Raw genomic sequence first — 138,419 nt, forward strand, 5'->3', positions numbered from 1 at the left:
TCTACACTTGTCTGGCCTCCTGGTCCCTCGGGCCCTGCCCGTCTGTCCTGTCCCAGCGGGAGGCCAGCGGGCAGAGCGAGGCTGCTGAGGGGCAGGGGCAGGGCTGTGTGCCTGAGGACTTGACTCATTTAATGGCTCCAGACCGGCTCCCCTCTCCCTTCCCCATCGAGGCCATTCCATGGTATTAATTTCTTTCTTTTTTTCTTTTTTTTTTTTAATTTTTTAAAGATTTTATTTATTCATAGAGACAGAGAGAGAGAGACAGAGACAGAGACAGAGACACAGGCAGAGGGAGAAGCAGGCTCCATGCGGGGAGCCTGACGTGGAACTCGATCCTGGGTCTCCAGGATCTCACCCCGGGCTGCAAGCAGCGCTAAACCACTGCGCCACTGGCGCTGCCCTAATTCCTTTTGTAGTATTTTCTCCCTGCATCTGGTTCACGGGCTCTTGTCCTGAGAACACAGACCAGGAGCATCAGACCCCCGCTCAGATTTAGCAAACTCCTCATGCGGCCGGGAGATGACTTCCTAAGGCAAACTAACTTGAGAGGTTTCCAAGACCGAGGAACTGCTGGGAAGGTGTCTGGTGGCCCTGGTGGCAGCCAAGGTGATCCTGGATTCTGGAGAAAGAGAAAATAGCAATACCTTGGAGAGCTTCTCTTAGTAAATCTTCTAGAAGAGACAAAAATATTCTGGCAAATGCCAAACCTTAAAAATACCACGGATGATATTTTTAGGTGGACAGATAGACATGTTTCTTTGTTTTTCTTGAAGAGTAGCCATTAAACCTGATTTATTTCTTTTTTCCTTTTTTGGGGGGAGGCTAAGTGGCACAGGCCGCTAAGACTGTGGTGTGGTCAGTGTATTTTGAGATGTGTGGTGCTGCTCATCCCTAAACCTGAATGATCCCGGATGACTAAGCCTCTGGAGCTTTTGTCTTTTTTTTTTTTTCTTTTTTCCCCTACATTTTCCCTTCTGCCTTATTTACTATTAGGTTGTGCATCATAAAAATGGTTAGATACAGCAGCCAGGGTAGCTCAGCGGTTAAGCGTCTGCCTTGGGCCCAGGCCGTGACCCCCGGGGTGCTGGGATCGAGTCCCACGTTGGGCTCCCTGCAGGGAGCCTGCTTCTCCCTCTGCCTGTGTCTCTACCTCTCTCTGTATCTCTCATGAATAAATAAATAAAATCTTTTAAAAAAATGGTTAGATAACAATCAAGGAATGAACACATACATTAGAATTAATAAACAAGTTCAGTAAAGTCACAGGAGACAAAAGTCAATTGTATTTCTATGTATGAACAACGAACAGTAGAAAAAGAAAACAACTCCGTTCACAGTGTCATTAAAAAAGATCAGGAATAAATTTAACAAAAGAAGCACAAGACTATACCCTGAAAATTACAAAATGCTTCTGAGGGACAGTAGAGGTCTAGATAAATGGCAATATATTTCATGTTTATGGATTGCAAGACTCAACATTATTAAGATGGCAGTCTTCTCCAGGTTGATCTATAATTCCTATAAAAATTCCAGCCTTTTTTATGTACAGAAGGTACCAGACTATTCCTGAAATTTATATGGAAAGCAAAAACGTAGAATAACCAATTTTGCGAAGAAGGAAAAAAGAACCAAGTTGGAGGACTTTCTCTTCCCAATTTCAAGACTTATTATAAAGCTACAATTATTTTTTTTTAAAGATACAATTATTAAGACAGTGTAATGGTGGCATACGGACAGGCATAGAGCTCAACAGAGCCGAACTGGGAGCCCATTAATAAACCCTTAAAGTCAGTTGAGTCTGATAAAGATGTAAGGCAATTCAGTGGAGAAAGAAGATACATGAACTGTCACTAAGGATGTCATGGGTCATGAGGGAAATGCTAACTCAAACCCCACAAGATGCCACATCACCCCATTAGAATGGCTGTGGTCAGATTAGGTGACAATAAATGCTGGCTTAGATGTGGGAACACGGGGGCCCTGCCACGTGTAACATGGTACGGCCGCTTTGGAAAATGGTCTGACAGCTTCTTAAACAGTTAGACATGAGTTTACCAGACAGTGGAGCAATTCCTAATACTAGGTCTCCACCCAAGAGAGTGGAAACGTATGTCCGTATGAGGACTCGTGCACAGATGTTCATGGCAGCATGATCCATATGGCCAAACACGGGAGACCATCCCTGTGTCCGTCAGCCGGTGAATAGATAAATAAAATGCGCTATATCCATACCATGGACTATCATTCAGTTATAAAAAGAAGAGAAATTCTGCTACAGGCTGCCACATGGATGAGCCTCGCGATCACTACGCTAAGTGGAGGAGGCCAGACACCAACGACTGTGCATTGTGTGATTGCCCTGATACGTAATGTGTAGCCAAGGGCGAGAGGGGGATAGAAAGGAGACAGATCGTTGGCTGGGGATGGAAATGGACTAACTGCCCACGAGAGAGAGGGACTTTCTTGAGACGGTGAAACTGTTGTAAAACTGGATGATGGTGATGATGGCCGCACATCTCTGTAGACTCATGTGACGCACTTGAACTTTAGTCCTCTATTACATTGTCAGCTTTTCTACCAGGAGTGCCTGGGAGGGCAAAGTCCTGTTTTATTCATTTTCTTATCCTCCTTTCTGGGGCATAGTAGGTCTCAATGAGTCTTAGTAGAAGAAAGGCATGAATGAACAACGAGACCACTCAGTTGGTTGCTAGAACCTTCTTGGCTCCCGGAGTGTTAGGGAGGGCTGTTCCCTGTGCCACACCTATTACAGCTCTCCTGACCCCCCTCCTCTGACCTGCTAGAGGGCTGGTGGTTATCCCATCACAGCGTCAGCCCTCTGTCGTACCCTGGGTGTGTGTGTGCTGGTCAGGAAGGTGGCATTCTCGTCCTGCCGCCCCCTGGGTCCCTCAGAAAGCCCAGCAAGATCATCTCATAGGACATTATGCTCGGTAGCATGACTCTTTGCTCATAACCCAGAAGGTGTCCGGTCACGGGGGGAGGCAGAGCCAGAGAGGGACGGCATCAGATGGGGCCTCCCCCAGAAGCTCATGGCTGAGAGGTACACCAGCCAGGTGTAAGCACGGGAGCCCAGCCAGGGGTCTGCAAAGCTGAGTCTTTGAAGCAAAAGGCCGGATGTTTCAGTCTCTGCAAACCAGACTGTTTCATGTTCTGTACTCTCTGTTTATTTGTCCCCGTCCATTACTTATTCCCTCCCTTTGGTAAAGACTGCACGCTTTCAAAATGTGGCAAATGTTCTTGATCTATAGATAGAAGATGTCGCCCTTTTTATACACAGGGAGGAGAAAAGACAAAACAGATTGCATTATAATCGATGTTTTTAAAGACCTTTGTCTTTTTTTTTTCTTTCATACCATAGAAACCACCTAGGTTAACCCCGTGTATTTTACAGAGAAGAGAATTGAGAGCCAGAAAGGAGGGGGGAACCCCCAAAACAACCCTCACCCACATTGGCATGGTTTGGAAGTAGCACAGACAGGAAGATTCCAGCTCAGTTCAGACACTGCCGAGGCCAGTGGGAGCCCAGCTCCAACCACCAGAGCCAACGGCGTGTGGGAAGGACAGGCAGGAAGGCCAAGTGGAATGACTTGATTTCTACATCTGGGTAAAAATAATTCCTCAATTTGCAGACACCTAGGCGATCACGGGCTTGAGGGTAAAAATAAAACTTGCTTTCTGACAGTGCAAATCTTGTCAGACTAATCTAATTTCTCCCTGCCTTGGGAGCTGGGCTCGGCCGTTCAGGAGGAACCGGCTGCGGGGTGGGGCTGCTGCAGTGCCGGGCAGGGCCTCCCGGCGGGGGGACAGCCCCAGTCATCTCCGGCCCCGTGTCTCTGGAACCTGCTGCCAGACTGGACGGAGCGTCCCCAGCCTCCGCCGTCCCAGGTGGGGAGTCTGTCCCAGGGGCGTCGGGCCACGAGGAAATGAGGGGAGAAGAAGTCAAGACGTTGTGTCTGTACAAAGGGTTTCAGTTGCTCTTTAGTCCCTTTGACTTGATGCCAGCTGTTTGGATGTGTGAACATCATCTCAGCCCTCCACCCCGAGGGGGGATCATTCAGTCCTTCTCATATGTCCGAACCCTCAAGCTGGTGTCATACTGGGTGACGGGGACAGGCTGCAGAAGGCCTTGCAATGTAATAGTGTGGGGATGAGCTGTGAGTTTGCAGCAATTGACCCTGCAGTCGGGTTCGGCGGGTAGGGAATGTCCTGTCCCAGCTTTTGTCTCACGGAGGCCAGAGATCGAGAGCCATGGCGACATCTGCTCGACGCTACCTTTTACCTTATTTGGATGCAACTGGACAAGGTATCGCTGCACGGGTGTGTGGTCCTACCGAGAGAGCAAAGCTATCGTGATTTCTAAACCAAAGGATCACTGACAAATGACTTCCAGAGGGTGTGTGTGGTCCCTGTCGCAGCAGGTGGAGGTGTTGCAGGGCCCCGGCCTGGTGTGGGCTTCAGTCTGCTTCCCGGGAGGACCGAAGAGTCCTCTACTCGGGCATCGTGGGGCCTCAAGCCACCTAGTGCCTGTCCCACCTGGGACACCCACCCAGGATGGGGAGCTTCAGGAGGGCCACCGGAGGGCCTCGCAGGGGCATCCCGGGAAAGCTGGGGGTGGTATTTAGTTTCTCCTTCCTCGTTCCCTTTGGTGTCCTCCTCTGTCTCTGTCACCAAACTGGCACCAACAGCGACACATCTGCCCCATGTTTCCAGTTTCGTGGCTTCATCACTTTTGACCCCATGATCACCAATAGGGTCTATGCCGGCGTTCCTGCCGTGGCTGGCTCCTCTGCTCTCACATAGTTTCTAAAATAAGACTCGGGTTCTAGCGTGTCCCACTGCCCAAGGTCCGGCCCCAGCCCCACCGATCTGGGAATTTTTTTATTGTTCCCTGGCCATGCCATGCTTCCCCCAGGCAGGTCTGCTTGGCCCTCTTGGGGCCGAGGCCACCCTCACCTTTGCTTGTGCTGTTGCTTCACCTACGATGTTGTTATTGTTGTTGTTGTTCTTCCTCCTCCTCCTCCTCTTCCTCCTCTCCCTCTTCCTCCTCTTCTTCTTCTTCTTCTTCTTCTTCTTCTTCTTCTTCTTCTTCTTCTTCTTCTTCTTCTCCTCCTTCTCCTTCTCTTCTTCTTCTTCTTTCTTCTTCTTCCTCTTCTTCTTTTCTCCTCCTTACTTCACTAGCAATCTTCCTTGGACCTTTAGGGCCCAGATGCTACTCACGATGGAAATGTCGCCCAGTAGTCTGGCCCATGCTCGTGATGGTGGTGCTGTGGTCGTGGTTGAAGATGGTGTCCCAGTAGGGACAGTGGCAGATAGCTAAGCACCTGCTGTGTCAGCCTCTAGGGCGTCGTGGAGAAGACGGCTTTCAGCAGTCTGGGTACCGATTCTGGTTCTGTCCCCTATTAGCTACCGACCCCGGGCAAGTTATTTATAACTTAGTGACTCAGTTTCCCACATACATAATGGGGATGATAAGAGCACCTACGTCCTGGAGCTAATCTATGTAACGGGACTCGCTATGTAATACATATTACAAGACATTATCACCATCTTGTAAATAATGTGACGTATCTGTGATCTTTAAAGCAGCCCATGAGGGCAAATGTTCTTATTTCCATTTTACAGATGAGGAAAGTGAGGCTCAGCAAGATGAAGTGAGTGTCCAGGGTTGCTCAGCTAACGCGCAGTGGGACTGGAATTTCGACTTTGGTCTCGCTGCCCCGACAGACCAATGTCTGCCTTTAATTTCTGGAGTACCTGGGGCTGTTGCCGTGAGGGTCACTGTCGGGGAATCCTCTGGTCCCTCCCCGTGTGTGCTCGTCTGTTTCCTCTGATTGTAAGCCTCACGAGGGCAGGGTGGCCTCGTGCACCTATGTACTTGTCCAGCGGTTGCCGGAGAGGCATCAAGGGCACAGGCACAGTGTCTGTGGATAAGGGACACAGGCGACTCCGAGGGTCCGGCCTCCCGGGGTCGTGGAGCCGCTGGGGGCGGCGCTCTGCCTCTTGGGGCAGAGCCATCCACACGGCTCTGTCCTTTGGGGTCAGCCTTCGGCTCCTTCTCCGCGGTCACCTGGCCCTGGCGATGGGATAGTCCTGCCACCGCCTGTCCTGGCCCCGCGGGCCCACGGCTCCCGCCACACCACTGCTGAGCCTTCCTTTGGGACGGCCCCTTGGGGTGGCCTGGGGTGACGGCCCCCGTGACCCGGTGGGCCCTCATGAGCCTCCTCCGCTCCCTCCAAACACCCAGCTGTGCTCCTGGGTGACGGCTGGGTCACAGGGTCACCTCCGGCTGCCCGGCGGCTGCGGAGGCCACCTCTGGGAGGGACGACAGCCAAAGGGAAGGCCGTTGGGCACCAAATATCTGCCACAAACGATAAAGATGTGGAAAGGATTTTCAAAACAAACGAAGACATCTGGGCTCAGCCCCAGGGCCGCGATCGGGAGCCGGGCCCTGCCGGGAGCGCGGGGCCGGGGCCTCGGGTTCTCCTGGCCGGAGCCCCTCTGACGGCTGATGCCCGTTGGTGGCGGTCCCGCTACTTGGCAACTGCAGGCTGCACTGGAACCTGACGGGGACGGGAGGCTCGCTGCCCTGCAGCCCGAGGCATCGGAGGGCGCGGCCCTTGGGGCTCACCCCTGGTGCTCAGGCCCCCGCCCAGCCGCGTTGTGCAGCCTCGGCTCCTGTGGCCTCTGCGAATTCCTGCAGCAACAGCTCCTGGCAGCTGGGCCTCGGGGCGCTTCTCTTCCCCACCTTAAGGAACTTCCCTCCACGGGGTCGGCCTTAGAACTCCCGCTGCTGCTTCCCGCCTAAGGAGATTCGTTTCTGGGTGTGGTTCCGCCAGGAGCGCCCCGCGGCCGCCCGTGCCCCCCACCCCGAAGGCCAGGCGGCCCTTCAGTGTCTCCTCGGGGCTGCGGCTGCACGGCTGTAGGGCTCGGGGCCACCGGGGTGCTGCTGCCGCAGGAGCCCCACAGCCTGTCCGCCCCCTGTGGCCCCAACACGTGGGCCGTGCCTCGGAGCCGCAAGCTGAGCCTAACCCGTCGCGAGCGGCTCCCGAGGTCCAGGGGACCGTGGTGGGACGGAGACGGCCGTTCCCCTGGAGATGTAGGAGCCTCAGAGGGGCCGCGCCCAGGGGGGCCGGGGGGGGGGGGGATGGGGGCCGGCTGGCTGGGGCCACTCCTGGGAAGGGGCCGGGAGCAGCCCTGGGGGCGCTGAGTTAGTGGAAGGATGGAGCCCGAGGGATGCGGAGGCCGGGGGGGCCCCTGGGCGGGGGCGGGGGCCAAGGCTGCCAGTGGGTCTGCCAGTGGGTCTGCCAGTGGGTCTCCGCTGGGCCCGCGCCCTCCCCCCACCCCAGGCTGCCCACGGGCTCGAAGGCAAGGCCGATCGGATAACGGCGGCGAGGAAACCCACCAGGGTGGGTCACGGATGCGCGGGGGCGCAGGGCAGGGCCCTGGGGTGATGGGGGCTTCAGGAAGAAGTGCCCATGCTAACATGTCAGCGTCATGATCATCAAGCTTGCGTCCAAGCCCTGGGAACAGCCCACCGTCCAAAGAAGGTGACGGTGGGAGGGAGGGTGCAGGCGGCGGGTGGAGACCCTGATGGCTGGGCGTCGGTGCAGACACCTGTCCTGGAACCTCGTGTCTGGCACGTCCTGTGCAGGTGACCTCGGCGGTGACGTTCCCTCCCTGGCAAGGGGGCGCTAATGCCCGCCTCAGGCTGCCGGGAGGACGAAGCGGGAGACGGCAGGAAACGAACCTGGCCCGGGGCCTGGTGCACCGTGTGGCGGGTGGTGAGGTAGGCCCGGCCGGGAGAGGTCAGGGTCACCGGGGCCTGCTGGCCATGGCCCGGGCGCGGGTGGCTTGGCCCCAGGCGGCAGCCGGCCCTCCACTTGAAGACCCGGGTGCTTCCTCCTTCCCCCTGGATCTGCGGTGCCAGTTGGGAGGGCGGCCAGCGCGGAGGCCGGGCCCTTCTGTGCCCCGAGCTCTCAGCACCTCTTCTGATCAGCAACATGAGTGGATGTGCAGGGTCTCGAGTCTTACAAGGGCCATGTTCGGGATGTGCAGGGGGGGCCGCCTCCTTGGACACCTGCCTCTGCACACCCTGGGAGGCCCTTTCGGAGCGCTTGGCCTCCTGTTCCAGCTCCCAGGGGCTGGCCTGCCTTTGCTTCCCCCTAGAGCAGCTCTCCTCCTTCCTGCTCCCACCCGAGCCCAGGCCGGGGGTCTGTGCACAACTGAGAAGGGCAGGCCTCGCTGGCCCTCGGTGACCCAGGGCGGCCTGGTGCCGCGGGGGGGACCACGAAAAACCAACAAGTCTTGCCACCAGCAAAAGGAAGGCTGCAAGGGTTTCAAACAGAGCGCATGGCCCACCTGCCTTGCTCCTGCACCTCAGTCCCATCCCTGCCTTCTCTGGGGTCCCTCCAGCAACCCCCACCCACCCCCTGAAGTCCGGTCGTGGTGACTCCTGAACAACTTAGGACTCTCTTCCTTCCAAGGCATGTGAGCACTTCTATTTGCTGGGACCCGGGAGGTGCGCGTGGTTGCCAGGGGGTTGATTTTTTTTTTTTTTTTTTTGGTTAGGAATTTTGGAGAGGCCCCTTGGCACTCAGAGGCAAGTCACCGAAGGGGACGCTAACCCTGCTTTCCAAGTACTTACAGAGCGACGGTCTCACAACTGTAACGGGACTAGTCATAGCAAAGTCGCTTTTCTGGTACAAAACGTTCTTTCAAAATGTGCTAGATGCCTCGTGCTACACAGACCCCCCTCCCCACTTCCCAGAGTGAAGCAGAGGACTGGGCTCCCCTCATCCGCTGCCCCCACGTCGTGTCGCCCTGTCATGGGCCTGTGCTGGCAGGCGGGCCCGCGGGTCGGGCATGAGTCTTGCAGGGGCAGGGGTCCAGGAGAGCAGTGCACGGAGGGGAACAGGCGTGCTTCCCACCCGGCATAGCCTGGCGTGACGGTCCCCGTGCCAGCCTCGGTCCCCATCACCCCCATGCCCGTAGCCCGTTGGCACACCCCGCCAGAGCCACCGGCCAGTTTGGGCAGGAGTAGGAGAGGGGGGTCGGGTGTGCGCCTGGTCGTGCGGCAGCACATTCCCCACTGTGGCCTGTCCGCAGTACACACGGCAGGAGCCTTCGGGCAGGAAAATAAGATGCCTTTATTTTATTTGTTATTTTATTTTTTTTATTAAAATGCTTTTTTGTTTGTTATTTTACTTTTTATTAAAATGCCTTTATTTTATTTTTATTAAGTCTATGGAAATTTAAGTTGAAACAGAAGGGGGTATTGGCTGAAATTTTCCAGAGTTCTACTTTGTTTTCTTTCGGAGAAACTGCAGATCTAGTTCTTGATGGACATGACAAAGCATGTGACCCACTTACTTCAGGAGTATCCTTACTACATATATATATGTATATGTGTATATACACACAGATTCATATTATCATTCTCTATACCTCTGCAATACATATAAAATACTATGACATGTCTGTAGGGTATACGGGCTTCTATGTGTCTCTGTCATATGTCTGGGAGACTGCTGCATGAAGCAAATATATGCATGTGTCTGTATACGTGGGTGTATATAAAATGTCAGGGACACTTGGCATTAGAAGCCCCCCCCTCCCCAGCTATCTATTGCATTTTCATGGGACAATAAATAGAAAAGTGGGCAGACCGAGGACGCACCCCAAATTGCAGTTGCTTGGGGAAGAGGACGGACGTATTGATTCGCCGAGCCGCGCTGATTGCCGCCAAGCAGCCCGTGTCCGGCTCCGTTCCCCAGCTGGCCTCCCGCGTCCCCCGTTACAGCCGCGCAGGGCTGCAGGTCCACACCCGGTGAAGCGGGCGCTGCGGCCCTGACTCTCGGGCTCCGGGCCCACCCGGCTCTGGCTCTGCGCAGGGCAGGCAGGCACTCCCGCCCCGCCCCGTGAACCCAACCCAGCCGGCTGAGCAAGGTGCCTCGGGCCAGGAAGGGGGTGGGTGGGCAGAGACTTGTGATGGAGGTGACGCAGGACGGGTTGGTGAGGCCTCTTTTTGTCTACGCTGCTGCAAAACAGGGTGGCTCTCCCCACGTGACTCGCGTCCTTAAGGCTGCTTCTCCTCCTGGGGCTAATTAGACCCACCTGAAGCTCAGGGATGGTGAGTTAATTGCCAAACGCTTACAATTATCAGGAGCCTACGAGGTGCTTCACCACCATAAAGCATTACATCTAATTATTGTTCATAATCATAAAGGTTCAGGAGTGCCAAGGGCTCCCATGGCAACCTTAACTCTTCTCTCTCTCTCGCACACACACAGTAAGAGATTTTTCATTACAGTATTAAATGCAGCCCATAAACCTGCCATATTATTGGGCAAATATTTATTTTTAAAGCTGAGCTGATCATAGGCCGTTCTGGGGTAATGATTCTTCTTCTAAAGACTCCAGACAGCCCCGGTCCTCAGCGTGACGACACACACAAGGCCCAGAATTTCAGCCAGTGCGCCAAGCTTGCTTCATCCGCAGCAGCGAAATATCAGACAGACGTCACGGCAGAGGACACGGAGTGTGACTTTAGTGTCATGGTATTTCAATAAGAGTAGCCCAGATCACCCGAGAGTATTTACTCTTAGAAATAGCAGGGATGCCTGGGGGGCTCAGTCAGTTAAGTGTCTGCCTTCTGCTCCGGTCGTGATCTCGGGGTGCTGGCATCGAGGCCTGCACCCTGGGGCTCCCTGCTTGGCGGGGCGTCTGCTTCTCTGTCCCTTCCTCAAATAAATAAATAAAATCTTAAAAAACAAAACAAAAAAAAATCCCCCAAATATTTTCCAGGAATTTTCACAGGCCAAACAGCACTGGGCTCTGAGTTGCATGAATGCATTGGACAGACGCGGTTCCTGGGCTGGTGACAGTCACAGGAGAGCTGGGAGGTATCACGGTACAGGAGGCGGGAGCACACATCACGTTCCAAGAGCAGAAGAGGTCCTGGGCTACCCCTAGGGGCGGGAGGTCAAGCTCCCCGTGGAAAGAAAGACCAGCCATTTGGAGGGTCTTTTGGGTCAATTTTGGTGGAATCTCGTGGCGTTCTTGAAGCCGTGGGGCTAGTCCCGTGATGTGCACCGACCCGGTTCCTGGACATGAGACAGCCGAGTTATGGTAGCTCCAGCAGAGGCTTCACCGTCTTTATGTCATCGGCACTCTGAGGCCTTGGATGGGCTTGGGGGGGTGGGTAAAACACCGCAGCCAGAGGTGCAAACCCAGGACAGGGCCTGGAGCTGCTGCACAAAGCCTAGGAGGTCTGTTCCCCTCCACAGATGTCCCCGAGCAACAGAACAGACTGCAGAGTGGCATACAGATGATTGCAGATTTGAATTTCATATTTCTGAAGGGCCTCAAGCACGTACACGAGATGTTTAGAACACATAATAAAGTCCATGATAAGTGTCCCCGCGCCATCTCTCACCCCCCACCACGGTTCTTTGTCCATTTGCCTTCCAGGGAACATCGGAAGTTTACAGAGGGGGCTGAAACCTGCACGGCCAGCAAGGCCATGATGCCGGGTACGCGGCGTCGCTTTTCTTCCAAACCAAGCAGGAGTCCCCTTTTTTATATGCTCCAGACACTTACCTCCTAGACCTCAGGGAGGTTCCTCAGCCCTGCGGCTCTGACCTTCACCATGTAAGACACCTAAAGGACGTTGCGTTGTTTAAGCGTAAGTAGGCCAATAGCATTTTCTCCTCTTCACACGGAGCACTCTGTAAAGTCAGAGTGTAAATCTCAGTAGCAGCTGAGGGGACATGGGAATAGCTAACAGATCTAAAGGAAAGCCCTGTGTTGACAGAATCAAGATTCGGAATTCACATAGATTAGATTACTCATTAGCTCTTCTTCTGAAGAACCGTGGTATTGCTCCGTATTTTAAGCATCTCTTAAATGAGATTAATTTTTAGAATGACAGGTAACGCCACTCACAAGGGGAAAATAACAATTTACTTATCATCCTCGATTACTTGTTAAAAAGCATTTCATTGCAGTCTAGTCTGGTGAATCAGAATCTTCACCCAGAGATCAGTTATAACCATCCTGGTGTGAAGCTCATTTACTGGGGGGAAGTGTGGAAGAAACAAAGACAACGGGGAGGACCAGGCCCGCAGGAGACCCGTGGGTGTTGAGTAGGCCTGTCTGTGGCCACACGAGGAGCCTGCATGGGGTACCAGGCAGCTTTTTTTATAATGTATTTAAGCACCAGCACTGTCCTTGGTGATCTTGACTTCAATTTAAATCATATTTATGTTCTGATTATAAAATAGATACATAGCATTCGTTGGAAATATTTAGGAAAGTCTTAAAAGGCACAGAGGAGAAAATAATAGCTTTAAAAATTTTTTTTTAAAGATTTTTATTTATTTATCCATGAGATACACAGAGAGTGAGAGCGAGAGGGAGGGGGGAGGGCAGAGACAGAAGCAGGCTCCATGCAGGGAGCCCGATATAGGACTCGATCCCAGGACTCCAGGATCATGCCCCCGGCTGAAGGCAGATGCTGCACTGCTGAGCCACCCAGGGATCCCCCGAAAATAATAGCTTTTAAAGGTGCACTGAAGACACACACTGGTGACATCTTTTGTCTGATGCATTTATACCGACAGTGTTTTGAAAGAGGAACAGTGATTGCTGGGACGTGCAAAGGCCCCGTGGTGAGAATAGGTTGGCATTGGCATGTCCAATGAGGCACAAGGAGGCTAGTCCGGCGGGAACAGAAAAGACCAACAGCAAGAGGAAAAATGTTAGAAGAGGTGGTGGGAGAGATAAATCAGGGCTGGAATCTGCTTTTGTAGGTTAGAGTAAGGACTTGGGGTTTTATTCTGAAAGAGATAGAAAGCCATTGAAGGGTATTTGTCAAGGGAGTGGTGTAATATGAATAATCTTCTACGAGGATCTGTCTTCTTGGGAGAGGAGAGGAGGGTTGTGCAAGGACAGAGACAGGAAACCATGTCAGCAATCGAGGCGAGAGACGACGCTGGCTCTGACAAAGATGCGCGTGGTAGAGGTGTTAGACAAATGAGCCAAGGTTAGATTCCGGATCTACGTTGAAAATGGAGCCCACAGGACTCCTGACAGATTGTATGTGGAGTTTCAGAGGGGAGCAAGGATGGTTCCTGTATTTCTGTGTTGAAATACAGGAGAAGACAGTTGCCATTTACTGAGAAGTGGCAGGTTGAAGTCGGAACAACGGGAGCTTGGCTGTGGGTACATCACACCTGAGATGTCACGGGCACACGAGTGGAGGTGATACGTGGGCAGCAGGTGCATTTACAACTCTGGAGTTTAGGGGTGATGCCTGGGTTGCAGAATTAAATTTTGGAGTCGTCAACGTGGGGGTGGTATCTGAGGCCACTTGGCGGAGTGAGAGCACCCAGAGAGCGAGCGGACGTAGCGGGGAGATCTGGGGACCGAGGCTGTGATGTTGAGAGGACGACGAACGAGCACGAGAAAGGAGCAGCCAGGTGGGCGGGAGAAGCGCCAAGAGGCTGGTGTTCCGGGGTCAGGTGAAGAAAGGCTTTCAAGCGGAGGTAGTCTCAGCTCCTAAAAGAAAGCTGATGGTAGGTTCCAGAAGATTCGCTGAGCAATGACCGTTGGGTTTGGCGATGCTGGACTCGTCAGTGGCCTCGGCAAGAGCAGCTGCCGCGGGATACTGGAGGTGCGGGGGGTTCGCTAGGGGCTGGGAAGGGAGAAAGTGAGAGCGCAGCACTGGCCAGACGGCAGCGCACGGTGAACGGCCGACAGCAGTCTCGAGACATTCACGGTCAAGGTGGTGGAACTAGGAAACGCGCAAGCACCCACTCAGGAAAGAGGGACACACTTCCTTCTCTGGGCGCCGGCGAGGACCGGCTTGCGGGGGCGTCTGCTAGATTGGGGAGGGCGACGGCGTACAGGACCCAGAGCCTCAGACGCATGCACGTGCAGCTGGCGCATCTCTACAGAGGAAACGGAAATGCCCAGCAGAGAATTCCTTCGCCCTCCATCCGCCCTCGTCAGAGGAGCAAGGTAAAAATGGAATAATTTGATAAAGCGGCTCACGGTTTCCTGATGATTTTCACTTTGCAAAAGTGCCTTTGTGCACATCACCTGATTCTCACAGCAGCAGGGGAGGGAGCCACTATCTCGTAAGTGAGAAAATAGGGACGTGGTGAAGGTCACGGGTGGTATGGATGGAGGAGCTGGGGCTAGACACAAGTTTTTTTTTTTTTTTTAAGATTTATTTATTCATGATAGAGAGAGAGAGAGAGAGAGAGGCAGAAGCAGGCTCCATGCAGGGAGCCCAACGCGGGACTCGATCCTGGGACTTCAGGATCGCGCCCTGGGCCAAAGGCAGGCGCCAAACTGCTGAGCCACCCAGGGATCCCCTGGACGCAAGTTTTTTTGACTCCAAATCCCAGCTCTCTCCACTTTATCATCCTGCCTCTCCTAAGAGGCACACGTTGCTATCTTTTTTTCCAAACCTGCCTTGCAACAGCCAGCTACCAGTCATGGGTCAGGCCCTTCCTGCGAAGAGACCATGTAATGCTCAGAACAACCCCATCGCACAGTCACCATTGTCACCCTCACTTTACGGACGAGGAAACTGAAAGAGACGGACAGGCTAAGCAGCCGGCCAAGAGTCATGCAGCGAGGACGTTGGGAGCTTGGAGTAGACCCCGGTTTCTTCACTGCACTTTGCCATTTTGTCTTCTTCACACCCGGCCCTTGAAGCAGGGAAAGCATCGGTGGACTTGACCATAGTCACGTTGATGGACGTTGATCCTAGTCCAGAACTCTGATAACTGGATCAAGAGAAGGGAATTTTGTGCAGCACCCTCTGGGGGTGGTACATAGTGTTGGATACTTTGAAGTTGGGCGCAAAGTTTCTTGTTCTGAGGAGGTGGTGGCGTCAGCCAGCGCGCCATCCACGGTCTTACCCGACAATTCTGGAATGCAGGGCGGTAGGTCGAGTGGGCATTGCTTAGCCCCTTCTCCCCTGTGCCTTCCTCCAACCCGGGGGCCAGTGCTCACTTGCCCGGGTTGGACCTGGCCGGGGGCCTGCGCTGGCCGGTGCATGGTGGGCAGGCGCCAGGCGAGCACGGCTGTTGGTGGGCTTGTGGGCCGAGCCTCGGTCTCCGGCAGAGGACGGTCCCCGTGGCTCCTGCAGCCTGGGCCCAGAGCGAGGCGCTGAGCTCGCCGGGACTGCACCGTACACCCGCGGGAGAGAGACCGTGGCTTGCTGCTCCCGTGGCCCGGGTGCCAGAGTTGCCGGGCGCCCCGGTGGGGAGCGTCCCCTGGACGTGCCCACTGTAGCTGGAAAGTGTAGTTAGCAGCTTTAGCAATAAAGGGAAAGGCGGCGCGGCGCGGTGAAGGAGGCCCAGGGCAGTTCAGGGTGGTCACGGGGGCGACCTCAGTGTCCCCCCCCACCCCCCGCCAGCTCTACTTCGGACGAATCTTTGAAGGGGAGGACACCACGCTCCCTGTTTGTTTCTTTTGTCTTAGATGGTGACTGGGAGGCCGGGCACAGCCCAGCACCGTGTAGGCAGCGGGCAGGGCAGGCGGACAGGGCGCGGGCCTAGGTAGGCACCCCAAGTCCCACCGACGTGACTGCGGGTGGCCGACTTGGGGGTCAGCTCGAGAAACCTGGTAAGCCCAGGCAGTCACATCCCTGCTCAGTTGAATGAGGGAACATAGACCCTTCACAGGTCGTGTAAGTTGAGGCGCAGAGAAAAACTGGGAGGGATGGGGGGGGCCCAGTGTCGGGGAGGGGGGCATCCCGGAGGTCCTCCTGCAGGCGGCCCCGTGCCCTCTGCGCCCCAAGTTGCCCTCCAGCGGCCCCCGGGCCCTTCTGGTTTGAAGTTCCTGGGATGTTCCCCCGTTAGGCGTGGCTGGCCGGCCACCTCCAGCTGAACCCCAAGCTGACCTGGGGACCTGCTGTTCTTCACACACCTGCCACCCGCCCTGTGGCCACCCCAGCTTCCTCGTCCCCCTCACCTCCGTGGCTCTGAGGCTCTTTCCTGTGCTGTTTTGATGACCTTCTGTGATATTGAACGTACAGTTGAAATGCAAAGAGAATCAATTGAAACAAAACACCACCAAGTGTGTCCCTTTCCAAGTGAAGGGCAGGGAGGATTTGCAGGCTGATGATTAGCACGCACAACCACAGATCCAAGCTCAGGATCCGGCGCTCGGCCCATACCACACAGAAGCAAGGGGCGGGGTGGCCTGTGGCCTGAAGGAGGAAGCTGCCCAGCTGTAGGGCCAGACCGGGACATGAGGCCCGGGGCAGTGTTGCCTCGTGTGGTAGACCGAGTATCATCAGCACTTGCTCATGAGGGGATCTAATTTCTTCTGCAGTGATAAGAACACGTGGGGTTGTTACTATGCCCCATTTTGAAAAACCGTCTCATCATTCTTATTTTTTTTTAAAGATTTTATTTATTTATTCATGACAGAGAGAGAGAGTAAGGGAGAGACATAGAGGGGGAAGCAGGGTCTGTGCAGGGAGCCCGACGGGGGACTCGATCTGGGGACTCCAGGGTCACGCCCTGGGCTGAAGGCAGATGCTCAACCACTGAGCCACCCAGGCGTCCCCATCTCATCATAATTAAAAGCAAAATGAGTCTTTTGTTTGTCTATTTCTCTCTTTTTTTCTTTAAGCTTTTATTTATTTATTCATGAGAGACACAGAGACAGAAGCAGAGACCCAGGCAAAGGGAGAAGCAGGCTCCCTGCGGGGAGCCCCATGCGGGACTCGATTCCGGGACCCTGGGGTCATGACCTGGGCCCAAGGCAGATGCTCAACTGCTGAGCCACCCAGGCACCCCTGTTTTTCTATCTCTGAACCATAAAAAGCCAGTTTCAAGTGGTTCCATTGTGTCTCCTTATTCTCTACCCCTGGCATGAAGTCAAGGGGGCCGTGTGGACTGGAGCCGAAAATGGAGGCGGCAATAATCTTGACTTGTAGGACAGGAGTCTGTGGTGCTCTCCCCACCCTGTCGACCAGACGTGGGCACTAGATGGGGCCTGTCCATTCAGGCCTGGCCAGGAAATCAGCACTACAGTGTTTTAAATGTACAATGAGAATCTCTTTATAATAACAAAGAGTGGATAATTGATTGCTCAGATAACGCAAAGTAGCAAAGTAACATAATTTTCTAAATACAAAAAAAAAAAAAAATAGGCTTGGACAGACTTCAAGGGTGTTATGCTGAGTGGGAAAAGGCCAGTCTTTATACATTGCATACTGTTCCTAAAGTGACTGACAGAGGTAAGGAACAGCCCAGCGACTGCCAGAGGTCCGAGATGGTGGGGGCGTGGGCATGAGGACAAGGGGGTAGCACGAAGGGGATCCTTGGAGTGATGAGTGGCTTCATGTCCTGATCGCAGGGACTGCTGTGCAGCCCAGAGCATGTGACGAGATGGCGCAGGTCTGTGGACACAAGAGCCGGTGTCACTTTGCTGGTTTTATCACCGTATTACGACTGTAAGTTGTAGCCGTTGGGGTAAACCCAGTGACCTCCCTGTGCTGTCTTTGGGATACCCCGTGGATCTAGGAATCTACGGTTATTTCAAAGTATAAAGGGTTTTTGGCTATTTAGTTTTATGAAACCAGCATACTGTGAGGAAGAAAGGGGAAAGACAGACCACCATAGGCTGGGAAAAACTTTTTGCGGTACATTTATACAACAGAGGGCTCACGTCCAAAGTTACAAAGCGTTCCTGCAAGTCAATAAGAAAAGGGCTCAGGACTCAAAACCATGAGCCACTCGGGAGCCCTCATCTGCATCTTTCTACCCCAGACTTCTTCTTCTTCTCCTTGTCGCCTTCCAAACTTTTGAGCAGGTGCATCAGCCACTTGCTACCGTCCGTGGATCTGTGTGTATTTTAACCCCTGACTACTTCTTCGGTCACATAAACGGAATGACCAGATTTCATGCCAAAGTTCTTCTCCCTGAGAGCTCCCTCCTTGTACCTTCAGGTTCGCTCAAGAGTATGAGTTGTCATCGGCTTTCGGCTTGTACTCACATTCAGACCAACCCATCTATGAACTGGACTTAGGCTCTTCTCTCCTGTCTTCTGGTCCTAAGAGATCCCCTCACTCTTCAGTTGACGCCATTCCCAGGGAGGGCTGAGAGCTGGCCACAGGCCCAGCACTAGGAGGAACTTCTTGAAGGACAATCCGAGGGAGCCATGGCAGTGTCCACCAAAAGTATCAACCAAAGCTAGACACATGCCGACGCTATCACCCAGATATCGCACTCTTGGGATCGATGGGAGAGAAAGGAGTACATTTGTCCAATAACAACAAAAAAATGACATAAAAAAATTCAAAACAGCTTTTGTTCCCTGAAGAGCTCCAAGCTGGAAACAAACACCACACAGTCCATGAGTAGGAGAAGAGCTAAGTACAGTAGGACTATGGTCATACAATGGAATATGAAACCATAATATAAAGGAATAAACTACCGATACCTACAATAGTGTGGATGAGTCTTACAGACATTATGTTGAATAAAAAAGCCAGAGCCTAGAGTAGATACAGTCTGATTTCATTTCTATCATTTGTCCGGGACACTCAAAACTAATAGTATTTGAAGTAAGAATAGTCTTTACTTCCAGTGAGTTTGGTGGATATGGCCTAGGAGCTTTCTGGGCTGGTAGAAATTTTTTGTATCTAGATCTGGACTTTGATTACATTGAGGTAGATAGAGATAGAGATATATAGAGAGATACATTTCATTTTTTTTTTGTATTTTATATCTCAGTCAAAAAAAACAAATAAAAAGCATATTCAAGGGAAAGAGAACATGAAAGTGTACGATAAAGAAGCCATGTGAGTTCCTTAATATGTGACACCTCTGTTTGGACTTTCTTGGTTCTTTTTTAAGAGGCAAAGCCTCAAGGCATCAATACTAGGTAAATTCCACTTTGCTATTATTGATACTTTGCTTAGAGTCACAGTGTTCTGGATTTACCCGATCCGATTCTTCTTTGGGACTTGGGGTTTCTACCCAACGCCCCTTTCCATCTACAGCAGCGTCTTCTTTCTGACTTTTCCTGGAATAATTTCTGCTTCTGGAACCAACTGCCTTCTGCAAAATATAAATGTGCTCCAGTTCCCCTGCCTACACCTGTAAATATTGGCCCGCAGCTGATGTCCCTCTTTTATTTTGGAAGCATTTGATGTCACTGTCCCTTAGCTATTTTCAATTACCCTGTCATTTCCCTTTCCCCATCCCCCAAGGCTTTCCATGTGTAGATGATTTAGCAGTATTCAAGAATCAGATATTTAAAGGGACCAGCTTCTTTTGAAACAAGACAGTTTTTTTTTTTTCCTGCACCAAATTAGCCCTGTTCACACTACTATGTGAGTTATGATATGATAGGGTCCAGTGTTGTTCCCATGGTGAATATGCCAGGCAATCATCTATCAGTGTCGGGGGGGGGGTAGACAGGTGCAATGGGAGCATTCTGATCGCGTCATTTAACCCTTTTCTTCCACTGTAAAATAGGAAAATAGGAGGCAATAGAATTGCTGTGGGAATTATGGCAACACACAGAAAGCACTAAAACAGTTGCTGACAATGGTGAGCACCCTAAGGAGAATTTTGATCAGAGCCATGTTGCTCACTGAGCATGTGCAGGACACATCCATGGAAACCAACGACAGTGGGAAAATGTCTCCTGCACAAATAAATGCACCTCGCTTGGGAAGGACGAGTCCCGAACAGGAAATGATCTCCAGTTGTTGAAAGGTAACAGGGAAAGAATGATTTGTGACGTAGGGAGAATTTCTTTAAAGACCGAGCTGAATTAATTATTAAAGACGTACGTGATGCGTAGGCAGGATAATATCAAGGAGTTCTAAATTATTCATACTTTATCGCTCTTCGTTGGTGGGTGTTTTTGACATGGCTCATCTTCTGCTGGGGGATTCTGTTCTTGGCCCGGAATATTTTCTGACGATGCGCCTCTCCCTGAGAAGATCTCGAACCATCTCATTCATTTGAAATAATCAGTTTCTTGAAGTCCTGGTCCCAAGCATGCTGCTCTTAGCAATATCTTCAGGCTGCAGATCGTAGCTCCTACTTTAAGGGTGTGTGAGATGGAAGAGAGGTCTCCGAGGAGCAGGCCAGTTTTGAATATATAATCAACCCCCTACCATTCCTGAAAATCTTGGTGCTAGAGGTAACAATGAGGTTAGGGGGGCCTCACCCTTCGTGTGCACCCTAGCACTTCCCTGTGGGTCGTCACCTGGTGCCTCGGAGCTCCAGATGGTCTGGGGAGGCCCATGTGCTCTATCGAGTGTGTTAATTAAAGTCACGCAGCTCTTGTGACATGCCCACACATTTCCTGAGCCAGACACAGGTGTTATGGGAAGGGGGCGGAGAAAATCCCCTGATACCAAACTGCACGAAAAAAAAAAAGAGGGAGAGTGCTTGTGGTCAGCTATGAGGAGAATTTTGACAAGGGCTGAGGGCTCCCTGACGAACCTGGGTCTCTTCCTCACCTTTAACCGTAAGGAGAGAATCAGAGGCCTAAGAGTCCCGTGCAGATTAGTTGTGGTGGGTGTATCGTGAGCATCCCCATCCTTGCTCTGCCTCCCCAGGATAAAGGATCATGGGGTCCCAGCAAAGATCAGATGTTTAGGATAGGTTCTAGAAGAACCTAATCCGATCTATCTATCAATCTATCTATCTATCTATCTATCTATCTATCTATCTATCTATCTATCATCTATTTTTACGTGAAATTTTCCCCAATCTACAGAGCCCAGGCTGTAAGAGAGCCTAAACCTAGGATATGGGGTGGATGTGGGGCAGTGGGGGAGTGGGGAGCAGGAAATGGGAGTTTGATTGGGTTTCTCTTTGACCACTGTATGCGGCCATAGATGTTTCTACTCTAGGAATCTCTATGCCAAGAAGCTTACTTGACTGGTGTCCTTTGAATTAAGTTAGAAACTAGGAATTTGAGAGAGATGATTAAAACCTTAATTGAGGGGGGACCTGGGTGGCTCCGTCTGCCTTCGGCTCAGGTCATGATCCCGGGGTCCCGGTCCCTGCTCCCTCTCCCTCTGCCGCCTCCCCTGCTTGTTCTCTATCAAATAAATAAAATCTTTAAAACTACGCGCACACACACACACACACACACACACACCCCTACGTACATACCTTAATTGGGCCCATCCACAGCATTTATCTTCATTTTGTAACTCTACCGTCATCCGTATCTCACTTCTTGACATTCTGGCCAGCTTCATTTGGGTTGATTGATTCTATTTATTTAATATTTTATTTAAATTCAATTTGCCAACATACAGTAGAACACCCAGTGCTCCTCTCACCACGCGCCCTCCTCAGTGCGGGTCTATCGATCCTAATAGGGTTTTGGGGTCTCTGGAAGGCGAGAGAGGAGGGGCCGCCGTTCCTAGTCTTGGGTGTCAGGCACGCCTGTGAGGCCCAATCCAGTCCGGCCCTGGGTCCTCCCCAGCGGGGCTGGGCAGTGCCGTGGGACTGCCAGGTGTCCCCAGGGACGGGCTGGGGGCCAGGAGGTTTGGGACGGCGGGGCTCCCTCCCACTGCCTTCTCACGTGCTCGTTGCACCCCCTCCTGTGCCCTCCAGACCCCCAGGGCCAGCCTTCTTCGAGTGAGTTCGTTTAGAAGAGCGTCCCCAGGTGGGTTAGTGTGGCTGCTCCTACTGTTCACCTGGGTCGGGGGGGAGGTGTCCGCCGCCTCGTCCCGTCCACCTCGCCCCGCATGACAGTGACCCGTCCCGTCACTTCCAGCCGCCTGTCCCCGTCTCTGCTTCATGTTCGGCCTGCATTTCTGAACCCGGGCGTCTCCCCTGCGTCCCGACCCGCGGGAGCCCTGGATGCACCTGGCGGGGGACAGGCCCTCGGCCCCCGCGGCCGCCAAACTGGCTGACCCCTCAGTGTGTCTGCAGGCCCTTTCATTCTTTTTTTCTTTTTTTAAGATTTTTTTTTTAAATTGAGAGAGAGTGAGAGCAAGAGAGAGGGAGGGTGGGGAGACGGGCAGCGGGAGAGGGAGAAGTTGACTCCCCGCCGAGCAGGGAGCCCAGAGGAGGGCTTACGGGCTCGTGCCCCCGCCCAAGGCAGACGCTGGGCCACCCAGGCGCCCGGGCCTTTTCATTCTTAGGACTCAGTTTCCCCTCCCTCAGGTACCTTAGGAAGTCTCCCTGCCGTGTTGTGTGATGGCTCCTTAGATCTGTGCGCGCGTTTTCTTGCAAAACCTCAGCCCTGTCTTGCCCCCTTCCAGCAGGAACCCTGGTTTTCTTCAAAAAAAGCCCCACCGACAGCTCTCCTTGCCTTCCTGCCTCCCCTTGGACAGGTCCCCCACGCCCGCCAGCTCGTCTGCCGGTCCGTGTGGGGGTCCGGGGAGGCCTGGGGCCCAGGAGTGCGCGGGCCGGACCCACCACTGGATTTCCTGCTGTATCAGCGTGGCTCCAGGAGAAGGAGCTTGGGGTGGGGGGCCTGTAGAGGGGGGCTCACACTCCCTTCCCTGGGCTCTAAAACCTGCAGCTCCGCATCTCGCTGACGCCCAGGGCGGCGCTGTCCCCCCAGGGCTGGGTGGCCGGGGTGCTGGGGCATCTGGCTGGGGGTGTGTGTGTCCCCAACAGACCAGGTTTGGCCACTTGCCCCTTGACAAACCCAAAGGCAGAGAGAGGAGCGGGAGTGAAGCAAGAAGGGCACTAATGTAGGGAGGCTGCCCCCTGCCCCCGGGAATACAGCGGCTGGGCTCGGCGGGCCCCAAAGTCCAAAAGTGCCTCCTGGTTACACAGGGTGAAAGTGGGACAGGGGCCCTGGGCAGCGGGGGTCAGGCCATCACCGACTTGGGGTCAGCCGGGGGCAGGGACCTGCGGCCTCAGGGTGCCTCCATTGCTCCAGGGGCTGGTTTGGGCCCCGATGCCTTCTCTCCAGTGGCCGGCAGGGACGGCTGGCCCAGGGGGTGAGCCAAGGACAGCGGTCACTGCACTGAGGCCCGGGAACCCCAGCGCGGGAGCCCTGCCGCGGCGCCCCCGGGGCAGCTCTGACCCCCGGCCACTGGGGCCACGGGCCGGTCTCCCCGTCTCCCACGACGAGCGTGTCGCACGTGGCCTTCTCCCGGGGCCACCTCGCTGCACCCACCTCCCCTGAGGGTGGCACCTGCCCTGCTCTGTCCTCCCTGCTGGGAGGCGCTGCTGTCCTCTCCTAGAAGGGATGGGGCAGTCGCGGCGGACCTGCTGGGGGTCACCCTGCGTCCCCCCGCCAGGCACACTCATCCCTCTTCTACAACTTTGCACCTGTGCCTCTGTGTCGCCCGTCGTGGCCTGGAGCACAGCGGGCAGCCCACACACGCGTGCCGAGTGCGGGAATCTCATGGAAACTTGCTTTGTAGACGTGCGGTGGGCGACGGGCCGGCCGGGAAAGGAGCCACAAGCTTGTCGGGCAGGGAAGGCAGAAGCAAGTGTAGGACCCGGACATGCGTGTGTGCCCACGGCTGCTGGGGTCGCTGCGGCCCTGCCCCGGGCCTACCCGAGGGCACGCAGCTGAGCCAGGCGAGGCTGGTGAGGACGTGGCCCTGCCCATGCAGGTGCTCGCAGGCAAGCCCCCTTGGTCCCTCCGTTGTGCGGGCGTCACTGTGACCCCGTCATGTCCATCCCAAGCCCCGGGGCCAGGGCAGGTGGGGGCACGGTGCCTGGTGCGGCGGCCTCACAGGTATCCAGGCGGCTGGGGACCGTGGTGTTCATGGACCCCCCTCCCCCGCCAGCTTCTCAGCGACCACAGTGTGACCTTCATGCACACAGGCTGTTGCAAGATCCTCTGCTACCATCAGCCTTGTTGTCTCAGGAAGCCTTTGGCCGGGCCTGGTCGGACAGTTCTTTCCTGCCGGGGAGAAATTCTACGTGCAGAATAGTGCTTGGCTCTCCGTTCCTTGCCCCTCCACTACCCACCCCCTTCTTCTAGAAGCTTCTCCTCCCTTCTCAAACCACCCGGAGAGATTTTCGGAGTGTGTTTCCCAGCCAGCTACCCTGGCTACAAGGAGACCGATGTACAGGAACAAAGTGTCCCCACGTTATCATTGGGTCACCGTCCAAAATTCAGTTGAGAATCAGCTCCTGGAATGAACAATGTTTTTATTATAATTTTTTATTTTAACATCGAAACACAGAAACGATGGTGGTGGAGGGCATATCCCACTGCAGCCTTTTTATCTGTAATGAAGCTGAATTGAGATCCGAGGGAGGGGGTTTAGGAACAGAAAGATGATCTGTGTGATCCAGGAGGAGGGTGCGAGGGAAAGGAAAAGAAGGGGGGACTGTCCCCCGTGTCTTTGTTAGTGCAGTCCTGGGCCAGGGCAGTCTGCGGTAATCGGGTCCCGTGCACACAGCTTCTTGTGCTCTCAGAGCAAGAACCAGTTGACGTCTAGGGCTGACCCAGGTTAAACACACTCAGAAGAGCTTGACGTAGCAACCAGACGCCAGGTCACCCACCAGCACTGGTGGCTGCTAACCCCCCAGGATGAGCATGTCGCTACCAGCGCATTTCCTCCGTGGAAAGAAATCTGCAGAGGCAGTCAGAGGGGGTCAGAGAACCCCACGGGACGCCCAGGCGGCTGCGTCGGCGAGTAGCTGCCGACAGCTCAGACTGTGACCCCCGGGTCCCGGGAGGGGCCGCGCTGGGCTCCGTGCTCCGCGGAGAGTCTGCTTGCTTCTCCCTCTCCCACTGCCCCTGCTGGTACTCTCTGCTCGTGCTCTCTCTCAAATCAATAAATAAAATCTTTTTTTTTTTAAAAAAGACAGCTGGCTCCGTGGTGGGCCTCATGTAAATCAGGGCACGAGCTGTGCAAGGACTGCACGAAAGCACCCGAGGCCACACTGCTCTCTCCTGTAGGCGCCGCATGCACCGTTAGGCTCAGGCCTTGCTCCTTCCCTCTCCTGTTCCGAGCCACCCCCCCGCAGCCCCCCGGCCTTGGCAGGACGCGCTCTGGCCCTGGCAGTAGGGGTGTCTCCAGCCAGCCCAGAGCCAACGCGTGGGCCCGGGAGCCCTGCCGACCCTCCACAGCTGACGCAGCCTCGCTCACTCTGTTGTGACCCGACGTGTGGGGATCTAACCAGCAGGAGACGACTTCATCTGCGTGTCGTCAGGGATCACTTCCATTTAACCTTCCCAATCTCTTCCCTACCGTGTGCCAACCATACTTTCCAGGTACGGGAGGGGAGGGGAGAGCAGAACGTGCATCCTACTCCCTAAAATCCATGCTCAAAATTAAAGATATTTGCTGCCTCGGATCCTTTTTAGAAGTTGCAGGAACATAAAGTCAGAACAAAACGTGAGCACATGGAGAGTCCCTTACTGACTTCCATTCTTTTTTTCTTTTTGAGAGCGAGCGAGTGAGCAGTGAAGGGCGGAGAGAGAGGGGGACAGAGGATGCTAACGACCCTGAGATCATGACGTGAGCCAAGATCAAGAGTTGGAGCCTTAACCCACTGAGCCACCCAAGTGCCCGCCCCCACTAACTTTCATTTTTAATTAAGACCTCCTCCCTTAGTGCAAATAATCTCAGCTAGATGTTAGAAAGAAAAGTGGGTGGGCTAATTTATACTAATGTGTGAATGACTAGCAAACCCCTCTCCTAACATCCTGGGAGTTCTTTGTCTTTTGAAAAGAAGGGATACAGTGATGCATATGCATCTTTATCCAGTAGGATTTCAGGCAGGATGAGCAGCTATTTCACAGATTAGAAAATGCAGGGAGTGTTGTAGGAAACATTTCAGGTTGAGGCTGATCTTTTGCTCTAGAGTTCTGCTTCCCTCAGCTACTTATAGCGTGTTTTTGTTTTTTGTTTTTTGTTTTTGTTTTTTTCCTTTTCCTGAACACCAGTGTCAGAGATCTACCAGGCCCTAAAGCTTATGGCAGGCGTGTTCATGGCAGTACTGTCAGGACCTCTAGCTCGGAGGTGAGGGGGGCAGTGAGGACACTTGTTGGCACCTTTCATCGACTAGCTCAACGTGACCCTTCATCCATTTCTGTTGCTCACATTTCTCACCCCTTTCCAAATGCCCCCACTTCATTTTTCCGTATTGCTTTTATTATTTTATTTTATTTTATTTATTTTATTTTTTCCATATTGCTTTTTAAAAGTGAACTTGGCACCTTGACAACCCAAGCGTTTCCTTTTATCCCCCTGACGTCATGAATGCGTTCTCTCCGCGCCAGCCCTCCTCCGGTCCCGTAGCCTTGACCCCCAGGACCCCACCAGATAGAGCCAGTTCCCGTTTCCTAGCAACTCGGTTTGAGGTTGGCTTTGCTGGGGGGGGTCTCCTCCTCCTTCATGAGCTTCCAGACCTCCCCCCACCTGCCCGGCCCCCCAGCTTGGGAAGAACTTTCCTCCCACTTCTGTGAGTATCTGAGACTTGGGATCACCATCAACCCCGCAGCCCCCGCAGGCTGCCTCCCCTTCTTGGACACCCCCCCACCCCCCCACTGCCCACCCCTGCTTCTCATTGACGGGAAGATGAATAGTGTGTCTGTGGGGTGAGGCGGTGACATCACGTGCCCCGTGGCCACATGTCCACGAATCCCCAGCTCTGCGTCTAGGGTGAGAGTAATTGTCCTTAGCTGAGGGGGGAGGGGCTGGGAAAGATATCGGATAAATTTTGGGGTTTTTTTTTTTGCTTTAACCTTCACATTGTGAGGTCTCCGGATATAAGCGCGGCCTGTGTGAGCGTTGGCCCGAGCGACCTCTGGGGGCCTCCACTGTCCTTTTCTTTGAATCTTGGCTTTGAACAAAGCAAATGAGGTGGGGGCACCATTGCTAGGGACCATAGGGCACAACTAGGATGTCTTTCACGGGGACCCTGCCACCCTCTTCCAGGTGGTGACTGATATTTCCTTATCACTGCTCCAGCGCTTTTCAGAGATTCTTTGTCATCAGTTGCCAGGAATCTCGGGGACCTAGTTAAACGTTTAATGAACTGGCTCCGTGGACACCTAAGCAATCATTTTGTTTGCGTCTGAGAGTTGGAGAAACTAATAGGGTCAGCACCAAGAAGCTGAAAACGCTTCCACGTGGGTGGGTGGCTACTCTCAGGAAATCAGTTCGTAGAAGCCTTCTGCAAACATGGGGTGCCTACTATGTGCACGGCACTGAGCGGGGCCTCGGGGACACTGGTCAGGGAGTAGGGAAGCTCCGTGGTCGGCGCTCATGGGTGTTACAGTGACTTCAGGGAGGGCCCCTGGCTCAGGTCATGATCTCTGGGTCCTGGGATCGAGTCTTGTGTTGGGCTCCCTGCTCAACAGAGAGTCTGCTTCTCCCTCTCCCTCTCCCTCTCCCTCCACCTCTCTCTCTCCCTTTCTCTCTCCCTCTCTCTCTCTCTTGCTCTCTATCTCAAATAAAAAAATCTTTGAGGGGGGAAAAAAAAATCAGAGGTCTGTGCTTTCACAGGAGTCGACCCCGTGTTTATCTGGGGAGGGTCTATACCTGGATTCTCATGTCCTGCCTCTTGCCAGGTTGATGGGTCCCGAGGGCGCAAGCTTTGACCACTCTGCTGTGCCCTCCTTGTCCCTGGGCTGCAAAGGGGGGGCGCGCCCGGAGCCCTTACGCCCTATCCCTGGCATTCGGGACTTTGCTTGGCCCAAACCCCAAACCTACGGGAGGGAGGCCAAGAGGGCCTCCACTCAACCTCGCTCTTACCTCGGTCCACACGGCCAGCGAGGCCCTGGCTCCTCTTCCCTCCGTCCCTCCGTCTGTCCTGTCCCCGGGCCCACAGGGCCCACAGAGCTCAGCCCCGCCTGGTCCACCCGCTGTCAGGGCTGGCCTGGGGGTGCCCCTCCCAGGGCCTCGCTCCCCCAGGGCCTTGCTCCCACCCAGGCCCTTGCTCCTCCACAAGGCCTTGCTCTCCCTCCCAGGGCCTTGCTCTCCCCCCAGGCCCTTGCTCCTTACCCCCCAGGGCCTTGCACACCCCCAGGGCCTTGCTCTACCCCCAGGCCCTTGCTCTTCCCCCCCAGGGCCTTCCTCCCCCACCCAGGACCTTGCTCCCCCCCCCAGGGCCTTGCTCCCCTCCCCAGGGTCTTGCTCCCCTCCCAGGGCCTTGCCCCCCTCCCAGGGCCTTGACACCCCCCCCCCACCCCGCCTTGCTCCCTCCCAGGGCCTTGCTCCTCCCTCAGGGCCTTGCTCTCCCCCTCAGGGCCTTCCTCCTGAGCCTCATGCTCTTCCTCCAGGCAGGCCGTCCGTGATCCGTCTGCAGCCCCACACCTGCGCCTCAGACAAGTGTTCGCGGCCCTCGCTAGTAGAGAGACCTCCTGCATTCCGGGCTCACCCTGTTGTTTTCCGTCATAGCATAGTCATCATTACCTGCCACACTGTGCATCCCTTATTTTGCGTTTAAGATCCGTTTGTTGAGATCTGAATACCAGGTCTGCTTGGGAGGGATTTTGTCTGTGGTCTCGAGCTAGATCCCTCGTGCCCAGCCTGTGCTGGCCACAAAGTGTGCTCTCCCTAAATGTTTGATTGATGGGTATATCTCCATCTTATAGACGAGAATGTTGAAACTTTGAAAAATTAAGTGACTTTTCAAGGCCACACCACTAGGAAATGCCACAGATGGGATTTGAACCTGAGTGATCTTAGGCCAAAACCCAGATTCTTAACCAGTGTGTGTGTGTGTGTGTGTGTGTGTGCGCACGCGCGTGTCTTCCTTCCTTCTCCATCAAGCCCTCAGATTCCCGGCAAGCACTATTTGTTTGATATCCTGTAGCCTGGGTGCTTAAAGAGAACGACACAGGGAGGAGATTTTGTGAATAAAATATATCAATCAATCAATCTGTAACCGGCGTGCAGATGGACCGATGGAATAGGCTGAGAAAGGCACTGACGGGCGTGCAGTGTAGACGGACAGGGGGCCGAAGGGACGCACGGGGCAGAGCCGAGGTGCCAGCCCGCAGGGTCTAGGTGCCTGCACGCGAGGCTGCTGAGCAGCCCGGCAGCCGCGCCAACGACACCTACCGCGTGTGCAGTCCTCGCGCCCCTTCCAGCTGCGGGGCCCTGCCCTCGCCTCTGCCTCCAGGGCGCCCGAATGCTTTGCTAATCCTGCGGACCCCTCAGGAGGAGGAGGTGGGGCCGTGGCGCCCGTGGGCCGCCGTCCCCGCCGCAGCGATGAAGGGCCGCAGGGTCCCCGCTGGCTCTGGATGTCGTCCAGGCAGCACAGGTGACGCTCACGCTGCGGATTCCGAGCCCAGGGAATCTGGAGGCACCTGAGCAACAGAAGGATTTATTTTTGCTACCTCCACGCAGAGCTCTGGACCCTCGGGAGCAGGGGACAGCTTGGTAGGCATCGGTGCAGGATGGAGCCAGCCCCCTGGACTTTGCCGGCCCTTCCTCTGCCCCAGCTCATCCTCCGGCCGTGGGATGCTCGGGATGCTCGGAATGCTTGATGATGCGCGCAGGTGCGTGCAGGTGTGTGCAGGTGTGTGTAGGTGCTTGTAGGTGTACGCAGGTGCGTGCAGATGTGCGCAGGCATGGCGAGAGGTGCAGGCCCTGACCTCCCCTGGGGCTACTCCCTCTGCGGTCTGCCCCGGGTGTTTAGGGGATTTACTCTCCGGGCTAAGGGCACAGATGTTCCTCTACAACGTTGTGTAAAATTCCTTTCGTTTTTGCCACTCACGTTGGAGCCTTAGGTCATGTTCACGGACTTCTGGGTGTGGTACGAGGTAAGGCTCAGATTTCGTTTGCCATAGATTTTCCCCTTTGCACAAAGCTCACCGTTTCCCTGCTGATGTGCAACGTCTGTTGCTCAAAATCCAGTTTCCACGTGTACACGAGTCTGTTTTGAGGCACTCTGGGCACACTGTTTGTCTGACTGGATTTGCCCTGATTTTAGAGGTACATTTTTAAGAGAATGGACATCTTCATGAAACTGAGTCTCCTTATCTAACGGCATGGAACAAGGCTTCCTCTATTTAGGTCTTCTCTTTCAGTAAACTTTCATAATTATAATTTTGTCCAGAAACAGCAGATATATATCCATTTTTAAAACTACTTTTTTGGGGACACCTGGGGGGCTCAGTGATTGAGCGTCTGCCTTCGCCCCAGGGCGTGATCCTGGGGTCCTGGGATCGAGTACCACGTTGGGCTCCCTGCATGGAGCCTGCTGCTCCCTCTGCCTGTGTCTCTGCCTCTCTCTGTCTCTCATGAGTAAATAAATGTTTCAAAATTTTTTCTGTTTTAGGTTTCTTTGTTATTGCAAATAACATCTTAAATAAATTGAATCTTTTGACTGATATGTAGAAATGCCATTGATTTGGGAATATTGATTTTTTTAAAAAATCTACTAATCTTCCTATTTTAATAATTATCTACAGATTCTTGGTATTTCTTCTTGAACAGTCATAGTCCCTACAATAGTAACAATAACATATATTTTTCAAATATTTATACTTCTTTCCCTTTTCAGTCTGAATGGATAGGATCTCTAGTCCAGTGATGAGAAGTAGTAGAAGTAGACCTCCTTGTATGCTTCCTGATTTTAAGCATCCTACCATTAAGTGTGTTGTTTATTGTAACTTATGTGTAGGAAATTTCTTGTTAAAAAAAAAGGAAATTTCTTGTTATTCCAAATTTAATAAGAGTTTTATTTTTTGTTAAAGCTTAGAGGGTGTTATGTTTTATCAAATGCTCTTCTTCCTTTACCTCCTGTGATGGTCGTATATATTTACTCTTAAAATGTGTTAATGTGATGAATTGCATGACCCAACTTTTTAAGGTTCAGCCAGTCTTCCATTCCTGGGACACACTCAACTTGGTCAGGATGTTTTATCTTTCTTTACACATTTCTGAATTGTTAATAGTTTGCTTAGGATTTTTTCATCTACTTTTATCAGTTATATTGTCTGCTATCTTCCTTTTCCTTCCCCTTGGGCTAGATCCATCATGATGGAGATTGCAGACTCATGCTACTGTGTATAAATTATCCACAGTAGCATTCAGCCTTCTTAAGTATTTGGTTTGATCACTTCTGGGAAAATGTACATGTTTTCCAACCACGGTTAAATTCTAGAATACTTCTATCACCCTGAAGAACTGGACAATATATATTTGGATCTTCCTTTTTTATCCAATCTGGCAATCTGTGTGTTTGATTGGAGTGTTTAGTAAATTCACATGAATGTACTAATTGGTATGTTTGTATTTAGACGTATCTTTTTGTTATTTGTTTTCTTAGTCTCATTTATCTTGTGTTGTTCTGTAACTGCTTGTTACACCTGATGTGTTATAGCTGGGGACCCTTGTTGGGGGGATTAGTAATGGCTTCAGACACGTGGCATAAGGTCAGTTGCTTTTGTGAATGTGTTCTTTTCTATTCAGTTCAGAAAATGAGATTAGAATTCACATTTATATGGAATGGACAATGAATATTCATTTGCAGGGCTATGTTAGCTTTCTCACCCTCCAACATAATATATTCCAAAGAGATCTGGACTGTCTAGACATCCTGTAGAACATCATATTGATCTATTACGTCATGCTGATTGGGGAAAATGAGCAGAAGGAAGTAGTACACTGAAGTCTGTTTAAGACCCACGGGCTCCAGATAGTGGGAGAAAACCTCTATGACAATTCAGGAAACTATCCCTTTAGTAAAGTTTTTAGGGTCTAGTGGTCAGGGATGGGCTACGCTACCTCTACGGAAGTAAAATGATGGCATCTCACATTCCCTACCACAAAGAAGGAAGCACAGTGCCTGGTAGGCCACTTTGGGATCTAGAGACAACACATTCCCCATCTAGGAATATTGCTCTGGCCCATATATATGGTGAAACAGAAGGCCATCAGCTTTGTGGGGTGGGGGGGCCCAAATATGAAAGAGCTCTGCACCAAGTTCAGGCCACAGTGCAAGCAGTCTTGCCATATAGGTCATGCAGTCTAACAGGCCCTTGGTGTTAGAAGCATTGGTGGTGGGAAAAGATGCAGTGTGAAATTTATAACAAGCCTCTGTGGGAGAATGGCAATGCAGGCCTCTGGGGTTCTGGAGCAAGGTCATGACATCTGCAGTAGAGAAATACATGCCTTTTGAAAAATAGCTCTTGTCATGCTACGGGGACCTGGTATAGATTGGGGTGGTTGCTTGGTTATTGGAGCATCAAATGATCCTGCACCTGGAATTATCCCTGCTGATCTGGGGCCCATCAGATCTGTCAAGTCATAACGTTGGACAAGCCCAACATCAGTCTTTTATAAAATGGAAATGTTACAGGCTCAAGCCTAAGCCTAGGAGAGCACAAGTTAACTCCACAAGCAGGTGGCCCACGCTTCCACATCACTCGCTGTAGTTGCAGCAGCACCCATCTCCCAGGCCACACCTACGGCTGTAGGGAGGATTGCATATGATTAGCTGAGGGAGGAGGAAAAAGCCTGAACTTGGTGCACAGTTGAGTGGACTCAGTATATGGCAGCGAGCTGAACACGGAGAGTGCTGCATTATGTCCACATTTGAGGGTGAACTTGAAAGATGGAGAAAAGTGAAAACCTTCCCAGTAGGCAGGGCGGCAAGTGGCACACCTGGTCATTCACTTTGAGTGGAAAGAGAAGTAGCACAAGGTAAGAATCTAATACTGCAGATTCCTAGACAGTGTACAATGGCCTGGCTGCTTGCTTAGGGCCCTGGAAGGAAAACAGGCCATCCCACTAATTTCTCTCTACTAAGTTCCTACAGAAAGAGAGAGGCCCGAGGAACCATGAAGGAGTTGCTTCCTGAATAGGGAGAAGAGGCTCTGTTACAGCACAAGTGGGATCTATGGCAGTGTGGAGGTGAACTGCTCCAATTGACTTTAGGGAGACCTACTGGGTACTGGGGTCTTTAGTTGAATGACAGCTTCTAGCGACTGCCCCTTCCGTCTACTGTGGTTTTTATGCCAAGGTTGTACCTTCCCTGGCTGCTACCAGCCAATGACTCAGCATCATGAGGAGCACTAAAGGCGGTCCATTTTGGGTTTTTTGTTTTTTAAAGATTTTATTTATTTATTCACGAGAGACACACAGAAAGAAAGAGAGGCAGAGACACAGGCAGAGGGAGAAGCAGGCTCCACACAGGGAGCCCGACGTGGGACTCCATCCTGGGTCTCTAGGTTCACACCCTGAGCCGAAGGCGGCACTAAACTGCTGAGCCATCCAGGGACCCCCAAGGCAGTCCATTTTGGCTTAATGCCAGACACAGCCAGGGGACAACCCTTGCTTAGGGACTCCTCTTCAGCTTAACCAAGACTTCCTTAGGACTGTGTTGCCATTTGAGAGTCTACCTCCAACTTCTTCCTCCCCATTCTTCCTCCACAGCCCAAAGGATGTCGCTGCCTCCTCCTGCTTGCTCCCTCTTTATGCTTCACAGGTGTTCCCCATAATATTGTATAATAATCCCATTGGTGTCTGCTTTTCAGAGAACCCAAACTAGCTCTGTTAAAATGTCTTTCATTACATGTGAAGTGATATAACGTTAATCAAGATAAAATGGGTTAAGGATGGGCGTTGTGTTTCCTAGAGCAACCACTAACAATATAAAACAAAGACATACAGCTGAAAAGCCAATAGGTGAGGTAAAATGAAATATAAAAAAATTCTCAATCAATCCAAGAGGAGGCAAATGAAAGAAAAACAAAGGAACCAAGAAAGATATAAGATACTTACTTATATAATAAGTAGCAAGATGCTAAAATTAAACCCAACCATAAAATTCAGTGTAAATGGACTAAATACTCCAATAAAAAGGCAAAAACTGTTAGAGGGAATAAAAAGGAAAGATCCACTTGTATGTTATTTATGAGAGACACATTTTAAATATAAAGAACAAAAAAATCCAAAACCATCAGAAGGAAGGAAATAGTAAAGATTAGAGCAGAAATAAATTATAGAAACTAAAAAAAAATAAAATAAAATGGACCAGAGAAACCAGGAGCAGGTTCTTTTTTTTTTAAAAAAAGATTTATTTATGATAGACACAGAGAGAGAGAGAGAGAGAGAGAGAGAGGCAGAGACACGGGAGGAGAGAGAAGCAGGCTCCATGCCGGGAGCCCGACGCAGGACTCGATCCCAGGACTCCAGGATTGCGCCCTGGGTCAAAGGCAGGCACCAAAATGCTGAGTCACTCAGGGATCCCCAGGAGCAGGTTCTTTTAAAAGATCAATGAAATTGATAAACTTCCAGCCAGGATAAAAAAAACAAAAGTCCCAAATAAAATCAGAAATGAAAAATGAGAAATAACAACCCATACTACAGAAACACAAAAGATTGGAGGGGAATATTATGAAAAATAATATGCCAACAAATTGGACAACCTAGAAAAAAATGAAGATCTAGAAACATATAATTTACCAAAACCGAAACAGGAAAAGAAAATCTGAACAAACTTATTGCAGCAATGAAATTGAAATCAGTAGTCAAAAACTCCCAATCAACATACCAGAACCAGACAGCTTCACAGATTAATTCTACCAAATATTTAAGGAAGAGTTAATACCGATTTTTCTCAACTATTCAAAAAAAAAAAAAAAAAAAAAAAAGAAAAGAGATGAGAAAAGGAAACTTCCAAAAGCTACCACACACACAAAAGAGAACTGCAGGTCGATATTTGTGGTGAACATAGATGTAAAAATCCTCCTCAAAATACTAACAAACTGAGTTTAACAATACATTTAAAAAATCATTAAAAAAAAATGATCAGGGATCCCTGGGTGGCGCAGTGGTTTAGCGCCTGCCTTTGGCCCAGGGCGCGATCCTGGAGACCCGGGATCGAATCCCACGTCAGGCTCCCGGTGCATGGAGCCTGCTTCTCCCTCTGCCTGTGTCTCTGCCTCTCTCTCTCTCTCTCTCTCTGTGACTATCATAAATAAATAAAAATTAAAAAAAAATGATCAAGTGGGATTTATTCCCAGGATACAAGAGTGGTTCAAAATTCACAAATCAATGTGATATACCACATCAATAAGAGAAAGGATAAAAGTCATGTGATCATTTCAACAGATGCAGAAAAAGCATTTGACAAGGTACAACATCCATTCATGATAAAACCACTCAACAAAGTGGCTTTAGAGGGAATATACCTCAACATAATAAAGGTCTTCTATGAGAAACCCACAGCTAACAACATACTCAATAGGGAAAAACTGAGAGCTTTGCTTCTAAAGTCAGGAACATGACAACGATATTCACTTTTATTCAACATAGTATTGGAAATCCTAGCCTGAGACCAAAAAAAGGAATAAAAGCATTGAAACTGGTAAGGAAGAAGTACAATTTCACTATTTGCAGATGACATGATACTGTATATAGAAAACCTAAAGACACCAACAGAAAACACTAGAACTGATAAATGAATTCAGTAGAGCTGTAGGACACAAAATCAATGTACAGAAATCTACTGCATTACTATACACTAATAAAGAAGCAGCAGAAAGTGAAATTAAGAAAGAAATTCCAGGGATCCCTGGGTGGCAGTGGTTTAGTGCCTGCCTTTGGCCCAGGGCACGATCCTGGAGACCCGGGATCGAATCCCACATCGGGCTCCCGGTGCGTGGAGCCTGCTTCTTCCTCTTCCTCTTCCTCTTCCTCTTCCTATGTCTCTGCCTCTCTCTCTCTCTCTCTCTCTCTCTGTGACTATCATAAATTAAAAAAAAAAAAGAAAGAAATTCCAATTTTATTGCATCCCGAACAATAAAATATCTGGGAATAAACTGGAGGTGAAAGACCTGTATTCTGAAAACTATAAAATACCGATGAAAGAAATTGAAGATGATACAAAGAAAGGGAAAGTCAGTACATGCCATGGATTGGAAGAACAAATATTATTGAAATGTCCATACTACCCAAAGCAATCTACATATTTAATGCAATCTGTATCAAAATACCAACAGTATTTTTCACAGAAGTAGAAAGAACAATCCTAAAATTTCTATGGAACCCCAAAAGACCCCTTATAGCCAAAGCAACCTTGAAAAACAAAAACAAAATGGGAAGTATCACAATTCCAGACTTTAAGTTATTTACAAGTTATGTAGCAATCAAAACAGCATGGTATTGGCAAAAAAATAGACACATAGATGAATGGAAAAGAAAAAATAAACAGAAATAAACCCACATTTATTTTCAATTAATCTTTGACAAAATAGGAAAGAGTATCCAATGGGAAAAAGTCATTTCAATAAATGGTGTTGGGAAAACTGGACAGCTACCTGCAGAAGAATGAAACTGGACCCCTTTCTTACACCAGACACAAAAATAAACTTAATATGGATTAAAGACCTAAAGGTGAGACTTGAAACCATAGAAATCCTAGAAGAGAACATAAGCCATAATGTCTCTGACATCAAATACCTCAACATTTTTCTAGCTATATCTCTTGTGGCAAGAAAAACAAAAGCAAAAACTCCTGGGACTACATGAAAATAAAAGACTTCTGCACAGTAAAGGAAACAATCAACAAAACTAAAAGGCAACCAACAGAGTGAGAGAAGATATTTGCAAATGACATCTCTCATAAAGGATGAATATCCAAAATATATAAATATATAAATTATATTTAAAAATATAAAAAATATACAAATATATATATACCACCTCACACCAGTCAGAATGGATAAAATGAACAAACCAGGAAGCAACAGATATATAAATAGGAATGAACAAGAAAGGAAGCAATAAATATATAAAACTTAAGAATCTAAAACCAAATAATCTGATTAAAAATAAGCAGGAGACATGAACAGACATTTCTCCAAAGAAGACATACAGATGGCCAACAGACACATGAAAAGACATTCAACATTACCCATTATTAGGGAAATGCAAATCAAAACTACAATGAATGATCATCTCACACATGTCAGAATGGCCAAGATCAACAACACAAGAAACAACAGGTGTTGGCAAGGATGCAGAGAAAAAGGAACCCTCTTGCACTATTGGTGGGAATGGAAATTAGAGCACAATGTGTCGAAATATGTGGGATGCAGCCCTAGAAACCCTTAGAAATTTATAGCATTAAAGTTAGACAACAAGAAAGGTATAAAGTCAATAATCTAAATTCTTACCTAAAAAGCTAGGAAAAGAAGAGCAAATTAAACCAAAATAAATAGAATATACAAAACATAAAGAGTGGAAATCAGTAAAACAATAAGCCTGTAAACTGCTGGCAAAATCAACAAAACCAAAAGTTGTTTCCCTGAAAAAAAAATTAATGAAATTAATGAATCCAGAGCAAGATGGATAGTGAAAAAGAAAGAAAAAATACAAATTAGCAATATCAGTAATCAAAGAGGACATCACTATCCTATAGACATTAAAGGGCTAATAAGAAAATATTATGAACAAATTTTAATGGCAATAAATTTGGTAGTTAAGTTAAACTAGACACATTTATTGAAAGATATAACTCAGCAAAACTAGCACAAGAAATACAAAATCTGAATAGCCACATATCTGTTGAAGAAATTCAATTTATGATTAAAACTTTCACACAAAGAAAACTCTAAACTACATGATTGCACCAGGGATCTCTGTCCAACGTTTCTGAGTAGGACATGATATCAATCCTATGCAAACTTTCAGAATAGAGAGGAAAAGGGGAATATTTCCTAACCAATTTCATGAGGTCAGCATAACCCTGATATCAAAAGCTGACAAGGACATTGAAAAAAATTAATTACAGACCAATATCCGCCTAAGCCTTGATGCAAAAATACTTAACAATATTAGCAAATTGAATCAAACAACATACAAAGAGGATAATACATTAAGACCAAGTGGGGGATTGTTCCAGGAAGGCAGGATTGGCTTAATATTAGGAAATCAATAAAAGCACATTAACAGAAACAGGAGAAAAATTATGATTAGCTCAAGAGATGCAGAAAAAGCATTTGACCAAATTCCAACATCCATTCATGACAAAAGTAGAAACTCAACAAACCAGGCATACAAGAAAACTTCCTCACCCCAATAAAAGCCATCTATAAAATAACTATAGCTTATGTCATATAACGTAAGTAAAATACTGAATGCATTTACCCCACCTCCCACCCCCAGCCATCAGTAACAAAGCAAGAGTATCTGTTCTTATGACTTGTATTCAGTCCTGTACTGGAGATCTTAGCCACGACAAAAGGAAAGATTTTTAAAAAAATTTTTAAAGGATTGGAGGGCAGCCTGTGTGGCTCAGCGGTTAACGCCGCCTTCTGCCCAGGGTGTGATCCTGGAGACCCGGGATCGAGTCCCACATCGGGCTCCCTGCATGGAGCCTGCTTCTCCCTCTGCCTGTGTCTCTGCCTCTTTTTCTCTCTCTGTGTGCCTCATGAATAAATAAATAAAATCTTTAAAAAAAGGATTGGAAAGGAGAAGTAAAACTATCCATTTTCACAGAAGATGTAGTTATATACACAAATAATGTGGTTCCAAAGGAATGTACCAAAAACTATTAAAACTAATAAGTGATTTTAGCAAGGACACAGGATACAAAGTCAGTATCTAAAAGTCAATTGTATTTCTATATATTAGGAATAAAAACTGGTAAATGAAATATAAAAGTTTACAGTTACAACAGAATTACAAAGCATAAAATACTGAGGAATAAGTTTATCAGAAGATGTGTCATAGGGTAGCTCTATTTTTAACTTTTTGAGGAATTTCCAGAGTGGCTGCACCAGCTTGCATTCCCACCAGCAGTGCAGGAGGGTTCCCCTTTCTCTGCATCCTCACCAACATTTGTTGCTTCTTGGCTTGTTCATTTTATCCATTCTGACTGGTGTGAGGTGGTATCTCATTGTGGTTTTGTTTTGTATTTCCTTGATGCTGAGTGATGTGACCCAGCAATTGCACTACTAGATATTTATCCAAAAGATACAAACACAGTGATCCGAAGGGGCACCTGCACCCCAACGTTTCTAGCAGCATTGTCCACAACAGCCAAACTATGAAAAGAGCCCAAATGTCCATTGACAGATGAATAAAGATGATGTAGTATATATACACCACGGAATATTATTCAGCCACCAAAAAGTGAAATCTTACCATTTCCAATATGTGGATGGAATTAGAAGGTATTAGGCTAAGTGAATAAGTCAATTAGAGAAAGGATTATCATATGATCTCACTCATGTGGAATTCAAGAAACAAAACAGAGGATCATAGGGGAAGGGAGGGAAAAATAAAATAAGATGAAATCATAAAGGGAGACAAACGATAAGAGACTCTTAACTATAGGGAACAACCTGAGGGTTGCTGGAGGGGAAGTGGGTGGAGGGATGGGGTACCTGGGTGATTAAGGAGGGCATTTGATAGAATGAGCACTGGGTGTTATATACAACACTGAACTCTACCTCTGAAACTAATAATATACTATATGTTAATTAACTGAATTTAAATACAATTAAATTTTTGAAAAGATATGTAACACTCCTATACTGAAAGCTAGAAACTACATTGTGAAACAAATGAAGAAGACAAAAATAAATGGAGAGATACACCCTATTCATGGTGGATAAGACCCAATACTGTTAAGAGATGATTTTTTTCCCAGTTTTGCTAAATATTCAATTTAATTCCCCCCAAACAATCTATAGATTTAATAGAATCCCTACCAAAATACCAACAGCATTTTTTAAAAAAACAGAACTAGAGTTCCTAAAATTTATATGGAACCCCAAAAGACCATGACTAGCCAAAGCAATCCTGAAAAAGAACAAAAGTGTAGGTATAAAAATCCCAGATTTCAAGCTATATTATAAAGTTGTAGCAAGCAAAAACAGTATGGTAACGGCACAAATACATACGGATTAATGGAACAGAGTCCAGATATAAACCCACACTTCTACGGTCAATTAATTTATGACAAAGAAGGCAAGAACACGCAAAGGGGAAAAGTCTCTTCCACAAATGGTGCTGGGAAAACTGGACAGCAACATTCTAAAGAATGAAACTGGACACTTTCTTACACCTAAAAATAAACTCAAAATGAATTAGAGACCTAAATGTGAAATCTGAAACCATAAAACATCTAGAAAAAAACATAGGCAGTAATCTCTGTGACATTAGCCGTAGAAATATTTTTCTAGATAATGTTCCCTGAGGCAAGGGAAACAAAGGCAAAATGGAACTACTGGGACAGCACCAAAATAAAAAGCTTCTGCACAGTGAAGGAAACCACCGATGAAAAAGCACCAAGAATGAGAAGGTATTTGCAAATGACATATCCCTCAAGGGGTTAATATTCAAACTATATAAAGAACTTATATGACTCAGCAGCAAAAACCTCAAACAATCCAATTAAAAATAGGCAGAAAACATGAACAGATATTTCTCCAAAGATGACGTGCAGGTGCCAACAGACGCATGAAAAGATGCTCCACATCACTCATCATCAGGGAAATGCAGATCAAAACTTCAATAAGGTCCCACCTCACACTTGTCAGAATAGAATGGCTAAAATAAAAAACACAAGAAATAACAAGTATTGGTGAGGATGTGGAGAAAAAGGAACCCTCGTGCATTGTTGGGGGGAATGCACACTGGTGCAGCCACGGTGGGAAACAGTATGGACATCCCTCCAAAAATTAAAAATAGAATTACCATATGATCCAGTAATTCCACTACTGGATATTTGGCCAAAGAGTATGAAAACACCAATTTAAAAAGATATATGAAAAAAAAAAAGAAAAGATATATGTACCCCTATATTTACTACAGCCTTATTTACAAGAGCCAAGATATGGAAACAACCCAAGTGCTTATCAATCTATCTATCATCTATCATCTATCTATCTATCTATCTATCATCTATCCATCCATAGACACAGACACTAATATATATGGAATGTAAATAATATATATAGACTAGAATATATGATGCATTATTTATGTTATATAATATTTATTTATACATACACATATATAATGGAATGTATATAATATATAGAGAATACATATAATGCAGTATATAATATATACTGGAATATTAATCATAGAAAGAAAAGGAAATCTTGCCATTTGCAATAACATGGATGGATCTAGAGAGTATAATGCTAAGTGAAATAAGTCAGTTAGAGGCAGATAGATACCATAAGATTTCACTCATGTGGGATTTAAGAAACAAAACAAATGAACAAGGAAAAAGAGACAAAAGAAAAAAGACTTAAATATAGAGAACAAACTGGTGGTAAGTGGGAGGATGGGTGAAATAGGTGAAGGGGATTATGAGGGTACTTATCCCAATGAGCGCTGTGTAATGTATTTGATAGTTGAATCAGCATATTGTATACCTGAAACTCATATAGCACTGTAATTAATTATACTGGAATAAATAAATAAATATTTTAAAAATGCAGTGGGAAGAAAACAAGATTCATAGTAATCCCAATTAAAACCCCAGCAGTGGTTTGCTGTTTTTTTTTTTTTTCTGGTAGAAATTGTCAAGCTGATATGGAAGTTTAGATAAAAATAAGAAGGAACTAGAATAGTGGAAACAACTTTGAAAAAGATTAACAAAGTTGGAGAACTTACATTCCCTACTTTCAAGAATAAATTTAAAGCTGTAGTAATTAAGACAGTTGGTAGTGACATAAGGATAGACAAATAGATCAACTGCACAGAAGTAAGATTCCAGATATAGAGTCAGCTGGTTTTCTATAAAGACAGCAGAGCAAATCAACAGGGAAGGAAAAGCCTTTTCTACAAGCAATGCTGGAATAACCAGATAGCAAAAAATGAACCCCAAATACTGCCTTATGCCATATACTAACGAAACTTATCTTGAGATGAATCATATACCTAAAGGTAAAGGTTTCCTAAGCCTCTTAAAGAAAGAAAGAAGAATATAGTTCCTTGTGAGCTTAGGGTAGGTAAAGAATTTTTTTTTAAGGCAGGAGACAGCACTAAGAAAAGCACAAGAAAAGAATTTGTAAATCGGACTTCTCCAACAGCTTCTCCCAGCTTTCTTCCAATCTGAGCTTATTTTCTGACAAATGATTTGTAATCAGAGTATTTAAAGAACTCCTTAGTATCAATAATTTTTTTAAAAAAAGCACAACCCAGTATAAAAATTGAATAAGGAGTTGGACACTTGACAAAAGAAGATGTGCAAATGATCTGTAGGCGCATGAAAATATCCTTAACATTACTAGCCATAGAGAAATGCACATTAAAACCACAGTGAGATGATAGGATGAGCACTGGGTGTTATTCTATATGTTGGCAAATTGAACACCAATAAAAAATAAATTAAAAAAAACACAGTAAGATTCTATTTCACTCCCTAGGGTGGCTAAAATTGAAAAGATTAACACCAAATATTAGTGAGAATGTGTGTTGCTGACATAATCCTTTCAGAAAAATGTCTGGCTCTTTTCTTAACAAGTTAAACATACATCTATCCTATGACCCAGAAATCCATTCCTAGGTATTTACCCAGAGAAATGAAAACATATGTCTACAAAAACGCCTCTATAAGAATATTCATAGCTGCTTGAGTCATGATTATCAAAATCTGGAAACAACTCCAACATCTACCAATGGAAGAAGAGACAAACACGTTACGGTACATTCCTGAGTGTCGTCTGCTCATTAATAGGAGGAAATCACTAAAAATAATAATAATAAATAATAAAATTAAATTAAATTTTAAAAAAAAGGAGGAAATCACTGAAACCTGCAAGAAAATGGTGAATCTCAAAAATAGAAAGTGGAACAAAAGAAGTCAGATAGCATAGAGTACAGCCTGTCCTATGGTATCAGGGCCTCCGTTTTGAAGAGAGGCTGCTGGGACTCAGGTTCAGCAACTTCATCAACGTTGACCTGGGGCTGGAGGTGGGACTTCTGACCCCAGAGTTCGTGCTTACCATGCCGTCCTGTGTTGTGTTTCTTAATTCGCTTAACCACATACTAAGCAACAGGTGCTTTCCTTCATCTTATACGTAAGGAGCTGAAGGCTCATAGGCCTCCAACAACTTTCCCGCTGTCTTCCCTCGAGCTGGAAGGAGAGTCCAGCCTGCTCTCTGAAGCCCACAAACCTCCTAAAAATGCACTGCGGGGCTGTGTGTGTTACGTTCCTCGTTTGCCTGCCTCCTCACTAAGGATTGTGTTTTTTTCTTTTGCTCCAGTCTTTAGAGAGTTTTATTTATAACTCCCTTGAAATGGGCTTCCCGAAAAACCCATCACTCTACACGGCAATGTTTAGACCTGACTGCCCAGGCAGCCTCTTTCATCAGCCTCGTCTCAGGGAGAATTTACTTGATTTACTTGCTTTCAATTTCTAAGCCTTCATTTGTTTGCTTCTTTAATCAAACAAATTAGACCTCAAGTCTTTAAAGATGGACTATCAGAGAGGCTATATCATGTGTTCAGCCTAAAAATTAAGCGAAATCTACACTCAGGTGTTTAGAGAGAAATAGTTTGGTCAGATTTGATCACAATATACCAACCTTTTTCTGGGTTTGAATTTTCCCTTGAACTCAGGGGAAAAATACATTGTTGAGCTTCCAAGGCCACCTGGTTTGGCCCTAGCATTCCTGCAGATAGCCACAGCTCATTGCATAGCAGACAGGAAGATCTTATTCTACGTACAGAAGTTTGGCCTGTAGGGGCTAGAATTTTGACAGGGCCAAAGAAATCAGGAGACATTATAGTAAAGTATAGTATTCCCCAAAAAATGACCCAAGGAAGGCTTCATCCATGGCTTGAACTCTTCCACATAACCCAAAGAGAACTAATAGAGTTATTCAAGTTTCTGTCCCACTGAAGGGTGGCCATTGGCCTTACGTCCATAAAGCTGGCCTCCCACATCTGTGGGGAGATGTGTCAACCATGGAGGTACGCTGCTGAGATTATCCTTTCAACAGAACCTGCTACAAGGAAGATAAATAGCAGGTATCTTTCAGATGCTACAAATTTGGACCTCCACAGAGTTCACATTGAAGCCATGCTTCCTCTGGTTTGACACCAGCCAGGACTGATGATAGCAGGGACACTAGAGCCATGACATTCCAGTTAGACATAAGACTCCCATAGTGGGAAATCTTTGCTCTGGGGATCCTCATCGGCTTAGAACACAGATATGCTCTGCAGTCTGGGGTTCTCCTTCCTACTCTCCTTTCTTAACTCTCTCCTTTCAAATATCATTCTGAAGACAAGTTCCACCTATTTCTACTCCTTCACAAACATTCTCCTGGTGAATCTCTAACATGTCTAATTCCATCTTGGTGTCCACTCTTGGAGCACTCAAACTTATACAGTTGGTACATAAAGTGAGGTTTTGGAGACTGCTCGCTCACCTCATAGCTAGCAAAAAGAATGCTAGCGCATTTGAAATGTGGGGCATAGATAGTTCCTGGAATAAGACGGTATGCCTCCACTGCGGAAGATTTCATGAGTGGTGACCTGGAAAAATGTCCCCATGGAGGAGAATGTCTTTGCCAATGAAGTGACTCAGGCAAAACATGAGGGAAACACTAACTCCAAGGCCAGTTATTACTAAACTGTATAGACACACTGAGGAGGGCTAATTAGAAACTGGGGGCCATTAACAAACAATTCAGAACTAAGTGTAAGAGCCAGACAGCCTTTCTGAACACTTGCAGTCTCTCATCTCTGCAGTGGAATAATGATCATAGTTGAAGAGAAGACTCGGGATCTAGAAGACTTAGGGTCTACAAGTTTGTTAGACCTCCAGAGATATTTAAAGACAGGGCTGTTATGCTAGCTGGGAAAACCTTGAACCATGAAATCTTGGATGGGGCATCTGGGTGCATGCACCCAAGAATTTTATTTATGCCCTAGCAGATGGTAAAGGAAGGGGTTTTAAAACTCAAGGGGGGAAAGAATGCTAGAATCAATATTTTATGTGAGATCAGAAGACCCGCCTGAGGACTGTATTGTCTCAGAGAGTCCGGAGGGCACGGCATTCACCAGGGCCATCAGGAGTAGGCTGGGAAGTTCAGTAGCGGCAGGGCCAAGCTGGGCTTACTGACGCCAATGGAAAGTGGAGTCTGGAAGTGATAGAGGCCAAGTAGCAGAATTTGACCAAAGCTGGGAGGCTGCAGTGTCAGAGAAGCAGTCGAGGGCATGTGACACGGGGACTGGTGAAGATGGTTGGGAGGAATATGACCAAACAGATGAGAAGCCAAGAGTGCTGCTTAATACAATCAGAGAAAGAAAAGAACAGAGGAGGAGACTGAAGGCAGTCGTCTCAATAAGAGGTCAATATCATGTGTTTAGTAGCCCTGAGCCAGTTTTCTGATTTGAAATCCAATGACTGAAGAGGTGACCAGATCTCCAGGAGAAGGGCCTGGCAACATGACAGCAAGTGTATACTATGACGACTCCCTGAGTCCTCCCTTGGGAAGATCTATGGCCATTTACTTGAGTGAATGCACAGTGGTAGGATGAATACCCAGACATTTTAAGAAGTACTGGACACGGAATCTTAGTTGACACTGACGACCACAGACCCCAAATATTTTCATAACCCCCTAGTGAATGGAGACCTGGCCAGTCTAGTTTACAGTAGGTTTATGGGTCCATAGACCCGTATGTGGCAGTTGGAGTACTGACTTCCTGGCCTGTATTTAAGAGTGAGCATAACAGGGGAAGGTCAACTGGAAGCCTCTAAAGTAAATAAAAACAATTATCACATCCAAAGTTGTTTTATTTTTTTTTTTAGAAGAGGGTGGATGGATGACTATAGACTACCATATTCTCAATCAAATAGTAGCTCTGATTACAATGTTGCTTCAGACATGGTGTCTTTGCTATAGCTGATTGATAAGGTCTCAGACAGTATGTGGCTATCGACTTGGTGTCTTCATTATTTCTACGGCAGTCAAAAAAAAATCAGAAGATCAGAAATAGCCTGCATTTACATGGAATTTCATGGATTTATTTCATGTCACCCCAGGGCTATGTTAACTTTCCTAGTTGCAGTCAAAATATAACCTGAATAGTTCTGAACCAGCGAGAAACTGAGAGGGTGAAACAAGAGCAGCCCCACTGACCATCCCTCTCGGTGACCTCCCCCGTCCACATGGGATTTTGTGCCTCCCATTACACAGTTCTGGGCTTTGCAGGGTTAGAGGCTCTAGTCACCGAAGAGAGTACCTTCTTGTCAGAGGACCAAATAACTGCTTCCACCCAGGCACCCTGGACTTCTGGTGTCCAAGGACCAGCAGGTAAGGAGGGGAGTCATCATTCTGGCAGAGGTAACTGCTTCCTATGAGGAGGGCGATCTACTCTTATACAATGGGGATGGAAAGAAATATGTCTGAAATGCAGTAGAGCCAATTAGACATTTTTAGTGGTCTTTGCCTCGTTATGCTGGAGGTTCAGACCCCTTAGCAATGAGAGATTGGGGTCTACCACCGGCTAAGCCATAGAGACCTGCCCAGGTGACACTGAAAGTAAAGAGAATTTACGGTGAATAGTGGATGAGGGAGACTGACTAAATGCAGAAATGGAACTGTTACTTCATCCAACTAACCTCTTCTAGGTTTCTCCTCTAGAAAAGAAGCCTGTGTGAACCACGGAGATGTTGCTTACCGACATAGTAGGGTGACGGATCTCTACGGCACAAGCTGTAGAAATGGCAGCCATGGAAGCAGTCCACGCAGCTCTCCCTCCAAGGGAAGCAGCTCTGCGCAGAGAGTCCCTGGGAAGCCTCCAGCTTTTCACCTTGGATCGAATGCAGCTTTCATTCTGAGAACTTGCTCTCCACGGGTTGCTTCTAGCCAGTGGCCAAGCACAGCAAGGAGATGAGAGCTGGGCCATCGTGGGACTCCTGTCATGGGTGGTCTTTGCACGGGGGCTCCCTGTTGGCCTGGCTGAGATGTTATCAGAGTTTCTCTGCCATTGAAACCTCCCCCTATTCAGTTTTCCTCTCTTCCCTTTCCTTGCACAGCTGTCAGCTCTGCACAGGGGTCTGAAGGCTCTCCCTGCTCACTCCAGCTCCCTCTCTCCTGTACCCTTTATAAACACTTCCCTTCTGCATGTTTTATTCTGGTTGGCATCGACTTCCCAGAGGACCCAAAGTAGTACAGGAGGCCTCAGAAAAAAAGCAAATAAAAATCATAAATAAATAAATAAATAAATAAATAAATAAATAAATAAATAACTGGATGGCAAAGTGATTGGGCAGGGCTTTCAGATACACACTTTCTGGACATTTTCAAAATTGCAAGGAAACAAATAATTGTCATGGAGAAAATGTTTAGTCTAAAGCTATTTTCAAGCTTCTCTATAATTCCAAGTTCTATTAACTTGTGTGAAAGCTCTTATACTTGTCAGATCAAATTGTTGTTCTCTGCCCAATTTGGAAGTTTCCCTTCTGAGTGGCAAAGGACAATAATTGAACGTGTGGTCCTGAATCTTGATTGGGAGAGGATTGGCCCAAATCTTATTTCTCCCCAGTCTCTCTGGGATCACTAAGGGAAGCACTCCTCTTGACTTTCAGAGGAAGTTGTGAAAAAACATTAATACTTTATACGTTATAGCTTGTCTTGATGGACTGCAGAGCACCTCCTTTACCCATTATTTATTATTTTCAATTGTGCACCCACCAGGTGAAGGACAGTCTCTGTTAGCACCTTTATAAAAAAAAAAAAGATTTTATTTATTTATTCACAAGAGACACAGAGACAGAGAGGCAGAGACATACGCAGAGGGAGGGGAAGCAGGCTCCATGCAGGGAGCCCGATGCAGGACTCGATCCCAGGTCACGCCTTGAGCTGAAGGCAGACGCTCAACCACTGAGCCACCCAAGTGCCCCTGTAGCACCTTTTTTAAAGCAATGGATGATTTGCCACTCGCATTTTATTATGTGCTTAAAAGCAAGATGTACATTTGACTCTTGAACAACAAGAATGTGAGTTGCACAAGTTCACACATATGTGGATTTTAGAAAGTAAATAGGGTACTGTAAATATATTTTCTATTCTCTAGCTTATTTGATTGTAAGAATATGGTATATAACACATATAACATACAAAATGTGTGTTAAACAACTGTATCACTAAGGCTTTCATCAGTGATAGGCTATTAGCTTATCAACAATAGCCAAAATATGGAAAGAGGCCCAATCATTGACTGATGAATGGATAAAGAAGATGCGGGGTGTGTGTGTGTGTGTGTGTGTGTGTGTGTGTGTGTGTATAAAATGGAATATTACTCAGCCATTAAAAAGAATGAAATCTTGCCATTTGCAATGGTGTGGATGGAACTAGAGTGTATTATGCTAAGTGAAATAGGTCATTAGAGAGAAAGACAAATATCATGATTTCACTCATATGTGGAACTTAAGACACAAAACAGATCAACATAGTGGAATGGGGAAAAGGGGGAGGGGGAGGAAGCAAACCAGAAGAGACTCTTAATGATAGAGAACAAACTGAGGGTTGATGGAAGGAGGTGGGTGGGGGATGGGCTAGATGGGGGATAGGGATTAGGAGGGCATGTGTTGTGATGAGCACTGGGGGTTGTGTGTAAGTGATGAATCACTGAATTCTACTCCCAAAACCAATATTGCCCATATGTTAACTCACTGGAATTTAAACAAAAATTTGAAGAAAAAAACCCTCCTAAAACCCACAGTAGGCTATTGAGTTTTGGGGAGTCAAAAGTTACACATGGATTTTCAACCATATGGGGTGGGGCAGGGAGTGCTTCAACTCACCCAAGTGTTCAAAAGTCAACTGTAATGTAAATTGAATTGAAACTAGAAAGGCCAAACTAAAAAAGTGACATCTCCTGCCTTTGGTAGAAGAGTATAAACAAAGCCATATAGGAAATGGTTGAGAAACAAACTGATGCTAAAAACAGGTGAGAAAGAAAAGAGATCTCTAACTCTTTAAGAAAGAAGCACCAAGTGCTCTCCCTACAACAGATCATCTTATCAGATCTTTATCTTTTGAATAATTGGCTTGAAGACTACTGAAAAAACATTTTTTTAAAATTAAGATTTATTTATTTATTTGAGAGAAAGAGAGCAAGATGGAAGGAGGGACACATTGAGGCAGAGAGAAACTCTCCAGCAGATGCCCTGCTGAGTATGGAGCCTGACATGGGGTCCATCTCACAACCCTGAGATCATGACCTGAGCCGAAACCAAGAGTTCGATGCTTAACCAACTGAGCCACCTAGGTGCCCCTCCGCTGAAAAAAATTTGTTCATATTTCATCACCCAAATCAAGAAATGAAAAAAGAAAATATCTATAAATATCTATGACTTGGTTGAATCAAATTTTCTATCAAAACCTGAGTCATTCCATGAATGGAGGAAAGGAGGAGACTGGATTAAAATGGCCTTGGTTACAGTACCAATTGTTACAGTTGGTGAGCGTGTTCAACAACCAGAAGCTTCCCCAAAACCACTCTCACCACACAAGGAAGGACACTACAAAGTCAGTATACTTTACCCCATTGTACAGAGGAGATCCTGAGACTCAAAGATCCCTGGTATCTTTCCTGAGGTCAACTAGATTGGGATGGGCAGAGTCCACGTGGGTCAGTGCATGTCCAAAGCTAGTCCACCCTCTCACCTTCCTATTTTCAGGTGAGAAAAAGATGGGGGAGAGGCAGGGGTAAGATTTAAAAATATATATTTATTTGAGAGAGAGAAAGAGAGAGAAAGAGAGAGAGAGAGAGAGAGAGAGTAGAAGGGGTGGGAGGAGAGGCAGAGGGAGAGAGAGAGAATTCAAAGCAGGCTCCAAGCTTGATCTCATGACCCTGAGATCACAGCCTAAGCCAAAACCAAGAGTCCGCCGCTCAATCCAATGCACCACGCGGGCACCCCTGGGGTAAGCCTGTTTTAAGAGCGATGGCATATCTCTGTAATGAAATGCAATCAGACTGCACACAATATATTTTATAATAGTTGGAAAGAATGAGAACAACACTGATAATTGTGGGAATCCTGTAAAATCTGGGAAATACTCTTGGTTAGGAACATTTGAAAAATAGGCAGATAACTCTTCCTCTTCTAAACTCCTTTGCATTTTATTTGAGCACATCATCAACCATATTAGGGCTCAAAAGATATTTTGAACCAATAAATAAATTTGTACTGCTATTAAAATAGCATTGGCTTTTTGCCTCATGTTGTAGCTATTTCTATGTGCTTTAAATCTCCCTTCCTGGACAGTGTCTTCATATCAATGGTCTCTTGCATTTATATAGCAATTTATGGTCAAATGTTGTGTATATCATCTTACTGAGAGCAATTCTATGAGGTTTGAAAGGTGGGCATTCTTAGACACATTTTGAGGACTTTGAGGCTCAAAGAGAAATGATTTGCTCAAAGTCACATACCTGGCAAGGGAGAATGCTTGAACTTGAATGTAGGATTTCTAATTTCACATCTGTTTTCTTTCAAATACACAGAGTCCTCTTAAGGAAAACTGCCCCTCTGATTCATCATTGTAGTGTAACAAGCTAAGCCCTACACCTTACTCATGAAAATGTTCCATGAGTATCTGTTGGGTCATTTTTATGAATGAATGATCGAAGACATGAATGAAACCCTCCAAGAAATGGTTGAATGAGGTTTGCATTTGGGCAATTTGACTTTCAGATCTTGGTGGAAAATGTTCTAGTAAATTCCTCTGTCTAGTCACATTTCTTTTTTTTTTTCACATTTCATTTAAATAAATGTCCTTCCAGATGTCCTCAAAGGAGCTAGTTTCACCACACTTTCTAGTCGAAAAATATTTGTGTTTTGGTCCTTTCAGAGGCCATAAATCTCTCTAATCAGTGCCTAATGGTTTTTGGGATGACTCTGAGCAACTATCCCATTAATTGAAAGAAGAATGTTGTCATCTGCCACGGAGATTTCTCATTATGTTTCATCAAATTCAAAACAGAGCCCTGTTTGGAATTCTTTTATGAACAGTGTAATTACACCACATCCTATGGTGTTTGGAAGTAGCGCTCACAATTAGCATCCCTGTCATGAGTGGGAAGTGATCCGTGCTAAATAGGAGCTGGGCCAGATGGGTCTTGCTAAGACCCCTGCCCCTCCCCCTTCAGCTCCATTAAATTAAGCTGTCCCTACGTGTGCGCAAAAGACATAAATCTATCTTTTACTTCTGTGTGTATTAAAGAAATGCATCCGCTTCCATTAATTAAAAGTCAACTGCTCCTGTTTACGGTGATCAGGGTAGAAGACACACTTATGCCAGGGAATTTCAGAGAAGCAGGTCCTGGTGGATGCCCCAGTCCTCTGCAGGCTGTAAAGCAAGAACTCGGACATGAATGAAATGGTCGTTGCCCTAGAAAGTAAGAGCAGCATCCCAGCAAACCCAGGCCTCGATTCCCTGTATTGCAAAGCAGCCCCAACTTGGGAACACGGCTGATCATCTCCACGAGCATGGAGAACACAAGGCCCTGTCTGATGAACAGCAGCCATTGGGCCTGCCAGTCATGGTAGCAGTGTATACTTCGTCTTGGGAGCTCCATTTTCTTCCTAGTTGTTGTTTCTGATTTTCCTTTTCATTTCAAATTGCTCCCCTCCCCAACTCCCCATGAGTACAAACCTACTCATAGTCTTTTCAGGTACTCAGAGTTCTCATTTCTGTTATTCCCCTCCCTACTTGCAGTTGTTCATACGTCATGTCACAACTATCTACACCTTAGTAAGAAGCTCAGCCAATATTTGGTTCCCCATATATATTATGTTATATATTGTATATCTGTATATAAATGGCATATGCTCCACACATGCAGCATATAGAAACATACATATAAAATAAGCATAGTTCCTCAATATGGGAAGAATATAGGTTTTGTGCCTGATTAGAGAACTAGACTGCCTTCTTACTTTTCAGTGTCCTTTTTCTGTCATGAAATAAATCTCCTAATAGACAAATTGGGGATAATTTTTAAATAAAAAGTAAAAGAATTTTCCCTCCAGTCCTATCCCTGAGAGTCAACCACCTTAAATATTTTGGTGTATTTTTCTCTCTTTTCTACTTTTAAGATCACAAAATGTTTGTTGCTTACAAAAAAGCATAGAGAAATGCTTACTCTTGTTTCAGGCATGATTCCAACAACGTTGGTTTGATTTCCCAGTCCACAGTAGATTAGAAATAGCAATTTTATGTATTTATTTTCAAAGATTTTACTTATTCATTCATGAGAGACACACAGAGAGAGGCAGAGACACAGGCAGAGGGAGAAGCAGGCTCCTTGCAGGGAGCCCGATGCAGGACTCGATCCCAGGACCCCAGGAACACAACCTGGGCTAAAGGCACTCAACTGCTGAGCCACGCAGATGCCCCAGAGATAGCAATTTTAAAGCAGGGAGATCGACAAGGGAAGACAGCAGGTAGAAAAGAACTGAGACTTCCTAACTCTGCTCTTCTGTATTTATCCTCTTGCAGGCTGACGAGTGAGAAAAAAGACAGAGTCAGACATAAGAATCGGGGGCAAATAGCTCCTTGTACACAACTTGAAACTGAATCATCAAGACAAAGCAACCTACTGAATGGGAGAGGGTTTTTGCAAGTGATACATCTAGTAAGGGATTCATATCTAAAATATATAAATAACTATACAACTCAACACCCAAAGACCAACAACAATCCAATTAAGAAATGAGCAGAGGAACTGACTAGATTTTTTTTTTTCCTGAAAAGACAGAGATGGTCAAAACAACAACAACCACCCATGAAAAGATGTTTAACATCACTCATCATCAGGTAAATGCAAATCAAAACCACGATGAGATATCATCTTACACTGGTCAGAATGGCTGGTATCAGATGGACAAGAAATAACAACTCTTGGTAAGAATTTGGAGAAAATGGAATCCTCATGCACTTTTGGTGGGAATGTAAATTGGTGGAGCCATTGTGGAAAATAGAATGGAAAATATAATAGAATAGATGGCTCAGTGGTTTAGGGCCTACCTTCAGCCCAGGGCATGATCCTGGAGTCCTGGGATCGAGTCCCACGTCGGGCTCCCTGCATGGAGCCTGCTTCTCCCTCTGCCTGTGTCTCCGCCTCTCTCTCTCTCTTTCTCTCATGAATAAATAAATAAATAAATAAATAAATAAATAAATAAATTCTTTAAAAGAAAAAGGAAAGTAGAATAGAGTTTTCTCAAAAAACTAAAAGTAGAAAATACCATGCAATCCAGTAATTCTACTACTGGGTATCTATCTAAAGAAAATGAAAGCACTAATTCAAAAACGCATATGTACTCCTATGTTTATTGCAGCATTATTTACAAGAGCCCAAATATGGAAGCAACCTAAGTATCCCTTGATACATGAATTGAAAAAGAAGATGTGGGGTGTGTGTATGTGTGTGTATGTGTGTGTGTGTGTGTTGGAATATTACTCAGCCATAATGAAGAATGAGATCTTGCCATTTGTAGCAATATGGATAGACCTAGAAGGTATAATGCCAAGTAAAACAGGCCAGACAGAGAAAGACTTATGACTTCACTCACATGTAGGATGTAAGAGATACAACAAATGAACAAATAAAGGATGGAAGAAAAAGACAAACAAAAACCAGACTCTTAAATACAGTGAACAAAGTGGTGGTTGCCAGAAGGGAGTGGGGTGGCGTGAGAGATGAAATAAATCATGGGGGTTAAAGGGTACATTTACCCTAATGAGCACTGAGTCATGTATAGAATTATTGAATCACTATCTTGTACACCTGAAACTAATATAACACTGTATGTTAATTATATTTCAATAAATTAACAAATTTAAAAATAAACTAGAGAAGATCGCAAGGTTTGTGATATATTTTAGCAAACTTTCCATTGCCAATTCAGACCTTTGGAAATTTTAACTTTGGGAAGAAATAATACTTGGTGTATACCAAGTTGATATTTCATTAACTCTTTCACAAAATTTGTCTTCACAAGTGTGTGAGCCTAGGTTAGGCAAGCATTTTGCTTAAGAATATAAAAGCTGAGACTCAAATAGGCTTCAGGGTCTTGCCTGGGTTGGCCAAGCAATAGTTCTTTTGGCTCCTCACCTTGTGTGTTTTCTCCCCTGCACTGCCACCCTCCTTTCCTGGGACCCTTCTCTGGAGATCCAGGCCAGGGCACTATGAGGTCAAAGCCAAGAATACTGATTTGACAGAGGTGCTGGATGTGGTGTTTAGATCTCACACCTGAGGGCCAGACAGCCCAGGTTTGACTCCTGGCTCAGTTACTTATTGTATGTGACCTCTCTGAGCCTCAATTTTCCTACCTGTAGAATGGGGATAATATCCTACCTAATCTTAGGGTCACTGGCATATTTAATGAGTTAATCCAAAGTCCTTAGACAGATACTTAGTGCTAGGCGGTAAGTACAATATTCAGGACTCGACCTATAGCAGAATAAATGTGATTTTGAGAAAAAAAAAAAAAAGGATTTAAGCATAGAAACTTGAATCATGCATTCTTGTCTTCCATAGAATATTTTAATTCTTCTGTCCTATTTTATTATTATTATTCTTTAAGATTATTTATTTATTTATTCACGAGAGACACAGAGAGGAGAGAGGCAAAGACCTAGGCAGAGGGAGAAACAGGCTCCATGCAGGGAGCCTGATGTGGGACTCGGTCCTGGGTCTCCAGGATCAGGCCCTGGGCTGAAAGTGGCGCTAAACCGCTGAGCCACCCGGGCTGCCCCATCCTATTTTATTATTAAGTAGATTTTGTTCCAACTTAAAATAGTTTATTTTTTAAAAGTTAACTGTATGATTCAACAAACAAACTACATTTGAGGTCCAGCAAACTGGTATAGTCTGTCCATGCTTTTGATTCACAGTGTGAGTCAAGTCTCTGTTTTCATCAAAGTTTGGGAACAGTATTGATGACATTTTAGTAAAAAGAAACTTTTTCACTAAAAAGTCTTAAGTATATTAACAAAGGCCATGCTCTACTTTCCACCTCAACTGCTACTGTCAAACCTCAGGAGGAGGGGTCTGGCTCTAGGGAAATAAAGTCACCACTTTTTTTAAATTATAAAAATACGTTTACTCAATATCAACTGTGCAATGTTTATAGGAAGCCTCAGAATGATCCTATTCTAGTGGCAGCTGGGATGGTTGGAGTTGCCACTGGGAAGCTGTCAAAAGTTCATAGTCGGTCTTTAGCAAACAAAAATTCTGATGTTATTTGATGCAAAACCCCTGGAATGGGCTGGGAAGCTGGGAAGGAAGGGTGAGCTGCATGGTGGGAACCAGTGAAAACATCTTTTCATGCCTATTATTAAAGCAGCTCCATAAGAACTGTACCTGTTCTTGTTCTGTTTTCTCCTAATTATTTGATTATTTCCATTTATGAACATAAATGCTATGTAATTATAATCATAATATGTGTACTACTTTGCATTCTTTATTTTTCACTGGGAAGCAATTTAAAACCATTTCTACAAATTCTTCCCTTTTTTCCTTTTTTTTTTTTTTAAGGCTTTATCCATTTATTTATGAGAGACAGAGAGAGAGAGAGGCAGAGACACAGGCAGAGGGAGAAGAAGCAGGCTCCATGCAGGGAACCCGATGCGGGACTCGATCCCAGGACCCTGGGATCACTCCCTGAGCAAAAAGCAGATGCTCAACCACTGGGCCACCGACATGCTCCCCCTTTCACCCTTGAAAATGTGCAATATTTTATCTTATAAATTCGGTACAAGTTTATGTGACCCTATCACTGGACATTTTCCAATATCTTTTTTTATGTATCGTTTTTTTCCTTTTCTTCTTTTGAGTTGTTACTTTGGCACCATTTCTCAAAGCTAGGATCAGCAGGTCAAATACCTTTTTCTTTCTTTCTTTCTTTCTTTCTTTCTTTTCTTTCTTTCTTTTTTTTTTTTTTTTTTTTTTCAGCAGGTCAAAGAATGTGAACACTTACTTGCAGTTATTGTCACCTAACACCTAAGGCCCTGATAGGGTCTTCCCAGAAAATGTGAACAAACTCGGAGGAACTTGTGGAGGTGATTATTCATAAGAGAAAATGAAAAAGAATTTTATATTTTCAGGAAGAGAAAGACAGGGTAGGAGACTAAATGAAAGAGAAAAAAAGACATGAAGAATAGCTTTAAGGGCCCTTTATAGATAGGATATAAATAGTCCTGAAGCCTATGAGGTGAAGCCAGAAGGGGTATGGAAAGGAGAATCCCGCTTCCCCTTTCAAGAGGAGACTGCTCACATATGAGGTAGGCGAATCTGTAAGAGTCCAGTGATCCTCCCTTTTACTTCAAGTGTATCCAACGGAATCGTTTCTGTGCTAGGCCGCTGGCCAGGAAGTTCTACAACCAGGGCCTTGTGGTACTTTGGTCCCCACACTCTTCCCGGTTTATTCTTAAGCATGTGGGTGCACCCTTGATGAAGTGGGTACTTTTCTCATCAGGGGATTATGCAGTGAGCCTCACACGTCCAGCAAGTGACAGTGTGGATGTGGATGTTACCAGACGCTGGGGTTCCTGCGTCGAGCCATGTAATAAATGGAGGGGGGGGGATCCCTGGGTGACTCAGTGGTTTAGCACCTGCCTTTGGCCCAGGGTGTGATCCTGGAGACCCGGGATCGAGTCCCACATCGGGTTCCCTGCATGGAGCTTGCTTCTCCCTCTGCCTGGGTCTCTGCCTCTCTCTCTCTCTCTCTCTCTCTCTCTGTGTGTGTTTTTTTCATGAACAAATAAATTAAATCTTAAAAAAAAATGAGGTGGAAGATTCTGAGATTTAGTTTCCCTCTAGTGAACCTCATGCATATAACAAAGCACCCCACATTTGTATTGCCGACTGCATTGAGCTGAGGGTTCTCTTACTCTGATATTCCCAGGATGCATCACACTAAATGCATGGTTGTCATCTTCTGTTTGGTGATCCTTAAAAGATAACCTTACCATGACTGGTTTTCTTTCCTTCCCTTCCTTCCTTCCTACATTTTATTTATTTATGTGTGTGTGTGTGTGAGAGAGAGAGAGAGAGAGAGAGAGCGCAAGAAAGAGCATAAATTGGGGGGCAGGGAGAGGGAGAAGCAGTTTCCACTGAGCAGGGAACCTGACACAGGGCTCGATCCTAGGACCCCAGGATCATGACCTGAGTTGAAGGCAGACACTTGGCCAACTGAGCCCCCAGGTGCCCCACTGGTTTTCTTTCTTGAAGCATGTTGGAAACATAGGCATCGTTTTTTTCAGTCCGTAAGAATCCCAAACTCAAGGATGTGTTGAATTTCAAAAGCAACAGGTTAGATGTTTGTCACTTAAAATATATTATGAGTTCCCATCAGAAAAGATTAGGACATCTCACTTTTTAACCTGGTTTTACAGCTTTTAGATATTGTTCAGCGGTTCAAGTGTAGTGGATGTGTGATTTCATTTGATCCTCACAACATTTTTGGGTCAGAAGTATTATTAATCCATATATTAAAGATGGTTGGGGGGAAACAGAAAAATAAGTCAAGTTTTTCTAAGTTTATGGAGCAAGTGAGCAGTGGAGCTATAGGCCTCTAACCTGTGTCTCTAGCCACCTGCTGTCCAGAGCAGCACCCCTGGCCAGGTTCCTGGTTCAACACATAAAAGGCTGTTTTACCCATAATTATTAATATAGTGATTTAGGAAAAATATTTGCTTCCCAATTTCAGGATGTGAGGCAAATGAGTATGTGAAGCGATCTGTAATCTAGTGATGTTAAAGTGTTCTAAGTTGGTCTTTTGAGCCCTTGGGCTCTCTTCCTGTACCCCTGAGCTCTTTCCACTGTCCCAGCTCCAAGTAGATTAAATCAGATTGTCCCGGTTTGTGGTCCAAGATTTTGTATTAAAACACACACACACACACACACACACACACACACACACACACACACACACACAAGACAAACAATATGGAAAGGTAAACCAATTTCCTGCATAAGAAAACAGCCTTACAACATAAAGATATCATTTTCCCCTAGGCCAAGCTTTAGGTTAATACCTCAAAACAATACTTTAAGAAAAAAATGTTTTTCAGTGATTCACTGATGCCAAAGTTTGCTGTGGAAAAACTAACGAGCCGGAACAGGCGGGAGCTTCTGAAAAAGGAAAGCAGTGGGGGATTTGCTTTAAGGGATTTTTATAACATATTCGGAAGAAGCCAGCTCCCTCCGTCTTCAGCTGGGCCCCTGCCTCACAGGCAGGCCTAAGGTAAACCTACAGTCAGGGTGTTTATCTTCATCAAGTCAGAACCACATTTTTGAAGAGACGAAAGTCTCACAGTGAACAGAGCACGACGAGCCAGACGTAGGAATGACTTAGTCCTACTGACTTTGGGGAGACAATGGCTGGAAGGATTGAGGAAGACCTTGCAGTGGGGGCGTGTAGAAACGCGCTCTCACATGCTGCCCACGGCTATTTATCCTCAGATGCAATTGTGTGAAAGACTTAGTGTGCAAAAGTCTTCCTTCTGGAACATCTATCTTCTAACCCTTCAACAATGTCATTTGTTTTTTCACTTCTGAACCCATCCAGGTTTTAAACAATTACAATTTCCCAAATCTCTCCATTTTTAGGAGCATCAGAGCCTTCAGGGGGGAACGGGGTGCAGGAAGGCATCCTCTCAGGCACCTGTGTCCAAGTGTCAGGTGGAGTGGCCCGAATCCACACACTCCTCCTCCGTGGCTACTGTCCCACCATAACTATTAAGAGCTCCTCCCACAGATGTCCTCATTTGTGCAGTAAACTCTATGATCACCCGATACAGAAGGCAAGGGCTACCTATATTTTAGTGTGGGAGGAGAATAATCGTGCCTAGATGACCTCAGATTCCTCTCTAGGATACAGAAGAGGGTCCCACACATTCCAAACTCTCTCAGCTTAACGTTGCTTGGGTTGACTCGAGGACCTTCTGGGATGCAGGCCTTTTGGCCTTGAGTCCTCACAAACAAGACGGGGCCCCTGAGTGTTTCTCAAATGCACTCCCCCCTCCCCCAAGCTGCCGCTCTGTTCCAGTTACATAAACGGGTGTGGCCAAAGCCTAATCTTCCCGTGGGAAAGAAGGAAAGTGGAGATACAGGGAGAAATGCTCTTTATGACTGGAGATTTCTCCTCCATCTGTTTGTAATATGAAGGAAGGGGAAAGGGAGAAAAAAAAGGAGAGAGAGAGAGAGAGAAACAGATCGAGTTAAAGCGACCAGTGACTCCAGGGTCCTCCTCCTCCCCAGTCCCCAGGCAGGCATCTCAGGGAGAGAGAGGCTTTGATAGGAAGTCTGTTCTGGAAGAGACACTGCTCCCAGAGCCACCCTTCAGAGCTCCTGTGACGTGGCAGTTTCTATAGAGACGAGTCTCTTTCCTAGGAGAGCTCAGTAAGCAGGATACACAAAACCTAGCAACCAGTTGAAGGTTTTTTTTTTTTTTTTTAATATGAGGATTTTCTGTACTTGAATTCCAAAGGCTCTCCCTTCCCTGGAAAGGCTGATTTGTGGCAAGCAGGAAAGGGTGGACTCATTTGCCTGGGGGCTGAGAATCTGGAAATAAGATTAGAAGGTTGTAGGTGGATGAGGGTAGAGAGAGGAAGGAAGAGAGTTTGCTCCTTACTGTGCCAGGGGGGCTGGTTTCAGCCTGAATTCATCTTCCAGCCTGCCCTAGGGGAGCCCAACCCCACTGCCAGGAGTCCATGAAATGATCCCCGGAGGGAGAAAACAAAACTGTGATTGCCTTAACGACCTCATTGTTGTCTTCCCTTTCACTTGCCAATCCAGGCATTTTTAGCAGGGAGAAGTCAAGAGCTCAGAGGATGCAAACCTGGAAGCTGTGCAACACGGGGAACCTGCTTACTTGGCATTAAGTAAATGCTCCATTTAGCTGACGTGTAGCAGCTCCATTTAGCTGCTCTTCCCATCACAGCAGCTCAAACATCACTTCTCAGGGAAGTCTTCTTTCTTTGTAAGAGATTGTGTTTGGCTACACGGAAAGAGACCCCACTGAGGAGTTGAACCAGATAGGGATTATTTTCCACCTAAGAAGAAATCCAAAAGGGGGCAGTTCTGGGGCCTCTCAGCTCCGCAGTGTCATCCATGTCCAGCTGCCTCTGTCTCCCTGCCTGGCCATTCTCGAAACATTCCATGCTCACGGTCCCTCCAGTGGTCAAAGACTGTTCCAACCCAATCAGCATCCCAGGCGGGATGAAGACGTGGTAAAACCAATGAGGAAGGGGCGGTGCCCACAGCAGGAAGCTACCTTTCACAGCAGATTTCTGCTTCTGCCTCCCTGAGTAGAACTGGATCATGTGGCTCCAATCTTCAGGAGGCTGAGATATAAATGGTTTTTGGTTGCTTTTTAGCTGAGCAAAGTGCCAATATAAACAGCGGCTATGTTTCAAGACCAAAGCTAAGAATAAGCACAAAGAGCTAGTGGCAGATGCCAGGGCTTCCCATCCTCTCTCCCCACCTATTACCTCCAGGCTGGGTTCTCTGTCTCTACTCTGTGACCTCGTACACTAGCGTGCTGATAAACGTTTAACTAGCAATCTGGGATTAAAAAAAGGGGGGTGGGGCATTCATTTGTAATACTTGCTGATTTCTGTGGTATAAATACCTCCATCGTGGCCGACTTCAAACTACCAACACGATGTCACTGAATACAGAGTTAGGAAGAGACACGCAGCCACACGTTATTCTATCTGGTATTGCAGATCCAAAAGCCACCATCTCAAGAGCAAAAATAATACTGGAATGTAAAATTATTCAGGTCTACATCTCTGTCCAACACTACGTATTAGAAATAGAGGAGCATGGTACAGCGTTCCTGGCTTAGGGAGCTCAGACCCACAAATCCTAGCTTTGTTTGGTTCTTGACCTGTGGGGCATCTTGTAGAAGATTAATATATGGTTGTCATTCTAACACAGCCCAAGCCTTGCTCACGTCTCAGCCCACGGCTTCAGCCTGTAACACTCAAGCAGGAATGAGACTGGAGAAAACTGGCACCTCTGCCCCCACCTCTTTGGAGATAACATAGCATTGGGATTATGGTAAGGAAGGAAAATAGAGAATGGCCTGGAAGATTACCGAACTGTGTTAGTACTCATTGCTGGCACCACCGCTGAAGAAAGAAGCTACGAGGTCTTCTGCATGTATCTCTCTGTTGGGATCTGACCTTGTGATTCTGGACTCTCACAAGTTTTATGAATCCTGCATTCAGCCAATTAGTTGGAAAGCTGTTCTTAATTTTCTGCTGTTGAAGCCAAACTACATGAGGCATGGGTTTCAGGATTTATTGCCTGTACACATTAACAAGTTTTCTTCTCCAAAATGAGATGCAAATGTTGCCAAGTTGACAGAGGATGAGGCTACCTGTGATGCTACCTTTTGGACTAATCACTGTAGACTGGACCATTTTGGATGCATTCAATAAAGCTTAAAGGAGCATATTGCATGCTTACCTAAAAGATAGTGAGCAGGACGGGTTTCTTTGTGAAACCAAGAGCAAAATGTGACTAGGAGCCTCATTTTCAGGCTGTGAGAAAACTCAATTTATCAAAATGACATCAGGGAGAGTCTGTGACTTGATTTATTTAAAATATTTATTTCTGAGTCCTTTCAGGAACTAGAAGGCTCTATAAAGAAGTACAGACTTCGTTCCAGGTCCCAATGTACAGCAAATGAAGGTCACAGTTATTGTGAAGGGGCCATTATCCAAACCTGGGGTTTTGACTTACATGGAAACCTCTAGGTAACTGCCATTGGCCATCAGTTTGAAGTGCCTAAGGAAGTGTATAATTTGTGATTTTCGCAGGCTAATAGGCAACACTGTCCCTCTCGTGTATAAACCTGAATTGCAGGCCCAGTGCCTTGGAAGGACCAATCAGCAAAAGGAAGGAGCTATGTCTTACAAATTCAAATACAATAATAACTTATATTTTTATAGGACTTATAATTTTAAAGTTTCTTTCACGTGCAATCTTTCTTTTGACTCTCACAACCATTCTATGAAAAACAGCGTTTCATTTTATAGATGAGGTTATAAAGGTAAGCTATTTATAGGACCATAGAGTTATTAATAGACTCAGGTTCCTGACTTTAAATTTCAGCCTCTTTCTACCACCATCGTGTTTCTTTCTTCTTCTGGACTTCAAAATGAGCTTGCTCTGTGTCCTGGCCAACTCTGGGAAGTAACTACAACATGAAAATGATTATGATTGTTCCTTGTCCAGCCAATGTATTGCCCCTGCCCTATGTAACAGCTCAGAAAACACTGGTTTTACAGGGAAATGCTTTAACTTTAAGAGATTAATAGTGAAAATTTCAGGTGCTACTGAAAACAGTGGAAGAGTGTTTTCCAACTTCCTGCTCAAACCTTGGAAGCCGGTTCCTATTTTTATCCTGAGCAGTACTGGGGTTGGAAGGAAACTGAAGTTCCAATTGTACCAAAACAAATAAAATAGCTAGGAATTGACTTAAGCAAGGAGGTGAAAGACCTGCACTTTGAAAACTATAAAAACAATGATGAAGACACTGAAGATGACACAAACAAATGGGAAAGTACACCATGTTCATGGGCTGGAAGAATTAATATTATTAAATGTCCATACTACCCAAAGCAGCCTGCAGATTCAATGCAATCCGTATCAAAATACCAAGAGTATTTTTCATAGAACTAGCACAAATAATACTAAAATTCATATGAACTCAAAGTGACCCTGAATAGCCAAAATGATCTTGAGAAAGAACCAAATTGGAGGCATCACAATCCCAGATTCAAAGATACATTACAAACCTACAGTAATCAAAACAGTATGGTACTGGCACAAAAACAGACACATAGCTCAGTGGAATTGAGAGCCCAAAAATAAACTCATGGTCAATTAATGTATAACAAAGGAGGCAAGAATATATAATGGGAAAAAGATAGTCTGTTTAACAAAAGGTGTTGGGAGAACTGGACAGCTACATGCCAAAGAATGAAGCTGTACAAAACTGCACCACTTTCTTCCACCATACACAGGAATAACTTAAAATGGACTGAAGACCTAAGTATAAGACATGAAGCCATAAAACTTCTAGAAGAAAACAAAGGGAGTCATTGCTTTGACATACAGCTTAGCAACATTTTTCTAGCTATGTCCTCTCATGCAAGAAAAACAAAAGCAAAAATAAGCTACTGAAAAAATCTTCTGAACAGTGAAGGAAACCATCCATTCAACAAAAAGACAACCTAGTGAATGGGAGAAGATAGTTGCAAAGGACATATCCCATACATACCAATAGGAGATTCATATCCAGGGATCCCTGGGTGGCGCAGCGGTTTGGCGCGGGCCTTTGGCCCAGGGTGCGATCCTGGAGACCCGGGATCGAGTCCCACGTCGGGCTCTTGGTGCATGGAGCCTGCTTCTCCCTCTGCCTGTGTCTCTGCCTCTCTCTCTCTCTCTCTCTCTCTCTCTGTGACTATCATAAATAAATAAAAATTTTTAAAAAATTAAAAAAAAAAGTTGATTCATATCCAGGGACACCTGGGTGGCTCAGCAGTTGAGCATCTACCTTCGGCTGGGGGTGTGATCCCGGAGTATCGGGATGGTATCCCACATCGGGCTCCCCTCAGGGAGCCTGCTTCTCCCTCTGCCTGTGTCTCTGCCTCGCTCTCTTTCTGTGTCTCTCATGAATAAATAAATAAAATCTTAAAAAAGGAGATTCATATCCAAAATATATAAATAACTTATACCACTCAACCCAAGAAACCCAAACAATACAATTTAAAAATGGGCCGAGGACCTGAATAGACATTTCTCCAAAAAAGACCTCCAGATGGCCAACAGACACAGAGAAAGATGCTCAACATCACTCATCACCAGGGAAATGCAATTCAAAACCAAAATGTGATATTATCTCCTACCTATCAGAATGGCTAAAATCAAAAACACAAAAAACAACAAGTATTGGAGAGGATGTGGGGAAGAGAAAATGCTCATGCACTATCGGTGGGAGTGCAAACTGATGCAGCCACTGTGGAAAACAGTATGGGGTTTCCTCAAAAAACTTAAAAGAGAAATACCATATGATCCAGGAATCACTAGTGGGTGTCTTCCCAAAGAAAACAAAAACACTAATTTGAAAAGATACATGCACTCCTATGTTTATTGCAGCCTTATTTAGAACAGCCACGATAGGGAAGCAAACCAAGTGTCCATCAATAGATAAATGGATAAAAAGGATGTCGTACATGTATACATACAATGGAATATTAGTTGCAAAAACTAATGAGATCTTGCCATTTGTGACAACGTGGATGGACCTCAAGGGTACCATGCTAAGTGAAATAAGTCAGAGGAAGACGAATATGTTATGACTTCACTTATATGTGGAATCTAGAAAACAAAATGAACTGGCAAGCAAACCAAAAAAGAAAAAAAAGAAAGAAAGAAAGAAAGAAAGAAAGAAAGAAAGAAAGAAAGAAAGAAAGAAAGAAAGAAAGAAAGAAAGGGCAGCAGAAACAGACCCAAAGAATGTTTTTGCTACATTGTACTACCCTAAAATAAAAGCTATGGATGCTGAGTATCCCCACTGCAGGCACATGTACACACACGTAACACACACTTACACATAACACAGGCACACATATAATAGGCTTCTTTCTTTCTTTCTTTTTCTTTTTCTTTTCTTTCTTTCTTTCTTCTTTCTTTCTTTTTTTTTTTTTTTTTTTTTTTTTAGATTTTATCCATTCATTCATGAGGGACACAGAGAGAGGCAGAGACCCAGGCAGAGGGAGAAGCAGGCTCCCTGCGGGGAGCCCGACGGGGGACTCAATCCCAGGACCCCAGGGTCACGTCCTGAGCCAAAGGTAGACAGATGCTCAACTGCTGAGCCACCTAGATGCCCCATAGGCTCCTTTCTAAATGGATTTTCAACTTGTTCTTTTTGCCACAGGCCTTGTCTTGCTCATGACACAGAACAGAGTGGAAAGAAAGTGACCAGACAGAAACAGGGGCCCCTTCTGCAAAGATTCATCTAGGCTCAGGGCTGTGCCACCAAAGGCCCGACACGTCCACCAGGTCCCAGGCGCCAGCTACCGCCCAGCAGGGAGCATGTACTAGAGCGGGAGGGCCTGGCCAGCTCCCCAGAAGGGGCGTCTCTCCTTACCATGGAATTGCTCTGCCTATTTTTACATGCACAGCAAATCTCTGCCCCCAACTTTGGATGCAAGGACTCTTCTCCAAGTAATGAGGTGCTTTTCAGCATGGAGCTGCCAAACTACAGCTTCCCAAAAAAGACCCTGGGTAAAGCTGTGCAGCCTGTCCTCATCCAGGTTCCCTGATTCTGCAGGAAACTCAGAGGAGAGAGGAAAGTGCCTGGGCAGCCCTTCACCCGAAGCCTCAGTCACTGGCATAGCGTCTGCCTTGCCGGGGCCACTGCCAGGGCTAACCCAGGGGGATGGAAGCACTGTATGTGTGTGGTTGAGGTGGAGGGGTGCTTCGCATACTTTAGCCTGACTTGTTTTCCTCAAATCTGTATCACTCATCTCATCTATCCCAGAACCAGCCCATGAGGTACATGCTTTGGGCAGTGTGAAGAGGGTCAGAAGGAAGGTAGCTGAATAGTGAAGAGGAGAAGAAATATGAAAACACTTCAAAGAGAAAGAAAGATGTGAGTAGTGGCTTGAATGGAGAGACCAAAAGAAAAAAATTCTCCTTCAGTTACCAGGCGTACTAAATGGACAGGCAGCTGGTCAGGATGGAGACCTCCACGCCTACCTGTAGCCCGGAATAGAGGGCTGGGGTGTTCTGTTTTGCTACTTACTTAAGCAGGAGGGAGACCTTGAGAGCTTGCTTGGTTTTTATCAAATACTTTTGCTGATTAAAGAGGAGAGGGTGCCTGGGTTCTTTAACTCCTCTGGCCTCTACCAAATAGGGCTGGTAGATGAGATGCACAAACATTCATCTGAATATAAAGGGACTACGGGAGCTGTGGCCCTAAGGTCCCAACCCAGCAGGCACCCAGGCTGGCGCTTACCTCTGTCTTAAAGACGCTGAAGGCCTGGAATCTGACCCGGGAACAGAGTGCAAGCATGAATCCTAGGGCAGAAGAGAGCTGGGAACCACTGGCTGAGGTTACAAAATAACTGTGCTTTGGGTGCAATCATGGTCTGCTAAGGAGCTGCAAAAGAAAGATAAACACATCTGTGACTCATGCTGACCTAGGGATGGAGCCCTGGGGAGGCCTAGTAGTGAGAAGGGAAGGGGGGAAGAACCACCAAACAGGCCTGAGGTCAAATGACCTTGTGGCCTGACTCTAAGCACCCTGCCCCCTGTCAAGTTCCTGGGCTTGGGCTGATGGTTAAGCTCTTCCAAGGAAAATAATGGTCCTTCTGGGTAAGAGGCCAGCTTGTGAGGGGTGCAGAAGAGATTCTAGCCCCCAGTTGAGGAGCCCCAACACCAATTCCGAGTAGAGGCCAGAGCACAGAGGCTTTCTTGGATGAGGGCAAAACCTTGGCTGGATCGTGGCCATACCTCTGGACTCAGCCAACAAAACCAGAGGAAGCTCTGAGGGTCTCAACTGAGAAAACAGGGTCTTTTCTTTGTGCCTAGTTACTCCTTTATTCTCAGGCACAGTATCTCCCTCAAGAAAGAAGAATCTGGAAAATATTAATGATGCAACTGTGGGTTCCCAAGCCTACCCTTCTCATTTTACAGTTGAGGAAATGGAGGTCAAGGCCTCATAGCCAGTGGCAGAGTTAGGACTAGAGTCTAGATTTCCTCGTTTTCATATTTGCTTCAGTGCACCCCACCCTGCTACCTCTACTTTGTGTCCCCTGCAGGAATTTCTTTTTTTTTTTTTCATGTTGTATCCTCTTTATTTATTTTTTTAATTTATTTTTTACTGGTGTTCAATTTGCCAACATATAGAATAACACCCAGTGCCCATCCCATCAAGTGCTCCCTTCAGCCCTGTAGGAATTTCTAGCCAATCCACCAGGCTCTGTGAACTGAGAATTTTTTAACCCACCTTTTTTTTTTTAAAAAGATTTTATTTATTTATTCATGAGAGACACAGAGAGACAGGCAGAGACACAGGCAGAGGGAGAAGCAGGCTCCCTGCAGGGAGCCCGATATGGGCCTTGATCTCAGGACCTCAGGGTCAGACGCTCAACCGCTGAGCCACCCAGGTGTCCCTAATGGACTATTTTTTTAAGAGTAGTTTTGAGTCTACCTCAAAATTGAATGGAAGGTAGAGAGGTCTCTCTCTCTCTCTCTCTCTCTCTCTCTCTCTCTCACACACACACACACACACACACACACAGCCTCCTCCATTATCAATATTCCCCCCGAACCCACCTCAGGGTGGTCCATTTTTGACCAATATTAACCTACACCAACACATCATAGTCACCCAAAGTCCATAGTTTACGTTAAGTTTCCCTCTTGGTAGGTGTGTTATATCATCATACAGAACGGTTTCACCACCGCCAGCACCACTGCACGGAGAATTTTCATGACAACTCTTGTTAATAAAGAACCAATCATAGGGCTTAGCTTCTGTGAGTATAGGACTCATCTCTGGTGCACACTCGTTTGGGTGCCCACTGGCTTGAAGACATTCCTCTCCCCCACATTCCTTGTTGGCACCTTGGATGGAAGTGCTTCCGACACGCAGGCTCCGGATTAGGATGCAAGCATGTCAGTCTGGCAGACAAGATCAAGGCAGGGCCAAGCTGTCATTGTAGACAAAGTTTGTCCTTGGAAGCTCCCACTTCCACCCCCAGAATACCTATGTGCATGCACATGCCCTCTATCCCTTTCTTCTAGTACAATCAACTGCTCTCTATCCTTCCTAAGGATCTTAGTGACCTTTGCAACATCTTCTGTTCTATCAAAAAACAAAATGTTTCTGGGAAGGAATCCAATGCCAATTATTTGCTATTCAGTGTTGACTGAAGCCATCACATTTTTGTTCCCAGGGATGTGTGCACCATGGGCCTTGGTTCTCCTTGTAAAAAGAAAAGTTTTTGTGCTTTAAAAATTTCCGGTACCTAAAAGCAGATGGGAAGAAGGAGGTTCTCCCCTTGGTCCTTGAAATCACCCCAAATAGTACCTGCTGCTTCTGCTTTGCATAGCATAGGTTCTGGCCTCCCTTCAGCCAGAGATAATAATGAAGAGCCAGAGCTGACACAGGATGTAAACAGAGACGGGGATTTGAAACAGAAATGGTCATTGAGCAGGGGGTGGGGGTGGGGAATCCCTGGGTGGCTCAGTGGTTTAGCACCTGCCTTCGGCCCGGGGCGTGATCCTAGAGTCCTGGAATCGAGTCCTGGAATCGAGTCCCGGGATCGAGTCCCACGTCAGGCTCCCTGCATGGAGCCTGCTTCTCCCTCAGCCTGTGTCTCTACCTCTGTGTGTGTCTCTCATGAATGAATAAATAAAAATCCTTAAAATTTTTTTTGAACATTTAAAAAAAAAGAATGTAATTTCCTGAAGAGTAGGAGGACCTATTTAAAAAAAAGAGAGAGAGAAAAGAAATGGTCATTTGGACCAAAAACTAAAGTTTAATTTTTCCAAAGTATGAAGCAGGTTAAGAATAGAGCCCTGGCTTTCATGCTGTGGTGCAAATGTGCTGGTGTTAGAGGAAAGAGCATTGGAAAAGCCTGGATCCCGGTCCTGGGTCTATGTAAAAGTAGCTCGGTGACTTTGCAAGTCACTGTACTTCTCTGAGCCTTGATTCTTCCTCTCTAAAATGTGTGGGTTGGATTAAATGCTTTCTGCAATTCCTCCTAGCTCCAGCATTTTTCAGTGCTAAAGTTCAGAGGAGGAACTGAAAGGAAACCAGATGAATCCAGGTTGCCAGGCTTCCCACATTCTTTGCTTTTGACAAAAGTAATTGAAGTGGTTTGAAGGAGCTATTTTCACCAAACCTTGCCCTGCCCCATCCCAGCAAGAAGGTGCTAATGCCCAGCAGACTGCAAATACACTAAGACAAAGAACGCAGCTCTATTTAAAAAAGAAAGCATATTGATTTTTAGCATCGCCATCTCCTAGCATATGTAACTTTGAGCCAAACCAAGGAAATGTATGAGGGTTCAGCTCAATCTTATAAAAATTTTAAATCAGTAAGTGCTGCTTGGAAGAGATCTGGCCATGATCGTATCTCAAAGAGGTAAATAAAACAAGAAGACTTATGTTGATACTAGGTGTTATGACAGAGGGCAAGTCTGTTGCCCAATTTCTGTGAATCATTACAGCAAATTATTAAACCTGAGGGAGGCTTTGTGGGAACTCTTGATTTGTAGCCAAGTTGGACAGAAGCATGGGTAACCTGGGAACCCATTCCTTGTCATTGGCATCTAATGGGGGAAGTTTTATGGGACTGAGCCCTTAACTTGAGAGATCTGATGCAGCTAGGTAGAAAATGTGAGAACTTAGTTGAGTTATGGAACACCCAGAGAGTGTTGGAGAATTGGTCAGTGTGGGAAAAAAAATCTATACACTGGGGTCGCCAGAGGTGTCAGTGAGTAGAAGAAATAGGGGTTTTTCTCCCCTGCTTTCAATCCTTACATGTGGGTTTTTCTTTTAGCATTTGTTTTTTATTTTTAAATAGATATTGAAAAACTTTGTCTTTAATTCACTGTATATTCTATTTAATTACTATTAAATAATTACTAAAATACTTTAAGTATACATCTTTATGCCAATAAATTTAACAACCTAGATGAACTGAAAAAGTTCTTAAAAAGCACAATTTCCTAAAATTAACACTAAGAGAAGTAGAATCTTCCTATAACTATTAAATAATTTGAATTTCTAATTTAAAATGTTCAGGCACAGAAAGTTCCAATGTTAAGTGGCTTCCCTAGTGATTTCTTCCAAATACTCATGGAAGAAATAATACTAATCGTACAAAAAGTCATCTAGGAAGAAAAAAGAACAATAACGAATAACTCACAGCTCATTTTATACAACAAACATTACTTTCAGGAGATGATACTAACATCTGAGAATGACATTTCAAGAAAGGAAAATCACAGACCAAACTCACTTATGAGAATGGTTGCAAAAATCATAAACAAAGCTTTAATCAGGGATGCCTGGGTGGTTCAGTGGTTGAGCCTCTACCTTTGGCTCAGGGCTTGATCCCGGGGTCCTGGGATCGAGTCCTGGCCCCGGCTCCCTGCATGGAGCTTGCTTCTCCCTCTGCCTGTGTCTCTGCCTCTCTCTGTGTCTCTCATGAATGAATAAATAAAACCTTCAAAGCTTTAATCAATAAAATCTATCAATATATTAAGAAGGTAATATAAAATGTCTATATTCTAGAAATGAAAAGTGATTTAACACAAAAATCAGCCAATGTAAGTCATTATGCCTGTAACATAGGGGAGAAAAATCATAATCATCTCAATATATGTAGGAAAAATCATTTGACAAAATTCAACATCTATTCTTGATCAACATAAAAATTCTCAGCAAACTAAGAATAAAAGAAATATTCTACGGCATATGTTATACTTGATGGCAAGATACTTATTATATGAGTTCAGCAACAAGACAGTGATGTCCACTTTCACCATTATTATTCAGTACTGTACTGGAGGCCCAATGAAGTACAGTAAGCTTAGCAAAAAGGAGGTATAATGACTGGAAAGGAAGAAATAAGGCTAGTATTATTTATAGGCTACCTAATTGTATATATAAATGAAAAGAATCAGTAAAAAATCTATTAAAATTAATAGTTTAACAATATTATTCTACAGAAGGTCAATATATATAGAAATTCCTTATATATGTTAACAATTAAAATTTTAAAAAAATTAAATGCCATTTAGTGAAAAAAGCAAAATGTCTAGTAATAAATCTGAGATGCACAATGTCTGTATACTACAATGTATAAAGCATTATTGAGAAAAAAATTTTAAGTCCTCAATAAACATATAAATATACCAAATTCATGGGTTGCAAGATTCAACCCATTGTTGAGATTTCAATTTTCCTCAAATTGATCTACAGATGAAATGCAATCCCTATCAAAACCTCAGAAGGATTTTTTAAAAAATAGGAATTGCCAAAATTTTAAAATTTATATGCACAGAATACAAAATAGTCCAAAAAATTGAAAACAAAATGAACAAATCTGGAAGACCCATATTTACTTGATTTTGAAACTCATTATAAAATTCACCGTGGTATTAGCATAAGGATAAACAAATAAATTAATGGAATGTATTAGAGTCTATAAATAGACATATATGGTCAATTGCTTTTGGACAAAAGCTTCAAGATAATTCCATGGAGAATTCCAACAAATAATATGGAAACAACATGGCATCCATACGGGGGAAAAAAAAAAGAATCTCAACTCCTACTGCATATCATAATAAAAATTTGAGCTAGACCAAAAATCTAAGTGTTAAAAAGAAAAAAATAAAACTTCTGTAAGAAAATTAATATTTCCATATCCTGGGTTAAGCAACAATTTCTTAAATACAACACAAAAAGCATTTACCACAGGGGAAAAAATGGGAAAATTTTAAATCAAAATTAAAATTAAAATTCTGCTTTTTGGTCTTCAAAAGACTCTTTTGAGAAAGTGTAAAAGCAAGTCACAGATTAGGAGAAAATATGTACAAACAAATATCTCACAAAGGACTTGTGTCCCTATATAAATGACTCCTCAATAACAATAAAAAGCAAACAATCTAATTTTCTAAATGGGCAAATGACCTGAATAGACACTTAGCAAAAAGACATATGAACGGCCAATAAAAAGATTCTCAACATCGTTAGTCATTAGGGAAACACACATGAAAATCATGAGGTATGATTTCGCACCCACTGGAAAGGCTAAAATTAAAAAGACAATACCAGGTGTTGATGAGAATGTACAGAAACAAGAGTTTTCCAAATTATTGCTAAAAGTGTAAAATGGTACAACTACTCTGGGAAACAAGTTGGCATTTGCTACTAAAGCCAAACTTAAACATATTCTATAACCTGCCAATTCCACTTCTGGGTATTTATCCGACAGAAATGATTGCATATGACCACCAAAGATGTCTATAAGAATATTCCTAAGTGCTATCCACAATTGCAAAATCTGGACTCACTTTAAATGCCTGTTAACAGCTGAATGGATAAGCATGTTGAGATACATTCTTAGAATATTACAGAGCAATGAAAAGCAAGAATTATAGCAAAAGCAAAGATAAATCTCACAGACCACAAAGTTGAAAGAGAAAAGCTACAGACTCAAAAGAAAATGTACTATGTAAATTCACATAAAGTTCAAAACTAGACAAAACTTACCTTTGGTAAGAGATTTCGGAATAGTGCTTACTTTAAGAGAGGAATATCGACGGAGAAGAGGCATGAGGAAGCGTTCTGGGGTTTGATGCGGAAGGTGGAGACATGGTTATACATCCGTAGAACTGAGCAGTACACTTTAGATAGGAAGACCAATTTGCCTTGGATTATTTGGCACTGTCCTGGCTTTAAACCTAAAATCCTGGGGAAACCAGGATGGTTGGTCACCCTAACTTTACATTTGTGCATTTTACCATATACATGCTAGTCCTCAATTTCTATAAATCTGGAAAAGAAAAGCCCCAACAGGGGGAAGTGTCTTCAGTGGCTCTCCTTTGCCCTCAGGACAAAGTCCAAACTCTTCATAATACCTACAGCTTTTGCGGTGTGGCCCCCGTGTGCCTCTTAATTGTCTTCTCTGGCCTCCTACCTTGTGCTCCCTGAGCACGCTATGCTCTCTATTAGTTAAGCTGATGTGACGGCCCAAAAATCCTTTCCCCTAGCTCTTCCCAGCCAGCTTCTGTTCATTCTTTAGCTTGGGATGGAGCCCAGGTGCCCTGGGTCGTCTATAATATTTTAACATATTAATTCTTCCAGCCCATGAGCATGATATACCTTCCCATTTGTTTGTGTCATCTCCAGTTTTTTTCATCATGGCTTTATAATTTTCTGAGTACAGGTATTCTACCCCCTCAGTTAAGTTTATTCCTAGGGATTTTATTCTGTTTAGTGCAAATGTAAATAGAATTTTTTTTTTAATTTCTTTCTGCTACTTCATTATTCAGGTATAGAAATGCTACTGGTTTCTGGATATTCACTTGTGTCCTGCAACTTACTGAATTGATTTATTATTTTTAGGAATTTTTTGGTGGAGTCTTCAGGTTTTTCCATGTATAGTTTCATGTCATCTGTAAATAGTGACAGTTTAACTTCTTTATTAATATGGATGCCTCTTATTTCTTTTTCTTGTCTGATTGCTGTGGCCAGGATTGCCAGTACTATGTTGAATAACAGTGGTGAACGTAGACACCCTTGTCTTTTTCCTGATATTAGAGGAAAAACTTGATAAAGAGGGCTTTTATTGGCTGTTTCAAGAAGAAAAAAAATAATACCTACCAAAAAAATAACATTTTTTAGCCTCTTTAAAAAGTCTTTCACTTGCACTGGTCAGAAGAAGGGATTTTCTTTCAGTAATCTTAGAAATAGTTGAGTTTTATTCCTTTCCTATTATCTAAAAATTCTTAATATAACCCAGAAAAGGCAGTGATATTCAATAGTAGGGAATTGTCCAAAAGTTAGAACTTTGTTGTGTGAAATTTACAAGGCTGTCTGAATATTGAAGAAGTGGAATGTGGTTAGGAGCAGATTCTCAGTTCAGACTACCTGGGTTTGTGTCCCTGATCCACAGTTACCTAGAGATTTGGGACGCCAGTAACACTCTCTGAGCCTCAGTTTCTTTATCTGCAAACTTGGAATAACAATAGTGCCTACCTCATAGGATCCTTATAAGGATCAAATGAATCAGTATACATAAAGGGCTTAGAATGGTGTCTGACAGACATATTCAGCAATTTTAAGTGCACTCATTCTTATGTGAAATATATAAAAAGACTAGGCAACATTGTAGACATTTCTCCATTTATTATTACCCCACATCTCCTCATCTTTCTTATGAGCCCCCAGGCTCACATTTCTAAAGCCTAATAGATGTTATCACCCAATTGAAATGTGAGTGGCTCAAATGTCTAACAATCAATCCCAAATCCTCTTCTTGACATTTTTTGCTAATTATCTGTTACCTAAACTGAAAAACATCCCAATCATATTTCTTTCCAGGAACTTGGATATCCAGCTATTCAAAAACCAGAAAATGCTCACAGCTATTCCTTCTTTTTTTTTTTTTTTTTTTTTTTTTTCTGGTTCCCCTATCACCTTCAGAATTGGAATTTCAGATCATCCACATTTGAATTTCCCTCAGTGGCCTCTTAGCTCACTACCTTCTCATTTAGACTGATCTTCCTAGACCATTCCTTGATCCCATAATCTCTTGCTCAAACATCTTCAGTGACACCTAATTATCCTTGGAAATCAGTCATAATTCCATAGTCTGTCATTCAGTATCTAACACAATCTGACCCAAAATCTACGTTTTCAAATCCATTTATCTTTTTCACAAAATTTCTCTGTCAACTTATGTACCCAATTTACAGCACTGACTCATAAATTGGACAAATACTGGGCCTAAGGCCCAAAGCCTACAAGAGGACACTCTCTCCTCTAAGCCCAAACTTAAAGCTCAGTACCAGGCCCTAACCTAACATGAATGAGACAGAGAATTCAAATACTCATAACCAAAGAGAAATGAAAGCAAGCAAGATGGCTCCTCTCAAGCAAAAGTGACCTCTAGCCTCCCATCAGGCCATGTGGACAGGAATGGTAGAAGAGAGTGCCATACTCAACTTACCACATCAACATTTTTAAAAAATTTTATTTATTTAATGGGTGCCTGGGTGGCGCAGTTGGTTAAATGTCCGACTCTTGGTTTCAGCTCAGGTTGTGGTCTCAGGGTCTTGAGATCAAGCCCTATGTGGAGCTCTGCACTCAGCACAAACTCTGCTTAAGACTCTCTCTCTCCCTCCCTCTCTCTCTCTCTCTCTCTCTCTCTCCCTCTCTGCCCTCCCTTTCCCACTGTGTGCTCTCTTTCTCTCTAAAATAAATAAGTAAATCTTTTTAAAAAACTATTTAAGAGATTTCTATACTCAAGGTGGGGATCATGCCTTGGAGATCAAGAGTCATGTCTTCTTCCGACTGAGCCAGCCAGGCACTCCTTGCATCAACTTTTTAACATTGGAATGTTCTTGCCCACCACCAAAGTATGGTCCAGTCATTGTCCTAAATCTGATCTACTGAATTTGTAACTCCTCCTGGGGTGGGGGATGTGAACTGTCCCCCTTTATCTGGAGCCCAGACTCTATAGGGCTTCCCACTTCTTTACCTTTATTCATATCCTGGACCCTGCCTTGCATGTCCTCCCCATTTCTGCTGATTGAAATTCTATTCATCCTTCTAGATCCAGGATAACATGATGCTTCTTGATCACCTTACTTCAAACTCGTATCTTCTAAATTCTAACAGCACTGACTGTACTTCTAATTTGATACTTAAGATTTCCTGCCTTGCATTTTTAGCTGTTTTCTTGGGTATATATAATTACTTCTCCCTGAACTGACAATTCCTTAAGCTATAGACCATGTCCCTATGCAAGTCAGGGGCTAATTAAGATTCTCTGACTTAATTTTTTATCCTAATACCAACTAGGCTTAATAAATATGTGTTGATGAGTTACATGTTTTATGCATTAGGCTTCAAGCTATACATTTCAGTGTGAAAGAGATCTAAAACCGTGGGTCACATACAAGGGTGTTCATTGCTATCACACTTATGTTGGCAAAAAAATGGAAAACAACTAAGTGTCCGTTAATAAAGTAATGGATAAATAAAATCTCTTATTGATGTATGTTGAAACTCTGAATGCAGACAATGAAACAGATCTGCATGTTCATCATAGATAAATCTAAAAACAACAATGAAAAGAACAAGTTTCTGAGCTATATCATAACCTCCCATGTAAGTAAATTTTCAAAACACAGATAAAATAATATACTCTATTCATGGATTCATGAATTAAGAAAGGTTATAAAAATATCAGTTGAACCCATTCATATTTATAGTCATCAGCTGAAAGATGGGAAGGGTCAAAGAGTCTTCAAACTAATTTCTGTAATTTTTACTGTATTAAATAAACACAACCTAAATACATGTTTGTTATATTGTCCTTTATCTTTTTCTGTATTTTTAAAGCTTCTCAACATGAAAAGAAACAAACAAAAAGATACTACTTTGTCTAGACCCCTGTCTTCTGGGTGTCATGCTATTATTCTTTCTATTGTATGAATATAAAGATCAAGAGAAAGGGGAGGGCCTGAAACTGTACTGAGGCTAGGGCACGGCTTGGGAGTTGCTGCTGCTGAAAATTCACTAAATCCTTTCAATGAACTAGTATTCTTAGTTATTTTCCTGTAAGTGAAAAGTGAGGCGGGGGTGGGGTGGGGTGGGGTGAGGAACAGGAGGGGGAAAGAAACCTTTCCTGTTGCCTGCTTATAATAGATTACTGTATGTTGTTTTTAAACCTCCTAAGAAGAGATAGCTCATTCTTTGTACCCCTTTTGAACTGATACGGTTTCCTTTCTGTGCCCTACACACTGTCCATAATTAATAATAATAACAGAGCTAACAAGTTTTAAGAGCTTACCCCATGCCAGGCATTTTACTAAGGGCTTTATATACAGGTTTGTATCAGTGTGGATGCTTCTAGCTTCCATCATAAAACGCTATTCCAAGGGAGTCAAACAACAAGGAAATGGGTGTGAGATACATTTTGACTCTTCCGAGAAGAAATAGGAGAATTGATAGCCTTCAGGACGGGTTTGTGCAGAATCTCACCGCTATCCCTCAAGCCCCAAGGTGCCTTTGGTCTTTCCGTCCTGTTGCCTGCAGGTGCCATAAGAAGATGCCATAGAGTTGGGCCTGCGGGCTTCCACATTTGCATCAGGTGGGAGAGACCCAAGTTGGCGCAGGCCTGCTGCCCATTCCGAACAAATCGCTGTCGACGCAATGGGTTCTATTCACTGTTTAGAGCCTTTAGCAGCTGGAATGGAATGGATGCTGAGAAGAGGACACCGTGCCCACCAGAGATGTCTTCTCATTAATCCTCACAATGCTTCTGTGGAGTAAACGCTGTCGTAATCTCTGCGTTAGAGGAGGGCATATGAGAGGCTTACGTGGTTTTCTAGCTCACATGGCTGGCGAGGAGCAGGCCCTCCACGACTATACTGCACTGCCTTCCAGTACCTGGGGTGCTCAAGAGTCTCCGGGATGGGAACTGGGATGCCAGCCGCAAGGGCCTCCTACCACGTGAACCCCGGAGCGATGGTTGGCTGGTGGCTGTCTCCTTCCTTCCTTCGGCCCTGACTCCCCCCTTGCCTTCCTTCCACATCTCACCATCTTTTCTGCTCTTTTCTTTCTCTGCGAGCTCGGTGGTGAGTGCCAAACAGACTTGCCCCTTCCTTGACTACCTGCTGACTCTGGGAAGTCAGTCCCTAAAGTGCTCTTGCTGCGACTAATCTTTTTAGAAACAAATTATAGGAATAAATAGAAGCTAAGAACAATAACAACAAGCTTGGGAGATTTACCAAGCCTGCAGAATCTAACAGTTCTCTTAGTCATGGAGCTGGATCACGTCCCAGCGTGTAGGCCGGAGGGCCTGTAGCAGAGGAAGGGTGGAATGCTTCCTGGAGCTGGCCTCTCCCAGTCTTGGGGGTACCTTTTGGGGCTGCTCCACAAGGTCACCTCCTGAAGGGTTGCCTCAAGGCACATCTTTGTCATCCTTCAAGGTACCCTCCTTAAAGGACTTCCTCATCTGTGGATTTCCTGGACGAGGCCACTGGTCCCCAGTGACACCAGGCACCTCAATGAGCACTCTGAGACACCAGCCCCAAAGGGTAGAAGCTACAGGAAGACAGATTTCCTCTCAACATGAAGGCTGGAGCTTCTGGGGCCTGGGTGCAGCCAAGCAGAGTTGAAAAGATGCTTCCCGAGGGTGGAAGGGAAGGGAAGACTGGGCCGGAGGGAATCACACTGGCCCTTCTTAACGTCCCCCTTCAGCCCTGAGGTTGTAGGAACCATAATTCAGGAGGAGACAACAGTGATGAGTCAGAAGTTCCTGGCTTCTCGGCTTCTCGTGGACCTCCCTCCCATGCAGCCAGAGTTTTCAAAGTGATTTGTGGGCAGACCCAGCTTTGTGAGCCTGGCTCTGTTTCTTTTGCATTTGTATTACTCCCTCCAACTAGAGCCCTGCCTCCTCCTCTCGAAGGGTCACCATGGGTTCACACCAGCAACACAACTGCAGAAGAGAGAGTGTGGTTTTGATGGAAGAAGGAGAATACTGACGGGTTTGTACAAGAGACGGAATTAACCCCACCTCTGTGATCTGCCGACACCTGTTTCTCTCCCTCCAACTTTCTTGCTCTTCCGCAGGCCTCAAAACTCCGACCTTAGCCCCTAAGCACTGAAAGATATATACGACTTAGCTTGAAAATATCCTACTCTTATGCAATTTAAATTTGGTATCACTTTTAAATGGTGAGCCAGTGCAGATGCTGCGGGTGGGGAGCCCGTCCGTCCTCCTGCCAGTCCGCCTTCCCAGAGGCTTTCCGCCCCGGCAAAGGGCAGGTATTCAGCGTCCGAGGCGGGTGACCGCTGCCCAGGCCACGGCGGGGGCAGGAGGGGCGCTCCTGTAAGAAAAGCTCCGCAAACAGCGCCCCGTGCAAGTAAAAGCATGAAAGGATCGGCATGGTTTGTAATGAGGAGCAGGCTCTGAAGCCTGTCTGCCCCTTTGGATGCTCCGCAGGGTCTGTAGCACCACAGAAGAGCTTGGTTAGGAGGGACATCTTTCATCTCTGATCCTCTCCCTGACAACGAAAATAGGGTGAGCTCATTTGCATAACAGAAGAAAGGGACAGATTGCCAGTCCAGAAGGACCCGCAGGACACCTGTCAGAAATATTAAAAAGCAGGATAATCTCACAAAATGTGAAACGTTTTATGTTCCAGTCTCGAAATAGTTGATAAGAAAGCGACGGTGGGAAGAAAGAGAATAGGGGCCACGGCCCACGTCCAGACTCTCACTTTGCAAAGGATCGCAGGAGCCCAGGCCAGTCCTAGGCCCTGGCCCTTGTCCCTCGTTGCAAGGGAGCAGGCTCCTGCTCGCAGCCCCAGCAATGACGGGGCGACGACAGCTCGAGAGCAGGTATTGTGGCTCCCCACTTGGCCTGAGCCAGCCCACCTGTGGCCTGGTCCCCTTCCACCTGTCCCCAGCCCTCGGCCCGCCCGCCGCCACCCGGGGGAGCATCCTCGCCTTCTCCCAGAGCTCAGGGACGGCGTTCCTGTTCTCAGGGCACACAGACCACATCAGAGCATTTCTTCCCCCAGAGGACAGAGCTGAGAGGGCGCAGGTAAGAGGCCCCGGCTCAGGTCCACTCTAAGCTAAGAAGGTGTTGGTGGCTCCCTGCTTCTCGGACGGGATGATGCAGGCAAACAGACCAATTTGGGAACGTGCCTCCGTGGGTCAGCTTCCCCGCAGGAGGGTAAAGCTTTGTCTCCCCCGAAGGCTCTAGGATCTGGGGGACACAGAGCCGGGAGATGGCCGAGTGACAGGGCCCCCCCGGGCAAGGGCGCGGAAACACCTGCCCTAACGCAGGCAGGGCCGTGCAGGCTGTGGTCCTTGGCCAGCTGCTGCGCGGAAGGCGGGGGGCTGGGGGTTAGATTCCCTGAAGCCACACTCAGAGAGGGGACAGTCTGCTTACCCCCCAGAGAGAGACAAAGCATTAGAAAGAAAGTGGCAGGACTTGGGGGGCAGGGTGAGGAGAGGTGGGGAGGAACAGGAGCTTTACGAGGGCTACCTGCGCGTGAGCGGCAAGGGAGGCAGCACCGGTGGGCAGTCGGGAGGAGGAGGAGTCGAGGCCTGAGAGCCGGGGCCTGTGACGGGAGCTGCCCAGAATGGCCTGCCTGTGACCCGGGTGTCGTTTTCCTGCTGGACAATAAAAATCGGTGGAGGCTTTGTTGTCATGGTCACTCCTATTGATCTTCTATTGTTCTCTCTCCCTTTCTCTCTCTCTCTCACACACACACATGAGTAGAATAATTTAGGACACCTTCGACCAAGCCCCCCCAAATAAGACTCTTGACGGAAAGGGAACGGTGACCTTCATCCTGATGCCATTGCTCTATGGCAGCTCTCTGTCTTCAGGGAGCACAGACATCATCTGTGAAGCTTGTTGGAGATGTGTCTATCCTCAGATCCCGACTCGCAGAGTCTAAACCCACTTCTGCTAATTGCTGTCTGTGTTCGGCATCGTGCTCTGTGTAAAACAGAGAAGACTGTACACGCGAGGTCTCTCGCCACAGTAAGTGGGAAGAAGTATTCAGAAACGTGCAGCTCCAGCAAGCGCCTGTTGCCAAGAGATGCTCAGATGCCACCTGGCCACCAGGGGTGAGACATCCACATGGAGTCATTAGGTCAACATGAAGAGAGATTTCAAGCTGGAGGTCATGTCGTGGGACCTAAGGGGTCACCACTGTGGGGTTTAGTGCTGTGTTGCTACAGGCAGTGGAGAGGAATTGAGCTCTGGCTGTCGGGGGCAGGGTCGTCTCCAGCGCACCTGCAGGTGAGGCCCGGTTGTTGACTGTCGAGGTCTGTGTGAGCCAACCTCAGGGTGTCTGCACATGAGCAAATGGTCCATTTCTTTCAAAGAAAGCAGCAGGTGAGGCTCTACACAACCAATATTTTGGAAAATGTATGGCCCTTAATCAGAGCAGGTGTTTCAAATCAGTTTCCCATTCTCAAAAGAATGAACCCAAAGGGACTTTAGATTCAAATGCAACCACTGGTCTTTCAAAAACTCTCTAGAATGCTATCCAACTGAAATAGAAAGCATAATGTGCGCTACACATGTAATTTAAATCTTACTATTGATCATATTAAGAAAATAAAAAGAAAGGTATAAAATTAATTTTACTATATTTTATTTAACCTAACGTATCTAAAATATCATGTCAACATGCAATCAAAAGTTTAAAAACTACTCATGAAATACTTTACCTTTTTTCTGTATTAAATCTTCAAAATATAAATATTTCATATATAAAGCACATCTCAACTCAGACTAGTCACACTTAAGTGCTCCATAGCCACAAGCAGCTGGTGGCCAGCGTCCTGAGCAGCATAGACATGGACCATGGGCCAACCTGGGACAGAGAGGGGGCTGAGATAGGATCCACTCAGGCCAATGAGGAGCAAGTGGGGGAAAGGGAGAGATGCAGTTGTGCTGACCCCGTACCCAAACCCAGACGGAAGTTCTGTGGGTTCTCTCTTCAAAGTGTACCCAGACCCGTCCCTTCCCACCGCGTCTGCTGCCATCGTGGCCCGAGCCACCACTGTCTCTCCTGCATCACTTCTTACTGGTCTCCCTGTTTCCACCTTTGCCTATTAGTCTATCCTCAAAATAGCAGCCAGATTAATCCCATTAAAGCATAATCAGATCATGTAACTCCTCACTTCCAAGTCTTCGGTGAGAGTTCAGTTCACCTAGAGTTGAAGTCAAAGTTCTCCTGACGGAAATCACCAGACCCTCCGTGGTCTGCCTCCTGCTCCCCCAGTTACCTCGTCTATTTACTCTTCCCTTTGTTTCCTCTGTTCCATCCCTACTGGCCTCTTTGCTGTTCGTCACATAGTCCCTTATCCTCCCATTTTAGGAGCATGCTGCTTGTTCTCCCTGCTGGAATGTTCTTCCCCCAGATACAAGACATCTGCAAGGCTATCTCCTTTGCCTCCCTCAAGGTTTTGATCAAATAACACCTTCTCTTTGAGATCGGCCCTATAGAGCAATGCAAACTGCCTCCTTGGCTCGCTCTTGCTCCTCTCCTCCACGTGGTAAGTCCCCTTCACCCTGCCCCACTATGTAATACGCTCCTGTGTATTATTTATTATCTGCCACCGTCCATCCCCCAGCCCATCTACACTGCATCCAGGCAGGAGTCTTTATCTGTTTTGTTCAGTGCTTTATCTGTAACACCTGGGATAGTGCCTGGCGCCCAATAGGTGTTAAATAAGTATTTATCGAACAAATGAATGGATGAATCAGGGCGGAGGCATCCTCTATTTTCTTCCCTGTAGCTCAGCCCTTTGTCAGCAAAGGGGACTCTGTTCCACCCTCCCCAGCCATCTGTCTCATCTTCTCACCCAATTGCAAAGGTCTGGGAAGGAATATCCGGGATTAATCATCCTCGCTGCACAAATTCTTCCCTTGGAGCAATGATTCTTTACTGCTTTTCTTTTTCTTTTTGTCTTTTAATTATAGACTCCCTTGTGAAGTTGATGGCAGCTATGAACGTTCTCTCCCTAATCTCCACAAAAACACAATTTCACATATAATTTCAAGGAGTTCATAGGCCTCTGACACCCCTCAGTTAGAGGCCGGGGACCTCCTGTAAGAATTTCTGCACCAGAGGTTCACCCACATGCAGTTTTCCTATCTGCCTTTGAAATCAAATCTTTCTGCTCTCCCAAAAATAGAAACCACGTCCAGGAAGAAATTACAGAGCTCCACAGCCAGAAGCAAACTTGAATGGTGATATAGTTCATCTTCCCACCTCCAGACAGCATTGAACTGCCTATTCATCCTAGGAAAACTCCACTTCCCTGGGGGAGGCAGGTCAGTATCTCACACAACGTTCTTTCTGATACTTCAGCTGAATCGTTACTGTTTTAGGATTAACTTGCCCTCTCTGCTCCTAGGAAAAAAATCCCTCCTAGGGAAAAAATAAAATACTTGTCTTAAAAATATATGAGGATGCCCCTGTTCCCTCTCCTGATTCCCTTCAAGCAGAAAGAACAGACTTACCCAAGCCAGTATTTACTGAAAATGCCTTTGCTCGGGAAGGGCTGGAGCCCAAGTCACAGCCAGCCGAGGGTTGTCCAAAGACCCAAAAGAGCAAAGGATGACGGGAAAAGGGAGACCCTAGGCTCCCCTCAGACCTCTAGGGGGAGAGTCACATTTTCCAGGCAACTCTTCTCCTTTGCCTAGAAATGTGGCACGTGACGACTGAGAAAGACACAAAGCAGACTCATACTCTCTTTCCAGATGCGGCTGCCAGATTTGCGGGGCTGGACTCAATCTTAGTTTGGGGACAATTAATGTGTTTTTATCTCAGTCAGTCAGATGGTAATCTTCAAACAAGCCTTTGGTCAATGGAATGAGATGAAAACCAAGCTTGCATTATTCTCAATTTTAGCTTTTCATTGATGATAGCCTGAAAGCTTTAAAAATGCTTTACAAAATGTATCCACAGAGCTCCTTTTCCAAAGCATGACTCAGAGAATAGTAAAACTCCCTGGGCCAGCACTGAAAATGCTTCAGAATTCTTGAAATCAAATCAAAGTATGACAGTCTGTGTCTTCCCAAAGCAAATTCTATTCATTAGGCAATAAAAAAGCAGGCTGGAATAAAGCACAGAGTTTATATCAGAGCCTGATCTGAAGGTCTGGACTGAAATCATTCCATCAATATTTTTTGATGGGATTGCAGTTTGTTTATAAGAAGTTGCCAAGAGGCAGGGATAAATCACAAGATTTCCTAAGGAACCAGAACTGCACAATCAATGAAACTGAGGAAAAACACTGTAAATTCCCTGAAGAACTTACTGAACGGAAATATGATTGTTCACATCTGTCTTTCTTTTGCCACCTGAGGCTAATGAGAGGCTCATGAAAAGGTGGGGTTTCAGAAAACGTTGGACGTGAACTAGCTGCACAGCTCTGTGCTGTGCCCAATGAGTACAGGCACGTACTACCCTCACAAACTCCTCATGTGGAGGCTGCTTGAGGCTCATTCACTCCCTCCTCTAACAAGGCTCCACCGATGGCACATGGCCTGGCTCCCCAAGACCCAATTCTACTACAAGGGCAGCTCCAGCTGAATATGGTTCATACTTTTCTGAACCCAAAACTATTGAGGAATGATGGTAATAAGCGTGAAGAACCCAAATAATCCTATCAAGAGGTTTCATGACTCAGCCAGGCAAAAAAATATCAAACACTCTATCCTTCCTCATTATCTGACTAACTTCTCAAGGCAAGAAGGTATTGACCAATTGCAATTGGCAACACATTTGTGTAACGGCATCCTTTTTGTATTATTCAGAACAACTGCTTTTATTTTACCATGAGATGAAGAAAAAACTATAAAAGACTTGAGAAAACATTATCATTTAAGAATTCATAAAGATTTTTCAGAAAGGGATTTTCTGACTCCTATGTCACAAGAGACGGTAATTTCTGCCTGCCGTTGAGTTCCTCTGTAGGACCCCTAATGAGGCACGACGACCAAAACAAGGATGGCAACTTCTGAGAGCTATGCATTTGGGACTGAATTATGACAGTAACTCAGACTGAGGCAGAACTTGGACAGGCTTGTGGCATTCAAAATAAATTTTATTTTATATTTAAAATATTTAATTTATTTATTCATGAGAGATGCACAGAGAGGGGCAGAGACACAGGAAGAGGGAGAAGCAGGCTCCATGCAGGGAACCCCATGTGGGACTCGATCCCAGGATCCTGGGATCATGACCTGAGCCAAAGGCAGATGCTCAACCACTGAGCCACCCAGGCATCCTTCAAAATAAATGTTAACCTTCATACAGGGTTGAGGTCCAGCAGAGAGATTCAAGTCACTATATGGATCATATCATTAAAAAGTCACTGGGGGAGGCCTTCTAAGAGATTCACAGATTGGACATGTCTTTGTATAGGTGCCATGTTGGCCTGTAACAAATGCTCAGAATCCAAACTGAAGACTCTCTGGGCAAAAGAGCTTTTCCTCGACCCTCTTAGGTTCTGTGTTTAGATTATAGAGGTCTGTGAATTAAACTAACAAAAGACAGGTTACCAAAGAAAAGGTGTGCAGCTTTTATAGTATTTTAAATACATGGTTCACAAAAAAAGTGGCTGGACTCTTCCATTTTAGCAGAGGAAAGGGGATCTGGGCTTCAAGGGAAAAAAGATTGTGAGGAAGTGAGTGGGAAATATCTGAGGGGATTAACTGAAGATAAGGGTTATTTACACAAACTTGTTGACCTCTCATCTCCAGTGATAAGAATGTTCTCTTCTTGGCATGGTGGTAGGAGTGGGTGAAGAACACCCACACAAGGGGAAATTTATGCCCTGCTTTTAGGCAGAACAGAAAAAGGTAGAGACTCTTCCTGCACTTTTTGATTTTTTAATTGCTTTCAGCTCGAAATAATCCTTACGTCAAATTGGCATATTTGTAGGTGGCATATACTGATCTCCTTCAAAATCATCCTTTGGGTTGCAATAGGCAAAGGTTAAACCCCTCTTTCGCTTCTGGGTGGAGGGATAAACTTTTTTCTTGCCACTAAGGGGGAGCAAAATTAGATGGAAAAATTAGTTTGTTCCCTCCCTTGGCAGTACTCACAAAAGTCTCTACCTCCAGAGACACTGGAAAAGAGAAACCGACTAATAACCAACCTCATTCCTTGAATAAGCTAATTAAAGAAATATGGGCTTTGGGGACACCATATCCTTTTTGATGAGAAGGATGGGGCTCTGGAGAACCGCTGGGAACCCACCTCCTAGAACACACCTGCTGATTACTAACGATGGAAATCTGAGGGGGACCTGGGATGAGATCAGGCTTGGGGCCTGTGCACAGCTTCTCCTCAACCTTTGGAGCTGTGCCTGTAAGCGCAGCCAACCTCTTCCTTTCACACATGGGTGGGCACCCTAAGGAATTATCCTTGAGGCTACGGGGTAAAGCAGTTTTTTGGTTTAGAGAACTTTAAGGATCCTTCCTTAGGAGAAAAAGTCAGTAAAGGGTGCCTGGGTGGCTCAGTCAGTTAAGCATCTGCCTTCGGCTCCAGTCACGATCTTGGGGTCCTGGGATCAAGCCCCACATCGGGCTCTCTACTGAGCCGGGAGTCTGTCTTCCTCTGCTTCCCCCAACTCATGTTCATATTCCCTCTGCTATCTCTCAAATAAATAAATTCTAAAAATCTTTAAAAGAGAAAAGAAAAAAGATCAGTAATTATGCTCATTTTGAGGAATTTTAACGTTTTTTGTGTATGCATACATAACATGCGAAGGCTAGAAATAAAAAAAAAATCAGCCTTTCTATTAGTTATTGGAGTCCAATTTCTTAAACTATCAAGGTTATGATGTTTACCAATTGGGTATTATGAACTACGTCTTCATTAGAATAAATGGAAATCTTACGTTTCTTTGTAGGGAATACAAAATGGGATTATGTGCTAAATTCTGAGATCTGCATAGAAGTGGGAATTTTTAAATATCATTTTAATAGAAGCACTGCTCATTTGTGAACTTACTTCAGGTTTAAATGAGTGATTTTTTTTTTCTTTCTAAAATAGAATCGAATCTTCTCCCAACCATCAGAGTTGGGATAATCCAAGCCACTTAGTTAGCTAAAGATCTGACTGTTGGAGAAGATGTGGCTGGTTTTACCTCCTGGTTGTCCCTATCTGGCAGCTAATCCTTCCATCTAAAAATTTTAATGTCCTAAAAAGAGACCTTTATACTATGCCTCAGAAGACTGGAGCCAAAGGGGTTGGCTGGAGATTGTAGGACTGAATAAAAGGAAGTTGATTAGAACATTCTAATAGTCGGGATGCAGCCTGAAATATGATATTTAAATAGGTATGTTGGTGTATTGTACAAAGCCTCTGGAGAAGAGCAAGTAGTTTGGTTACTGGATGCTGTTAGAAAAGAATGGGCAGGGGCAGACGTGAAGGAAGACATGGAGGAGGAAATATGTTCAAATAATGGCTCTCAGATGGAAGAATTTGGACCTTGACACTTTTTTAGTCTACTGGAAAGAAGAGAAAGGATGAAATTTCACATAAACCCTTTAAAAGACTGTTATATACGAATGTTCATGGCACTATTATTCACAAGAGGCAGAAAGTGGAAAAGGCCTAAATGCCCGTCAATTGATGAATGGATGGACAAACATGGGAGAGTGGCAATAAAAAGCAATGAAATTCTGGTACATGCTACAGCATGGATGAACTTCAAAAATTTTATGCTCAAAGTAGGAGCGAAAGAACACATATGTATAATTCCATTTATGTGGAATGTCCAGAACATGGAAACCCACAGAGACAGAAAGGAAATTAGAGGTGGGAATGGGGAGTGACAGTAAATAGACCCAAGGTTTCTTTCAAGGGCAATGAAAATGACATGAAATTAGACTATGGTGATGGCTGCAAACTCTGTCACCTTACTGAAAATCGTGGTAGATTTAAGCTGGGTGTTTTATGATATGAAAATTATGCCTCAATAAAGTTATTAATGAAAATGATCATCTGACTACAGTCTCCTTTATTACTATTAAGTGTTCAAGGATTCTGTGTATGAGCTTACGTTCATTATGACTTTAAATAAATTCCTTGACTTCCCTTAAAGGAGAGATTTCATCTTTTTAGGCAGCCCAAGCTGAGCTCATATCCTGGTCACATCTCAGGACACTGGACCAGCGGTCAGGAAGAGGGACCACCTTCTCCATCACTACATCAGCTACCTCTTCTCCTCTCATTGTAAGCTCATCACTGTTGCTGGATGTTGGGGATCTCTGGGTTTCAAGGATGAAGAACCTAGCAGTAAAGCACAAACATGAATGGCTTCTAGTGGGAGAGAGAGCATGCAGGAGGGTTAGAAAATAATATCAATAATCATATAAGCCTGGTAGAAATGGAAAGGACGGATAAAAACTCCAACTGGAGGAAAATTTTCACACTGTCTCAGCTGAGATTATTTCTTCAAGGCAGGTGGTTTTGAATTGTTGTGAATAGCTTCATATTTGCATGGCTTTCTCATTTTTTTTTAGATAACCTCAACAAATAGCTTGAGAACAACAGTGTTATTTCCAGCAGATCCCTCCCCCAGTCTAAGCATATCTAATATTTGTTATTTTTGCTTATTCAAAGCATAGTACTAAGACTCATATGACTGTTACGAATCTTTGGCTGTCAAGCACCAAGGCAGAGCCCGGGACAAGCTGGGATTAGAGGTATCTCCTGACTCCTCTGCTGCAGGTCACAGCGTGGAAGGGGGCGGGATTGTGAGTGGAGCTCAGTGTGTAGCTTCTAAAATCTTGGTGAAATCCTTGTGGTCTGATTTGGGTTAGAGCAAGGGTATGGCCTGGTTTTCACATCTCCTAACTTTTCAAACCAACAATACCAGTACTTTCTTGAGCTAGCCCAAGATTCCTGAGAATCACACTACTGAAGGAGACAGACTAAAAAATAATTTCTGTACTCCTTTCACTCACTGAGCCTATTTCTGTCCTCCGGGGCCCGAAGAGAACAAGTTGAAGCCCTTTGCAACATGACAGCCTTGTAGAGGGTGGAAGATATCCTTCAAACATGTTTCTCCGAAGATTTCATTAGTCCAGACCAAACAACCCCAGCACATTGGCCATTCCTCAGAAAACATGATTTTCAGTCTCAGCTGGACAAATTTTGTTATTGTCTCACAGCGTGTGGCCCATTTTAAGGAATGCTCTAACACAGGTGTACACAGTGGGGCCATCATCTTCCTCATTAGTGGCAATGACAGTTATTCATGGGAAATAAAAGCAGTGCTGAAAAAGGCTTCAGTGAGGGCTAGGAGAGAGAGAGCTACTATCTGTGGGTGTTTACTATAAGCAAACAGTGGGAAGTGCTTTATAAACATTAGACCATTAAGCAGGATGGGGGAAATAAGAGCCCCCTCTGGGGCTGATAAGAAGTTTGACTGAAATGATCAACTGGGTCCACCCATTCCAGATATCACTGTGAAGGATCTCTCTCATTTAAAAGCTTGCAAAGGGCACCTGGGTGGCTCAGGGGTTGAGCATCTGCCTTAGGCTCAGGGCGTGATCCTGGGGTCCTGGGATCGAGTCCAACGTCGGGCTCCCTGTATGGCGCCTGCTTCTCCCTCTGCCTGTGTCTCTGCCTCTGTGTCTCTCATGAATAAATAAATTAAATCTTTAATAAATAAATAAATTTTAAAAAAGCTTGCAAAGGTGAGGGCACCTGGGAGGCTCAGTGAGTTGAGCATCTGACTCTTGATTTGGGCTCAGGTTGTCATGATCTCAGGATTTGTGGGATGGGCCTGCATCAGGCTCCCTGCTCCGTGAGGAGTCTGCTTAAGATTTTCTCCCTCCGCCCCTCTTGCAACTCACTCTCATGCTCTCTCTCTAAAACAAGTAAATAAATCCCTAAAAAAAGCTTCAAAGGTGAAAAAGATGATTAATTGAAATTACTAGCCCTATACTATGAAAAAAGGAGTTCATGTAGTTTTGCTCAAGAGTTTTCAAATTATGTCTAATTATGTCTAATAGTAAAGTAACAAGAAACTCAGCTGTGATGTTAACTTCAAATCCCTTTTCGCTGGGGAATCACTAGACACCTCCCCCACGGGTGAGGAAAGAGGCAGCCTGTGCCCTAGCGCTCTCTTCATCCTCGGTCTGCACTCCCACCCATCCTCTTCCAGACCACACAGCTCTGGCTGTGGGTCACAGTGTCTTTAAATACATGATTATGGAGAACTCATAAGCATTCTGTTTTCGATTGGTTCAAGTTTACTACTTAAGCGCAACCTTCAGGTAATAAACCCTCTGCCTCAGCGGCCCTCCGTGATGAGCAAGCTCACCCCCGCTCTGAGCTGTAGCCCTGGGATGGCTTTATGTGGGAAGAGAGGAGCTTGCTGGGTCAGGTTTTCCAAGTCAGGAGCATTCATTCAGATGTCTGCAGGTGATCTTTGGAGGAAAAAATCAATGACAGATTTTCTTCTAAAATGTATTTCCTATTGAAAACTCATGAAAAATAAGTGTATTATATAGTTACTTTTGCTATGATATGATGACCAGCCTTTTAGAAGTGGCCTGTCATAACCAATAATGTTAAGAAATCACCAATGCAAGATCACGTGACTCTTAATCTGGACAGCACTGACCAAGCAAACCATTCGTTGACATGTGTCATTGAGGTAGCTTGCCTTAGAAATTTAACATATACATCTGTGATATGTAATCATTAGGAAGACTTTTAATACCAAGACATAGGAAACTTGGTTACCACTGGCTTATGCAATTAAAAATTTGGTTTCCTTATCTAATGAATAGTCAGGAGGTAGGGAGGGACAGGCTTGGTTCAGCTTCAGAGGATCCAGGCCTTTCTAGATTTCTGCTCAGGTGTCTTCAGCATATTGCCTCATGATCACAAGATGGAGCCTGCCTTTCTAGGCAATATGTTCACATAACAAGCAAGTAGAAGCGAGCCAAGGTGTGGCTCCAGTAAGCTTATCTTGTGTCTATTGTATTATCGGAAAATAAAATCTTGCTTAAAACCCTCTTAACAGATTTCGCCCATATATCTCACTGATGAAGATTGCATCCCATGACCACCACTAACTGCAAGGGAGATTGGGATAATGGGTATCTGACAAAAGGAATGGATCATTATAACTGGTTTAAGGGAATAGAGATCTATAGAGCACACTGTCTCCCCTAGGCAGAAAGATTCAGGGATGAAAGGTCACGGAGGCAACGTCAGTGATAGAGCACTACGATCTGTTGTATACTGAGCATGTATATGACAAAAATCACTTCCCATAGATCAGATTCTGAGAAAATAAAGTCTTAGATGAAAATTCAGGTCTTGTTCTTAAACTCTCTCTTTAAAAAGATTTTGTTTATTTATTTCTTTTGCAGAGAGAGAGGGAGAGAGAGAGAGAGAGAAAGAATCTGAAGCAGACTCCATGTTGAATGCAGAGTCCAATGCAGGGCTCAGTCTCATGACCTCGAGATCATGACCTGAGCCAAAACCAAGAGTTTAACATTCAACCGACCAAGCCACCCGGGCATCCCTCTTAAACTCTTTCTGAATTAAACCAACACAAAGAGGGACACCTGGGTGGCTCAGTGGTTGAGCATCTGCCTTTGGCTCAGGTTGTAATCCTGGGATCCAGGATCAAGTCCTGCATCGGGCTCCCTGCATGGAGCCTGCTTCTCCCTCTGCCTTGTCTCTGCCTCTCTCTCTTGTCTCATGAATAAATAAATAAAACCTTGAAAAATAAATAAATAGATAGATAAATCAACACAAAGCCAGATTCTACAAAGGAAAAATAACTATGGACTTAGATTTCTAAAAAAAAAAAAAAGAGAGAGAGAGACTGCAGTATACAATATGAGGTAATTAATGGTCTTTAGAGAAAACCATGTTAAAAGCATTAAAAGCAAAATTTTAACTGAGTACATTTAAAGATCAAAATGGCTTTATTCAACAATTTATGGATTGGGCAGCACCCCATCCGGCAAATAGAAATCTGCTGAGCTGTAGAAAAGGAAGAGTTTTTAAGGGTAGGAAAGGGGGAAAGGAAATTAGCAAACAACACATTCATTCTTTTTTTTAATGGCTGAGTAACAGTCCATTGTATATACCTACACCACATCGTCTTTATCCAGTCATCTATTGATAGACATGTGGGTGGCTTCTATATCTTGGCAATTGTAAATAACGTTGCAGTGAACATAGGGATGCATGTGTGTTTCTGAATTAACGTTTTTATCTTCCTTGGGTAAATACCCAGTAGTGGAACTGCTGGATCATACACTATCTTGCCATTTGCAACAATTCTAGAGGGTATTATTCTAAGTGAAATAAGTCAGACAGAAGAAGACAAATAACATACGATTTCATTTATATGCAGACTCTAAAAAAAAAAAGAAACAAACAACAACAAAAAACCAGAAATAAATTCATAAACACAGAGAACTGTTGGCTGCCAGAAGGGAGGGAGGTGGGGGAATAAAAGGTGAAGGGGATTAAGAGGTACAAACCTCCAGTTATAAAAGAAATAAGTCATGGAGATGAAAAGTACAACTTAGGAAATATGGTCGATAATATTATAATAATGATGTATGGTGGATAGATGGTGACTACGTTCAGCACAGGGAGCAGGGAGTAATGTACAGAATTGGGAAATCACTGTACTGTACACCTGAAAGTCACATAATGTTGTATGTCAACTGTACTTCAATAATAAAAATTAAAAATAAATGAATGCATTGTTTCGGCCAAGGTCACCCCCACAAGGGGAACAGACAGGGTGTATCAGGTGGGCCGATTACCTCGCTGGTGCTAACGAGGTGACTCCGGGTTGACTGGTTAATGGTTATATTCCTGGAAGAGGTTGAAGCTGCAGTTAGGTTATCAGGCCTTGGTTTGCTGACATGGGACTTAGTATAAGTGACTCCACTTTGGACCTGATGTTTCCTTTTTAACGAGAATATCAGACTGTCACTAAATGTGGAAGTACAGCTTGTCATGACGTTTCTGGAATGCAGCTTTGATAACAGAATCTCTCCTGTTATGCTAAAAGCAAACAAGCAAAAAGGATAGACCTGATACCTTACCTGAAGGAAATACATGACAGTGTTTTCTGTACGACCCTAATATTTAATTAAAATGCACTTATCGTGTCTAGAAAGTTGGTGGTGTTCACATCATTGTTCATAAGAAAATTTTACTTGCAAGAGACAGTATTATTTCACGACGCCGAGAGTAAGCTCTGGAGCCAGGCAAACCTGGATTCGTGTTCTGACTTACTGCTTATTAGCCTTGGTCAAGATTCAGTGTCTTCCCTGCAAATGGGGGTAATAACAGCACTGACATCCTGGACCCATTAGAGTCTTAAAGAAACCAGCGCCTATTTAATACTCAGCATATCTCCAGGCACAGAAGTCAGCCCTCAGATATTACCCAGCTCAGTATTTTTCTTATTTTTGTTCTGAATAAAGTAAGAACATTTGGACCTAATATAATTGTCAATTCTAACAATTTTCTTACGAGATATTGTTTGTTGTTTGTTGTGATACAATCCAGGCAATGCTTATATCTTGTGACCTCTCCCTGTTGGCATTCTGCCAAAAAACTGTAATAAAAAATATTCTGTGGTGTGTTTTGAAGATTTTATGTATTTATTTGGCAGAGAGAGAGAGAGAGGGAACAAAAGCAGGGGGAGCAGCAGAGGGGGAGAGGGAGAAGCAGGCTCCCCACTGAGCAGGGAGCTGCTGCAGGGCTCCATCCCGGGACCCCAGGATCCTGACCTGAGCCTAAGGCAGTTGCTTAACCCACTGAGTCACGCAGGTGCCCCTCTCTGGTGTGTTTTCATAGCAATTCTCTGATTCATGACTTAAGAAGCCTTCGGTTGTGTATCAGACCACACCTAATGGAGTCACTGATATTTCTTAAGTGGCACTTGCCGATCTTCCTGGCCCACTGCGCCCCTGACTGCAGCATCTCTGGTTTGCTGCGAACCCTCTGTACTGTAGGCTCCAGACACAGTAGATTTGGGCTGTCTTGGAGAAGTGCTGAGTCATGGTGGCTGTTCTTTCTCAGACTCTCCAAGTCTCTTCCAAGAAATCTCTTGGCCTGCATGTCCTCATCATCTTTATTGTTGAACAGCTCATTTTTTGGACCCAAGTATAAAAATCAGACTATACTATTATCCAGCCCACATCATTGCATTTTTGCCTTCAAGAAAATGAGACCTTCTGTCAAATATTTTGTTAAATCCATGCATAGCATATTTGCCTCAACCAGCAGTCTGGCAAAGGCATTGAGGTTAATTAGGCTGAAGGCTTGTTTGTATTACTGTCTTTCCCCGGTTAGAGCCAATATGATAGAAACTATGTTTGTTTTGGTCATAATACTGGAGACAAAACAAGTAATTTTTGAATAACTTACAGACTGAGAAACTGAACTTAGTGATAACTAATTGTTATGTGCTCCCATGTCTGTCCTTTTATTATTGTTTTCCAGAAAAATGCCCATGATCTATGTGAAAGCCACCACTACTATGTGGAACCCAACTCTGACTTCTCTAGCCTGGCTCCTCCTTGCTAGTATTACACTTCAACAAAGATCTACGCACTGGCAACATGTCGGATTGCGGCCAGGCCTAAAGCAGGACATCATTCTTCTCCTAAGGCCACCTAAGCAAAGCTAAAAATAAGTACCAAAAAAGTTACCTTGAAACCAACTGGGGCTGGGCAGTCCAATTGTATAAGGTCATCTAAGAACAATGGGTTGTTTTAGCTTTTTTTGATTCCAGGCTCTAATATCTCTGATACGATTGAGAGAGTATCAAATAAAAGTTCTACTTGTTCCTCCAGGGAAAGCGTTTTCAAAATAAATTCTTTACCAAATATGAAGCAATGGGAGGGTAGATTCTGGGAATAAATGCCACTGGCCTGAATGTTGTTCTTTGGCTTATTCGGTCATCCAGATGTCCTCTTCACTCAAAAGATTTTGTCACAGAAGTGACTCTACATTAGTGACTGGACAACACCAGGGTAGCCATTCATTGCAACTGGCATTTCTATTCCTCTCAGAATATCAGGAAATGTGATTAAAAACAAAGAATAAAAATCCCAGATGTCTACTCTGAGTATGGAGAAGAGAGGGGACGTTGTGCTCCTGAGAGGCATCACGTGTGACCCAGAGCTGCTGCTGAAATGTCCAGGGGAGACTGCTTCCCAGAAACGACTAAAGTTATTGCCCAGGACAGAGGTCCTGGAAGCTTGGTGCAGGTGAAAGACTTCCTCAAAGTCAACAGTGATATATTATGCAGCTGAGAAAATGTATCATTCAGATCTCCTGCCATGGGAGACTGAAATCCCTGGCTGCTGCCTCTCTGTATCTACTTCTACACTCATGCCAAGGCCATGCTTACCCCTACATGTTCTCTGCCACCAGGGCAAGGGTACTAAGGGAAGGGGAATCTGTGAGATGCAGGACTTGTCCAAGGACAACTGTGTGTCAAGGATTCTCTACAGGCTGGTCTGAGACTCTTCTTACCCAGGCTTCCCTTGTTCTCTCTCCTTTTATAGGTATTCGACCTCTCCTGAAGTCTGAAAGCAATCCTTGCTTTTCCCATTGTCCCAACTCCAAGAAATCTTTTGTATAACTAATCCTACCTTGACTTCTGCTCTTTGGCAGACCCAAACTCATGTATGTAGCATTCCTTTGTCCAATCAACTGAGTATTGTTATGACCAAACACAAAAGACATCATAGAGATTGACTTTCTTGATCAGAGTGAAAAGAAAAACTAAATATATTTCTATTCCCTACGCAAGCCAAGAGTAAGCATTTTTTTTCTTCTCCCATTGGCCAATCATAAAATACTTGTGTCTCCTACAACTTTTGTATAAGATAAGGACATAATACTATATTACGAGCTGACAATACTTTTAGCCATTTGGGATATTGGAAAGGGGGGAAAAAAGGATCACCAGCATTGGGAGATGTGCTCAATAAATATCTAAAAAACAAAGCAAGCCAGTGTGTCCTTTATTTTGTCCTGGGCAATGTTTCCCACTAACCAGTGGAAGTTAGCTGGATGACAATAGGGACCAGAGGGTATCAGGTATTTTTGCCTTGCAGTTTCCCATAACTAAAATGTAGCTGCTTGTCATAAATGAGCAGTCATTCCTTGTTACTGGGTCTGTGACGATTTGTAGGACTATTCTTTTTTAAGATTTATTTCAGAGAAACAAATTGTGAGCATGAGGAGAAGCAGAGGGAGAGAGAGAGAAAGAGAAGCAGACTTTGTGTTGAGTGCAGAGCCTGACAAGGGGCTCTATCTCACGACCCTGAGGATCATGACCTGAGCTGAAATCAAGAGTCATATGTTTAACCAACTGAGACATCCAGGTGCCCTGACTGTTCTTTTAAAAAAAAAAAATCCTAAATTGTCTTTCAGCAGCAGAAGATAATATTGAAGTCTCTAAATAAAGGATGTGAAGGAGCTAGGCAACAAAAGCGAAAAAAAAAAAAGTGCTGAAATTTTGTATATATATTTACATTGTAAAAACCACATTTGAAAAATAAGTCCAAAATCAGTGCTTAAAAATAACTGTAATAGTTCATTTCTCTTTTTTAAAAATGAAACTGAGCATCTTATTTGGGGGCTGTTTTTTATTGGTATTATACGATTGCAAGTAAACATTCTGAATGACAGAAAAAGAGTTGCAATGATATTAAAATTTCTTTTCAGCTTTTGTGTATTAACTCATTAGTCATACCCTTCAGTGAAACACAATTTACAAGCTCATATCCATTTGTTTGTGAGCATATTATGAATATAAAAACACTTTAGCAATTTGGTAATTATGAGCCATTATTTGGCTTGTAGAGGACCAATTAAGTGAGAAAAATTTCTCCTCTCTCTGTCTCTGTGTCTCTGTGTCTCCCTCTGTCTCTGAAAGACAGTGAGAGGCTAAGCTTAGGGGAGCATAAAATAATTAAACTAATTATACTGTATTTGAATTGGTAGAAGATTTTAGACCCAATCTGGTCTAGAACTCTTAACCTAGAGGCTACAAACATCCCAGGAATCAATGAGTTGGCTTCATGGGAACAACTCTGGTTGGGTCCTGGTGATCCTGTTAGATGGTCCTGGAGATGGAGAACACTCCAACCACACTTCTCAGGGATGATGTGAACTCAGTGGCTCCTAGAACTCTCAAAGGCGGGGGTATGTGATGTAGGCAGACCACAGAAAGGAGCAATGGACAGTTGCTGATAAACTCAGCTATCTATGAACATTCCTATGTCCTCAAGGACTACATAGGTGAATTATACCAGGACGTAACAATCATATCATCCTGGAAGGTCACACCACTGGGAGTACATGTGTATAACAAACAATAAGAGGTCAGAGATGGAGAGAATTGTGGTCCTCTAAAAAAAAAAAGAAGAAAAAACAACCAATTTGGGAGGGTAGGCAAGGGTTTGATTTTTAAAATATGGCATTCAAGGAGTGGACAGAAAATCCAGTTCTAAGTGATCCAAAAGTGACTGAAAACACAGAAGTAAAGGTGAATGCTCACTATTACTATAGCCATGTTCCTTCCCCATGAGTTTTTCCTTCCTTTGGGGTTCTCCTGAACCCATGGCTACCAAGGCCCTTAGCCGCAGGAATGTACTGTATCCTCCTTTATTTGAAGTAGTGTGCTGAGCTGGCTTGTAACAGGTGAAGAGAGTCATTTGCTAGCCTTTCCCAACTTTGCCTTCAGTGACTTTACACTGGCTGCTTGAAGTTGGCCATAGTGGGAGTATTTACATCACAGAAACCAGCCAGTGGTATAGATGAGGAACCCCCCACCCACCATGAGTTGCTAAACATTTACCAGCATTTACCAATCACTGCCTAAGAATGAAATAGAGATATGTGGGGCCTTAAATAGGTTGATTATGGAAGACCTTAATATTAAAGTGGCATTTGGGGCAAGGAAGAGCATGCCTGATATAGAAAACAGCAAATGCAAAGTACTGATGCATGAATGTGCTTACTCGAAGGACAGAAGAAAAAAAAGAAAGAAAGAAAGAGAAAAAGGTTAAAGTAGCTACAGCAGAGTGAGTGAAGGAGAGAGTAGTAGGAGATTAAGTCAGTGATGGAAGTTTCGAGGAGAATCAAATCATGCAAAATCTTTAAGATGATTGTAAGGAATTTGACTTTGAGAAAAATGATGAGCCAACTGAGGGTATAAAGCAGTGAAGTGACATGAGTATGGCTTACATTTTTAGGGATTTATCCTTTTAAAAGGGATGCTTTATGAAAAAGAGACTGCAAGGGGGTCAAGGTGGCTGCAGAAAGACCAGTTAAGAGGCCATTGCAACAACCCAGATGAAATCTGATGATGACTAGGACTAGAGGGCTAGTGGTGGAGATGGAAGAGGTGGTCATACTCTGGATGGATGCCTTAGAGCTGTACTCAGCAAGCAGCTTTCAGCTCAGTAAGACTCCTTTCCTTTCCTTTCCTTTCCCTTTCCTTTCTTCCTTTCCTTTCCTTTCCTTTCTTCCATTCCTTTCCTTCCTTCCTTCCTTCCTTCCTTGAAGACCTTTCTAATAGGTTTTTTTATAATCCCCAATGAAGTACCAACTTTCTGTGCCTGGAGATAATCAGGAAGAAGCCTGATAGCCACCCATCATTGATACTGTAGAAGACTTTCCTCTGTTGGGAAGAAACATCTACTGGCCTCTAATATTCTACAACAGCATAGGAGCTTGGCTACACAGAAAATGTTTCTGTTTAAATGTCAAAACTGAGGGCACCTGGGTGGCTCAGTTGGTGAAGCATCTGCCTTCAGCACAGGTCATGATCTCAGGGTCCTAGGATTGAGCACTGCATCAGGCTCCCTACTCAGTGGGGAGTCTGTTTCTCCCTCTACCCCTCCCCTGTGCTCATGCTCTCTCTCTCTCTCTCTCTCAAATAAACAAATAAAATCTTTAAAAATTAATCAATCCGATTGTTAAGGCGAAGTTAAGGCGAAGGGAGCAGAGTTGGATGTATCTATCAAATGGCTTCATTTCTGTGAGTGGTTTTTCTTGGATATAATACATATGTCATATATTATATAGTATTGCATGTACATATTAATGACATTATATAACATTACCTAATATATAATGAGTATTATATAATAGATATGCATTATATCATAGATATTTATAATTAGATATATTTAATATATAATCATTATGTCTATGAATACTTAAGGGGGGGACCTAACATAATGGTGTGTGTGTGCGTTCTGTGACATCGACCTATCACGTCACTATCACGACCTATCACGTCAAAGTGAAGGGGAAGGAGGATGAGGAGCATTGAGTGTGTGCATCCCTCTCCGTGGTGCTGAAATACCAACGGTCAAGCGATAATCTCTCAGCTGGCTGACTCATCATCCTCCAGGGAGGTGAGGCTACAGGCCTAGTGCAATCATGTGAAGCAGAGATGGGGTGATGTGGAGGAGGTTAGAGAGTAAGTGAAGAAAAGATGTTGTAGGCTTTAAGATAGTACAGCCAGAAAAGATTTCAGGGAGTATCTAGTCCAACCCATTAATTTTGCAACTAAGGAAACAGAGTCACCCCATTTATTCTCAGCAGAGGCCCAAGGCCCACTGCAATCTGGGATGCGATCAAATGAGAGCAGGCTGGTCCTATGGGATGGCTCTTAACATTCCCAACAGAGCATCCTACCAGCTGAATTCTCTTTCATCATGTGATCCCCATTTACCACGACAGTAAAGAAAAACTTTCTCAGAAACATGTTTTGATTTGTGCATGAATTTTCCTGTGCAGTGAGTTTTGATACCCCCCAGTCTGGGCTTTATAGCAGTAATAGAACTGCTACTTGGTGTTGCCACAGCTTCCCAGGCCACTGCAAATGACCACTACTTTTGATTAATTTTACTAATTTATTACTTTTACATCTAATTGATGTCTCATGATTTCTGAAAGATGAGGACTTGGACAAGCTTGGTATGCATTTACGTGTTCTTTTTGTCCTTGGGTGGCTGACTTTATGCTCCATGAGGTTGTCGATCTGCCATTGGGTAGAAAAAAATTAACGAGGTTACAGGATAGGAAAAAGAACAGAGGGCTAAAGCACCCAGTGACCAGTCACACAGATGTTCAGTGAGGCAAAAGCTTGTGCTACGAGCTGGTTGATTTTTTACAAAAGAAAAGACAGGACAAGAGTCTGCTGAGATAGATAATCACACCGATCAAGGTGGGCTGAGTGTCCTTGCCTGAATTATCTAGGTGGACTCAGACACGGCTTAACATTTATATATTTGAGGAAGCTACATTCAATCTTCATTTCAAAACTTTGTTAAATTCTAATTAAGTCTGTGTTTTCTTCACTGGGATGACAGACATTAGTAACTACTAAACTAGTGAATTGCAAAATGCCATCGACTACTGATGTGTAAATAGAACAAAGCCATCTGTGCAGTGCAGAGCATGGGAGTTCCTGCCTCACCCTCCCAGAGGCTCATTGTAACCTTGGGTCACAGATGGAGGCAGCTCAGCTGCCCTGAGCACCAACTTCATCTGGCCTCAGGGCCCCCGAGCCTGGAGCAGGTGTGGGCCACATGCTTAGTATCCCCAGGGGGAGGAAGAGCAGCCTTGAGATCCATGCTGCAAACAAAAGCCAGTAACAAGGACTCATCTCAACTGTTTCAGCCAGAGTCAGAAATGCAGACTCCAAGGGGAGGGAAAACCCAGCTTTCTTCACTTAAGCAGAGCCCTTCAGAAAGCCTCTGTCTCCAAGCCTGAGTCCCAAGGTTTTCAGCAATATGCTATTTAAAGTCTGCACAGGTGTCCGCTGAGACCAGAATGGCTTGGTTAGAGAACTGTCTGGATTGCCAGTCTTCCTCTACAACCCACACCACAAAAACTGACTCACCCAACTTTTATGAAGATGGTCTTCCTCTAAAAAAATACATTTACCATTGCTACTCCACTTTTCTCCTACACTAGGTCTTTTATTTTTCTTCTCAATTTTCTTTCTCACTAGAGTGAATGTATTAGTTCTTTCCCAGTTGTAGGAAAATAATCCCATCTTATACAAAGGCATTGTACCAGAAGAACAGATACTGCCAAGGACAGGGCCTCCATCTTGCATTATGGGGTCCAGAGAGCATCCTGTGAGCTATGGTTTACCTTGGACGTGGGGGTTTAGAAAGCGGCTAAGGGAGGATCCCTACTGGGGTCTTCAGCTTTCCCTGGCTCACCAGGTTTCTGACAGGGGGGAGGTTTGCATGGTGTGGGGGGGGACAGAGACTAAATAAATGGCTGAGGGTGGAGGAAGTCCTGAAGGGTTGAAGTGTGTTCCTATGAGGGCCTCAGGAGGCCACCAGGCAGGGCCTGATCCAGTACTGCAGGCTGAAGCTGGCTTAATTGCTGGTAATTAAAGCAGGATCTATAGTTTCTGGGCATGCCTGGTGGGGGAGGGGCTGGGTTTCTGGCCTTGGAGGAGCTGCAGGAAAGCACATGGTGCTCGGTGCTCCGCTGAGCTCACAGCCCCACTCCCAGCAGGGCCTGTTGCTGGGCAGTTTTCAGCCGAGGAGTCTCTGCAAACCTGCTCTTCAAGGATGGAGGATTGTCTTTTCAAAGGAAATCAACGTAGAATAGAAGTGATCTTTGTAGAGAGTTAACTATAGGTTAGGCATTGTTCTAAGCACATTTAATTCTCAAATAGATAAATTTTTAATTGATGATAATGACACAAAGATTAGATAATTTACTCGAGGTCTACAGTTAGCACAGAGCTTCTGTTTTCCAGGCCCCTGCTGTTTTCCAGAGGTTGCCAGCCGGTAGCCTCTGAAGCTGGATCGCAAACCTTCAACTGGCCTGGTCCCCCTGTGACCTTGGAAAACGAAAGTGCCCCATTTTAGTATATGTGCTGCCGAAGCGAGCATGTAGAAGACAGAAATGTCCAATAAAATTCAGGATTTCTGAATTTCTTGACAGAATGATAAGATCCGCCAACACTAGCCCAGTTTTTGCATGGAAACAATGGACTGGGGCTCAGTAGCTGCTGCCCCTTCAAGAGAAAGAATCTCTAGTTTCCCTGGAGATTTTTTCCCCCCAGTTTATGCTGCTCCCTTTTGCCTAAATCGTAGCCAATTTCCATCATTTATGGAACTTTCCTGGGCCTTGGTTGGCATTTGGAGGTTGTGGCCCTGCCTCTTTAGTGCAAAATAGAATAAAACATAGAATTAAAATAAGAGCTGGAATAAACAAACGAGTTGGGGAGGCCCAGTTACACGAGCAGAAGTGTCCTCGCACTCGGTTACGTGCTGAAAGAGCAAAAGCTCATCACTGAAGCCAGTTTTCCCGAGTCTCATTTTCAAACTCACAGATAAGCAGAGGAAAGCTTGCTGGCTTCCTGGCTCAGGGGAGGGGGAGGGAAGCACAGAAACTTCAAGAAGCATTGTAGTCTAAGACAAACAGCTTTCCTTGTCTGCTTTTAACAGATTGTTTTTCATAAAGCTTTCCTATAGCTCTGCTTTATCATCCCTGCCTGAGTTTCCAGCTGGACAGAATCCGAAAGCTAAAAGCCTGCAACTTGCAGAGAAGGAGGGCATTTGGCTGCCACTACGGCTGTACGGCCACGCCAGCCTGCTTGCTTCTGGGTAATCAGGTGGGAAATTTCATCTGAGTCTAGAGTTTCCTGCTGTATCAGTCTCTCCAGGCTCCTGCAGAGTTTAGATTCATGTATCCATACTGGCAATCCTGCCTTGACAAGGCTGAGGTCACTTTGGAGAGTAGGGGACAATTAACTCCTTGGTTTTCTTTAACCAGAAGCATCAGCCGCTCTGGTCAAGGCAAGGACCATCAATGGCCAATGTTGTGGTCCAGTTTTTTAAGTCCTAGGAGTAAGCAAAGAATGGCCTCAAGTCAAACGCTTAAAAGACAAAGCACTGTGACCCCCACGCAGAGGCTTTGAGACTCCGAAGGGCTTTGTCTAAGAGTGTGTCTTCTCTGCTAAGAGTGACAGTTAAGCTGGAATTACTGACAACAAGGGTGACTAGGCTTTTCCTAAGGAGCTAGGGCAGCTGGCATTTCCACACTTTCACAGGCCAGGAGACTCTGGCCTTATACGTATGTGCTCTTGTCTCTTTTTCCAGACTAGCTCTTACAGAAATCTTGACTAAACTATGTCCGTGAAGGCTACTCTTGCCTAAATCTAAACCTCAGAGTTTCCTTGACAAGATGACTCCCGTCCTGAGCAGAGGCAATGTAGCAGGTCCATTAGGGCAGGATGTAGACTTCGGCAGCATTGGGTTTGTGTCCAAGCACTGCCCCTCACTAGCTGGGTAGGCCTACTAGGTGCCTAACCTCTCTGAGCTATGGTTCCCTAATTCATGAAATGCTTAATGCCCCTATCTCCCAGAGTTGGAATGAAAACTCTATGAAAAATATAGCTTTTGGGGCACCTGGGTGGCTCAGATAGTTAAACGTCTGCCTTTGGCTCAAGTCATGATCTCTGGGTCCTGGAATCGAGCCCCGAGTCTAGCTCCCTGCTCGGCAGGGGGTCTGCTTCTCCCTCTGCCTCTTCCCCCACTCCTCCCCTGCTTATTCTTTCTCTCTCAAGTGAATAAATAATATTTATTTTAATAAATAATTAAAAATAATAAAGTAATTAATATTATTTATCATTATAATAAATAAAATCTTAAAAAAAAAAAACGAAAAAATACAGCTTATAATACTTGGCATATAGGAAGTGACTAATACAGGGTCTAGCTCTTTCTGTCTCCTGCCTCCTCTAAGCTCATCTCTTCCCATCCCCCTCTCTCATGCTCAGTATGGTTTCTTCTGACAAGAGCATTCTTTCCATCCTTCACCCTTCACTTACCTAGCTCCCTTTCCCTCCCCCTCAGATCACTGCCTTCCCTGGCCTTCCAGACTGGATCAGGTACCCAGGCTGAACTCTTTTAAGCCACCTCGTATTTCCTCTTTGTAGCACTTGCTGCTGTTTGTGACGTAATGCCACTCAATGTCTCTCCCACTATATTAAGGACTGAGAGCGAGGTTCAACTATTTTGCCCATCTTTGTGCCCCAAGTACCTGGCGCATAGTAGGCTCTAAATAAATACTCTTCAAAGGGTTAAAAAATGATATGAGTCAGTATGAACTTTCTTTCAATTATATAATAAATGGACAGTTAACAGTCGTGTGTTCAGAAGTCATTATAACCATATACAAAAATTAAACCAAAATAGATAAAAAATCTAAACGTAAGAGCTAAAACCATAAAACTCATAGGAGAAAACATACAGGTAAATCTTCATGACCCTGATTTTGGCAATGGAATCTTATGATATGACATCAAAAACACATTCAACAAAAGAAAACATAGGTCAATTGGACGTCATCAAAAACTTTTGTGCTTCAAAGGACACTATCAAGAAAATGAAAAGACAACCCACAGACTGGGAGAAAATATTCACAAAACATATATCTGATAAGGGGCTTGTATATAGAATATACAAAGAACTCTTACAACTCAGTAATAAAAAGGTAAATAGAAGATGGACAAAGGATTTGAACAGACATTTCTCCAAAGAAGATACACAAATGGCCTTGTGCACACAAAAAGAAGCTCAACATCCTTAGCCATGGGGGATATTTTTTTTTAAAAAAATTTTGTTTAAAATCAATTAATTAAAAAAATAAAAAACAAAATAAAATAAAATCAATGAACATACACTGTATTATTAGTCTCAAAGTTAGGGTTTAGTGATTCATCAGTTGCATAGAACACCCAGTACTCATTCCATCACGTGCCCTCCTTCATGCCTATCACCCACTTACCCTATCCCCCCACCATCTCCCCTCCAGTGACCCTCAGTTTGTTTCCTAGAGTTAAAAGTCTCCTATGGTTTATCTCCCTCTTTGATTTCATCTTATTTTCCCTCCCTTCCCCTATGTTCATCTGTTTTCTTAAATTCCATATATGAGTCAGATCTTATACTTGTCTTTCTCAAACTGACTTATTTTGCTTGGCATAATACCCTCTAGTTCCATCCACGTCATTGCAAATGGCAAGATTCCATTCTTTTGATGGCTGAGTAATATTCCATTGCATATATACACCACTTCTTCTTTATCATTGGGGAAATTTAAATCAAACCCACAAGATACTACTTAACTGCCCCTAGGATGACTGGAATCAAAATGTCAAAAAATAACAATTGGGCAAGGACATGGAGAAGTCATAACCCTCATATACAGCTGATAGAATTGTAAAATGATGCAGCAACTTTGAAAAACATCTGACGGTTCCTCAAAAGGTTCAACATAGGGTTACCATTTGACCAGCAGTCCTACTCCTAGCTATACACTGAAGAGAAATGGACATATGTATCTGCACGAAGACTGGCTTGCAGACATTTATAGCAGCATTATCTGTGATAGCCCCAAAATGAAAATAATCCAAATGTCCGTCACTTAATGAATGAACACAATATGGTATATTCATGCTATGGAATATTATTTAGCTATAAAAGAGAATGAAATATTGACACTTGCTGCAACATGGATGAACCTTGAAAATATTATACATGAAAGAAGTCAGACACAAAGGACCACACATTGTCTAGTTCCAATCAGATGAAATGTTTGGATTAGGCAAATCTATAGAGAGAGAATATCGATGAGGGGTTGCCCAGGGCTGGGAAGACTGGGGGCTGTGAGCTGAAGGGTACATGTGTTTCTAAGATTGATTATGATGATGGCTTCACAACTCGGTGAATATACTAAAAACGAAATACATACAAAAAATTGAATTGTATACTGTAAACGAGTAAATGTATGGCATATGTAGTACATTTCAAAGATGTAAAAAAAAAATTATTATATGTCGTGAATTGTTAGGTATTAAGAGAAGCGTGTGACTCTCTCCCAGGAGTTAACACACCAGAGGAGGCAAGTGTGTATGAAACAGTAAGTAATACCAAGTAGGCTAGAATCAAGTGCTTCCTCTAGGACAAGGCTGCAGTCCTGACAAAGCACACAGTCTGGGGAGGTGGGAAATCGGCCTTAGGACATATTTTAAACTCCAAGTGCAGAAATTACATTGTGTGACATTTGGTGGTGACACCAGTTCTTTTCCAGTACCATCGTCCGATTTTTCTTGTGGTTTGGTAGCATGTGCCCAGTGAGACGGACTATTTCATCTTTGTTTCCCCTCCTAGCTGCAAGCGCAGAGCCTGACGCCCAGCTTGGGGTGATTGGGTTGTGACTGGGGATGGAGCCAGAGTCAGGATTTAGGGCTTCCTGTCTGAGCTGACCTGTCTCTTTTAATCATGCCTGTGTCACCAAGGGCTTCCTTTTTGCAAAAGGCTTTCCCATGTTGTCATTTGTTGGCCTACCTCACAGCCCCAGAGGGCAGAGGAGCATGCTAGTGTTACCATCTCAGGAAGTAAGGGAAGAATAGAAAGAGCGGGGAGGCTGGTCTTACTTCAAGGTCACCCAGGGGGCAAGCACCTGGCTGATCAGGGATTAGCATAGATGTCACTGTCCCGCTAAGCCCACTGAGCCACATTGTTTATCTATTTCTGAGATAGGTTTAGAGCCATTTAAGGGAGGAAAAAAAAAATCAGTCTCAATGAATCTTTAAGAATAAAATAAGTGTGTGTTTGAGGGAGGGGAGCAGATCACATCTTGAAGAGGGGGCCAAAATGCAAATAATAAAGTTACCACCAAAGTGTTCTTGATCTCCTCTATCCCTGAGCCCCTCTAACAGCTTCATCCTAAAATGGTGAAGATTACCTTAAGCCAGCCTCAATGCTCCTTTGGTGAGTTTGTTCTATTTAATATATTGTTTAATGTATTTGTTCATTTAGGCCATGACTCACTGCTTTCTGAATTCTATTTTTAGCTGTTGCTTCTCAGTTGGATTTTTCCACATATCAGATGTTCAACTATGTGTCTAAGGGGACACCGTCTGCCCTGGGGATGAAACACTGACCATACAGTTTTGTTATTTATAAACTGTAAAAGGTGCTAAACATGTCTCTCATCTTCCCCTAAACCTTGTGAAGATTGAGGTGTCACCCTACAGAGAATATATGATGAATGCAAACTGCTTTAGGTGCATATGAGGCAAAATCCTGAGACCCCCAGAGGAAGTTGGTGGCCACCTGTATGTTACTGTGTACTATCTGAACATCTGACTCTTGACTCCCTCCTTAGAAAGGAATCTGGTAGTGGCATGAATAGGAAAAGATCACGCAACTGTGTTGATACAGCAGAGTTATGAGTTTGTGAAAAGCTAAGACTTTAGGGAAAAGCAGTGGCTTTGAAGAAGGATGGAGGTGGCCAGAATAACAGTTCCAGAGAAGGGCAATCAGGCCCTAGAAGGCAGAGTAGGCATTTACGAGGGAATCTCAGGAAAGCTTATGATAGAAACTAACCAAGATGGTGGACCACATGGCTGCCCAGAAATGACCATTTGTTAACCTTCATTTCTTTCCGAGTCTATAACTGATATATGCTTATATCGATAGGTAAATGCATAGAAAACTTCTGGAATGATACACACCAAACTGATAACAGATTCTGGAGAAGATAAATCAGGGGGTTGCCCTCTACTCTAAATACCTCTGTTGATTGATTTTTTTTCCCCAATAACAAAAATGTATTTATATATTCCTTATGTAATTAAAGAGGAAGGACAAAGAGAGGAGAATGTGTAAGTCTATGTGTGCCCGTTGTTAAAAAACAAAGTTAGAATCATGTAACTAGGAGAAAATAAAAACCATCTGTAATCCACCACACCAGGGGAGCATATCTCATCCAAACCCACAACAGTGGATTTGGAGTCCAGGCAGAAAAAGTCTCCACTAGCAGAGAAAAGGGCTGCCACCCCAACAGGGCAAGCAGGGAGAAGCAGGAAGGAAGCAGCTGGTCAAGTGGTGGGGCTGGGGCCAGAGGTGAGAGATCAGGGGAAAGAGCGAACAGGGCCAGGAGGAGGGACTTGGGGGTGTGGATATTACTTGGGGGTGTGGATAATAGGGTCAGACATTTGTCCTCAGTCTTGTTTTTTTTTTTTTTTTTTTCTGTGCCCATAAATAAAGTCATCAGCAAGAAGTCAGCAGTTATAGCTGGATCTTACCCAAATTGGATGCTGGGATTATACAGACAGATAACACTACCAGGCAGAGGGCTTACCTAGGCCTCTAGTGGAAATGGGGCTGGGGGGTGCGGGGGGAACGTCTACAGAGAGGGGCCTGGAGCCTTACAGGTCAGTCTTAGGTAGGAAAGAGAGCCCTATGACTGAAAGCAGAGTGACTTAGGAAGAGTCTAGAAGAGGGGCTCCTGCCTGGGTAGCTCAGTTGGTTCAGCGTCTGACTCTTGATTTCAGCTCGGGTCATGATCTCGGGGCTGTAAGATGGAGCTCTGAGTTGGGCTCCACGCTGAGCCTGCTTAAGATTCTCTCTCCCTCTCCCTCTGCCCCCCTTCATCCTGCTTACATGCCTCCCCTCTCAACCAAAAACAAACAAACAAACAAAAAACAATCTAAAAGAGTCAAGAAGCAATGGGGATGCTCCTGGCATTGGGAGGGCCCTTCGTTGTGTGGACTGTCCATGCACCGCAGGAGGCTGGGCCCCCCTGACCCTTTGCCACTGAAGAAGATGCCCCCAAACACCACTACAAATTAAAACATCGCTGCAGCCTCAGAACACACCCTTGTTCGGAAAGCGGGGCATCTGATGCCCAGCTAAAGGAGCCGCGGGAGGCTCTAACCTCCCAATCCTCTCCTGCTGCAGGGAAGTTAGACTGCGGCTCCCAGATGACTTTGGGCCACAGAGGATGGGGGAGACTGGAGGGGTGCTAAGTAACAAAAGAACAGAAGAAACGCATGAAACCTCGAAGCACAGTTGGTAGAAGAGAAACATCCCCCCACTTCAGCTTCTAATGGAGAGAGCTGAAGATCTCCCACCCCGGGCAGAGGCAGGAGCCACAGGGAGGTGGGGAAGGAATCCACGTCAGCCTTTGGCCATCAGGCCTTCAGCTCTGCACGTATTGCGTTTTTTTAAGGAGCCTGAAGAAAGCCAGTTGTTGGATCTGCTGTGAACGTTGAAAGAAGCGTGCTCTTAATCTATCACAGCATTAAACGGCTCTCGAGCAAGAGATTGTCACATCAATTAGACGTGAAACTCCCCTATCTCAGCATCTCTCCACATACAACTACTTGGAGGGAAAGAAAAACGCTCCTATTTAGACGGGATATAGATGGTAACCATCCAAAAAAACACTGGCCCTATTTTTAGATGCGCGTTTCTAGGCTTCTCCGTAACTGGACAACAATGCAGTATTTGCAATGTTGAGTCAAAATCAGTTCCTCATTCTAAGTGGGAAAACGCATTGCATTTCTGGGTTTGCTCGTATCCATTTCCACAAGCAACTTAATTGCTTGAATATATATATATATATATATATATATATATATATATATATATATGCATTCTCCCCCCACCCAATGCTGTCCCACATAGAACTGCTCAAGGAACAAATACCCGGCTTAAAACATTTTTCTTTTCTTTTCTTTTTTCCAATTTGGGAGACATAAAACCGTAAGGCCTAACATGGCATTTCCAAACGCAGGGCCCTGAAGAAACCAACAGATACTCCAGCCCTTGGAGGCTCCACGTTCTTCTATCCTTTGGTAGAGAAACAGAGGGGATCCCTGGGTGGCTCAGCGGTTTCACGCCTGCCTTTGGCCCAGGGTGCGATCCTGGAGTCCCGGGATCGAGTCCCGCGTGGGCTCCCTGCATGGAGCCTGCTTCTCCCTCTGCCTGTGTCTCTGCCTCTCTCTCTCTCTATCATAAATAAATAAAAATAAATCTTTAAAAAAAAGAGAGAGAGAGAAACCGAGACGCACCAGCGAGCCTGTCTGAGGGGGTCTTATTTTTTCCCTTCCTTGGGGTCCCCATCAGCCCGGAGGCAGTCTGATTTCACCAGCCCAGAGAGACCAATAATGCAGCAGCAGGGCCCATGTTATGAGTGGTCACCTCGTGCCAAGCCCTCTACTGATCGCTTACACACATGATCCCATTCAGTCATCACGACAGCTCAGAGGGGTGGATAGAGATGAAGAAACGGAGGTGCCAGGAGGGAAAACAGCAGAACGATGACACACAGAAGTCCCTAGAAGGCCCACCTTCCATCGGTTTGTGAACAAAGGCAGGAGAGTTCCCCCTGGGCTCCCAGGGCCGGCACCAAGCTCTGATACTGTGGGCCCCTGGGTGGCCCCTCAAGGTGGTGTCAGGCATTCACTTTCCCAGTCTTCTGCCCCAGGCAGGCCTGCCCTGCTACCGCCGTAAACTGGCCACCGAGTGAGCGTGAGCAGAAAAGGACCAGTAGGCCCTGGGCCTGCGCCGCTTCCCTCTGCTTATTCAGCACCTTCTCCCTGTCATTGGGAGCAGCTGGGGTCCCTGAGCTGGAACCCGGCAGATCAATACTGTGTGCGAAGACACGGCTAGCGGGGTACTAATGCTCATCGCGGATACATCCAGTATGTCAATCACCGTCTAGAGGTTAAGTAGATTTTTTTTTTTTTTTGGTCTAATGTCGGGAGGTCTGTCTTATTAGAACGTGGGATATTTTCCTGCCTCGCTCGCTCGGTACGGCTTTATTTTTTTATTTTTATTGTTTTTCATCGGTATGGCTTTAGATGAACGATGTGCTACGGAAACATTTGTAATAAGGCTTCATAGGTAGCCCATAAAAAAGAAAAATCCTATCAATATAAACATAAAACATACATATATATACATATAACTATAAAACTATATATATAAATACATGATTGAGTTTTGGACAATATGTTTTCTGATCATACTGTGTGTGAAACATGTTCTAAAAATCCAGTGCCTTTTCCATTGTGCTGTAAGGTACCCAGATGCCAAATTCTTCTGCAAAAACAAACAAAAAAACTGCACGGGTGATGTAATATTTGCCTGCGTGCTTGCAAAATCGGTTTTTGTCTTTTGCTTGTCATCTTTCTCTTACATGAAGGTGCAGCCCGGTCGCAGTTAATGACTTAAGCAAACTTCAATTCCCCGTCCCTGGTGTTGGTGCCACCTCGCCTCCCTCAAGGGCCCCCGCAGGGCGGCAAGCAGAGGTAGGGGTCCCAGCCAGGAACGCCTTTCCCTTCCGATGGTGCCTTCCTCGTCTACATTGTGCTGGAAGGCATGGTTGCTTCTCAAGCTAAAAAAAATTTTCTGTGGCCCTTTAAGAGCCATGAAAAGAAAAAAAAAAAAAAAACCCAAAACAAAACCAAGGAGACATGCTCAGTAACACAGAAGAAGGAGAATGAATACTTTTATTTCTGCCAGAAAATTTCTAGCAATGCCTGTCCTCAAAATGAGCCGCATTTTCCCAAATGTGGGTGAGGCCTTTCAAACAAAGGTAACAGCGATAGTATAGGGCGCGCATTCGGTCTCCCCTAAAAGACATTGTGTGTTCAGGAGGCTCCGTGCAGATGCCGGTGCACAGCCCGGGTCGGTCAGCCTCCAGCTGAGGGCACAACTGCCCGGCCCTCGGCACCTCACCGGCCTTCCTGCGGGGCCAGAACCCTCGGCCTTGCCCAAGTCCTCCCGACGCCCGGGAACCAGGCCCCGAACCAGCTGCAGAGCAACAAACAAAGGCCAGCGGACCAAGGCGGGTCCCTAAGGGCTTGGGAAGCTGAACAACGCGGCCGGCCGGGCCTGGAGACCTTTGATCCAACAGGCTGGGCTCAGGGACGCAGGCGGTGACGCAGGCCCTTACAAGGAGCCCGTGTGGAGCCCAACTGCCCAGCGGCCGTGGCCGTGGCCGTGCAGCTCACGCGGGGTCGCACACTCCTTCACGCCCTTGCCAGGGTTGGGGGGCGGCCGGCCAGGACCTGCTCCAAATCACTTGTCAGGGCTCCCGGGGGCTCAGTGGTTGGGCGTCCGCCTGGGGCCCAGGCTGTGACCCCAGGGTCATGGGATCGAGTCCCACGTCGGGCTCCCCGCAGGGAGCCTGCTTCTCCCTCTGCCTGGGTCTCAGCTTCTCTCTCTCTCTGTGTCTCTTATGAATAAATAAATAGAATCTTAAAAAAGAAAAATAAATAAATAAACAAATCGCTTGTTAAATGAACTAGCAGACTCGTTAGACACCTTGAAATGGTGTCCGCCACGTCGGCGCTGGGCGAAGCGGCCTGCTCAAAACGCAGAGCAGTAGCGGGGAGGCCGGGGACCCCCACATCGCTGCCCAGCCATCAGCAGGCCTCCAAACGTCCCGCCAGTACCTGCTCCCAGTCTGGTCCGTGCCTGTGAGCATGGGGGCAAGGGCACCGCCACCCGCCGGCCGCCCGGCACTGGGCACAGGCCTCGCTTCCCTGGGGACGGTATCTGCTGCCCCGAAAACTGGCAGCAACAATTTTGCCCCCTGAAGTGCCTTCTAAGGAATTATTTAGCTGAAACCCATCCTTATTCTCATTCTACATCTTGTGCATCCCCGGGTAGTGGCCAGGGAAAGCTCTTTTCAAGCGTTGTTACGGAGGACGTAAGGAGGAGAGTCCTGCCCCGGCTCCGCGGAGGCCCATGTCCCGCGAGGAGGGCCAGCGAGGCATCAAGTCACATATGAAGGGGATGCATGGCTTGGGTTTGTGGGTTTTCCTATAACATTTTTTTTTTTTTAAATCAAGATGATTTGTATTATTTTCATTGAACGTCATAGACTCCTTAGCCCATCTTGACCTTGATGTGACCTTGGATTTTACGGTGGGATAACTGTGCCAATCAACCCAGGTGACAGCACGGCTAGGAGGTGGGGCGGGGAACTCCCCGAGGGCCACGGCCTGGGGTGGGGACAGCCCTCCCCAGAGCTGTGGGGACGGAATGAGGGCCCCACAGTCCTCCTGTTGCTGATGCATCCATTTGGTTTCCAGGCCTGTGCCTGGAACCATGACCCCAGCCCTGATCTAACCTGGGCTTCTCCCAAGGCAAGCCTTATACTTTGCTTCTTCCTCCATTTCCCCACATTAAGAAGTACTTCCAAGTTTTGAAAATCTTTGTGCCATGCAACGTGCCCGTGCTTTACAGGCATCGATGACCTCACGTAATAGCGAAAGCCAACTATTTTTTATCCCCTTTTACCCACGAGGGGTCTCAGGGGCAGAAATTGAGTGCTTTGGTCAAGAGGTGGCTGAGACACAAACGGATGCTTGATGTTCACATTCAGCAGAACTTTGGAGCTTTTCTTTTTTTCCCCCTTTCTTATTTAGCATTCTTTTTCTTCCCCCAAGGCCTTGCCTTCATCGTTAGCCCCCTCAAATTCAAATTTCCAAAGCTGGTGTTTACATTCTCACTGTATGAAGTGACAAGTAGGGAATGGCCTTGAGCTTTGGCTTCTACACTTGTGTCCACACCTGAGGGTCGCAAGTCGTGGGCAGCCACTGATGTGCGTGCTGCCAAAGGGGCGCAGGGGCTTGTGGTACCTGCCCAGCAAAGGCCTCACGTTCGAGCTCCTCAGCAATCCCGGGATGCCCTGAGACGAGGAACGCGGAGAAGAGCCTGGGGTCTGCAGGGGGTCTTAGGGAACAGCTGCCTTGGAGGAGCTTGTAGACACGGGCCAAAGAACCCATTTCCTCCACAAGCACGGACCTCTCAGGGCACATTTTAGCTGCGGCTTCTCAGGGCCTATTTTTATCACTGTCCAGTTATTGATAAACTGAAACGCCTTTTATTTTCCATTGACGAGGTCATCATTTGCTACTTATTTTCAGTAGATAAGACGTCGTGAGAACAAAACTTCACTGATAAGTCCACAACACAGAAAGGGAACAATTATAAAGCGCTTTGATTTATCCCCAATGAGACTCTTAACTAAAAAAGATGGTTGCAAGTCTTGTTTTGATTTTTTTTTTTTTTTTTTTGGTAGGACTTTTCAATAACAAAGATCTCAGATTTGGGGGAAAAGAAAAAAGAGCTCATCATTTGCCTCTGCTGGGTAGAGATGTACATTTTTTAACTATTTTGCTCAGCATCAGGGCTCTGTGAGCTGCTGCAGCCACATGTCCTCCTGCCAGGTCTCCCCCAGGGGCCAAGGATTTCTGCCCAGAAGGACCGACCAGCCGTAGTCACAAGTTGAGGCCCTGTTAATCCTGTGCTCCCGCTAGAGGAACTCACACAGTAACTTCCTGAGGGCTACTCCAGCCCCTGCCACCCCTGGGGGCAACGGGAGGCTCCCAGTCATCGCAGCAATTCAGAAAGATGGTTTGGGATCCAGTTGGACTTCCCTTGCTGGTGCTTCGAGAAGCTTCCTGCAAAGCCATCAGTGACCATCTTGCCGTCTCCAGGAAAAACTGAACAAATGATCCAGAAGACAGAGGTCCTTTGTTCAAGGATCAAAAGCCCCTGTACTTGTTACAACGTGTATAATCTTTAATATTCATGTTGCTACCAGGAAGAAACTTCTCAAAGCCAATACTTGTAAGAGGCAAACAAGATGCAGTGTTGCCTCATGGTCAGTTTTTCTAAGGAAAGGCACAGAGGGGATGGAGAAGCACCTGATGTTTAGGCCCGGAAGCCAGATTTGAATTCTAGCATAAAAAAGTGTAGGTTTTGGGCAGCCAGTGTGGCTCAGTGGTTTAGCGCCGCCGCCTTCAGCCCAGGGCCTGATCCTGGAGACCCAGGATTGAGTCCCATGTCAGGCTCCCTGTATGGAGCCTGCTTCTCCCCCTGCCTGTGTCTCTGCCTCTCTCTCTCTCTCATGAATAAATAAATAAAATCTTTAAAAAAATGTAGTTCTTCTGTAGGCAATGATTACAAATATTTTTATTTTCTAATTTAAGTTTTGAATAGGTAATACAGTCTCACATAGGTCAAAGCTTTAAAAGATGTAGTGTCCACCTAACCTGTGTCTTAGCCACTCAGTTGTGTTCTTATCCTTCCAGAGATATTTTATGCACATACAAATGCATATCTATTCATGCTTCTCCACAAACATTAGTATATATTATGTTCTTCACTTCGCTTTTCTTCATTTTACAACACCTAGTAGAGATTTTTTGCTATCGGTACATAAGCAGCCTTCTCATTTTTGTGGCCACATAATAGTCCACTGAGAAACTGTACTATTTTTTTTTTTTAATGTATAATGTGTTGGCCACTAGTTTCCCACTAAAATCTGGACTTATCACTGTGAACAGTTGATAATCTATTCGGAGGTCTTTAAAAATGAGGTAAATTCTCATCACATAGGAGTTTGAATAGTATCCATGCAACAGGTCCCCTAAGAATTCCTTCTGAATAGTGTCAGCTGAGGACTGCAGAGACTATAGCCCACAGAACCCTGTACATCAGGCCATAAGGCACTGGGTGGTTTCTAAGAAAGAGTCCCTCACTTATGCAACATTTTAAAAAATAAATGAAAAATAATAAATGGCATTTCATAATAACTTAGATATATATCCACACTTGCTTAAACGAGGGCAACCCAACATTTGCTTTTAGAGCATTAGAGTTAATATATTGAAATAGAAAACACACTTGACATCTGGTCTGTTCTGCTATTGCACTTCACTGGGGTAACATGCCCTTTCCCTTATGGTAGGCATTTCCAATGCAGTAGAGAAGGACTAATTGCTTTCTAACTTGAAGATTTAAAGATTCAGACTGAAGCTATCGTGATTAACTTTAAACCACATTTGAATTCTACTTAATTAGAGTCTTCAAATCCATTTCCCCCATTTTTGGAGCTACATTATTTATATCACTGACATAATAACATCTATCTTTCATAGATCTTGGGCCAACCCTCCATCAGCCATGTTGTGAGAACAAAGGCTCTTGGAATGTGTACTCAGGCCAAAAAAAAAAAAAAAAAGACAATGTGACTGTGGGAAGTGGTAGCAGGTGGCACAACTTATCTTCCTGAAATCCAGTTTGGAGGGTTTTACTAGAAATAAGTTACCAGGAGGAACTGCTGGGTTACGTTCACAGTGAGAACATGGTACGTGGCACTCCTTATAGGACTCAGTTTTAGGAAGGAGGCTATGAAGTAAGTGAAGCCGTTTGGAGATGCCAGCCAAGAGGCCGAGTTGCCTGTGAGCTGGGATTCCTTTGTGGATGAGAGCAGATATGGATGGCACCTAACTTCCTCTCGTTGTAGGGCCCAGTGCCAGGCACACATGGAGTGTGCAAGGAATGCTTACTGAAATGAGCCATTCCCAGCAGCCTCGCTGTGGACATGACAGGGGAGCGAAGTTCATGGATGTTGATCATGTACTGTCAGGTGGAGAAAGAGACAAAGGAACCAGGGCACAAAATGCAGGATTTACTATGAAGCTAATGGAGCTTAAACCTTGGGACCTCTCACTTGCATGGCTCCTCTGAAGGCCCAAGAATAACAAATATATACACAATACACATACACGAGTTAGGGAGGATATATATAAAAAAATGTTAAAATTGGTTTTCTCTGAAGGTGATTATTTATTTGCTATTTTCTAGATACTAGAATAACAGGTGAATTAATGCCATGTAAAAACGGACCCTTTCCTTCCCTTATAAAGAAGTATCCTTTTGAACTCACTAACTTTTTTTTAACTATTACTTTCAGGCAAAGTTTCTCCCCATCCAGCACTGGAAATGAACTGGTCTTTCCTGGTTCTTGGCAATCTTGACAATAAGTGGGGAAGAAAAGTAAAAACACATGGGCAAAATTGTCTCTCTTTGAGTTACAATCTTCAAATTCACGGGAGGACACACATCTGCTTTTTTTGGGCAGGTTTTTGCAGGAAGTTGATCAAAGAGTCAAGAGCTTCTCTTTCCCACATGCCGTGGTTCCTTCCCTAAACCCTCATGGTCAACCTCTATCTTCCATCCCAACTGTCTTCATTCAAGCTGACTCGCCCCTTTTACCATCCCCTGGGAAGGAACTTGAAATCTGGAAGTCTGGGGTTATAGAGGACAGGTGGCCTTTAGGTCTGTGTCCACAAAACCCAGAACAGCAGAGGCTGCGTCCCCTGAGTCCAAGTCTCCATTAGATCATCTCAGAATTATTTTCACCAGCAAGGGCTGGTGACGCGTGTCCAGCCCTGCTCTTTCTCCCTCACTCACACTCTCACGTGGCCCCCCATAGCCTGGAGGGCCAGGCATGGGGAGGCAGGAATGCTAAACGTGGTCCTGGGCTCACTATGTTTGCCCTGCCATGTTCTTGTGACCCTCCAAGAAGATCAAAGGAATAAAAGACCCCGCTGCAAGTGGATGACTGTGCTTCTGGTGGGTTTGACTAGAAGAGAAAACAAGGAGCTGATCGGGGGAATCACAGCATATCTCTCTACAAACTTCACTATTTATTCTCTCCCTCATTCAATTTTTCAAGCATTCAGTAGATGTAGATCATCGTCTTGTTATGTGCCAAGAACTATTTCATAGGCCGTGGATACCAACAAAGGTGAACAGAAAATAACACTGTGTTTGGGCATTCACAATACGGTGAGATAATTTTCCGATCATTTTTAGTATAGTTATAATTATTCTAAAAACAGGAAGACACAGGGGATCCCTAGGTGGCTCAGTGGTTTAGCACCTGCCTTCAGACCTGGGAGTGATCCTGGGGTCCCGGGATCGAGTCCCACATCGGGCTCCTTGCACGGAGCCTGCTTCTCCCTCTGCCTGGGTCTCCACCTCTCTCTGCGACTCTCATGACTAAATAAATTAAATCTTAAAAAAAACAAAACAAAACAGGAATACACAGAAACATACACTCCAAAATATAGTTTTTTAAAAAACTTTCTAATGGAAGCTCAGTTACAATTAGGTGTATGCCTCAAAAATATTAGCATGGCTGGACACCTTGACCTACAACCTCAATCGAGTACTCCCTAGCATCGATACCAGGCCCCAACAGAAAATGAGAGAAAGCATAACACCAGTCAAAAAATGAGGGTTCTTCTGGAAAACACTTCAGACGTGATGAGCACATATTAAGCATCCTGTAAGTAGCGACCACCGTCGTCATCATGATCATGTTCTTCATCATTATTCTAAGCAAATGGGCAGAAAATGCAATGGTTTGGGGTCAGAGAGAGTATGGCACGTTCAAGGACCTTTTTTTTTTTTTTTTTTACGTTCAAGGACCTTAAGGAACTTTTGAGAGGCGCTAGGATGGTGAGCTACCGGGTGGGAGGGACAGGCAAGGGGCAGACCATGGGGATTGTTGGCCGTGCAAGGGCTGCTGACTGATCTTCAGTGTCTTCCACCTCCTACCTAACTTTGGGTCTCACTCCTATTCTTCTTGACTTCCTTATTTTTTAGAATTTATTTATCTATCTATCTATCTATCTATCTATCTATCTATTTATTTATTTGAGAGAAGGAGAGAGCATGAGTTGGGGGAGGGGCAAAGGGAGAGGAAGAGGGACAAGCAGACTCCCCACGGAGCACAAAGCCGGAGGTGGGGCTCCATCCCAGAACCCCAAGATCATGACCTGAGCCAAAGCCAGACACGTAACCCCCGCTGGGCCCCCCCGGGCACCCCTGTTCCTCTTGACTTCTATGCAAGTAGAGTATTACTTGGCACGTCTGCTTCCCCTTTACTTTTCTGTCAAACCCTGGACGTAGGTGCCTCAGGTTCCCGTAGTTCCTCAGCAGGCCTCCATCAGACCTCTCTCTTACCCAGAAGCCTTCAGAGGATCGGCCAACTGTCTCCCGGTGGCATGAGAGCACTACCGTGCTAGGGCTGCCGCGTACCTGTCCAGCCTCCTCTTTCACTATCCCCTCCATGACCTCAGCATCCATCCACACGTGGCTCCCACGGGCCCCCGTGCCTTCAGCACCCTCCCTAAATGCCCTGTCTCAGTCTTTCGAGTTCTGGACACCTTTCAGAGCTCTTCCCAACGCCCCCTCCTCTGTGAGGGCTTTCCTTAGACTCCTAGTTGTCTGAGCCTCCTCCCATCTCAAAATCCCCACTTTGTAATCCTGCCAAGACTCTATAATTACTCCATGCACCGGTCTGTTTCTCAGCACAGGATCAAGAACCCTCCGAAGTCTTGCTTTCATGTAGAACCTTCCAGGATGCTTGTTCTGTAGACTACGCTTTAGGAAAGACAACGGGAAGCAACGGAACCAGATCCTAGGTGGGTTCACCCACATCCATGTCACTGTGGCGTGAGCTTTGCTTTCTGGCAGGGTGAATCTAGGAGGCCTGTGTAGACTGTGAGGCAGGGGGTGAGTCCCCAACGCAGGCCACTGGCCATGGTCATGCTCCAGTCCACCAGGCTGATCACCAAGTCCAAGGAAACAGCCGGGCCAAGATGGCTTTCAATGTGATAAAACTCAATCTGGTCATTAAGGCCACAGGTTGGAGACATGATGGGTGAAAAGGGATAAATCTATGACTAGAGGCAAATCATATTATTTCTTCTCATTTTCCTTCTCCCTTCCTACCTTCTTTCTGCAGACGAATATTTCTGCCAAGTGGTTAAGAGCACTTGGCCCAAGGCCTTGCAGCTCACCTGGATTCTCGGGTTTATCACATTTCCCTGCTTAATTACTGTTATCAACTTCCCAGATTTTTGTAAACTCAACACACTGAATAATGAGGTTAATAAAACCGGTGAACTCCTTTGCCATGTACACAGACTATTTCTATAAAAATGCCAAATGTATTATTAGCTCAGATGTAATCATCTTTTCTTGCTTCTTATAAATTTTTCCTAATCAACCTATTGGCTTTCCAGTGAGGGCTTTATTTACTCAGTGTTAGATTTCAATTCCCCTGGACTTGATTAGAGTCTATATATTTATAGCTTCTAACATTTCTGCACCAAGTAACTTCCCCAGTGAGTGAATATGCATCTGGAACTTAACAAATCAGACAGGCCCGAAGCCCCCAGCAGAAGTACCGACTAGCTCTGGCCAACCCGGGACGCTGGGACAGCCACATTACCTAAAAAAGCTTCCTGTGGATTCTTAGCTTGTAGGGTTGCCAGAGGACTAAATAACACAAAATGTTCAAATATTGGTTATTTTGAAATAAATAGAGGTCTTTAAAATCGCACCTGTTGGGGTGGCCCAGTGGTTTAGTGCCACCTTCAGCCCAGGGTGTGATCCTGGAGACCTGGGATCGAGTCCCACGTTGGGCTCCCTGCATGGAGCCTGCTTCTCCCTCTGCTTGTGTCTCTGCCCCCCCCCCTCTGTCTCTCATGAATAAATAAATAAAATCTTTAAAAATAATATAGACCTATTCATTTAACAGACATTTACTGAGGGTTCCTATGGGCCAGATTGTACACAAACAGCAAGGATACAAACTGTCTTAGCCAGATATCATTCCTGGACCCGTCTCCTGAAGTTAATGAACTAACGAGGGGAGACCATGAAATGGCTTTTTTTTTTTTTATTATTATTTATGATAGTCACAGAGAGAAAGAGAGAGGCAGAGACACAGGCAGAGGGAGAAGCAGGCTCCATGCACCAGGAGCCCGACGTGGGATTCGATCCTGGGTCTCCAGGATCGCGCCCTGGGCCAAAGGCAGGCGCTCAACCGCTGCGCCACCCAGGGATCCCTGAAATGGCTTTTTATACAGTTTTCAGGAACATAGAAGAATTAGCAGTAGGTGAGGTTACGTCAGAGGAAATAGGCTCAAGTTTATTTAGAGCGCAAATGAACCCTAGAGGCAAAAGATACCTTTTGCTCTCATGTGGGCTACAAACTGACCCTGAAAAATAGCCAATCCTTTGGAGTGGACCCCTGGATACTCTTGAACACCATGCCAAGAAAGTAAAGACGAGCAACACTGAAGGTCAAAAAATGGGGTTGTGGAAAAGTGGAGCAAGGATAAGTCAAGGTTTATTTCAGGGAGAAAAATCAGCGATGACCACATGTGCTGGGCTTAAGGCAAGATCCAAACACAGAGCCCGCAGGAACTCTCTAGGGTGGCTTGAAATGTACGGAGTCGGCCCGGTTCTGCAGAACCGTGGCCCGCACGGGAGCCTGGAACTGTGTACCTTGCTTACTCTCTCTGCCAGCGGGCTGTGACCCACATTCTAGAAATAATTTTCCAATATGGGCTGGCTGGCAGGGAAACGGCACTAACTTCCATGACAACCTCATCACCAAGGCGTACCGGGGACTTGGTCACATCCAGCGCTGGATCCTGTCTAGTGAAAAATGAGGTTAAGAGAAACAAGCCCCACTGCCCAAGGCTTGCAGAAGGCGTCGAGTTGGTAGCAGGTGAGATGCTCTCCGTATCCCCTGGAACTACAGATGACATCTCTGAAGCGCCTACTACGTGCTCGATGCTGTGCTAAGTGCCTGTTGTTGTTTTTTTTTTTTTAAAGATTTATTTATTTATGATAGACCTAGAAAGAGAGAGAGAGAGGGAGGCAGAGACACAGGCAGAGGGAGAAGCAGGCTCCATGCCGGGAGCCTGACACGGGACTCGATCCCGGGACTCCAGGATCGTGCCCTAGGCCAAAGGCAGGCGCTAAACCGCTGAGCCACCCAGGGATTCCCCGTACCTGGTTTTTCATGTTATTCACTGCTCATTATGAAGTGGGTACTATGATCACCCCGTTTTAGGGATTGCACAGCAAGGTTAGAGAACCGGCCCAGGGGCATGTTAGCGGCCGAGTCCAAGAACCTGAATAGGCTCAGGACCTCTGTAACCTCTGAGCTGCAGGGAGCCGCGGTCCCTTCCGAGGGTACATCGCCCACGGAGGGATGAAAGAGGCACTGCCTCCACGCCCATCCGGCCACTCGCGCTACCCACTTGGACTTCTCTGTGATCAGGTCATCAATGTGCTTGAAATACCGTGTGGGAAAAAAAATTAATCAATTCTCCCTCCCAAAGTAGAGCCACAGCTGGAAGAAGCAGGTGAGGAAGGTGGATCAGAAGCCAAACCAAAGAGGAACAAAAACCCGGGCAGAGGCAGCCGGCGTCGGAGGAGCAGGGTTCGGCCCCCAGCCGGCTTGACGCCCAGCCCGGGAGCCTAACGTGGGGGTAGAGGGCAGGAGGACCCGGGCTGACCTTGGAATTACGGGGTCACAGGGGATGCTGAGGAAATGTGCTCAGGGGCCAAGGTTGGGGAGAACGAGGTACAACGTGACTTCAGGGCCAAGAGGCTGGAGACGCAGAAAGGACGGGGCACAACCAGAGTCCGAGAACACGTCGGCCAGCACTGTGCAGGTAGGCCAGCCTCCCTCCAGCCCGATCCCATAGCCCGGCTCCCGGCTAACCCAAACTCCTATTTTTGGGCAACTTATTGCTGTTGTTACCCTATATCTATAAAGGGACTTTTTCCAGAGCGCCTGGGTGGCTCAGGCGGCTAAGGCTCCGCATTCAGCTCAGGTCATGATCTCTGGGTCCTAGGATCGAACCCCACATCGGGCCCCTCAGCTTTTAGGGGAGGCTGCTTCTCCCTCTGCCCCTCCCCTTCACTCCCCTTGCTCCTCTCACCCACATGCATGTGTGCACTCTATCAAATAAAAAAATACAATCTTTAAAAAAAAAGATACTTTCATTGGAAAGCTCTGAGAAGGCATAGGGATTGGTCAAGGTTAGTATCCAAAAGGTGGTTCCTCTCACCGCCCTTGCCTTCATTCTCCTCTAACATACATTCCCGGGGCAGTCCCACGTGGGGGGCAGGTAGGGAACTGGGGCAGCATGGTGTCCTGCTCGCACCTGTCATTGATACCACGTAGGGGGTTTCACTGGAGGAAGAGCTAGAGGGCTCCAGGCCGAGGGTTAGAGACCAGCGGGTGCATCTGCAGGGATGGTTCCTCCTGGTTGGGGCTCCGGATGCCAGGAGGCAGATTAACACCGAGGGGCCCTGTTCTAGGCCCTGAGTAGCACCCGGGCCTCCCTGACCCCGTCCCCTAGGTAAGCCTGCAGGAGCATCACTGACCTGGTGTGTTTATGCTCCAGACTCCCCCGGGACCACTGGACTGCCTGTAATGTGTGCGCCCACATCTCTCCTCTGGTCCCTGTGTATCAGCTGTGCGCTGCCTGGATCGGGTGAGCCAGTGTGGATAACAGTGAGAAGCATGAGCTCTGGAGCCCGTCGAATCCCAATCCGTGTGGCCGCGATGTCACTGCCCCCCAGCCTCCGTTTTCCCATTTGGAGGATGGATCAACGAGAGCATCCACTGCACCATTCCACCGCCGCCTACTGCCTCGCCTTACTTCACGTCGGGCTCCCCCTCCGTGTTCCTCAGACGCAGGGCAGCGGCCCTTCTCTCCGCTTCTCCAGCGCACCAAGCTCCTGTCGCCTCGGGAGCTCCGGGAAGCCTCTCCTCCCAGGGATGCCACAGGCTGGCTCCCTGGTGCGCCGCACATCTCTCCCAACCAGGACCCCGGGGAAAGGTCATCTTGGCCAGATGGTCGCGGGTACCTTCTCCCCCCAAATCAAGTTTCCTTCTTTACTCTGATCTATTATTGTCACAAAATTCGCTGCCCTTCCAAGTCCCCTTGTTCACCCATTTTTTTTGCACCGGCTCAGTAAGAATGTTCCTTATCTCCGTGTCTGAACTTGCACCCTAGACCTCCCCTCGCCCCCTTTCCTTGGTATCTATGGCATAACGCACTGTATAATTTACTTATTTCTTTAGTTTATCGTCTCTTCCCCACTACAACGTCGCTCTGCGGGGGCAGGTATTTTTGCTTGTCTGGGTCACTGCTGCATTCCTAGCACACGCCTGGCACATAATAGGTGATCAATGACATTTATTGCATGGAAAAATTTGTCTGTTCAGCTCTGTCTCCCTGGAAGGGATGCACCCCCAGGCACTTCATCCTCACCCAGTTTCCTGTTGCATCTCAGCGATAATTATACAACGGCACCTGAGAAGTATCTGCTGGGCGCATGAGCGGCACCTCCCTTATAGAGGTATGTGAAGAGTAAAATGAGAGCATCCTCATAAACTTGGCATAAGTGCCATGCACATAGTAGGGGTTGGGTAAAAATTCAGATATAAATCACTACTAGAAGTTGCGCTTCTGGCACAGGGCCTGAACAACCCTTCGTGCTTTCTTGAGCATCTTTCAGAGCCAGGGGCTCCTCATATTTGTGCCCTGAGAGGTTGCATCTGCTTCTGGCTCACTAGGTTTGGGCGGGGATGGGGCCCTCAGACTTCATCCTGGTTTAGGAAAAACTCTCTTTATTAGTCTTTCGTGGAAAAAAACACAAAACAAAAAAACAAAAGTCCCCCCCCCAAAAAAAAAAACACACAAAACTTTTCGTTGAGTCAACCAGGCTCAGCTGACAAGTGCTTATGATTAGGTGACCGTCAAGGTTAGTGTCCAGGTTTGAGCGTCTTGAACCAGCCAGAAGCCCCTTATCCCTTAGGAACGCGACTGGCTTTCAGTTCGGGACATATCCAGCAGGAATGTACTCGTGTTAGACACACTCGGGTTTTCGGATGGTGTTTGCCACCCGTTTCTACCTGCCGGGGGTTTGGTTGCAGGGAAGGGCTACGTGTTTGTAGGGACTGCCCGCAGCGGGGAAGGCGGCCTGCAGGAGGGCCCACAGCCGCAGGCAGGGTGTGCAGGACTTTCTCAGAGGAGACAAAGCCCGGGTTCAGGCATAGTGTCCTTCTGGGTCACGGTTGTGCAGGATGTTCCTTGAGGTCAGAAGGCCATGTTCCAGGGCTCAGCCTCCAGTTTAGGAAACTTTTCGGATACAATAGACACAGTGTATCCCAAAAGGGAGTTTAACGATTTGACCCTATAATGGAGGTAAAGCGGGCGTGGCAGCCTTTGAAAACCACCTTTCAGCTGAGTTTTAAGTATTTGTTGGGGGGCACCTGGGTGGTTGAGCGTCTGTCTTGGGCTCAGGTCATGACCCCAGTGTCCTGGGATTGAGCCCCACATGGGGGTGGGGGGTGGTCCCTGCTTAGCGGGGAGTCTGCTTCTCCCTCTGCCTGTCTCCCCAGTAGTGTGCTCTCTCTCCCTCTCAAGTAAATAATTTTTTTTTTTCATCAGAGACACAGAGAGAGAGAGACCCAGCAGAGGGAGAAGCAGGCTCCATGCAGGGAGCCCGACATGGGACTTGATCCTGGGACCCCGGGGGACGCCCTGAGCTGAAAGCAGACGCCCCACCACTGAGCCCCCCGGGTGTCCCGTAAATAAAAATCTTTTAAATAAAAGTACTTGTCGGGACCTCAAAGGGCCCATCGAACTGTCGGTGCATCCCAAACCCCGGAGCTCATGGGCTGCCCGTGGTCCTATTCCCCGGCCGCGGCCCCTCTCGAGCCCAGGGCCAGGCCCAGCTCCCCGCAGGCTGCCTGCAGCCGGCCCGGCGCCACGCACAGCGCCCTGTGGAGCTTGGAAAACACGAGGGAGCCACGTGGGCACCCTGGCCGGCCCGCTGCTGCCCGGGGGATGGCCGGGAAGGGACGGAGCCCCCCTGCGGCAGTGCCCCGCTGACCGTGGGACCACCTTCCAAGACCTTCGTGGACCCCGAGGCCCGGACGGCACTTGCCGGACTGAGATGAAGTTTAATTCATAAATTAATCAGACTAAGGGATTCATGACAGTAGCTAATAGCTAAATAGAACCATTGCAATAATATACTGTAACAAGGTTCTGGGAACCTTTCCTAGGTACTCACCACTCCTGCAGACGCGAGGCGAGGAAATGGGCCGTGACCTGGGGTCAGCCCACTTGTGACCTCCTGATGATCCGAGCCAACGGGGCTCACCTGCTTCTGAACATGGTTGGCACAGGTGACTGACACGGGAAAGGCCAGACTGCAGAGAAAGCGAGACTGCTGCATTCTTCTGGAATCCAGACCCAAAGGCCAGAGGCTGGCCCTCCCCTGCCCGTCACCATCCAGAGACCTCAGGGCTCCGGGGAAGGACTGGCTGGCCCCTCGCAGGTGGGCCCCCGTGGCCTAAAGCGAAGGCCAGCACCCAGCTGCCTTTCAGTCCTTGTCACATTGGCTAATTATTATAGCTTTGCCTCAAAAGTTTTCTCCTTGCTCAAACCCAAAACCCCAACAATTCCTTCTACTTGCGTGCCGTCCTGGGGTTACCACTGCCAAGGAGGATGCGAGGTGAATTACGTTTCTATTTCTGGGAGCAAGTAAGAAGATGTGAGAAATGTTGCAATCACCAACCATGAAAATGCTGTTACATACATTTATTTCATCTGAAAAGAAATGTTCGTGGCTGTTTGCCATCTAAACACTTAGACGTAACATTCCATATTCCGCGAACACATTCTTGGGGCCTGATAGAACTCAAATAACAACCTTCTCTTTGGAAATATCTTAAAAATAATAATAAAATGAATTCAAAAACAGAAAATGTTTGTAACCAAAGAATGAACACAAAGCATGAACGACAGTTTTAGAAGTAGCCTTTTAAAATTGGTTTAAAAAAAATAAAATTGGTTTAAGGTGTTATTCATTTGTAACCACCTTACAAAACAATAGGGCTAGATATAAACTCTAGTACAAGCCGAGTTCACAAGTTCAAGAATAAATTTTTATTTTTTAATTTTTAAAAAAGATTTTGTCTATTTAGAGAGCTAAGAATGGGGGCTGGGGAAGGGAGACAATGTCTAGCCGACTCCTTCCCCAGCACAGAGCCCATCACAGGGCTCCAATCCCACGACCCCAGAGATGACGACCTGAGCTGAAATCAATAGTTGGTTTCTCAACCAACTGAGCCACCAGGTGCCCCCAGAAGTTAAATTTTTGAAGATTAAGTAGTGAAGTTCAAATTCTCTTTAAGTAGAAACTTCTGAAACTCCTATTGTAATTCCTCTTTCCCTATTCCAGTTGTTTGAATTTGTCTTAATTATGGCATTTCAAAGATTTCTCAACATAAAATCTACAGGTGGTGCCTGGCCTAGGTTATTTCAATTTATGATTTTTTTTTTATTTTACAATGGTACGAGAGCAATACATGTTCAATAGACACTGTATTTCAGATTTTGAATTTTGATCTTTCTCTGGGCTGGTGATATGCGGTGGATACTCACTCATGATGGAGCGAGCTCAGCTCCCTCAGCCATGTGAACACAAAGGTAAACGACCAATACACTGACAACCGCTCTATTTTTCACTCTCAGTACGGTATTCGATAATTTACATGAGATGTTCAGAGCTTTATTATAAAATAGGCTTTGTGCTATGTGATTTTGCCCTGTTGCAGGCTAAGGTAAATGTTCTGATCAAATTTAAGGTAGGCCGGGTTAAGCTATGATGTTTTATAGGGTAGGTATGTTTGTTTTTTTTTAAGATTTTATTTATTTATTCATGAGAGATACAGGGAGAGATGCAGAGACACAGGCAGAGGGAGAAGCAGGCCCCATGCAGGGACCCCGATGCAGAACTTGATCCCAGGACCCCGGGGTCACACCCTGAGCCAAAGGCAGGTGCCCAACTGCTGAGCCCCCCAGGTGCCCCTGTAGGGTAGGTATATTACATGCATTTCCAGCTTACAATATTTTCAACCCATGATGGGTTTTTCAGGGCATGACCCCGTCACTTACGTCAAGGAAGATCTGTAACGGTAGATATATGGTTTTATTTGACTCGAATTATAAATTGGTGTGTTTGGGCTATTTATTGCCACATATAGCAAAGCTTCCTCTATACCAAACTCAGTTATCCTGAAGTCTCAGAGAAACAGGGGTTAGCTCAGCATGAGAAACACAATTGAGAGAGGCCTCTGGTTAACCAAATAAATATTGGCAAATCCATACCCCAAGGCTCATGCGCTTGATTCAAGAGAGAGCTCAGGAGCTGTTTTTGGCCTACTTCACTTACTATTCTAAACTTACAGGTGAAAAACTACATAAAAAAGGAGGAGGCCACAGAGACGTCTTCAAGGTCATAACATTACCAGCATCAGTGAGTGATTGGCCTCCAGTCCATCAGCAGTGAAGGAGGCAAACAAACCAAGAATGAGGGAGTAAAATCCCTACATGAAGTACATACTGACAATTTATTACAGGGACAAGATCCCAACAGCTGTCACTGTAGTTCAGTCAATGTTCACAGTAATGACCCTGAGTCACCAAAGAAAGTAAATTAGGTTCAGAACAGTCTGTAAGAGGGGAGGAAAATGTTAGGCAAATAGAAAATTAAATTATTTGGATTTATTCATTTGTCTAGCAAATCTTTACTGAATGTATTTATTTACATGCAGATGCTGTAGGGACATCTTGTGTCCTCAGGTCTTGGGGACACATGGATACTGAGACAGCAGTTCCTGCTTTCAAGAAATTTGTGTTCTAAGTCAGAGGTTTCAAAGCGTGGTCAAGGAAGCCCTAAAGGTCAATGACACACCCTTCCAGGGGATCTTCATGGTCAGACTACATTTTCTGTAATATTAGGATGGCATTTCCTTCCCCCCGCCCCCACTGTATTGGCATTTGCACTTCGGGTACAAAAGTAATGATGGATAAAACTTAGTGTGAATTCCTTAACATTAATCAAGGCAGTGGCCCCGAACTTACTAGTGATCATTATATCGTTCGCCCCCATGCACAGAAGAGCATGCCAGTTTGACTGCAGGACATCCTTGAGAAAGCAGGAAAAATGATTAATTTTTATTGAATTTCAACCTGAAGTTTACATCTTTTTAATATTCTGTGTAATGAGATAGGTACACATAAAGCACTTGGGCTGCATACTGAAGTATGATGGTTGTCTAGAGGAAAAACATTTGTGTGATTGAGTTGCAAGCTGAACTAGCCACTTTTTTTCACAGAACGCAGTTTTTTATTAAAAGAATGATTGACAAATTGTGGCATTTGGCAGACGTTTTCTCAAAAAAAAAAAAAAAAAAAAAAAGAACAAAGTGAGCTTGTCCTTTCAAGGAGAACAACCGACAGTATTTAGAGCCAATACTACAATTTGAGCTTTCAGATGAATCTTAGAGTTTTGGAAAACAAGAGCTTGTAGCTTCCCAATAATTAAAGACTTCTCTGGTGAGGAGGATAGTGATATTAACAAATTTACTTTTTGATATTATACGGTGAATTGTCAAATTGGAATGACATACATAGCTAGGCAAATCAATCTTTCCCAAATTATCAGATTGTATGATGTCACAAAGTCATGCATTGAGAAAAGATCCTTTCGAAGGGACAAATAGACCAACTGGGTTTTAATGTTAGAAAATACAGAAAGTTCACTGATTTCTTTCAGATTACACATTGGAAATGAACTTTAGGAATCTACCACTTGTCAAGTTTTAGCATAGTATTAAGAAGAATATCCTTGAAAAGGCTATTAAAATATCCCTCCTTCTCTGACAGTCTCTGAGACTGGACTTTCCTCTTTCAACCCAAAACGATTTATTGCAACATGTTGAATGCAAAGGCAGATATGAGAGTCCATTGCAAAAATGTAAACCAATGCTACTTTTCTCTCTGAAATTTTTGTTTTGAAAAATACATTTTCATTAAAATGTGTCTTTGATGTTGACACGTAATGCATGTGTATTGTTATTTTAAGGGAATCAGTAACTATGAACTTTGGGAATTTCCTAATGGCTGGTTCATGAAAATAAAAGTCGTTTGAGGGAGGTAGAGAATAGTTTGTGATGATGTAGGTTGTTCTGATTCTATAATCATCTCAATCAAATAAGTATATATCATTTCAATAAGGTAACTTAGTAAAGGGTGAAAAATTGACTCTGGTCTCAAGTATACGTGATACGACTGGTGACAGGCAAGCTGGAAACGGTGCCTGGTATACTGTACCTGTTCACAGGAAGTCTGAAAAAAAACCACCTTAATAAGTTTTCACAAATATGTGATTACAAGTTGTAATCTATATTCCGTGATATCTCTAGACTTAAGCCGAAAGATCTTTTTTCATGTTTAAAACAATTCTAATGAGATGTCTAAAGTTTGATTTGAATTTGAAACAATACAAGTTGCAGTTTGAAGCCTTATATTCTTTATAAATACTCGATTTCCACCCAGATCAGTGATAGTTATCTCACCAACTTGGGTTATCTCCAACAGTGATCTTTCTTTACGAGTGACATAGATGGTAATATGAATTTCTTCCTGTCTTGAAGGCCTCTTTGTCATGTTTACCTTATGGCCATGGTTTCCTGATTTTCCTTTTTTTTTTTTTTTTCTTTTTTAGTGTCTTCCCACAACACTAAAGAAAACCTTTAAATCGATGCCCTGGAGAACTCCCCCAGGAGTTTGATGTTGGCAGATGCCCAGGCAGGCAGGCATGTGTCCTGAAGGCCGGGGCAGGTAATCAGCCACTCTAAGAGGTATGTCTTTAGTCAAAGCCCCTGTGTTTATCCCATGGGCATTCATGAGCTGGAATAGACCTTCTGAGAATGATTTTTTTCTCTTTCTGGAAGGGGTTCAGAAGAAGCAGAAACAAATATTTACAGCTTAGAGGTCAGGCCTAGTACGACTGGTATCTGGGAGTAGAAAGCCACCCGCGATCACGTCATGGCAACCTTCGGATGACAGGCTACTGTTACGTGTTACAGAATTAGGAGTCGCTGTCAGGAGAACGCAGTGGCAAGGTCATGTTGCTGTACTTCACGAACTTTATCCAAGTGGCCCTATTTAGTTTGGAGATGTTTGCAGGGCGCTCCGGAGCACATTTTTGGCAGGGATCATATCTATTGACTTCGGTTCGCTGCATATACGTTGCTTTATCAGTATGCCATTTGCATTATATGTTGTTAGTTATTTTGTGGCTCCTGAGAACTCTGAAGGACAAGATAATACAACCACGGGTGGATTATACTTTGACATTTTTTTTACAGTATATTACATTTTAAGGCACTATCACAAACAACAGAAAAGCAGCAAAACTAGGTCAACGCAGTGAAACTAATTTAAAACTAGAATTGATTTTGTAACTATGGATACCACCTATATCTCCCAGAAGATTCTAAAATAAATTAGACATGTAAATACGCCATATCCCTAGCAACTGTCTGACACCAACGTGTTCATAATGAGTGGTGTATGAGTAAATGAACAGATGACTAAACTCTCTCACACAGAACCGACAGATATCTACAGTTTTCAAATGAGGAAATCGAGACACAATGAGGTGAGGTCGCTTGTCGGACACAGAGTGAAAGAACACTGGGCCTGGGCTTCGACCATAGGCTCACTTGATTAACGTCTACACCACACTTTAATGGTATATAAACCAAGTTTGAGGGATCATTTATATTTAGGTAGTGGGACATCCTCCCATCCAATATGTTGATTAAATACTTAGTGATTGTTTGTTGGGTGAGAAGAAGTCAGACGCACAGCCCTGGTCTGGCCTCCCGGCTGTCAGTAATCACTCCCTGCATCATGTCACTGGGGGTGGCCGGGGTCCCCGGGGGAAATTGCCAGGGCTCAGACACTAGCTCGGTGGGTTTCGTGTTAGGATGAGCCCCCAGGTAGCACCTTCTTGCACCCCCCCCATACCCCGTGCCACGGCCTCCATGATCAATGCCTTCTGAAGTCCCCAATGCTCAACAGGCAGTGGAGGTTTCTGTTTACTGCAGGAGCGCACGCGGCTTCAGGGGCTGGGACATGAGGATTTGGTTGCGTTTCCTCAAGGTCACAATGACACGTGTCGGTGGTGGTCCAAGGGAGCTTCCTGCATGGGTCCTGCCCTCCGGGGGCGGAGGCCTGGCATCGGGGGACGATGTCCCCGAAGCCTGCTGCGGACCCCAAGGCTCGACAAATGCCTGGTGCTCGGGGACTGTTCTCAGTCGGGGCCTCATCCCACACTCTGTTGTCCCTCGAAACTTCTCGGGCCGTGTCCTCTCGGGTGGCCAGCTTCTCACTCCCCGCTGCGGATGGGGGAAGGGTGTTCAGGGCCCTCGGGCTGCTGCTTCCTTCCACGTGCCATCTGTGCGGCCTCACCATTCTCTCAGCGGCTTTCTGTCCAGTGGACCTGGCTAAAGAATGTTTAAAATGCCCATTTCTCCATTTTCCCTGCTCTTTCCTATCTGCCCTTCTCCTCCCTGGAAAGTAAGCTTTATGCGGGTTAGAGACCAAGCTTGTGTTTCTCAGCACTGTCGCTTAGGAACTGCACTAGGACCTGGTATGCGGCGGGTGCTTGTTAAAGGGTCATGGACTAAATGATGGGATGAGTAACCAAATAAATGACCTCTTTTTTTTTTTTTTTTTTTTTTTTTTTTGGTGTGTGTGCTGATATCACAGCTGGAGTTGTTTTCTTTCAATCTTATTATCTGGAGATGATTGCTGTTTTTCCCGATCCTCTTTAAAAAGTGCTCTCTCACAGAAAGAATCCGTCTCAAAGCAGCTAATCCATAAGCAGCTGTGGGATTCTAAACAAAACCAAGCTCCTTTCAGAAATGGTGGAACTTGGGGCGCCTGGTGGCTCAGAGGGTGAGCGTCTGCCTTGGGCTCAGGGCTTGACCCCGAGGTCCTGGGATCAAGTCCTGCATCAGGCTCCCTGCAGGGAGCCTGCTCCTCCCTCTGCCTGTGTCTCTGCCTCTCTCTGTGTTTCTCATGAATAAGTAAAAACTTAAAATAAAAATGGTAGAACTTGAAATCAGATACTTGCTGACCGTAGGAATTGAGAGAAGGTGCCCATAGTTTTCTTTATTGCTAATGGAAATCCCAGTGGATTTCAGATGTTCCTGATCCAGCTTCAACCTATTTAGAGAAGGAATACCACGTACCCTGACTGTGCTCTTGGGAAGCACAGAGGTGAGAAGTGCTGAATCAGGCAGCTCGGGAGGCTGTCCCAGTCCTTGGCCTGTTCTCAATCGTCATCACCCCTCCCATAATGTGGGATGGAATTGGGGCACAGTCATCTAAGACACCAGGCCCTGTAGGAGCTTTCCAGAAGGAATTACACAAGGAATCTACCTCCCAAAGTGCCCAACACCTGTGTTGGTTTCCTACCTGCTGCTGCAATAAACTGCCACCACTTTGGGGCTTTAAAACAGCATAAAATTAATATTTTACAGTTCTAGGGACTGCAAGTCCTAACATCAAGGTGTCAGCAGTTTCGTTCCTTCTGGAGGCCCTAGGGGAGAATCCATTTCCTTGCCTTTTCTGGCTTCTAGAGACTGCCCACAGTCCTTGGCTCATGGCCCTTCCTTCACTTTCAAAGCAACCTGTGAACTTCCAATCTCCATCTCTGTCTTTCCACTCATCACATCTCTCTTCCTGCACATCTCTAACTCAGACACTCCTATGTCCCTCTCATAAAGACTTCTGGGGTTCCATTGGGCCCACCCAGGTAATCCAGGATAATCTCCCCATTTAAAAAATCCTTATTAACCATAACTGCAAAGTCTCTTTTGCCAGATAAAGTAACATATTCACAAATTCCAGGGATTATGGCGTGAACCCCTCCAGGGGCAATAATTCTGCCCCCCCCCCACACTCCCCCTCCCCCCCCTTTGTTCCTAATGGCCTCATAAAGTGGCATTCAGGTCCTCCCATCTCCCAGGGCCAAGCACATTCACCGGCTGCTAGAAGCTTCCGTATCACTTCCTCCTTCTGAGTTTTCCTTGGTCATCCCAGCTGGATGCACCTGTTTCTTCCTGAATACTCCTTTGAGCAACCTGAACCTTCTCAGGGCATTCCTTTCTTGTTCCTTGCACCATATTCATGCATGTGTGTATTATTTTTCCTGACCAGCGTGAGCCAGAAGCCAACTCCGTGCCCTCCTGGGGCTCAGAACAGTGTGGCAGATGGCAGGGACTCAGCTGTCGCTGCTAGTTCTCAGCAGAGGACAAGTGAGCCACTTCTCCCTGGGCCTGGTGCCTTCCAGAGGTTTCATCCAGAGATGGGGAAACCCTAGAGCACCATTGCTAGCAAGTGAGGCTCCCCTGCCTGTGAACTGGTTGAATCCACATTCACTATCTGTTTAGAATACCTCGTCCCTGGGGGCTGCTGGTGCCCGGGGGAGGGAGACTGCATTAATATCTCCAGCTTTCCACCTTGCACAAGCCAGGCTTCTTACGGCTTAGCCGTTTGTAGTGGAAGGGGCTGCTTGTCTGCAGTGCTGGCTGAGAAGCTCCATCTCTAAGCAAGCTTGGCTATTTCCGGTATAATTCTCTTCCCCTCAGGATGCCATCCTCTACATGTGTCGGAATGACTCACTTGGCACTTGCACTTGGTAAGAGCTTGAGCTTGGTGAAAAGGCACTGGTTGAGAACGTCCCAGTCTTATTTTCAGCCACTCCCTGGGAAGGCCTCACCTTGACCCAGGTGGACTCTTAACCTCCCGAGCAGCCAAGAAATGTAGAAGTATGAGCTGTTTAATTGTCAGGCACTAGGTGAAGCTTGGAATGGGGGTAGAAGTGGATTAAAAAGGGTAGGGTGGGTGAGGAAATAAAGCCATGAAATCAAAGTTGCTGCTGTGACACATTTCACAATCACCTGGGGAGAGAGATAAGTCACCAAGCCATTACAAAATTCTGCAAAATCTCCTATCAGGTAAGTGCTGGGAGGCGAGGAGAAACATAAGTGGTTTCTATCTCACAGTCTTCATCTGGATAAATCCAAAATATTAAACATGAGATCTTATAAATACTAGAGAAAACCATGGGAGAATTTTTCTTATATGATCTCAGAATAGGCAAAGGCCTTTCTAAATATGAATAGGACTCATAAGCTGCAAATCAAACAAGAGTTAAATTTGACTACATTAAAAAAAATTTCCCACAGCAAAATCTATAATACATAAAACTAAACAATTGCCAAACTGAGAAAAAGTATTTGTAAGTCATATTACATGACAAGACTAAGTTCTCTAAAGTATGAAGGATGCATATAAATCAATAAGAAAACACCAACCATCCCAATAGGCAAACAGGCAAAGGATATGAGCAGACACTTCATAGAAAAGGAAATGCCGATGGCCCTTACACATAAGATGCTCTGTGTCACTTTAACAAAAATGCAACTAAAATTCAGAGAGATGTACTTCTTAAAAATTGGCAAAATTACAAAAGTTGGAAAATACTTCTGTTGCAAGGAATCAGCAGCCCATTAATGCTACTGGTCGGAGCACCTATTGGTACCACACCAACAGCAGGCATATTTTCAACATCTATCACAATTATAGACCTGCAAACCCTATAACTCAGTGATTTTGCTAGGGATTTATCCTATGGACAGCCTCTGACCTATTAAAAATGACATCTATAAGACCTGATTTTATAGATGCAGGACTGTTCTCTACAGTACTATTTCTATTACCCAAAGATTGGAAGTAATCATCAATAGATGAATGATTAAAAAAACAAACCAGGAGAGCGATAAATTATGATACAATGGGGTTCTGTACTTTTCTCAGAAGAAATGGGCATGCTCTTTATGGCTATTATGGAAATATTTTGAAGATACGTTAAGCAAGGCACAGAACAGTGCGTTCAGTGAGCTGCATTTTAGCATAAAAGAAGGGAGGAGTAAACAACTGGCTGTTTTCAAGAATAAGCTCAATATTATGGGTGTTTTTGCTCATGCTATTCTCTTCCTGTAAATTGTGCTTTCTCCATTTCTGCCCATTGAAAAATATTTATTCTTCCAGGACAATTTCAAATATTTCTTCCTTTATGAACCTTTATTGATCTCCTGGATTAAATGCTTTCTTGATTGAACAAAAATTATTAAGAGAATAGTTTTAAGATTTTGGGTGAGGGGTACTTCTTAAGGAAGACAACATTTATAAAGGGAGAAGACTGATTTAATTTTATAAGACATTTAATATTTTATATGGTCAAAGACATCATAAATGGACTTACAAAAAAAAACTAACAGACTGAGCATCATATATTGATGACAGAGGCATCCGGATTATATAAATAGCTCCTACAAACCGACAAAGACAAAACCAACAGTCCAATAGAAAAAAAGGGCATATTTTAAGGACAAATGCAGTTTGTTAAAAAAAAGTGTTCAATTTTAAATAAATATTTTTCTCCTTTTGTTGAGTAAAACAGATTTTTACTATGATGTGGGGAAACAGTCAAGGATGTGGTGGGGGTACAAATTGTTAAATTCTCTTTGTAGAGTAATTTGGCAGGAGTCATTAAATGTTAAATATATGTATCACCATCCATTGGACTTCTAGGCATCTGTGCTCAGAGATGCTTATATGCACATAGAAGCATTTACAAACATCATCATTGTAACATTATTTGTAATAGGAAAAAACAAAGATCTCTCAAGGACCACCGATAGGGGAAAGTACACATGAACCAGGATAAAATTGTTCTGTGGTTATGGTGCAGTAATTTAAAAAATAAAGTAGATTTCTTCCTATTTGCATGGAAAGAGCCCCAAGGGGAAATGGCACTGAAAGTTAGTATGTAAAATACTATTCTGTGTATGGCCCTGTAGTAAGAAACTGAGGGCAGCCGACAGCTAGTGAGGCATTGAATCCTGCCAACAACCGCATGCCTGAGCTCAGGAGCAGATCCTTCTCCAGGCAGGCCTTCAGATGGTCACAGCCACAGCCCCAGCCAACACTTGGCAGCCCTCTGAGCGACCCTGAAGCAGGCAGCTCATCTAAGCTGTACCTGGACTCCTGACCAAGAGAAATGGAAATAATAAACACTGTTTTAAGCCAATATAATAAAATGGAATATTACTCTGTTTATGGGCAGTAAAGCTATACGTATGAATGTTTGTGTGTAGGGGGATAGGAATGTGTCTGTGCATATACACGGAATCTACGTAACTGTGTACACACATACATAGATGTGAAAAAGTATATATATAAACAGTTTAGCTTAATAACTACATTACCTCTAGGGAGGGGAATAGACTTAGTGCGGAAGGAGGGGCTTTGATTTTGTGCTCTATCTCTTTACGAGGTTTTATTGTTTGTTGTTGAAAGTTGGTGATGAAAAGGACTCAGTTCACACAAGTTGGAGAAGGGATTTGATCTCAGTTAGTCGGCCTCCCAGTGTGATATTTTTTCCCCCACTGTTCCCCAAAAGAAAAGAAGAGGCATTTCCTGAGTCAAGGATGATTAAGTAGAAATAAATATGAGACATTTTCCCGGCTTTCCAGGACACCGTTGAATCTTCAGACCCTTTCCTCTTACAACTAACCTAAATAGCCATTGTTGAAAGCAAGACCCATTGATTTTATGCGCAGAGGATATAGCTGTACCTACCATGATATAGCATATAGATCATACTTTAAAAATCTTAAATACCCCATACATTGTAAATCTGTTCCTTAACTTTTCATTTTCCTTTCCTCTGATTCTGTTAATTTTTCTACGGCTAACTTAAAATTTAGAAAGAAAGGACTAACCAACCCTGAATAAATAAAGACTATTCCTTAACCCTTACCTGACACATTGCCTTAAATGACATTCTAGAGTCATTTTAAACAGTAACATAATATTAGAGGCTCATTCGATGTGAAATTTAGTCTGACTTTTAGGTCCTTCTCTCTTATTCCTCTTCCTAACCAATAATTTGCTGCACTTGGTTTCCTTTCATTTGCTTTAATTCCTATAGCATGGAGGAAGAGCATTAGATAGGGAAGGTCATGGACTTTGAAGTCTGACGTACCTGTTTTCATAGGTTTACTGTGATTTGGAGAAAACTTTTCTGCATGCCAGTTTTTCATCGGTCAACTGGCAATAATAATAACTCACGGCAAAAAAGAAATCACAATGAAATTAGAAAATACGAAGGGACTAAAATGAAAGAACATATCAATGCGTGGGATGCAGCTAAGGCAGGACTTGGAAATGTTATCGTCTTTCTTACATATATCAGAAAAAAAAAAAAAAACCCTGAAATCAATTGTCTGAGCTTCCCAAGGAGCTAAAAGGGAAGATAAAACCTAAATAAATCATAAGGAGTGAAATAGTATAGCTAAGAATGGAATTAATGAAAATATATGCCCATACATAGAGTAGAAAATGATCAGTAACATCAAATATAGTAAAGATAATCAAGACTGATAAAGCCCTAGCAGGAACGAACAAGAAAAAAAGAGAAAATACAGATTAACAAAACAAAACAAAACACAACCAAATCTAGCTCTAAGCTAGCTAAGGTCATTTTGGATTACCAAAATCGGAAATGCAGAAGAGACCTGAGGGCCATTAAAATGATAAGTAACGATATCAATTTCTCTTAGTGAGAATTCACTGAAACCATATACTTAAAGCACCAGACTCAGTAACGTGGCTTCTGGAAGCTATTCACGTTGTTGATGCACTTGATCGAGCACACGGTCTGTGCTGGGCCCTGGGAATCCTCAGGCAAGTTGGTGGTCAGGTGTGAGTGTGCAAGGATAAACGTAGCTCTGGCTTCCATGGAGCAGAGAGTCCAGTAGCGAAACGACAAATTTTTAAAATTACATATAAAAATGTGAAATTACATTGATGGCAAGGGCTACAAATAAGAAGTGGCGCATGGAGCTGAGTGTCTATGAGTGCACGTAAAAAAGCTAACGGACCTCGTAAGGAGGCTCAGTCAGGGAAGGCCTCCTTGAGGAGGTGATAGCTGAGATGCCATCTGCAGGGCAAGCAGACATCAACTAGGTGAAGTTAACTAGTAAGAGCTTTTGCCAGGCCAAAGAGAAGCGGGAAGGGTCCTGTGTTTGGAAGAAGCATGCTCTGATGTTACATCAGTGTGGCGGAAGCTGGAAAGTAAGGATGAGGAGGTGGCTAGATAGGGCCAAGGAGACTTGTAGGACCTTGTAGGCCATGCTAAGGAGTTTGATCTTTATCCTAAAAACAATATGGAGCCAGTTAAGAGTTTCAGGTATGAGTGGGTAACAAGACCAGATCAGAAAAGATCACCCTCCATGTAGTGTGAAGCATGGATTGGATGAACATCCCGTTGGAAATACTGATGCCAGTCAGGTGACCATTGCTACTGCACAGGCCAAAACAATATAACTCTTGTTTATAATATAAATTAAGTTGGAAATGACGTCGTAATGCCAATCAATAATGGACGGGTTAAATAAATTATAGTAAATAAAGACGATGGGTTACCATGCAGCTATAAGGAATGAGGAATATAGAAATATTCATCTGTGCTGTTATGGAGATATCTCCATGCTATATTGTTGAGTAAAAAAAACAAAATGGGAAAATTGTGTGTATATGTGCTGTTTATCTAAAAGAGGTAGGGAAAGGTATATATAATTAAACATATATATGTTATATAAATGTATATATGAGACATATATTTATGTTA

General features: G+C 45.3%; 2 long non-coding RNA genes across 4 annotated transcripts; one reads left to right on the forward strand and one right to left on the reverse strand.

Moving 5' to 3' along the window:
* Positions 1-28,155: 28,155 nt before the first annotated feature.
* Positions 28,156-82,928, reverse strand: LOC140633755 (uncharacterized). 2 transcript variants are annotated; one of them, XR_012031352.1, is made up of 4 exons: positions 82,740-82,928; positions 65,946-66,089; positions 63,204-63,386; positions 28,156-29,265 (listed from the first exon to the last, which is right to left on the reverse strand). It is a non-coding gene; the product is annotated as an uncharacterized lncRNA (long non-coding RNA). The 2 variants fall into 2 exon arrangements; XR_012031353.1 differs by lacking the exon at positions 63,204-63,386.
* Positions 82,929-98,575: 15,647 nt separating this feature from the next.
* LOC140632992 (uncharacterized) lies at positions 98,576-118,390 on the forward strand. Of its 2 annotated transcripts, none has more exons than XR_012030624.1 (3): positions 98,576-98,678; positions 101,745-101,911; positions 118,278-118,390. It is a non-coding gene; the product is annotated as an uncharacterized lncRNA (long non-coding RNA). The 2 variants fall into 2 exon arrangements; XR_012030623.1 differs by having other exon boundaries at positions 101,761-101,911.
* The last annotated feature ends 20,029 nt before the right edge of the window (positions 118,391-138,419 follow it).

The sequence above is a fragment of the Canis lupus genome, chromosome 5 (genome assembly GCF_048164855.1).
Source record: "Canis lupus baileyi chromosome 5, mCanLup2.hap1, whole genome shotgun sequence".
Classification (NCBI taxonomy): Eukaryota; Metazoa; Chordata; class Mammalia; order Carnivora; family Canidae; genus Canis; species Canis lupus.